Below are 144,179 nucleotides of genomic sequence, written 5' to 3' on the forward strand. Positions count from 1 at the left end.
CCTGAATATTTATTATATAGGTAACATGAATTGGACATTAGCCTGTCAACTACGTGGAAGAATAGTTTCTTTGGCCAACGGACAGTCTTTGATACACATAAATAATACAACATCTGGCCTTGCCTATCAGTCCCAGACATACAACTATTATATTTGATAATCGGCAGTAATTTCAAGACACTTTGTGGTCATGCGTTTGGCACATGTCCCATTGTAGTAGGATATTCTGTGGATATATAGGACACCTCTCATCTATCCTTCCAATTGCCGATCATTATGCTGTCCGAATATCGTGAAATAGTGCTTTCCCCAGCGTTGCGCATACCATGTCTTTAGGGGTATTTCTCTATTTACCCTTAGTATCCTGGTGCAATGTGTTTTTGCATTTAACAGGGCTTTAGCTAAAGCAAAGCTGTTGTAAAAATTGTCCATGTAAATGTGATGGCCAACATGCAGCTTCTCTTTCAACAAATGTAATACTATCTTTTCAGCATGCCCTTTTTCTCGCATATCACCACCACGCATCCCCATGTACACACACATGTATTTATGAAACCATCCGGATTATTTGGCATGTACAATTTGATGCCATATTTATTCCTTTTATTCTTTATATATTGTCTAAATGACAATCATCCCCTTAAAAGAATCAGTCATTCATCTAAAGATAGATCTCTACCTGGAATTCTGATAAGAAAATTGAATTAGAAGTGTCATTAATGTCACATAACTTAGAATCAGTGGTCAGTTTCCCTACATGTACAGCTCAAGACAGTTGCCCTCTATTAGATAATGTATTTGTGCAGCAAGAGGATGTACGACCAACACATGCTTTCCTTGTGATAAATAGATTATCAGGCCATGACGCACAACTGATTAACTTAAGAAAACATAACATGGTGTACAGTTCAGAAACCATTAAGTAAAAGTGTAAGGCTGGCCAACCAAGTATCTGTAGAGTACTTGAGAGAAAGTTTAAGAAATGTAAATTGTGAATATATGTAATGCAACGTATATCTTGATGAATTTATATCCCTTTTTGAACACAAAAATGTTACTAAAAGTAACACCAAACAGTTTTCAAATAAACCTTGGATTACTACAGGTCCTACAATGTCTTCAGAAAGAAAAAGAAAACTGTATGAGACAGCAAGATTTGTAAAGATCCAGAAGTAATTTTACACTATAAAAATTATTGTAACATACTGAGAAAGTTGTCAAAAACAATCAAGAAATATGTATATTAGAGATGAAATTAACAACTCTGGCAATAAAATCATATCAGTATGTAGTGTTGTCAGAAGGGAGACAGGAAAAGTAACCACTGGGGTAGGTAGTATCACTGTTAAAGAGAATGAGACCATCTTAACCAACAGTACACAAGTTGCCAATGTATTTAACAACCATTTCTCAAGTGTAGGTGAAAAAAAAATGGTGAGAATGGTCGAAAAGAAAAAGCCAAGCAGTCCATGGAAGAGTCAGTTTCAAGAAATCCTAATCAGATTAATTTTCACCTAACAACCTCTTGCAAATTAAGGAAAATTTTTAAATCTGTGAAAAGTTAATGTTCTGTTGGAGTAGATGACAAGTCTAACAAGATGTTAAAACAATGAGGAGTAGTTACAGCTGATGTTCTGACTCACATATGTAATGCATTACTAAGTCTAGGTGTTTTCCATGACAGGTTAAAATATCCCATTGTCAAGCCACTCTACAAACAAGGGGACACCAAAGATGTCAATAATTTCAGCCAGTATCCTTGCTTGCAGCATTTTCAAAAATTGTCAAGAAAGTAATGTACTCAATATTGGTTAGTGATCTCAACAGTAATAGGATACTTAATAAATGACAGTTCAGATTTCAAAAATGCTTTTCCACTGAGACAGCCATATATATTTTCACTGCCCACGTAACAGAGTCTTTAAACAAATGGAACAGCGTATGAATGGCTTAAGTTGTATCTACAGAATATTAAGCAAAAAGTTTCTTTATAAGGTTTAAGTGATTTAAGCACGTTTCCTCCTCCATCTAACTGTGGTGAAATTGCATTGTGTGTTCCACAGAGTTCGAACATGAGCCCCTTCTCTTCTTGATATATGTGAATGATCTCCCTTCTTATCTGGAACAAGAAGCTAAACTTACACTGTTAGCTGATGATACAAGCATAATTATTAACCCAGTAAAAGAAATTCCAACAGAATATGATACAAATAATGTCTCTGGAAAAATTATTGATTGGTTCTCTGCAAATGTGTTTGCTCTGAACTTTGAAAAAATACAGTACAACCAATTTTCTACTGCACAGAGTATAATTCCTTCAATAAATATAATACATCAATGTAAGTCAGTAGCCAGGATAGAGTGTACTAAGTTTTTGGGTGTACATATAGATGAGAATCTTAATTGGAAAATTCATATTTTGAATCTCTAAAGTAATGAGGTTCAGCAACTTTTGCAATCATAATTATTGCCAGTTTTAATTGTATAGAAATTAGTAAGCTAACATTCTTTGTTTACTTTCACTCTGATGTCATACAGAATAATATTTTGGAGTAACTCAACACCCAGGCAAAAAGTAATCACTGCAGAAAAGAAAGTGGTTAGAATAATGAGTGGGGCATGTAGTTGCACATCTTGTAGGTATCTGTTCAAAAGGTTAGAAATTCTTACAACAGCCTCACAGTATATTTACTCAGTCAGGAAATTTGTTGTCAATAAAATGGATCAGTTTAAAAACAGTGACATTCATGATTATAACACCAGAAGAAAGACAGACTTACACTGTCCTCTACTTAAGCTATCTTTGACACTGAAAGAGGTAAAATATACTGCTATAAAACTTTTCAATAAATTAGCAGATTAAATAAAATGTCTGCCAGACAGCAGTAATAGTTTTCAAAATATATTAAAATCATATCTGACAATCTTTCTATACAATTGATTTATTGGATACGAATAAATCTATGGATATAATATATGCATTTCTTATGCACTTGACACATCCCCCATCATAATGGTTACCATGAGATTGATCAGTGAAACACACAATTAACTAAATAGCTGAAATTAATCTGAGCAGACCTCATTCATAATCTTGAGTGACTTAATGGATTCAGAATTATATGCATTGAAAGTAGCGCACGGAGGCTTTCAGACAGTCGTTCTTCCCGCAAACCATACGCGACTGGAATAGGAAAGGGAGGTAATGACAGTGGCACGTAAAGTGCCCTCCGCCACACACCGTTGGGTGGCTTGGGGAGTATAAATGTAAATGTAGATGTAGATGTACTGTGATTTTTAAAAATTGTGTGTTTTACTTTACTCTCCTCTCCTCCTCCTCCTCCCCCCCCCACCCCCCCACAAAAAAAAGGGGCTGACTACAGTCAAGAATGTGTGTTTTAGCACTTTTTCCACAGAGAAAACTTATTCTTGAATGACGCAACATGTTATGAAAAATCCAGGATGGAATGTAACAATATTATGAGAAGGAAAGTTGCCAGTCACCAGATAGAGATGCAGAGCTGCAGATGGTGTGTGTGCACGTGCATGTGTTTTGTTGACAAAGGCCACTTGCCGAAAGCTTTAAGTGTTAAAATCTTTTTGTCGTGCCTAACTGAGACTCAACATTTCTCCTATATGGTGAGTGGCAACTTTCCTTCTCATAATATTGCAATATGTGATGAAGATGCACTGGTAAACTGACTAAATAAAAAATAAGAATGGCTTTAACAAACTCGCATGCTAATAGTAAAATGTTAGAGCTGATGGAAGCCATATAATGTGAATGACTTAAATAGCTGAGAGCAAATTAGTGAAGTGGATTTTATGTAGCATCAACCTCTTTTTTTCCAATTTTTTTTCCATGTGAAGTTTTTCTTACATTAATAGCATCTTATTTTTTCATTTGCCATTTTATGTTATATAAATAACTAAATTATCCCCATATTTCATTTTTAAGAAGTAAAGAAGTTTATATCCACCCTATTTATTTATGCTGCAACAAATAGTATACTCAAAATCACAGATTACTATATACTATTGCAGTAAATACATCTATGTTTGAATTAGAAGGTCCTCAACCTGAACTTAATAAAGAGGTTTTGTTCAGCTGCATCATGAAATCATTGTGTGAAATTTCTTAGAGATGAGATAGACACACCCAGCAAGTTATGGGAAATCTTGTATTTTCTTGAAACATCCGAAAGAACATAAACACCATAATCATAATACGTAATCATAATAATATAACAGATTATATTACAAAGAATGATTACAGTAGAAGCAGTGAAACACACATTGGTACTCTCTAGAAGTTGGATACTTGACTACATAATTTTCAAGAACTAACTAGAGCATGTTAAATCTCTTGTGGGGTAAACTGTGACATTAAAGAGTCAATTACATAATTTCTTTTCTGCTAGCTTCTATTTCTTTGCGTAGGATCTTCAAAATTAAAATGAAACTGATGAAATATAGTGCAATACAATCTTAGTTAAAACCAAGGAAGATAGGGTTACTTTTGGAAATTTTATTTACTGTGAATATGCAAGTATGCACAATTTGTCACATTAAATAATTTCTTGTACAACATTCTATTTTCTCAGTATCTTTTTTTTTAGGAACCAATGTATTGCAACAGTGTGTAAAGTAGGTCAGTCTGAATTACTCTTAACCTTTATTAATTTCAAACTGGCCTTATAATGAAATAACCAGAAGTTTATTATTCATTAATGTCATGTGTTTTTGACAATTAATAAGATTAGGACCAGTTTAGATCTAAATTTTAAAGGTGTTGACACTTTAATGATAACTGAGGTATAGGTTCTGTCAGACTGCATTTCTATTCAATTCACATTATTATTTTCTTTCCTTCAAAGGTATATTTTTTTTGGGCACTAGAGTTTACCCTCAGATATATAGGTTTAAAGAATTTTAAGTCAAAATGGTTTCGTTTGTAAGATAGAACTAAAACATTAATTCTACTTTTGCTTGCACTTTTTACAATCAGTAAAATTAGGAAAAATCCTATCAATTCAGTTTTTAAAATTCTGTACCATTACAAATTACTATGGACTACAGCATTTTGTATTTTTGCTTTCTTAAGGGTAAAAAACGATGATGATATCTCTAATATCTTTCTATAAATCTGATATACATTTTGTGGATTATCTGCATTTTCTTATGTTATTTATATTTGAATCATTGTGTGTATGTGAAGAAGGAGAGAGAAGTTGATGGGTGGGGGGGGGGGGGGGGGGGAGGAAGAGGAAGAATTATTAATAATTTACAATTTTTTATCTTTCATACCAAACTCCATATCCTCAGAGTAACAAATTTCATCTAATTTGTGTTTCTCAGATAATAAAGTAACATATCACTCAAAGCTTTTTGTACCAAGTGGAGAAAAACTTCTCCTTGAGGTGGATTATAAGACGTCAGATTCCCCAATAATCAATAAAACTTTCATTCAGCAGATGTATTGGAAACATCATATACAGGTGTGGCACTGAGATAGGTGGAATCAAAGTCAATCCAGCAGCTTCAGGGCTGCTCAACCCAGGCAGGCCATGTCTGCAGTTCCTGGTAGAGGGCCAATCCAGGACTCTGTGTGGCCACTACCTGGCGTGCTGCCAACAGCTTGTAGTCCTCTGACAGCTCTCCCAACTGCACGCCACACTCCAGCAGCTTCTTCAGTGCCTCCAGTTGTGCCCGTGGTGGTAAAGTATCTGCAACACACCACAACACAAAGTCACAACAGTAGTCATACACTTCTTGATATACTGCTTTGGAAAGACCAAGAGAGAGATAGCTGAGGATTCAGTCAGATTGTCACGCACAGACCAAAGTCAAATGCAGAGTACATAACACCTGGCATTGATGCTTGTGAATGCACTCTGGGAGTTTAGTGCCAAGTGATAAGATTAGTGGCAGTCCCCATCATTTGCTTAGGTGATTAGTGTGCTACTGCCCAGAAACACACACCCAACTTTAAGAAAATCTTGTGACAGCTCTCTGAAGGACAGGCAATAATCCATCTGAAACTATGAGACACAGATGTGTACTGTCTTTTTCTACATGTGTAAGATATTCAAGAAGATTCTTCTTAGAAATCAGTCACTGAAAGTGCCACCATTTCTGCTAGAAAGGGCAGATTGTGGTTTTGGAACAAAACACACACCTCAGTTATTCAATCTTACCAAAAATAGAGGATATTCTTGGGGTATGGAAGATTACTAGTAAGGAGTTCAGTGATGTATACCAAAGTATGCCAAATAATGTTGACCAAGCTTTACAACTATGCTTATGAATGTATGGGTATCATTTTAAGTGCTGTAGATTGATACAAATGAAAAGCCAAGATTCTCTCACACCTGAAGGTTCATTTAAGATAATGACTGACTGAGCAATTCCGTATGATAACTTACACATCAGACAGGTTAGAAGTATTTTGAATATTTTTGAACCTGCTTAGTGTTATTAAAAAAAACTACAAAGAAATTGATGCAATTTTATTCCAAAATGCTTCCTCAATTTGAGGTACAATGTAATCCAATGTTAGGCTACACATTTGAAGGAGACTTTTTTACCAGATATGCATGAAATGACAGCTGAGGTACTAGACCTATTTAATTCCACCTAATATGTATATTACAAGACTAAAAAATATCACATCTTACATTTTAATTTTTATAATTTTCCCTAATAAAATGTTATTTTTCTATAATTTAGTTGATTCTGCAATAATGCTTTGGTATACTACATAAGCATGGACTATAACAAGTTACAGAAAAAAATTAAGAGAAATGCTTTGGAAACTTTACAAAGTATTTGTACCTGAATTGTGAAAAATACAACTTGCAGGAAATTGTGAATGAAGAGTGCAATTAAACTGTGGCTCAGAACATTCCTGACACACAGCTTTCATCCACAGAATTTCTTCGTCTTCAAGCTTCCTCTTGGCGTTCCTTTTAGCACTTCTTGCTTCTTTGGTAACTTTGAGAGCAAATCTTTCAGCTTCATGCATCTGTTGTCAGTCAAATGCAAGCAACTTACCTTCCATATTAGAGCCACATTTTATGCCTAAATTTCTCAAGACTTCCAACCTTCCAATCCCTCCATCACTTATACACATCACTGCATCTATTACACCAACATTTAATGTACTTAGTCCTACAAAAACATTCTTGGGTAATCTTTCCCATATGCAATGGTTGAGACTTTCATTGGTATTCTGAGTGCCCCCATGAAGACATTTACAAAGCAAAACAGGGTCACTCAGGTCTCTAAAATTTGGTTTTATTTAATTCATAACAGGCTCAGGAAGAGGATGCTTATGATGGCATATTTCACCACGTTCTGTTGCTTTTTGGTAACCACACCAATAATCTGCTCCTTTAGGGCAAAGTCTGAACAGGGTGGTCATTTGTGGACAACTTAAAGTTGGTGGCCCACACAGCTTTTCTCATTGCTGTATCATTCAGAGGTGCAGTTCATCTAATGACCAGTTCATAGTAACTCCTGAAGAAGATCTATTTCAGTTTATGTCAATCTGCCTCAGCTAGACAGAGATTTTCCATCAGATAGCAACTTTCCTTTCATTTCTCTTTGTAGCTTCCTCAGTCTAGCACCCATCCTCTTTTGCTCATGTTCACATTATTCTAGTTTTGTTACTAATGTATCAACATAAACATTGAACTCAATTTTATTGAAAGCTTTAAGATTCCCATCGCTTAGGTACTTCATATATCTAACATTCTAAGTGGCAATGACCCCTGAAATATTTCTAGAACTCCATCACACTCCATACCTCCACTGTAACCATCTTAATTCTTAGAACACAGATGTTCAATATGTCCTTCAGTGCTACCATGGCAGGTGTGGCAGTACTTAGATAATCACTCAACATCAACAACTTTTCCATTTTCCAGAGAAGTAGTACTTACAACACCATTCATGGAACGATGTCCTCGACATTGTTATGTACCATCAAGTGCAACAGCAATGTTGCTGGTTCCACTAATATTTACAGTTTCTTCTACTGCACATTTCATTTGATAGATGCTTTAGACAACTGTCAAGGCACATAGAAGTATTTTTGTGTACTTGCTGAACCTACTGGGAGGAGGATCCATCAAACCACAAAACATTAGTAGCCTTTTTTCGTTTTCCTATTGCATATACTAACTTCAAATTCACATCATGTGAATTGTGCAGAATGTTCCAAGTCATTTTCAAGGTAGATTTATTGCAAGATCTAAACGGAACAACTAATTTTGAAGCTAAACCCTTCCTGCTACTTTGTTGTTCAGTTATTTGGAGACAGCCTACACCATGACATTGTTTACATTTTGCCACTTTATCAAAGAAATAAGATGCCCACATCAACAAACAACAAATCCGTGGACAAACAGAGTCATTGTCACACAAAAGTTTGAATCACCAGGAGGTGTGCCATGTGGGAGTGTCTTCCCTGAAGAAATGATACATTGGTTACTTACAACAGTGTGGCTTGCTTTGTTTGTGAACTGGTTACCAAAGAATTTCCTTTTATTGAATATATAGATGGTGGTATAGTTCGTATTTATTGCTCACTACAGGATATGTACTTGGGCAATAAACATTCAGTAAAACATCAAAAACCTGCTTCAGAGAAACAAAAGTAAATACTAGCAAAGATAATCATTTACAGAGACTAGACACCTACATTGTTACCAACATACACAATGTATCACACATATATATGCTGAGAACTAAGTTCACAGTTCTTTTCGAAATAATACTGCTTTCTGTATCAGAAATAATGGGGCATGGCAGCATACATGACTAACTTCAAAATTTGGTACATGTAAGTCATTTTTCATATGAAACCCTATAATGTATATATCAATATAATCAGGGAAGACTATAGAATTTAATGAAGTCATAAGAAATTTCGATTTTTCCACCATTTATAAGCACCCTGTATCTTTAACTACTGAGAAGACAGATTTAGTGCACTACTTAATCTGGGGAGTGATTCTTTTGGACTTAACATATTTTGAACAGCAACAAACTAAGGGTATCAGGAGGAATAAACCCAAAAATTCACTGACAACTGAAACTTTGCCAACATCTCTGAAGCAGAACATACTACCTACATGTATTTCAATTAAGGGACTAGACAGTAGGTAAATGGAGCCCTTAGTGAATCCTGAAGCATTGTTACCAGAGTTTTAAAAATCCCACAGAACAACTTACAAAATTTACTTCTGTATTTCAGGGCCTGTTTTGCCCAGCTAATGCGATAAGAAGTGTAAGTTAGCACTGGAACTACATATTTATTAATGGTATTTTTCCATTTACTTCACATTCCAAAATAGAGCAAGTTCTGTCAATGTATGTAATTTTGATATACTGGTTTATGGTTTTAGGCAACAGCTGTCTTCTTTGGAAGATTCTTAAATACTTTTATATTCATTCAAGGATCTTGTGTTTCCATCATTCATTTCAAGCCTAGTCAACTGATTCGAGTTCTTTCTCTTGTTCAACGTCCTGTGTCTGTCCAGGCCAAATGACATGCTTACATTTTTAGCAAAAAATCGATGTACAATGCCGAGGTAACCAGAGGCCCAACGGAGGTCACAAGCCCATTGATAGCAATGAGTAAGAGTGTAACACTTAGCACAGGACCCTGTGGGATGCCATTCTCCTGAATCTGAGGAGCGCTGAGTGAAGTGGCAACTCCAGCCCAGAAGAGCAGCGACATAAAATCTCTCAGATAAAAATCGGAAGGGGACCACAAAAGCCCCAGTTGTAGAGGGTAGCTAAACTGTGATGGCGCCAAGCTATGTCATACACCTTATGTAGGTCAAAGAAGACCGCGACAAGGTGCCGACTGTGAGTAAAAACCTGTCGGAGCGCTGATTTTAGTCAGAATAAATGGTCAGTTGGAGATTGCCCTGCCCGGAAGTTACATCGATACGGGGACAAAAGGCCCCAAGATTCGAGTACCCAACATAATCTGAAGCTGACCATCTTTCGAGCAGTTTGCAAAGTACATTCGTCACAGAACCACATTCAGCCTTAGTTACACCTTGCACCCACTGTGGACTAACGCCTCAGTGGACTGTCTGTGCACTTGACACCTTGCATTGTCAGCTGTCCGCAGCTCGTGGTCATGCGGTAGCATTCTCGCTTCCCGCGTCCGGGTTCCCGGGTTCGATTCCCGGCGGGGTCAGGGATTTTCTCTGCCTCGTGATGACTGGGTGTTGTGTTATGTCCTTAGGTTAGTTAGGTTTAAGTAGTTCTAAGTTCTAGGGGACTGATGACCATAGATGTTAAGTCCCATAGTGCTCAGAGCCATTTGAACCATTGTCAGCTGATCGCACTACACGCCTCTAAGTCACCTGCTGTCTGGTTTCTGCAATGTTCTGCTCAGTTACGACGTGTAGATTTGTGGCCTCTGTGGGTATTGCCCTAGAGCGAGATACCCGATTCCAAATGACCACTGCACAAAATTTCCCTCGCAATTTTTGGACGGAAATTTACAGTATCAACTCTTGAGTTATCAGACTCCTGAACGGCCATGAATTCCGAACCTATAACAACCTTTTCATCTCAGAGTAGCACTTGCAACCTACATCCTCAATTATATGCACTACTATTCGTAGGCAGTGTTGCATGGCTGTGAGCGATACACCATCTGTTAAAATACGCTGGACAGTCCACAGTGTTACAACAGATAGGCGAACTTAGTTTGAGGTGTGGTCACGGCCATACCCGAACATGATGGTTCCTTGCTGGGATTCTGTCAAGTTTCCACGTCGACCCATCTTGTTATGCATATTCCAAACTACCGACCGGCTCTATAGCGCACCAAAGCAGCCAGAGCACTCTTAAGTGACTGACATTTTTTCCCTGTGTTCTTGCATGCTAGATTAGTAGAGGACGAATCCTCGTTTAGCCCTTTATGGAACAAAAGTTCTTTTCAGCATAAAGAAATACATGTCAGTGTGCAATGCTTGGCAATAGCAGGAAATAAACTAGCGCAATTTATTGGTCATTTTATGTTTACCATGAGGTATGAGCCAGTAAATACTCAATCGTCACACAAAAAATTAAGCATAGATGGATCGTTAAGGCTTTACTGATGGCGCAGTGCTCGAGTCGTGTGCTCAATCGCGCGCGCACTGGCTCTGCATGAGCACAGGGCAGCAGCGACAAGTGAGGTGCTCGTGTCTCAAACGGACATTGTACGTAAACATGGGTGAATGTAAGAGGGTGACAAGAATCTCAAAAAGGGGCAGTTGCTTTTGGCCGTGCCCATTGCCATACGGTGTGTGAAGCTGTTGGATCCGTTGGTGATTTGAGGCAGACTGTTCAGAGTGCCTACCAGCAATGGTGTAAACCACTTCGCCGCGAAACTAAATGGTTCAAATGGCTCTGAGCATTATGGGACTTAACATCTGAGGCCATCAGTCCCCTAGAACTTAGAACTACTTAAACCGAACTAACCTAAGGACATCACACACATCCATGCCCGATGCAGGATTCGAACCTGCGACCGTAGCGCAGACTGAAGCACCTACAACCGTTCGGCCACACCAAGCGGCCAGAAGGCAGCGAAACACGTCAGAATTATGGTCGGAAAGAGTTCCTCACTGGAGTCGAAGACGCGTTTCAAGGCTTTTGAATCAAAATCGCTTACAAATCTAATTGCTGCAGGCAGTGAATGAACTTCCGTATCATCCTGTTAGCGAGAGAACAGCTGTAATATTTCTGGCTTTGCAGCCATCATGTTGAGGTCCAAGAAGCCGCTTTTAGAGCATTTCAGAAGGCAGTAGTGACAAAATGACGTAATGTGGTATGAGGTACCGATAACAGATGGTTTGTTCGGCACGGGTATCGTGAGAAAGACCGCCTAAATCGTGGCCCTTCTCCGCGATTGGCTATTCTGTTAATATTAGACAAACTAAACAGTGTATTTGCTTGCAGTTGAAACTAAAGCATCTCTCAATAAGCTTCCATTATTTCACAAGCATTAATAATCAGCAGAATAATACATAACTGGTAAATGAAAAGGCAGACGATGCACTTCGGTATCTTCGAATTGCGCCTAACTTGCATGGCGGGTGAAATGGTTCGGCTGTAAGATCATAGTTGGTTCGACAATGTCAGAGGAGAGACACGTTCTATGCCGCGATCGGTGTCAGTTAAGACTATTGGTAATCTATGGTTTGTAAATATCAGAGTTGGTTCGCAGTCTCATGTCGTATGCCGCGGTGTCAGTTAAGACTTAACTTACAATGTGTAGTTTGTACATGTGAGAGCTGTAATGAAGAAAATACGCAGTTCATTTATTTGTTGAAGAACAGAAATTATTTGTGACTCTAAGTGAAATGTAATTGTACAGTCTCGTATTCTGTTGATTAAAACCGAGTGGCAACCCATATAAACAAACCAATTGGAGATTTAATTATTTCTAAAGTAACAGTTTCGCGCTAAGTTTCTTATACCCTCAACGTAACAGATTCACGACCTACATGCTGTTTTCTGCACAGGGAACACGTACTATAGAAGACAGCAGGTTGGTGAACATTTATTAGAACTTATGCATTCCACTCAGGGCGGTGAAACAAATAGGCATTTCCTGTGTACTGCAATATTAGTACAAATGAGATCTTGTGACATTTCATCTGTGGTAACACAGGAGAAATGAAGAAGAGAAATATTTTTGAGGAAAGGGGTTTACCATACACACATCTCTCTCTCTCTCTCTCTCTCTCTCTCTCTCTCTCTCTCAACCTGCCGTCAGATGAGAACTGCCTACAATAAACGTTTGGAGTCTGTCACCTAGCAAGACGCCATTATTCACATACGCACATCAAGACAACAGAGAAGTTCATCGGGCTCGAGAATGTATGAATGGTTTTCTGAACATACACTAAGTGATCAAAAGTATACGGACACCCCAAAAAACATACGTTTTTCATATTAGGTGCATTGAGCTGCCAGGTACTCCGTATCAGCGGCCTCAGTAGTCATTAGACATCGAGAGAGAGAGCAGAATGGGACGCTCCGCGGAACTCACGGAACATGGTCAGGTGATTGGGTGTCACTTGTGTCACATGTCTGTATGTGAGATTTCCACACTCTTAAACATCCCAAGGTCCTCTGTATCCGATGTTGTAGTGAAGTGTAAACGTGAAGGGACACGTACAGCACAAAAGCGTAACGGCCGCACAGTTGTCGCCTTACGTCTCAAAAACAGGCTTGAGGGATTGCCCACTGTTCAAAGTGCATCTGAGCCAGCACAGGGTGCCTCTGCTGTTGGAACTGTGGCCGGAGATGCGCGGATAAGGCAGAGGAAGGGATTTCTTGTCATCGGGAGCTCCAAAGTTACTCCGGCGGTGGAGCCCCTCATGGACATTGCGGGTAGGCCGGAAAACGATAGTGACCATTATTTGCTTACAGAGACGGGGGGGGGGGGGGGAGGGAGGGAGAAGTCGTCTCTAAGATTTGGAGGCAGCGACCGAGCGCACTGGGTAGACCCGGCTGCAAATCGTGGCTCATGCCGGCACGAATGACGCCCGCCGCCTGGATTCAGAGGCCGTCCTCGGTTCCTATGAGCAGCTGGCTGATTGGCTGAATACAGCTAGCCTCGCGCAGGGTGGAAGCAGAGCTGTCGTTTTGCAGCGTCGTTCCCACAATCGATGGTGGTTCTCTGGTTTCCAGCAGAATGAAAGGCCTAACCAGAGGCCCAGACGATTCTGCGACTGTCCCGGATGCAGATTTTTTCGACGTCCACTATCAGGTGGAGAAATGTGGGAAACTCACTTAACACGTCAGGTGGGCGCTACATAGGAAACAGCTACTAGGGTAGCAGAATACGTGAGGCGTGCACATGTGAGAGTTTTATTTATTTAATTTATTAGGATCGAGAAGTCCCAGGCTCGATAAGACGCATACTGAGTCCAGACAGGGTAGCAGTGGTCATAGCAAATCAGAGAAAGAAAATGTTTATATAGAATTAGTTAACTGCAGGAGCGTCTCAGGAAATGTCTCGCTTATACACGGTAAAATGGCCACATAGTACTAGTGACAGAAAACAGGCTGAAAGCAGATTTCAATAGCAGTTAAATTCTAAATTCTGACTGGAATGTCTATCACCGAGCGAGGCGGAGCAGTGGTTAAGCACACTGGACTTGCATCCGGGAGGACAATAGTTGAAACCCGCGTCCGGCCATCCTGATTTAGGTTTTCCGTGATTTCCCTAAATCGCTTCAGGCAAATGCCGGGACGGTTCCTTCGAAAGGGCACGGCCGATTTCCTTCTCCATCCTTCCCTAATCTGAGCTTGTGCTTAATCTCTAATGACTTCGCTGTCGACGGGGCGTCAAACACTATCTCCTCCTCTTCCTCCGGGATGTAAATCGCAAAGAAAGTCTGAACGCTGGTAGTGGAGGTGTGTATATAAGAAATACGATGAAATCTAGTGAGATTAGTACATATTCAGAATGTGGAAATAAATCTGGTGAAAAGTGCTTACGCTTTTACAGATCCCTCGTCTCAGCAGCAGTTGTAGTGGCGGAACATATGAGAGGAAAATTTGATAACATTTCGCGTAAATTTCCTAGTCAAGTTGTAATTTTAGGTGGAGATTGTACCAGCCACAGATAGGGAGACTCGTGTATTTAGGATGGGTGGTAGGGATAAAGAATAGAGTGGAATTGTTCTAAGTGTGTGATCCGATAATTACTTTGAGTATTTAATCAGAGAACCGACTCGTGAAAATAACATTCTTTGATCGGCTTGTGACAAACATAACCCAACTTGTCGACTCGGCATAGAATATGGAATTAGTGATCATAAGGCCGTCACAATGTAACTGAAAACGGCTGTAAATAGGAATACAAAGAAATGCAGAAAAACATTTCTGTTTAGCAACAGTGACAAGAAAGAGGTCCAGAATACCTGACAGGTCAACATGGAAATTTGATTTCCAGCGCTGACAATGTTGAGCCTCAATGGTCAAAGTTGAAGATCATCATAGAGTACACTTAGACAAGTATGTGGCGAACAAAATTGTGCGGGATTGGAAAGACCACTGTGATTCGACAACAGTGTTAAGAAAATGCTACGAAAACAAAGACAGCTTCACCGCAAATTTAAACGTAGCCGATCCTCACAGACAAAAAAATCTAAACGAAGCCAAAATTAGCCGAAGCAGCGCTGTGCGTGAAACGTTGAACGAATTCTAAAACAAAATTCTATCTATCGACTTGACAGAAAATTATAAAAATTTAGGTCTTACGTTAAATCAGTAAAGCGTTGAAATAGAGGGTGACGCAGAAAAGGCTGAAATGGTAAACGTCTTTTCGGAAAACTGTTTCACAGAGGAATATCGCCTTGTAGTTTCTCCTTTAAACAGTTGCACGAATGACAAAATAGTATATCGAAGTAAGTGACTAAGAGATAAAATCGCTCAACAGGGGAAAGGCTATTGGACATGTCGGGGTACCAATTCGATTCCACACAGAATATGAGAAACAACTTCGCCGCCTCCTAGCAGCAGTGCAGTCTGTCTCTCGCCCGCGCATTGGCTGAGTGGTCAGCGCGTCTGACGGCCATGCAGCGGATCCGGGTTCGACTCCCGACCAGGTCGGAGATTTCCTCCGCGGTCTATTGTAGAATTTTGGAACACGTTTTATGCTAGCATATTGTGGTATTTCTGGAGACTAAAAATCTCCTCTGTAGGAACCAGTATCAGTTCTGAAAACAACGATCGTGTGAAACCCGGCCCGCTCTGTTCGTCCACGAGTCCCGGAAGGCAGTAGATGCCGCACTCACGTACATGCCGTGTTTCTTGACTTCCGGAAAACGTTCGCTGCAGGTCTGCACTTCCGCCTGAACAATAAAATACGAGCCACGGAATTTTCAGACGAACTGTGTGACCAGATCGAAGAGAGTGTTACCAACACAACACAGCATATCATTTTGAACGAAGAGAAGTCTTCAGAAGTAGAAGTAACTTCGGGCATGTCCAAAGAGACTTTTCACAATGTGTATAAACAATCTAGTAAATAACATCGGAGTACCACGAGATTTTCGCAGATACTGTTGTACACAGAGAAGTCGCCATTCTGCAAAATTGTACCGAAATGCAAAAGGATCTGCACCAGATAGACGGTTGGTGATGGGAGTGGCAATTGACCCTAAACAGAGACAAATTTAACGTAATACGAATATATGGCCAGACTAACCCTTTACTGCACGAGTACACGATTGGAGAACAATCACTGGAAGCAGTACTTCCACAAAATATCTAGGTGTTTGCTCACAGAGCGATTTAAATTGTAACGATCACAAAAGTAACCGCGGGTTGTTCAGATATCAGACAGATTCACTGGAAGAATCCTCATGAAATCTTGTCCACCAACAAAAGGGCGCTTTATGAACACTCGTTCAACGAATACTTTAATATTGTTCGACAGTCTGGGATCCGTTCCAGACAGAATTAATAGAGAAATCTAAAGAAGAGCAGCACAGGTTAAATTAGCGCGAAAGCGTCATGGAGAACCCGCAGCCAACTCGTGGCCGATGCTGCAAGAGAGGGGTTCTTAATCACGGTGTGGTCTCCTGGTAATATAGGAATGTACATTCCCAGATGAATCAACCAACATATTGCTTTCTCCTACTTGTATCTCGCGAAAACACCACCAAGATAAAATTAGAAAGAATCGAGCTCACACGGAGACTTGACAGCATACTTTCTTCCCGTAAACCATAGGTGACAAACACGAAGTGAAACTGGTACACAAAGTACTCTTCCTCAGAGAGATGACTTGCGGAGTGTAGATGTAATGGTCTTTATGCTCAAGTATGTCGTTGCTCTATTGAAACAGGTAGTTTCATCCTTTAAGACAACTATGTTTAGTCTTCCACGACTCGTCTCACCTACAAAAACAAATATGTGAGCACGTGGAAGATAGTCGCATCTCCACCCGTCCCTCACAGTCAATCGCTCACGCGGTTGACGCTATCGTCTATGAGAGGAAATGGGTTTTGCGGTTTCTGGCTACCGGCTGCTGCACTTAAGGGGAGCCGGAGGTAGTCAAATCCAAAAAATTACGATTTTTTTTGCTACCGAAAATTAATTGGAACATTCCTCTTTAATGTAAACTTTGAATTATTGTTCTACTCGCCCTAGAAGTGGAGTTATTACCATTTTCCCCCACGCCTGCAGAGGAAATGGGCGGCCGCTGAATGCATCTAACACCCAATATTACCCGTATTTCCTTACAGCGTACTCCTATTTTCCTCAGAATTTCGAATATCTTGCTCCATTTAATATAGTCGTACAGTTTTGTTCTGGTTACGATGCCACGTTTTAGTAACCGTGTATATAAGAAGAGGAAGAACGTAGGGAAAAGAAAATTAACACTAATACCAAGTTGCGATACTACAATGAATAAGAGCGCGGAACATCGTCTCTTTGCTGTTTACCGTTTCGAATTAGTTCAGTGTTGCGCCTGTTGTTGGTAGTATTATACTTCTTGTGTAAAGCGGGTAATATGCAGTATGTACAAGAATCAGGAGGGAACAATAAAACCAATTTTTCATGACTTAGCACAGCCAGAATTGTTACACAAATGTCTACACGGAAAGACGTAGAATCCTAATGAGAGCGTAAACAATTTGATTTGGAAAGTGATTCCTAAAAGGGTGTTTGTAAGCATAAAAACACTGCACTTTGGCATTTATGATGCAATAGCAACCTACAACCAAGGGAACAGTGTGAAGTGTGAAGTGTGAAGTTCTGAAGGCATTAGGATTTACAGCTGGGGTGAACACTGTACGACCTCTAGGAAATATTGACAGAGAAAGGATAAGAGGAGCAGAAAGAAGAGAAAGGAATATGAAGTGTGATGGAACAACAGGCCAGAAAAGAAGACAGAAGAGGAAGCTTTTGGAGGATGAAGAAGAAGACCCTGATAATCCATCCTATAGTGCAGGAATGTATTGAGAAACTTTGATAGCCATTTCCCGTAAATTAGAATTTTTCGAATATAAGGAACATTTTCTCAAAATCCACTCGAGCTAGAGAGATGAAATTTTTATACAGCACTCCTAGTGGTCAAACTTACATTGTAACACAGCCATTTGGCAATATGTTCAGTAGTTTCATTTCAGTTTAATTACAAAGAAATTATTTGTAAAAAAATTTGGGTCATTAATAAAAAAAATAATTGGAAGGAAACTAGAAAAGATACTCCAAAATCCCTCTGTCATAACTGCAATACTAAACCACTCTATATGTAAAAAAAAAAATTTCAAATTTTTCTATTTGGTAGTTTATTCATAAATGTTCCTCAAACTTAGTGATTTTAACATGGGGAGCATAGGCACCTCCGGCTCCCCTTAACCACTTGCCACGCACTTCCCGGATAAAGAGCGCCCGTCGGAAACCGCGGCGGTGGAGTACAGTCGACGGCGTTTTCCGGCGTCTACCAAGGACTTCCGCGCTTGCAATAGCGCCCACTGCCGCACTGCCGGACTCTCGTCTGATATCACAACGGTTGAAACGTCCCCTTTAAACAATTTATACAAGACTGTGCTTAACCTGACACACAATATTTTTAGCGCAACGCAATCTGACTTTCAAAATTCCCTACTAAAGAATGGCCCTGACAAACATTAAACTATACCTTTCACAAATCACTTACCTCACAAAAATCTTCGCTGCTCAAGCTACTGCAATACAGCGAGCGCCACTACTGCCAGCTAAATAAAAGATTCAAACTACTGAAGGCACTAACTACTGATAGGGATAGTTAGCAAATGAAAGATATTAATAGAGAACAAACAATGTATTTACCTTGATATCATCATATATAAATATATCAGTTCATGAAAAATTACAAAACTCCGCCATCTCTCTCCCCACATCCACCACTGCTGGCGGCTCACCTCCAACTGCGCAACGCTACGCGCTGTTCACAGCCAGCTGCCGCTGCCCAACACTACAATGGCAGACAACAATGCAAACTAGCCACAGACTGCACACAGCACAGCCAGTGATTTTCATATTGAGCGCTACGTAACGTTGCCAATAAGAAAACATAAACAGCCTACTTACATAGCCCCCATGCTCCCCACAAAAATTTTTTACAAATGGTGTTGGGCACTGGCCAATACAAATTTGACAAAAATTTTTCACAATTACAGTAACAAAGATATAAAATGCACACACTTATTGATAAAACGTTGGTCAAAAGCTCAAATTTTCTCACAGTCCCTAAAGACAGTCCTAATCGTACATAACAGGAGAATAGCAGTGTTTGTCTCAAAGTCTGAGCAGTAAAAGAAAATGCACACGGAAGTAGTGGATTTCCATGCAGTCTTGAAGAAGTAGTGTTGTCCTTCCAATGGAAAGACAGTGCTGACTCTCGACATGCTGACAGGTAATGGGCCACAACAGAGCAAACCCACAGCAGAGTCATTCGAAGTTTGGAAGAATATTGGTAGGTAGGTCATCATAGAGCAGACCCACTGGAGTCCTGGTAGAGATTGTGGTATTGGTGGGCCACCAGAGGTGCAGACCCACTGCAGTCCTTGTAGAAATAATGGCGTTGGTGGGTCATCAAAGATGTAGACCTACTGTTGTCCTTGTAGAGATAATGGTATTGGTGGGCCACCAGAGGTGCAGACCCACTGCAGTCCTTGTAGAAATAATGGCGTTGGTGGGTCATCAAAGATGTAGACCTACTGTTGTCCTTGTAGAGATAATGGTATTGGTGGGCCACCAGAGGTGCAGACCCACTGCAGTCCTTGTAGAAATAATGGCGTTGGTGGGTCATCAAAGATGTAGACCTACTGTTGTCCTTGTAGAGATAATGGTATTGGTGGGCCACCAGAGGTGCAGACCCACTGCAGTCCTTGTAGAGATATTGGTATTGATGGATCATCAAAGATGTAGACCCACTGTAGTCCTTGAAGAGATGGCCAGCAGCCATCTGTTGTGACTGTGCTGGTGCACAATCACCACTGAAGAGTCTTGCGGACAATATAGCAAGTCCATAAACCACCACTTGTGCACTCACAAAGTTTTTGAAATTGTTCTTAGAACCAGCAATGCTGTTATCCAGTCCCTTGCTGAATTATTAACACACGTGCAAACACTAACAGTCCCTACTTCTCACATATTGTCCATATACTATGACCAACAGAAACGTGTGCAGTGAAATGTAACTTAATTTGAAGAACTGGTAACAAGTACAATTTGGTAACATAAAAATACAATTACAAAGACACAGAAAACATCATTAAAAACATAATAATACAGATAACATTTGTAGTACAGGCTTTACAAAAGAATAGAAATAAACATATACATCAGTGGAATTATGACATGAGTACATACATAATTTTTGAAACATCAACTTCACACATGAGCATTAAACAGAATAAATAATGTGTAAGCATATTTATAAGGTAAATAACATATTATTAATGCCAATTGTATTTGAGGATAAAAGTATTCCTCATCATAGTGAATGTAGCTTAATATTAAAAGAAAAAAAATTCTATGAAACTACACAGAGACAGGAAGAAAACAAATACACAAGGGTACACACACACATAGTGGGATAACACAAAAGGGAAAGGACAGGGTTTGTTTACTGCAGTATTTTGCGTGGAGATCTCCCTTTGTTCATCATTATTCCCAAAAAGTCCTATCTAAGCCTGCTTTCTGTATTCTGTTCATATTTCTTTCAAAATAATTATTTCTGATTGTACAATACTCATTTGGGCCCAAATCCTTTTTATATAACTTCGCAATGCATTCTTTACCAATTCTCCATAGTCAGTTTCTCATATAGTCTACCCCCTCTTAAGCTAACTTAAATCTACTGAGCTCAGATGCTAAACTAAAGGACGAGGCAATGCAGCATCACATAACAAATCAACACAAACAGCAATGCAAAAAATGTAAATTGGCAAAGCTAGCAGCATAAATGAGCAAAAGTCAAATTCAATAACACTATGCCTGCCAAACAGCAGCAACTTATACCTAAACATGACATAGCGCAAGCAGAAAAAATATTACACTAAAATGGCCATGTCTAATACCTATGTCACATCTTAACATTAGAGTGATGCATCACAATTTATTCTACAAAAGAAATTACCAAGTACTTGAAAAGAAAATTATGAATGCAGTTACTAGTTCCTTCTTATTGTTCTTTCCTTTCCAAGTGCTCCTTTTTTAAAGAATGTGGATCATAAAATAATTATTTAATAGATCTGTTGACAGAAAGTGTTCACATTAGCAAATGCATTTTATTTTATAAAAGCAATGCTGCAACACAGCTGGAAAACAGATGTCAAATGAAATAAGCAACTATGAAAAGCAAAGCATAAAAATATCATTCAATAGTCATGTGGCATTTCGTAAGTCAGAAGCACTCAACTCTCGGAGAAAGACACTTGTCATAATCAGGTGTGCAGATGTACGAATATTTCCCATCAATTCATAAGCATTTCAGTAATTAGCACAAAGTGCGAGTAATCATATGTTTTCAAGTAACGAGGGTGTCGCATTAGCGATGAAAGGCACACCCTAATGGCTTGTTCTCCAGGTGTTTGACACGTCCCACGTCCCCTTTTTTTTCTACCTGTGCCGCTGAAAAGGGCTCGCAATAATGGCTTTTTCTCCAGGCGTCTGACACAGCTGGGTGCCCGCGACGCATTACGTGCAGGTGGTCACTTAACTTTCGTACGGAAATATTTACGACAGCACTACCGTGGTAGTCTCATATAAAAATATTTCACAGGTCAAGAATTAGCGTTGCAAATCTGTAGAAACAAAACCCTATAAATATAACAGTGTCCAAAAAATTTTCGCCAGCATTGTGATACATTCACTCATTTCATAACTCTTAAAGTACGATTCTTGGTTTCCAACATCCTTTTCATAAATCAGAGTCCCTAAACACTACTCATTATTCCTTACCTCATTGTACATATACATATTCGTCGACACTTCTTCAATATTTCATCATGAGAAATACGTAGCATAATAAACATTCCTCAACAACATAATACACATCGTCGTCGTAATAATAACATCATAACACTTCAGTCAAATCTCAAAATCGTCGTAACTTCCTCCAATAATTTCTAAGCCTAAAAAAATTCTCTGCTCATGTCAATAGTGTCATCTGCCTGAAACGTACTTTAAAAATCATGACCCCATACAAAATACATCATTCAAAGCTCTCATAGTATCACAATGATTCCGAAAAAATATGAACAGTTTACAAAGTACAGACAAAATACAGTTTCATAAGTGTGAAGTTATCCAACTGTATAATTGCGTAAACATCTGTCACTGATGTAGTAAAATAAATGTTTGTCTCTCTCAGTTAAATAATCAGATAGCTGTGTAATTTGTGTGTTAGAGAAATATGGTACCGATGTGTAAAGTTGTATAAGCAAATACCATATTAGCTAGGGTTCCTTGTGGTTGCCACACACATGGTACACAAAGTAAGCGTGTACCCCCCTGAGGATTTATGTAATTATACCCTCAGGTGTTACAGATTACAGCAATGAAATGAAATATATCACGGAAAACTTTCTTTGTAATTCAAAAATCTTTAAAATTAAATGTTTTAAGTATAAAATTGATCACTGAAATGCGTGTCCTGTAGCGCTAAATGTGCATCTTGTTGTAAGATAATTCTGTGGAACTGTCGTAGTTATCGTCCTCTGTAAGCAAGGTTCTGCTAAAGTCAATGTACTTACCTCATGAAACACAAAAGTGAAATGCTTTGCGTATAGATATCGTAGTTATTATGCTTATTGGCGTGATGAAGAAAGTACTGTGCTGTAACGTATTGTTGTGCTACGGAAAAGACAATCTCATTGTTGCTGTACCACAAAAGTTACTACTAAAACATGTTTTTCTTCCTAGAAGAATTGAGAAAACTGTGCAGATATAAAACAGAAACACCGCAAAAGCAACATTGTAAATTGTCACTCATTAGTAGCGTCGTGATAAAAATCGTGTAGCTGTCACATAAACTAACCTCTGTGTCATCTGGTATCTCTCAGAAAGTACTTTAAATCCAGAATGTATTTTCAGGTAACCAAAATGTTGCATTAAAATCTCCTTAGCAGTACTGGTAAATGTTCTAAGTATGTGAGCCTTATAGTCGTTACGTAATCGTACAACTAACAAGCAAGAATGTACACACACAATAACACTGTGACGTCTGTTCACTATAACAATGCATTCGTCATTTCTGTTTAAATAAGTTCTCTTGGTTCTGGATTGGATATTTAACTTCAAACATTGTTGAATGTTAACAGATTCTAAAGCATACTAGTAACGTGAAGTGAAACGTTTTATGGCAAAGACAAAGTTAAAAGGCAGATTATCTGTCAATAAATGGTTTTACATGAGAAATGTGGTGTAAACCTTTACTCTTCCTAGTACTCAGAATTTCAGCTTGAACGCAATTATCATGCTGTATACATCGGTAAAGAATACTGGAGTTTTTCTCAAGGTTAGCGTCTATGTTATTTTTCCCTGAGCCAGCCGGCGCACGCGGGTGCCTGCGGTGCGAGTCATTGTCTGTCTCTTTGTTGGCGCGCGTCGTTATTGGGATTAGGAGACCTAACTTCCACAAATTCGCCTTGCCGAGAGGGCCCAGCTCTGTTAGAATCCCGCCAGTTCTGATGCAATTCAGGTCTGTCGTTACGATCACATCGTCTGTCGTCATGTCGATAACTCCTGTAGTTTCTTTCTTGTCGGTTAAGTGGTGGAGAATTTCTCCCTGAATCGTAACTGCGCGCTGGTCCGTTGCGTCTAAAGTTATTCTGTCTCCCTTGATAATAATAGTTCTGATTACCATATTGTCTGTTTCTATGATTGTCTCTGTCATATTCATTACTACGGAAATGTGATCTTTTTCTGTAACTATTTTTCTGCCAGCGGTTGTCATAAGGGTGGTGTCTGTTTTGGTCACGATTTGTGTTGTGAGAATAGCCTTGTCGTGTCAAGTTATTACTTCTTTCATCGCGGATTTGCGACGGATGTGACCTGTAATTGTTGTGTTCCTGGTTTCGCGTTCCGCGATTGTCAGTGTCAATTTCTAATTCTTGTAACAGTCCCTGAAATGCTTCAATGTCGTCTTTGCAACGTCCTGCCAAAATAATATGTCGTAAATGTTCAGGCAGTTTGATTAAACAAATGCGGATGAGTTCTGAGGGGCTGTATGGGTTTGAAAGATACTGATTCTTATGCAACATGTCTTCAAAATATTTCACAAGACTGGAGAATTCAGATTGTTCGAAATGTTTCATCATTATGATGCCATGTTTTACGCGGTCTTGTGTGGCTTGAGACCAATATGCTGAGAGGAAGGCATGGTAAAATTCTCCTTCACTGTGGCAATCGTGAATTACCGATCGCATTCTTACAGCTGGTTCATTCTCCAAGTAGCCACACATAAATTCTAATCTGTGCTCCAATGACCAGTTGGGAGGAAAACAATGAGAGAATTGATGGAGCCATGCTTGTGGATGAATGTCGTTGCCAGAATTCTTAAACGTTTTGAATTTACGTGTAGTAATGAACAGCTTATAGTCAAAATCATCGTGTCGGCGAGTAGCATCTCGGTCATAGTTACGTCGTTTCGGCGGTTCCATCTCAAAATTCGGCGTACCTTGCCAACTTCTTTCACAATTTCCGAAGTGCCCTGTGTTGTTATTTTGTGGCTGTTCCGTATTTCTGTGTCCCTCTTCCCGTATTGGGGCGCGAGTATCCTCTGAAATACGTAATTCTTGTATTAACTGTGTCAGCTGATCTTGTACTTCCCGGATTTCTCTTTGGTGTTGCGTATTAATCTGATTCTGATTTTGTTTGAATTTCCTAATTTGTTCGCACTCTTCAGTGTCAGTGAAGGCTACAGGTCTTGTGTCATTCAGATCATCATCTACCTTTGTAGATAAGTTAGTGACCTGATCCGAAAGTTCGGCTACTTTCTCCGATAGTGAACACATTTCCTCAGTGTGTTTTTCTGAACCAAGTTTCAGAATGTCCATTTGTGTTGAAATCGAATCTACTGTGTCCTTTAAGTTTTCCTGAGTTATTGCAAGTTGCGTAACCGAATCGGTAGATGCAACTGAGTCAATTTTAGCTTGCAAGGTGTTGTGATTTTCATGAAAAATAGTTTGCAGTTCTTTTATGGCTGCTTCATGATTCTGTAATGCATTTTCATGCCGCGAAAAAATAGGTTGGAAATGCTCACAAATTTATGATTTTACGTCATTACAGACTTTTTGACATTTCGATTCAATGTTATGTAACTCACTAGTTAAATCTTCACGTGTTTGTTCAAGTGTGGTGTCTAACTTTTGAAGATTTTGTTCCATTGTGTCTAACTTTTTGAGATTTTGTTCCACTGTGTCTAACTGTTGCTGTGTTTGTCTCTGGTGTTGTTCCATTGTGTCTAACTTTTCAAGCTTTTGCTGTGTTTGTCTCTGATTTTGTTCAAGTGTTGTGTCTAACTTTTGTAGCTTTTGTCCCATTTGTTGCATTAACTGTAATAACAATGCACTGGTGTCTGAAACATGTTCCTCAGTGCTTTTCGGCAGTGAATTTGCACCGGCAACATTGACATTTTGACATGCAGAAAATGTGTTTTGACTTATTTGAGAAAACGGCGAGAACCCAAAACCTGAGTCTACAGTATTCGCAAAATTGTGTCCTGTCATTCCCGATTCCTGAGGCAAGCTGTTGCCGACCGATCGATCGATAATGCGTCCCTCTTCACTAATTGTTTCACTGTCCACGCCATTGTTTGCCGCCTGCTCCATTTCCCTATGAACAGTTACCAAATTACTACTTTGAACATCAGTTACTTCATTACTCGGTGGCGCTAACACACTGCTTTCATTTTCACTGTCATTTCTCAGTTTACTTTGGAGCCTAGTATTACGTTTTTCACACGCCATAATTGTCACAGTATTTCACACGACAACACAGAAAAACACAATTTGAAGATCAAAAATAAGAGAACACATTAACATAGCACTGAAAATAATATCTAGTTAATTGCAAGCGCAGCTGCGAAATACTTGGTGCAAATCTACATGCATGCCACAACTGTTTTACTATACAACAATGAAAGACTGCAACTACAAAGGAAATTCTCTCTACAATTACGCGCTAGCAATAAACAAAAGCTACACTAAATACACAAACTACAAGAAAAAATCAGAAGATTCCAGTGAGGTATCCTAGGCTAAGGGTCGACATATGAAACGTCCCCTTTAAACAATTTATACAAGACTGTGCTTAACCTGACACACAATATTTTTAGCGCAACGCAATCTGACTTTCAAAATTCCCTACTAAAGAATGGCCCTGACAAACATTAAACTATACCTTTCACAAATCACTTACCTCACAAAAATCTTCGCTGCTCAAGCTACTGCAATACAGCGAGCGCCACTACTGCCAGCTAAATAAAAGATTCAAACTACTGAAGGCACTAACTACTGATAGGGATAGTTAGCAAATGAAAGATATTAATAGAGAACAAACAATGTATTTACCTTGATATCATCATATATAAATATATCAGTTCATGAAAAATTACAAAACTCCGCCATCTCTCTCCCCACATCCACCACTGCTGGCGGCTCACCTCCAACTGCGCAACGCTACGCGCTGTTCACAGCCAGCTGCCGCTGCCCAACACTACAATGGCAGACAACAATGCAAACTAGCCACAGACTGCACACAGCACAGCCAGTGATTTTCATATTGAGCGCTACGTAACGTTGCCAATAAGAAAACATAAACAGCCTACTTACACGGTGTCCGTGACGTAGCCGTCGGAGTGCACGTGGCAGCAGGGGAGATTGCTGCGTCACCCACTGCCGTCCATACCCAGTACAAGCTATGACGGCAACTCTACGCTCGCACTTTCCCGCAGTCTGTAGTGTCCGGGACTTGCTGTTTGTACATCTGTCTCCACCTACAACTACATTGATTTACGGGTAAGGAAGTGAAGCGCTCATCAGAGCGAAGACTCGTTTGAACTTCACTGTGTTGTGAAATCAAAACGACGTGCAGAAGCGTCTTCAGGATACTTACAGTATTAACTACTTCTTCCAAATATATTTATTCCTTAATTGCATTTGTCATAAATAATAATCTCTTTTACAAACCAGCAGTTCAAATTGGAAATTTGTAGCAAGTTCTTGTGGGACCAAACTACTTAGGTCATCGGTCCCTAAGCCTACAAACTACTTAAACTTACGCTATGGACCCCCCCCCCCCCCCGCACGCACACACACACACACACACACACACACACACACACACACACACGAGGGAGGACTCTAACCTCCGACGGGGGGAGCCGCAAGGACCGTGACAAGGCGCCCAGACCGCGCGGCTAACCCGCGCAGCCCAACAGTTCAGTTCATGGAATTAATACTAGAAATACATTCACAAAAGTGTCCAGCCATCAAAAGTTTGAGAGGCATCTAAGGGATTTATTTATTGATGGCCAACTACTAATCCTTTGATGAATTTCTTAGTAGAATCGACTGATTTTAGTGCAGACTCGCCCCACCTTCGCACGTATAGATCCAGGAATCTACGGCCGTTAGACTTGGCTGATGTAACCGTAATAAATTACGTATATAGACGAACCTTCCTAGCGGTTCAGTCTGTCTATTACCAAAAACAGTATCAAAACCCCTGCAGCAGTTCGTGGTATTGCCCATTGCATACAGATAAAAATGCGCCTGCAGGTTATAATTTACAAGCTGGTTGTCGTCGTCGTTAGTCCAAAGATACAGCTCTCCATGGTACTCTACCCAGTGCAAGCCTCCATCTCCGATTAACTACTGCAACCACCATGCATCTAAATCTGCTTACTGTATTCATCTATTTGTCCCCCTCTACGATTTTTATAACACACACACACACACACACACACACACACACACTCTCTCTCTCTCTCTCTCTCTCTCTCTCTCTCTCTCTCTCTCTCTCTCTCTCTCTCTCTCTCCAGTACTAAACTGGAGATCCCTCGATGTCTCAGAATGTGTCCTATGAACCGATACCTTCTTTTAGTCAAGTTGTGCTTGTGCTACAAATTTCTTTTCTCCTCATTTCTATTCACTACCTGCTCATTAGCTACGTGATCTGCTCGTTTAATCTTCTTCATTCTCGGTAGCACCACGTTTCAGAAGCTTTTATTCTCTTCATGTCTTAACTTTTTATCATCCACGTTTCGCTTCCATACAGGGCTCACTACATACAAATATGTTCAGAAACGCTCTTCTTGCCATTGCCGGTCTAAGTTTTATATAAGCGCTGCTTCGGCCATCGACGGTTACTTTCCTGTCCAAATAAAATTCATCTACTGCTTTAAGTGTCTCGTTTCCGAATCTACTTTCCTCAACATCTTCTGATTTGATTCTACTTCCTTTCAAAACCCTGTCAATCCGTTCAACGGTCGGTTCAAGTCCTGTGCTGTCTCCGACAGAATTACTACGTCATCGGTCCGGACTTTAATTCCTACTCCAAATTTTTCTTTGGTTTCCTTTAATGCTCGCTCAGTGTACAGATTGTGTAACATCGAGATAGCATGCAATCCTGCCTCAGCCGCGCGGGATTAGCCGAGCGGTCTGAGGCGCTGCAGTCGGACTGTGCGGCTGGTCCCGGCGGATGTTCGAGTCCTCCCTTTGGCGTGTGTGTGTGTGTGTGTGTGTGTGTGTGTGTGTGTGTGTGTGTGTGTGTGTGTGTGTGTGTGTGTGTGTCCTTGGGATAATTTATGTTAAGTAGTGTGTAAGCTTAGGGACTGATGACCTTAGCCGTTCAGTCCCATAAGATTTCACACACATTTGAACATTTTTTTTTTAATCCTGCCTCACTCCCTTCTCAACCACTGCTTCCCTTTCATGCCCCTTCAGTCATAACTGCGTCTGGTTTCTGTACAAGTTATAAATAGACTTTTGCTCCCTTATTTTATCCCTGTTACCCTCTGAATTTCGAGGGCATTAAAGTCAACATTGTCACAAGCTTTCTCCAAGTCTACAAACGCTATATACGTAGGTTTGCCTTGCCTTACCCGTTCTTCTAAGAGAAATCGTAGGGTCAGTATTGCTTCGCGTCTTCCTACATTTCTACGGTATCGAAACTAATCTTCTACGATGTCGGCTTCTATCAGCCTTTCCATTCTTTTGTAAACAATTCGTGTTATTATTTAGCAACCATGACTTATTAAACTGATAGTTCGGTCACCACCTGCTTTCTTGGAATTGGAGTTATGTTGTTCTTGAAGTCTGAGGGTATTTCTCCTGTCTCGTACATCTTGCACTCCAGACGGAAGAGTTTTGTCGTGACTGGTTCTCATACGCAAACAGTAGCTCTGAAAGAATTTCATCTACTCTAGGGGCCTTATTTCAACTTAGGTCTTTCAGTGCAATGTTAAATTCTTCTCGTAGTATCGTATCTCGCATTTCATATTCATCTACGTTTTCTTTCCTTTCTATTATATTGCCTTCAATTTTATCCCCCTTGTAGATACCCTTTAATACTCCTTCCATCTTTTAGCTTTCAGCTTTCCCAGCTTTGCCTAGTACTGGTTTTCCACCCGAGCTGCTTATATTCATGCAGCAGCTTCTCTTTTCTCTACAGGCCTCTAATTTTCTTGTAGGCGGTATCTGTCTTTGCCCTGATGCCCGTTACATTTGTCCTCTAGGCATTCCTGCTTAGCCATTTTGCATTTCCTGTCTATCTCCTTTTGTAGACGTTTGTATTCCCTTTCGCCTGCTTCATAAGGAGCACTTATATTTTCTCCTTTCATCAGTCAATTTCAATCTCTCCTGTGTTTTCAAAGATTTCTACTTGGCTTGTCTTTTTACCTATTTGATCCTTTGTTGTGTTCACTATTTCGTATCTCAAAGCTACCGATTCGTCTTCCGCTGTACTCCTTTCCCAATGTCCCCTCTCTTCAATTTTCTACCCTTTTCCAATTTCTTCAGTTTAAATCTGCAGATCATAACCAATACATTGTGGTCAGAGGCCACATATGCAACTGGAAATATCTTACAATTTAAGATCTTGTTCTGAAGAAATCACTGCCTTACCATTAAATAATCAAACCTTCCGGTGCCTTCGGGTCTCTTCCAAGTACACAATCTTTAAACACGATTCTTAAACCAGGTGTTAGCGACAGTTAAATTGTGATCTGTGCGATATTCTACCAGGTGGCTTCCTCTTTCATTCCTTTCCTCCAGTCCACACATCTATTTTTCCTTCTCTTCCTTTTCCTACTATCTAGTTCCAGTCACCAATTATATTAAATTTTCATCTCCGTTAACTATCTGAATTATCTCCTAATACATCTCTCCAGTCTCTTCATCTGCGGAGCTAGTTAGCATATAAGTTGGTACTGCTTGGTGGGTGAGGCCTTCGTGTCTGTCTTGGCTGCAATAACGCGTTCACTATGCTGTTCATGGTATCCTGGCCGCATTTCTGTTTTCTGAAACATTGTTAAACCTAAGCCTGCATTTTGTATTTTTGTATTTATAGCACTATATTCACTTGACCACCAAACGTCACTAATTTCCTCAATATCTAGCTGTAAAGCTATCCATTTCCTTTTAAAATTTTCTAAATAATTTGAGTAGACATCTCCTTGAGATCCGAATGGGTGACTACTTTATCTCCAGAACATTTTACCCAACGGGACGCCATCATCATTTAACCATATAGTAGAGCTGCATGCCCTCGGGAAAAATTACTGTTTTCGTTTCCCCCTTGCTTTCAGCCACTCGCAGTACCAGCAAAGCAAGGCCGTTTTGGTTAGTTTTACATGGCCGCATCAGTCAATTATCCCGACTGCTGCCCCTGCAACTACTGAAAAGGCTGCTGCCCCTCTTCAGGAACCATACGTTCGTCTGGCCTCTCAACAGATACCCCGCCGTTGTGATTGCACCTACGGTACGGCTAAGTGCATGGTTCATGGAGGAGGAATTTATAATATGTAAGGGTTAACAACATTTCGCGCTGTAACCACAAACATGAGTTAAATACCAAAGCAGGATCGATAATGAAGCACAACACTTACTAGGGACAGTAAGAACTTCCCATCGCCGATTTGATTCATATGGACAGGGTGTGTGGGGCATGACTAGGATTTCAATGCGCGTAAAAAGGAAGACGCAATAGTTAATCATTTTCGAGAGAAGCGAATTTGAAAATTTTAGCCGTGCTTATGCGTGAAGTTTGGCTGAAAAGTAATGCACACATGCTTGTAGACTACAAACAAAAATCATAATGAAGATCAGAAAAAAAGGACAATCCTTAAGCTCCAAAATCATTTATTTTTCCGCATTGTCGCCGTTAAGCCCAAATTTCTCCCAACGTGTATTACGTTCTCTTTTTCTTTCTTCTTCTATCATTCAGTCACTGAACATTTCTTCCAACCGTTCTTGAATCCAAGACTTGACAGCTGCCTTCACCTCGACGTCCGCAGCGTAATGATTACCCTTGAAGTCTCCTGAGTAGTAGAAAAAAAATCGAAAGGCGCAAGACCGGGGAGTAAGGAGCCTCTTCAGCTGCGGGCGAGGTGTGTGGACGAGCGTTCTCATGGCGCAAGATTATTATTCAATAATGGAGCAGAAACGCTCCTTGGGTATTTCAGTATGGTTTGCGATACGATATTTAATGCTTCGACGGTGATTTTCAATCGGATCGTCGACGGGTCTGCGATGTTCATCGTCAGTTCGCAGTGATCCGACGTCTGCTGCGTATTTCATTAACAATTACGGCTTTTCCAAGCTCGCAACCGCACACTTATTTCCCATCGATTTACAGTAGACCTATCAGTAGCACCGTCATCAAAACAGACTTTAAACGACGATGTATCTCTCGACAACACGCTGTTTTAACTCGAGTTGACGTAACAATAAAACACGTCTCCGTACTTCCGCTACTCTAAATACTCTGAATGACTGCAACACATTCCAGCTGCACATGCGCGTTGATGGGTAAATTACCTTACGCATGCCACCTGCCACATTGCGCAAGGCCATTTCGTTCGTGTTCTACAAGGGCCCGCAGCCGAGCAAGTTAGCGCATAGTTCATAAGCACGATTGAATCTCGCTTGCGGTACTACTATTTTTTGTAAGCTTGTAAGTAGGCTGTTTAGGTTTTTGTAGGCTGTTTAAGTTTTTTTATTGGTAACGCCACCTCTGTATAAAAATCACTGGCTGTGCTGTGTGCAGTCTGTGTCTAGTTTGCATTGTTGTCTGCCATTGTAGTGTTGGGCAGCGGCAGCTGGATGTGAACAGCGCGTAGCGTTGCGCAGTTGGAGGTGAGCCGCCAGCAGTGGTGGATGTGGGGAGAGAGATGGCGGAGTTTTGAAATTTGTCATGAACTGCTATATTTATATATGATGATATCAAGGTAAATACATTGTTTGTTCTCTATTAATATCTTTCATTTGCTAACTATCCCTATCAGTAGTTAGTGCCTTCCGTAGTTTGAATCTTTTATTTAGCTGGCAGTAGTGGCGCTCGCTGTATTGCAGTAGCTTGAGTAGCGAAGATTTTTGTGAGGTAAGTGATTTGTGAAAGGTATAGTTTACTGTTAGTCAGGGCCCATTCTTTTGTAGGGATTATTGAAAGTCAGATTGCGTTGCGCTAACAAAATATTGAGTGTCAGTTGAAGCACAGTCATGTATAATTGTTCAAAAGGGGACGTTTCATATGTCGACCCTTAGCCGAGGATACCTCACTGGAATCTTCTGATTTTTTCTTGTAGCTTGTGTAATTAGTGTAGATTTTGTTTATTGCTAGCGCGTAATTATAGAGAGAATTTCCTTTGTAGTTGTAGTTTTTCATTGTTGTACAGTAAAACAGTTGTGGCATGCATGTAGATTTGCAGCAAGTTTTTCGCAGCTGCACTTGCAATTAACTAAATATTATTTTCAGTGCTATGTTAATGTGTTCTCTTATTTTTGCTCTTCAAATTGTGCTTTTCTGTGTTGTCGTGTGAAATATTGTGACAATAATGGCGTGTGAAAAACGTAATACTAGGCTCCAAAGTAAACTGAGAAATGACAGTGAAGACGAAAGCAGTGTGATAGCGCCGCAGAGTAATGAATTAACAGACATTCAAAGTAGTAATTTGGTAACTGTTCATAGGGAAATGGAGCAGGCGGCAAACAATGGCGTGGACAGTGAAACAATTAGTGAAGAGGGACGCATTATCGATCGATCGGTCGGCAACAGCTTGCCTCAGGAATCGGGAATGACAGGACACAATTTTGCAAATACTGTAGACTCAGGTTTTGGGTTCTCACCGTTTTCTCAAATGAGTCAAGACACATTTTCTGCTTGTCAAAATGTGAATGTTGCCGGTGCAACTTCACTGCCGAAAAGCACTGAGGAACATGTTTCAGACACCAGTGCATTGTTATTACAATTAATGCAACAAATGGGACAAAAGCTTGAAAAGTTAGACACAATGGAACAACACCAGAGACAAACACAGCAACAGTTAGACACAGTGGAACAAAATCTCAAAAAGTTAGACACTACACTTGAACAAACACGTGAAGATTTAACCACTGAGTTACATAACATCGAATCGAAATGTCAAAAGGTCTGTAATGACGTAAAAACACAAATTTGTGAGCATTTCCAACCTATTTTTTCGCGTCATGAAAATGTATTACAGAATCACGAAGCAGCCATAAAAGAACTGCAAACTATTGTTCATGAAAATCATGAGACCTTGCAAGCTAAAATTGACTCAGCTGCATCTACCGATTCGGTTACGCAACTTGCAAAAACTCAGGAAAACTTAAAGGACACAGTAGATACCCTGAAAATTGGTTCAGAAAGACACATGGAGGAAATAAGTACACTATCGGAGAAAGTAGCCGAACTTTCGGATCAGGTCACTAACTTATCTACAAAGGTAGATGATGATCTGAATGACACAAGACCCGTAGCCTTCACTGACACAGAAGAGTATGAACAAATAAGAAAATTCAAACAAAATCAAAATCAAATCAATACACAGTACAAAAGAGAAATCCGGGAAGTACAAGATCAGTTGACGCAGGAAATACAAGAATTACGTATTTCAGAGGACACTCGCGCTCCAATACGGGAAGAGGGACATAGAAATACGGAACAAACACAAAATAATAACACAGGGCACTTCGGAAATTATGAAAGAAATTGGCAAGGCGCATTGGATTTTCAGATGGAACCGCCGAAACGAAGTAATAATGACCGATATACGACTCGCCGACATGATGATTTTGACTATAAGCTGTTCATCACTACACGTAAATTCAAAACATTTAAGAATTCTGGCAACGACATTCATCCACAAGCATGGCTCTATCAATTCTCTCATTGTTTTCCTCCCAACTGGTCGTTAGAACACAGATTAGAATTTATGTGTGGCTACTTAGAGAATGAACCAGCTGTAAGAATGCGATCGGTCATTCACGATTGTCACAGTGAAGGAGATTTTTATCATGCCTTCCTCTCTGCATATTGGTCTCAAACTACACAAGACCGAGTAAAACATAGCATCATAATGATGAAACGTTTCGAACAATCTGAATTTTCGAGTCTTATGAAATATTTTGAAGACATGTTGCATAAGAATCAGTATCTTTCAAACCCATACAGCCCCTCAGAACTCATCCGCATTTGCTTAATCAAATTACCTGAACATTTACGACATATTATTTTGGCAGGACGTTGCAAAGACCACATTGAAGCTTTTCAGGGACTGTTACAAGAACTGGAAAGTGACACTGACAATCGCGGAACGCAGGAGCACAACAATTACAGATCACATCAGTCGCAATTCCGCGATGAAAGAAATAATAACTGGACGCGACAAGGCTATTCTCACAACACAAATCGTGACCAAAACAGACACCACCCGTATGACAACCGTTGGCAGAGTAGTAATAACTACAGGGAAAGATCACCTCTCCGCAGTAATGACTATCACAGAGAGAATCAGAGAAACAGACAATATGGGAACAAAAACAATTATTGTCAAGGGAGACATAATAACATCAGACGCAACAGTTCAGCCCGCAGGTACGATTCAGGGAGAAATTCTCCACCACTTAACCGACAAGAAAGAAACTACAGGAACTACCGACATGACGACAGACGATGTGATCGTAACGACAGACCTGAATTGCATCAGAATTGGCGGGATTCAAACAGAGCAGGGCACTTTCGACAATGTGAATTTGTAGAAGCTAGGTCTCCTAATCCCAATAACGACGCGCGCCAACAAAGGGACAGACAATGACTCGCACTGCAGGCAGCCGCGTGCGCCAGGTGGCTCAGAGAAAAATAACATAGACGCTAACCTTGAGAAAAATTCCAGTATTCTTCACCGACGTATACCGCCTGACAATTGCATTCAAGTTGAAACGCTGCATACTAGGAAGAGTAAAGGTTTACACCACATTTCACATGTAAAACCGTTTATTGAAAGATAATCTGCTTTTTAACTTTATGTTCGCCATAAAACTTTTCACTTTACATTACTAGTATGCTGTGTCAGACTTAAGAAACTGTTAACACACAACAATGTTTGAAGTTAAATATCCAGTCTAGAACCTAGGGAAAATTTTTAAACAGAAATTACGAATGCATTGTTATAGTGAACAGACGACACAGTGTTGTATTTGTACATTCTTGCTTGTTAGATGCATGATTACGTAACGACTATAAGGCTCACACACTTAGAACATTTACCAGTACTGCTAATGAGATTTTTATGCAACATTTTGGTTTACTTGAAAATATATTCTGGATTTAAAGTACTTTCTGTGAGATACCAGATGACACAGTGGTTAGTTTATGTGACAACTACACGGTTTTATCACCACGCTACTAATGAGTGAAAATTTACAATGTTGCTCTTGCAGTGTATCTGTTTTACATCTGCACAGTTTTTCTGAATTCTTCTGGAAAGTAAAACAGGTTTTAGTAGTAACTTTTGTAGTATAGCTACAATGAAACAGGGTTTTCCGTAGCACAACAATACGTTACAGTACAGTACTTTCTTCATCACGGCAATAAGCGTAATAACTAAGATATCTATACGCAAAGCATTTCACTTTCGTTTATCATGAGGTAAGTACATTGTCTTCTGCAGAACTTAGCTTTCGGAGGACGATAACTACGACACTTCCACAGAGATTATCTTACAGCAAGACGCATATTTAGCGCTACAGGACACGTATTTGAGTGATTAATTTTGTACTTAAAACATTTATTTTTAAAGATTTTTGAGTTACAAAGAAAGTTTTCCGTGATACATTTCATTCCATTGCTGTAATCTGTAACACCTGAGGGTATAATTACAATAATCCTCAGGGGGGTACACGCTTACTTTGTGTACCATGTGTTTGGCAAGCACAAAGAGCCCTAGCTAATATGGTATTTGCTTATACAACTTTACACTTCGGTACCATATTTCTCTAACACAGAATTACACAGCTATCTGATTATTTGACAGAGAAACAAACATTCTTTTTACTACGTCTGTGACAGATGTTTACGCAATTACAGAGTTGGATTACTTCACACTTATGAAATTGTATTTTGTCTGTACTGTGTGAACTGTCCATATTTTTTTGGACCCATTGTGATACTATGAGAGCTTTGAATGATGTATTTGGTATGAGATCATGATTTTTAAAGTACGTTTGAGGTAGGTGACACTATTTAAATGAGCAGAGAATTCTTTTTAGGTTTTGAAATTATTGGAGGAAGCTACGACGATTGTGAGAATTGACTGAGATGTTATGATATTATTACGACGACGATGTGTACTATGCTGTTGAGATATGTTTATGATCAATAAGATGAGGCTACCGTATATGAGGAATAAGAAGTATGTTGGAAACCAAGAATCGTGCTTTAAGAGTTATGAAATGTGCGTAAATGCGTGACTGTATCACAATGCTGACGAATATTTTATTTGGACACTTATATTTATAGAATTTTCTTTCTACAGATTTGCAACGCTAATTCTTGACCTGTGAAATATTTTTATGTGAGACTGTCACTGTAGCGGAAACTGCTGTCGTAAATATTTCCGTAAGAAAGTTAAGTGACCACCTGCACGTAATGCATCGCGGGCACCCACCTGGGCGACAGCCGCCCGAAAAAAAGCCATTAGCCTTTCAGCGGCACAGGTAGAAAAAAAAAGGGGAGGCCATTATACTCGCTATTGACATTTCCTTGTTGAAAGCATACTGTGGAGCTCGTAATTTATGATATTTACTTAAATGCCTAATGAAATGACGAGAAATATTTTTACATCTGCACACCTGATTACGACAAGCATCTTTCTACGAGAGTTGAGAGAATTTCTACTAACTTATGAAATGTCACATGACTATTGAATGATATTTTTATGCTTTGGTTTGCGTAATTGCTTATTTCATTTGATACCTGTTTTCCAGCTGTGTTACAGCATTAGTTTTATAAAATAAACTTAGATGCATTTGCTAATGTGAACACTTTCTGTCACCAGATCTATTAAATGATAATTTTGTAATCCACATTCTTTAAAAAAAGGAGCACTTGGAAAGGAAAGAACAATAAGAAGGGACTAGTAACAGTAACTGGACACATAATTTTCTTTTCAAGTTCATGGTAATATTTTTTTTATAATAAGTTGTTGTGGCGCACCACTTTAATTTACATAGACATTAAGATGTGAATATACACTTCCCTTATCTGCATTGTTGTTTTTACTGTAATATCTTTTCTGCTTGAGCTTTGTCATGTATAGATATAAGTTTTATATTTTTTATATTTTTTATATTTGCTGCTGCTGTTTGCCAGGCATAGTGCTACTGAATTTTAAATTGTGTTACTCTGTTAAGCTAGTTTTACTACTGACTTATTTTTCTTGCTACTGTACATTGGCTCATATTAGTTGTAATGTTGCATTGCTTGGTAATTTATATTTACTGTAGCTTGCTTTGCAATTTTCCATTTTTTTTTTGCATTGCTGTTTGTGTTAATTTGTTATGTGCTGCTGCCTTGCCTCGTCCCTTAGTTTAGTATCTGAGCTCAGTAGATTTAAGTTAGCTTAAGAGGAGACTATATAAGAAACTAACTATTATAAATTTATAAGAAATGCATTGAGAAGCTATCAGAAAATGGTCTGGCAAAATAAAAAGGATACTGTACAGTGGAGAAAAACTATTATTGACAGAGGATGTGAACAGAATACAGAAAGCAGAGAGAAAAACTATTTTTGACAGAGGATGTGAACAAAATACAGAAGGCAGGCTTAGATAGGACTTTTGGGAATAATGATGAATGAAGGGAGATCTCCAAGAAGCAAAGAAAGTTTTGTTTGCAAAATACTGCAATGAAACAAACCCTGTCCTTTCCTTTTGTGTTATCCCACTATGTGTTTGGGTACCCTTGTGTATATATGTTCTTCCTGTCTTTATATGGTTACCTCATCAGACTTTTGTTGTAGAATTTTTCTCATACTCAGCTACATGAACTATGATGAGGAATACTGTTATCCTCAAATATAATTTGCATTAATAATGTGTTATTTACTTTGTAAAGATGTTAGACATTATTAATTCTGTTCTGTTTAATGCTCATGTGTGAAGTTGATGTTTCAAAAGTTATTGTGATCTTTTATGTATGTACTCATGTCATAATTCCACTGATGTATATGTTAGTTCGATTCTTTTGTAAAGCCTGTTTTACTACAAATGTTATCTGTATTGTTATGTTCTTTAATGATGTATTTTGTACCTTTGTTATTGTATTCTTATGTTATAAAATTGTAATTGTCACCATTCATCATATTATTAACTTGTAAGTTACATTTCACTGCACACGTTTCTGTTGGTCATAGTATATGGACAATATGTGAGAAGTAGGGACTGTTAGTGTTTGCACGTGTGTTACTAATTCAGCAAGGGACTGGATAACAGCATTGCTGGTTCTAAGGACAATTCCAAAAACTTTGTGAGTGCACAAGTGGTGGTTTATGGACTTGCTATATTATCCACAAGACTCTTCAATGGTGATTGTGCACCTGCACAGTCACAACAGATGGCTGCTGGCTATCTCTACAAGGACTACAGTGGGTCTACATCTTTGATGATCCATCAATACCATTATTTCTACAAGGACTGCAGTGGGTCTGCACCTCTGGTGGCCCACCAATGCCGTAATCTCTACCAGGACTACAGTGGGTCTGCTCTGTGATGACCTACCTACCAATACTCTTCAAAATTTCGACTGACTCTGCTGTGGGTTTGCTCTGTTGTGGCCCATTACCTGTATGCATGTCAAGAGTCAGCACTGTCTTTCCGTTGGAAGGACAACACTGCTTCTTGAAGACTGCATGGAAATCCACTACTTCCGTGTGCATTTTCTTCTACTGCTCAGACTTTGAGAAAAACGCTACTATTTTACCGTAATGAACGATCAGGACTGTCTTTATGGACTGTGAGAAAATTTGAGCTTTTGACCAACATTGTATCAATAAGTGTGTGCATTCTGTGAGAAAATTTGAGCTTTTGACCAACATTGTATCAATAAGTGTGTGCATTTGATTTCTTTGTTATTGTAATTATGAAAAATTTTTTCAAATCTGTATTGGCCACTGCCCAAGCCAATTTGTAAAATTTTTTTGTGGGGAGCATGGGGGCTATGTAAGTAGGCTGTTTAGGTTTTTGTAGGCTGTTTAGGTTTTTTTTATTGGTAACGCCACCTCTGTATAAAAATCACTGGCTGTGCTGTGTGCAGTCTGTGTCTAGTTTGTATTGTTGTCTGCCATTGTAGTGTTGGGCAGCGTCAGCTGGATGTGAACAGCGCGTAGCGTTGCGCAGTTGGAGGTGAGCCGCCAGCAGTGGTGGATGTGGGGAGAGAGATGGCGGAGTTTTGAAATTTGTCATGAACTGCCATATTTATATATGATGATATCAAGGTAAATACATTGTTTGTTCTCTATTAATATCTTTCATTTGCTAACTATCCCTATCAGTAGTTAGTGCCTTCCGTAGTTTGAATCTTTTATTTAGCTGGCAGTAGTGGCGCTCGCTGTATTGCAGTAGCTTGAGTAGCGAAGATTTTTGTGAGGTAAGTGATTTGTGAAAGGTATAGTTTACTGTTAGTCAGGGCCCATTCTTTTGTAGGGATTATTGAAAGTCAGATTGCGTTGCGCTAACAAAATATTGTGTGTCAGTTGAAGCACAGTCATGTATAATTGTTCAAAAGGGGACATTTCAAGCTGTCTGTAGCAATATTCTGTAATATGCTTCGACATGCGTGATACGCCCTTAAAATGTGTGGCGACCGAGAACTATGTACGAATGTAAACGAAGTCTGTTTTATAATAGAAACAATGAAGAAAGCATGCACCTGCAAAAATTCGCCTGATTAGATGTGCCGTATGTCGCAATAGTTAAACTGTTCTACAAGTTTCTATGATCAGTCTCATCCAGATTCGTGCCGTGTTGCATAGGTTACACACTATATTTGTTACAAATTTAGATATAATAATATGAATGAAATGATTATAGTGATTTTATCGGACATTTTTGTTTATCCTTTTTTCACGTCCAATTCCCTTTTTTTCAGGATGAAGATTAGGAAAATAATAAATGAATAATCAAATATTGATTATTTGCACGGTCACAATAAATCTGTTAGAAGTACGTGAGAATTAAAAAAGAAACTGCCGACAGCGCGATTCGAATCAGAGACCCTGCGCTTATAAAACAACATTTACTCGGTCGGCTACGGTCTGAGTAGTAGCTGTCCTCAAAAGTACATAAGCACACTTACAATTTTGAAACTATCTTTTCGAAAACGGTTGAGAGTTGTGTCTTCCTGTTTTGATACGTTTAAGTCCTAGTAATGTCCTACACACCCTGTCAATATGAATCTAATGGTGAGGGGAAGTTCGTATGGTTCCCTTGTTCGCACTGAAAGCACGTTTCATCACGGAAAACGATGTACAGAAGGAAGGCGCTACCATTCATGCAAACATTAACATTCGAGAATATGCATCATTACAACATAAAGTTCGAGAACCTTCCAGGTATGGCAAGTAATAAATAAATATTTGGTGTTGATCGGATTTGAAGTGAGGGCCCGCGGACGCCAGCAAGCGACTATACCATGCCGCATACAGCACAGCTCGGGGTGTATCACATAATGTATCACATAATGTATCACATAATGTATCACATAATGTATCACATAATGTATCACATAATGTATCACATAAAATCGACTTTTGAACTTGTTCAGAGCAGTAACGTAAATGTTGGAAACATACTTTCCTGTGAAAATTATCTCATGCGCCTTTGTGAAATTTATATGCTTTGCAAGTTTGTTGTTACCTTTTAAATGCAAATATGGTTAAGATTTCTTGACGTATCCCACATGCACGAGGAATATTTCACCTGGGACCTGCGGAAGGTGCAACAACTTATCTTTTTTTTCTTTGTAAGCGCATTGACGAGCCAAAACATTATGAACACTCCGAGGTTGAATGCCTCCTGGTAGTGGTGCGGCCACGTGACCCAGTAAGGAAAAAAAACAAGCAGAAGGGAGACGAATGGGCGGTCATTACAGCGAAGATACGGGCCGCAAATGCAGACATCCATTGATGCAAGCGGTTTTGACAAAGGGGACATTGATGTGGCGCTTCGGCTTGTAACGAGAATCTCTAAATCGGTGAAGCTGAACGCCTGCTGTATTGCGTGAGTACCAATGGAAAGTGGTTGAAGGACAGTGAAACCACTAGTAGGCCGTAAGGTTTCATCACAAAACGTATGGGTCGGAGGATCCCCACTGTGTAATCCAGGATAGGCAGCTATCTGTGGCAGATCTGACGACAGAGTACAATGCTGGTGAAGGTGTTCCGGAGTACACTGTTCAAAGCCATTGTTGAACACCGAGCTCCACATCACGCGACCCCTATGTGTCCCTCTATTGACCCGACGACATCGTCAGCTATGATTGCAGTGGGCACAGCATAACTGAGTTTCCACCGTGGATCAATAGAAACGTGTCGCCTATCGAATGAATCGCATTTCTTGTTATATCAGGGCGATGACTGTCAGAGGCAGTCATCCAGGCGAATCGCTTTACGAAACATGCACCGCGCCATATATGCAGGCTGGTAAGGGCAGAATTATGCTATGGCGGTACAATCAGTTGGGCCCACACGGCATCTGTGGTGGTAATCGAAGGAATCATAACAGCAGTGGACTACATGAACATATTTCGGACCACCTGCATAGCTTCATGCTTGAACACACTCCCTGCGGCGATGACATTTTCCAGCATGATAACTTTCCGTGTTGCAGTGTCACAATCTGATGCAGTGTTTTGAGGGTCTATTACAGTGAACTCCCATTGATGTCTTGGCCCGCAAATGAGCCTGATCTACGCCCATTGGAACACACATCGGGAGCCAGCTGCGTGACCGTAAACCACCATCCCGTAATCTGCGCGAACTGCTTGATCTGTGTGTAACATCTACTGCCACATTCTTCTTGAATCCTTTCAAGGACCTGTAGACACGATGCAAAGCAGAATATAGGTTGTACTGCGTTTGAAAAGTGGAACAGCGCACTATTAAACAGTTGGCCATAATCGTTTTGGCTCATCGGTGTACATATTTTATACTCCTATTTTTCTGACATGTTACACAGCCTTGGGTTCTCCTCACTATTGATACATACGACAAATAGTACATCTAATATAAGTGCTCTAATAAGCGTCGTCCTCTTGTATGTGGTATGCTGTTGCCTTTGTCCATTCTTTGAACTAGCTTGCCCAGTCATTTGAAGGGTCACCGACAGGTTAACACGGATTCCGAACAACGGTGCAGCGTTGTATTTTTCGCTTTAACGAACATTGCTACCGGTGAAACAGTCCAAAATTACTGGAGCTCGAGCCGAGGACTTTTTCGTGCATAACCTGGCCCCTTATTAATAAGCCACTGATCTAAAATTATGAAATGGAGCGACCTGGAGAAGATGGTGATGGTGGTGGTGGTGGCTATGAGCAATCGCTGCCGAGAGAAAAAAAAGGCTTCTCCTACGATGTATCCGACCGTCTAAATATACGATGATCTTGATTATTGTCCGTCCCTGGTAGCTGAGTGGTCAGCGCGACGGAATGTCATGCCTAACGGGCCGGGTTCGAATCCCGTCTGCGTCGGAGATTTTCTCCGCTCAGGGACTGGGTGTTGTGTTGTCCTTATCATTTCATCCCCATCGACACGCAAGTCGCCGAAGTGGCGTCAATTCCAAAGACTTGCACCAGGCGAACAGTCTACCCGACGGGAGGCCCTAGCCACACGGCATTTCCATTTCCATCATTATGCATTTGAACAAAGATCTCTGCCTCCGGAATAGAATAACTTTGATACAGCTAGGAAGAAAAGTCTAAGCACAAGCTGTGTAACGTTGTTAGACAACTACTGAACGTGCTGGTTGGGAAAGTAATTCGAAAGCAGATGTTTACAGACGGAATGTAACACCAACAGAGGGTTCGTTAATGTCAGGATGAGTCAAAGGAGAGAGCAGTTCATGGGGAGAACCTGTATTGGAAAGAAAATTCAAGTAGTGGTGTGCCCAGATCCACTGCAATCAATGTTAATGTGAAGTGAAAGACACAACTTAATTTTGAAGACCTAGAAATCCCGAGACAGTTCGTCAAATTCTGAAAAACCAACCGTCAGGCTTCCTTCGTGGCTATTACAGGAACCTTTTAGTTGATGTTCAAGCACATAAATCATTGATGGCTCGATTCGTAAGGATCTGATACAGACTATCATCACTTCACAGCATAAATGTAAGTAATTCATGTGCCCGAATAGAGGACAACAGCTATGATGCAAAATGCAGAATCATTAGTCTGTGGTTAAGTTTTAGTTTTCAAGGTGGCGACGGTCATGGTGCTTGGTGTAACTATGGCTTCTGTGTTCCTTGGGGATGTGTAGCAAATGGTGTTTACTCCGCATATTGCAGTAAGAGGAGATGTTTTGAGTGTCTGTGGATGAATCCCATGGCTTTGGTCTTAATCGTGGTACATGACAAAACGTACATGACACGCTTCCGAAACCAGCGTGCTTCTGCACCTGCCAGTGTTGCGTTTTCAAATCGACTGGAATATGATTGCGCCTCTGTCTAAAAACTAGAGTTGGTAAGAAAATGACCCATTGGCTCTAACAAATTTGAGGTAACGACTATACAGTTACACTTTAGGTGACATCGTTTCGTCGGAAGGAAAAAATTGCGATCTCTTATTAACTCTCTGCACGGAAGCATACGGGGATCCGAACACACTATGAGGAACTGAGCACTAGGTGTCAGGAGAGACGGACCCGCCACTATGAAAGGAGGCAGGGAGCACTGCGTTGTCAGAGAAGCAGTAACAGCAGAGAGCTCAGCGGCTTCGGACGTGGAGTATTCATTGGATGTCACCTGAGTAACAAATCGACTAGGGACATGTCAACCCTAAAGCTACCCAAGTTGACTGTCGGTGACGTGACTGAGGTGTAAATGCAAAGGAATAACCAGATGTAAACCCAGACCAGGGAGACCTCGAACTGACGGACAGGGGGAGCCAATGAGCGTTGAAGGGTTGCAGGGGGTGGGACAAAAGTTGCATGAAATGAGCGGAAGAGATCACTCGCGAGTTCCAAAGCGCTACCCACAGCTTAGCTAGCGCAATGAATGGGGCGGGTAGGGAGTTAAAATGAATGATGATGATTATTATTGGTTTGTGGGGCGCTCAACTGCGCGGTTATCAGCGCCCGTACAAACTCCTAACCTTTGCTCAGTCGTGCCACTTTCATGAACCACGATTAAATGATGAGGGCAACACAAACACCCAGTCATCTCGAGGCAGGTGAAAATCCCTCACCCCGCTGGGAATTGAAGCCAGGACCCCGTGCTCGGGAAGCGAGAACGCGACAGCGAGACCACTTGCAGAGGACTAAAATGAATGAGGTACAATGCCCGAGTAGCTCCTCTTAAGCGACAGATTTCTGTAGTCAGCGAGGTGTTGTGAAGAGCGGACGGCACTTGACAGTGGATGACTAAACGAGTGATTTCAAGCGATGAATAATGAAATATCTTTTGGCAATCTAATGGAAGCGTTAGGATTTGGTGAATGCCTGGAGAACGTCACCTGCCGAAAAGGCCAACAGAGCAACGGAGGAGGTGGATTTACGTTATAGATTGTTGCGTGGTTCCCTTATTGTGCTTACGAAATCGCTAAATACGTCAGGATATGAATAAATTTTGCAACATAATGCACAGTATAGAGTGAAGGAGCAGTTTGCAGACGATGATCGTGTCAGTGTGGCAAAGCACTGTGTCAAAGTAGCAGCTGCGAGGTAACGCTTCGTTGAAATTAACATTCCTGAAATGGACTGGCCTACCCGAAAGTCCCTACCCGAACCCAGTGGAACAATTTTGGGACGAATCAGAACGACTACTTCAGTCGAGATCCCAGCGTGCAATGTCACTACATTGTGTGGTTTCAGCTCTTGGGGAAGAGAGGGTTGCCGTTCCTCCACAAACATTGACACTTCAGTGAAAGTGTCCCCATCGGAGTTCAAACCGTGGAAAAGGCGAGGGGTGGACGCATCCCACAATGTCCACTAACAGGTGTCCGGATCTTTTTGATCAGATATACTGAAGAAGACATTGTCAAAGGCGTGATTTATTCACGGTGACTGTCCTCGTGTAGCTGGTCGCTTCACAACGTTCCGTCGACGGCAGGGCGGCGGTACGCCACTGCCATTAGCGCCCGTAGCTATTGAAGGTGATGCGGCCTTAACGGCGGAGCGGTCAGGGGCCTCGCGGCGTCCTTGTAACGAGCGGCCGCTGACGCGCCGACGTGTTTCCCGCTGAGGTCAGCCAGACCCCGCTCCGGGTGAAGTCCCCGCTGCAGCGACAGTGTCTCGCGTCTCGCAGTCCACGGCTGCTGGTTACGCTACTACTGATGGCACGGGTCGCAGCTGCGTGCCTGGCAGCGCAGCCTTCCGTGACAAATACCACGTTTCCCATTCGTCACGTGACTCAGCGCCGAGATTCAGAGTAGATTAGACATACTTTTTGATCCATAGTTTTATTACGAGAAGATCCTCAAGGATGCAGAGCGTCTCATAAAACAAGAATACCTAGCAATGTCCTTTCCACAGTAGTTGTTGTCTCCGGTCCTGAGACTGGTTTGATGCAGTTTTCCAGCCCACACTATCCTGTTGAACCCGCTTCCTGTATTAGAGCCTGTCCCTACACTTCGCCCATTCACAAACTGACCATTTTTACATGCCTAAGAGTGTGTCCTACCAACCGATCCCTTCTTTCAGTCAAGTTGTGCCGCAGTTGGTTAAATATTCTATAGATCATTTGAACGACTTTTTTATCGAAATTATATGGAACGAGTCAGTTTCCATAATATATGTGCACGATTAGTGTTCACATTAACAAACATTATCATTTTATTCCTACTCATGCAACTGAATTTGAAAACAAAACTTTTTCTACTGATTACCAGGTTATTACGTACAAATTCGCCAGTGGAGTAGGAGTCCAGGAGAAATAATTTGAAATTAGGTTTAAACCTTACTTCACTGCGTGTCAGACATTTTCCGGTGCTAAAATACATATCTGGACCTTCTAGCAGTCAAAGTGGAGTCACCCTAGAATCAACAAGATGAGCCATAACAACTTCGACGAAATCTACGTGGGAATCCATTCAAGATAAGTGCCAAAATTAATGACTTTTACAGTGACTTCATTATTTCCATTCTGACGATACCAGCCACAGTCAATAACTTTGTTGTTGCCCGATAAAGCGAACATATGCTGCGTAAGCAACATTATTAATCTGATTTCTAACTTACTTTGCAAGTGGTGGTATTGTTGAACGTTCAAAGCATTATGGGCACGGCCTCCAATCATCTGTCGCTTATGACGATCTAACGCGCCAATTGCACAGGGTTTGGCATTTTATTCCTCAGGAAGACCTCCAGTTGCTCAATCAGTCAACGTCAAGCCGAATAACTGTTTACATAGGGGCCAGAGGTGGACCACCGCGTTATTGACTTGCTCAGTTAATGAAGTTCTTACTCTTGAATAAATCACTCAGTTTTTCCGAAGCTTTAATCATTTGTTTGTATACGTACGTCACATATCTATAGGTTTCGGCCCCACTAGAGCAATTCTTTCGTGGACCTCATTTCTCTTCTGAATGTTTACATGGATCTTGAAAGACGCGTGAAACAATGAGTAATATTACGCGCATGATGCCCTAATTAACAGTATCGAAATCTAAATGTGCATTCAAAATACATGTCGTAGACAAATAGTTTTAACGATTTAACTATCACAAATAAATGCAAATTCTATTACTGCTTTAACAAATGTTACTCAGTGATGACACAAAATTGTCACGTCCTAGGAGCTAGAGATCGAGAGTTACGTATTCTCAAAGTATGGGGCGAAAATACTAATCTTATCAATGTAGAGCTGGCCACTAGGCATCACGGGCGCCAGTGTAAGAGGAGGTGGTAAGTATAGTGTTGTCAGTACCAAAGCAGAAAGACCAGAATGGGTAGGCGAGGAGAGTTCAGAGAATTCAAACTTGAACTAGTTATTAGATGTCACCCCAGTGAAAGTTCCATCAGCGGCATTTTAACCCTTTTAAAGCTACCCACATTGACTGTTTGTGATACAATTGTGAAATGGAAGTTCCACGGAACAACTATAGCTAAATCAAGACCAGGGAGACTGGGCACTGCAAGGCTGGAAGCGATTGACTGAGTGATAAATCAGGCTGTACCTTGTGGCAATGCGTTGGAACTGTTTGACACTGGCGAATGCCTTCAGAAAATTACCTGCCGTAATGTATAACGCCAATATTGAAGTTTGCAGATTGAGGTGTTATTGTATGGGCGTGTTTTCGTGTTTAGCCTGTGTTCACCTTACTGAGCTTAAGGAAACACTAAATACTTAAAAATACGACCACAGTTTCTAGCATTGTGTACTGCATACAGGAGATGAACAGTTCGTAGAGGATGATTGTTCGTATCAGCATGTCAGTGCACCCTTCCATAAAGCAACAAGCAATGCTTTGTGGAATATAACATTCATGAAATAGACTGGCTTGAGAAGAGTCCCGACTTGAACCCAATGTGTCACCTTTGGGATTAGTACGAATGTCGACTTCACTTTAGACCACAGCATCCAACCTTCGCTGCTTTCGGCTCTTGAGGAAAAATGGACTACCATTCCTCCACAGACATTCAACGAACTCACTAAACGTGTCGCCAGCAGAGTTAAAGCCGTCATAAAGGTGAAGGGTGGACACACTCCACATTAATGTCCACTAATAGGTGTTCGGCTGCTTTTAATCAGATAATGTACCTGTTCTCATCTAGGTGCCTCTCTAAGAGAGCTGCCATTATTTACTCTGCATCAAAATTTTGTGTTTCTGCTATACGTTACTATCGTCCAACGAGAATAATTTTCTGCACACAACACATACTCAGCATCCTATAGTGTTGTTCATCCTCTCTCTCAAATCGTTTACGAGAAATTAAAGCACTGGCGATCCTATTTCGCTTCCTTGGGGCAGACAGTACTGCGCCGCCATTCATGAGAACACACCAAGTGCCATCACCCCATCGCCCAGGAAGTTCATTCATTGGAAGAGGAGCCAAAATACGCTTACTCGTTTCTCGGCTTATCCATAGATACAGCGCGATACCCTCGGGCGAAAGGGTGGGTCAGTGATCAGCATCGTGGATTCTTAATTTAGTGACCAGTGTTGGAAAACCGATTATTTTCATTTATTTTATTTCATTTTTATTGTTTTCCTTTACGTACCCATGTCCGTAGAAGGTTATTACATGAATGTTTCTTATCAAAATAGATGATACAAGGGCGTTATATTAATTGTAAAATTACAACTGCATTTCACAGTAAGTGTCAGACATTTACTGTACAATATATTTGTATGAGGTATGTTGGGGGCTACAATCTTTTGAAATTCTTATACTCGGCTATTTGATCCTTGCATCATTTCTTATGTTAATTCTTACAGTTTATTCATATGTTTATTCTTCAGGAAGATCTGGTGCATTTCCGTGGATGATACTGGCCATAGAAACATTCGAAGCACAGATTTTCCGAACACCACAACCATCGCGTGAAAGCAGGTTTGCCGTAGGGACATTTCCTCGCACGAATCTCAATCGGGAAAGAAACGTCTTTAACACTGGTGAGCATTTCGCGCCAAACCATGCATAACGGATCACTTTTCTGAAAACTGTTGCTTGCAATTGATTATGAATCAAGATACACTACAGGAATTTCACCGAAAACAATTTGAAATAATTTTTTTTTTAAATTCATTCATCTGACATTAGTAGATGAGTGAGGGCACCGTTATGTCAGTATATACAGGAAAACATTAGTGCAGCAATCTTCCACGGACAGATACACTGGGTGATTATAATTCTACTTTCAAAACGCTGTGGAAATAATACTACTGGTCAGATTGACGTCAAATTGCAACGGAATATTATCGGAGAAGAGGGAAACCGTATGGTAGAAGAAGAAAAATAGTGTGAAAATTTATCAACAGACGGCGCTGTATGTGTCAGAATATCTAAATGAAAACACCTGTCATGGGCACGACCCACTGAAGTTGGTATTACTTGCTGGGTACACGGCTTTTCCTCCTTTAGCCGTGACTGTCTCATTGCAGGATTGCGCTCTACGTATAAAGCTGTATTACAAGAATGATGACTGTGCACAAGCCGCTCTGCAGAAGTTCCGCACACTGAAGGGTTTGAATAAAAGGCGTTGGTCCGATGACTGCCAAGGGTCTGGAGAAAATGATTCGGAAATTCGGAAAGACGGGTTCTTTTGGTGTGAAACCTGGTAGAGGGAGGAAACGAATTGATTCAGCAGTGGCCACAGCAGTGTAGGAGGAGACGAGTGGTGGTGTGGAAACGTGTAGTGCACGGAGAATTGCCCGAACATTGGACATACCCGTGACCACGATGCGTAAAATCCTACGAAACATCCTGCTTTTTCCTATTCATTCAAAATTACCCATGTGCACCAGTTGCTTCCTGCTGACCTGCCAGCAAGAGAGACCTTTGATTTAGTATTTCTTGCTCGCATGGAAGTGGACAATGATTGGACGTGGAAGATTTTGTGGACAGACGAAGCCCACTTCCATCTGACAGGATATGGCAATACACAGAATTGTCGAATGAGCAACGGAAAAGCCACTCGAAAATAACCAGTATCACTTCATCCTGAAAAGGTCACTGTGTGGTGTAGGTTTACGGAATCATTTATCACAGGGCCATATTTTTTCGAAGAGACAGGTGCTTCCGGTCCTGTTACCTCTACCGTCACTGGTAAGCGCTACGAGTGTCTTTTGCGCAACCACGTCATCCAAGCTATCCAACAGCGTGGATTTGTGGATGGGATCATTTTTATGCAAAATGGCGCACCTCTGCACACTGCAAATCCAGTTAAGCAGCTACTGAAGCGCCATTTCGAAACTGCTAGAATTATCAGCCGCCATTTCCCTACAGCCTGGCCCTCCCGATCACCTGATCTTAATCCGTGTGACTTCTGGTTGTGGTGCTATCTGAAATATAGTGTTCCGATTGCAACGTTAGCTGCATTGAAGGCACACATTGCGCAAAAGGTTCTGAACGGACCCCGGAAACAGTTCGATTAATTGTAGAACATGCTGTTTCTCGATTTCATCTTGTTGCAGGAAACTGTGGACAAGATATTTAACATGTTTTGCGCCAGTCACCGGAAATTAATAATCCGATTTCATTTTTACTGATGCTTTTTATGCGGTGTCTGGCCGCACGACAATTAAAAACCGATGTGAGTGATGCTTTATGCGGTTTTTGGCCTCGGGACGTTGCAGTCGTGGATGGGCTTACGTAACTAACAGGATGACACCTGTACACCCATGCACATTGAGTAGTACAGTTAGTTTAACGTCAAACGTACAAACTTACACCTTAGGCATCGTTGTATAATTCGTTTGTCTTTGTAGTCGACTACTATTAAATTATGATGGTTACAGCGCCATCTATTGATACATTTTGTAACTATATTTTTCTTCTGCCGTACGTTTCTTCCCTTCTCCAATAATATTCCGTTGAAATTTGAAGTCATCTTGACCAGTGGTGTTTCTACAGCGGTTTGAAAGTTTAATTATAACCACCCAGTATAAATGATAGGTCGGCCGGTGTGGCTGTGCGTTCTAGGCGCTTCAGTCCGGAACCACGCGACTGCTACAGTCGCAGTTCGATCCTGCCTCGGGCATGGATATATGTGATGTCCTTAGGTTAGCTAGGTTTAAGTAGTTCTAAGTTTTAGGGGACTGATGACCTCAGATGTTAAGTCCCATAGTGCTCACAAGGGACCCTCCCCATCACACCCCCCTCAGATTTAGCTATAAGTTGGCACAGTGGATAGGCCTTGAAAAACTGAACACATGTCAGTCGAGAAAGCAGGAAGACGTTGTGTGGAACTATGAAAAAAATAAATGAAATATACAAACAGTAGTCCATGCGCAAGATAGGCAACATCAAGGATAGCGTCAATTTAGGAGTGCCGTCGTCTCGTGGTTAGCGTGAGCAGCTGCGGAGCGAGAGGTCTTCCCTGGAGTGTAAAGTTTACTTTCCTTTTTTCGCAAAGTTATGATCTGTCCGTTCGTTCATTGACGTTTCTGTTCGCTGTAATAAGTTTAGTGTCTGTTTTGTGACCGCACCGCAAAATCGTGCGATTAGTAAACGAAAGGACGTGCCCCTCCAATGGGAACCGAAAACATTTGCTCGCAAGGTCATAGGTCAACCGATTCCTCCACAGGAAAACACGTCTGATGTATTCTATACGACACTGGTAACGGCATGTGCCTCACATGACAGGAATATGTTGTCGACCCACCTAACTTGCACACTTGGCGAATGGGTAAAAAGATTCTTCTACCTTGCCCTATTTAGGTTTTCTTGTGGATGTGATAATCACTCCCAAAAAAGTGATGAAAACATAAGAGTGTCACATAAACTGCAACAAATGAATGCAACAGTTTCACAGTTGTACAGTTTTCCCTGTGCTCTGTCAAAACTTATGTTTTTAACGTTTTCAAATTTTTCCGTGTGTAGACCGTCAAATCCTGCATATGTCCAAGCAAATCTGAACATGTCCTGGAATTTTGGAGAGCGAAGATGATTATGTGTGAGTGATTGAACTTTGATAATTGTCTGAAAATAAAAAATTAAACTTTTCACTCGAGGGAAGATATGAACCAAGGACCTCTCGTTCCGCAGCTACCTACGCTAACCACGGGACCACGGCACTCCTGAATTGACGCTATCCTTGATGTTGCCTATCTTGCGCATAAACTACTCAGTTTGTATATTTTGCTTATTTTTTTCATAGTTCCACATAACTTCTTCCTATTTTCTCGATTGATCTGTGTTCAGTTTTTCAAGGCCTATCCACTGTGCGAACTTATAACTAAAGTTGAGGGGGGTGCAATGGGCAGGTTCCCTAGTCAGAGCCATTTGAACCATTTATAAATGAAAAACAAAAATAAAGATAATAAAGGGAAAATTAAAAGCAAAATAAACCCAATAATGGGCAAAATTTAAAGAAAAATCTATGTCTCTCCACAACTTAGTCTGACGATATTGCTCGACAAAGGGCACATGAAGTACCTCGAAAATGGCTCAAAAATGCCTCAAAAACCGACTTTTTTTTCAGAAACAGTTGAGTATCTACCAACAAGCCGAGATACATGCTCGTTTATTTTGATTCCTCTTCCAAAGAGCGGGGTTTCTGGGGAAGCGAGTGATGGCACTTGCCGTGTTCAACACGTCAGAGGTCATAGAAGTTCGTTCCCTCGAGTCAACACACGGCACCAACGCAGCCGCGGGTACAGCGGGGCCGCGCGGGATTAGCCGAGCGGTCTGAGGCGCTGCAGTCATTGGCTGTGCGGCTGGTCCCGGCGGAGGTTCGAGTCCTCCCTCGGGCATAGGTGTGTGTGCTTGTCCTTAGGATAATTTAGGTTAAGTAGTGTGTAAGCTTAGGGACTGATGACCTTAGCAGTTAAGTCCCATAAAATTTCACACACATTTGAACATTTGATTTTTTGGTGCAGCGGGAGACAGTAGCTGGAGGCGCCGCGCCGGCTCACCTGTGAAGTCGCCGATGACGGCGATGCCGATGGAGTTCTTGTTGTAGCCGCGCGTGTGCGCGCCCTGCTTATGCCAGCCTCGCCCCTCGTACACGTTGCCGTCGCCTCCCACCAGGAACCTGCAACACGGCCGTACCTCTCAGTACCAAGCGCCAACTGGCCGGCGAGCCAAGTTAATGCCACACCTGCTATTGTACAAACAGAGGCAAAAGCTGTTATGCATATTAAAAACTGAAGTACAGGGTTATTTGCGAGCACCTCCAGGCTTTCAGAAGACAACTGCATAAAAACTAAGACGTACAGAAAAACATGTACCAGTGGCTACAGCGTCTCAAGTTTCGATGCGTAATATGCACTGTGGCACAGCTACGCTAGTGGACAGGTGTGCTGAAACCTTCCCCTCTCCTCTATATGTCTCTTTTGTTACTCAACCTTCCCTTCTACAATAACCTATGAAACCTTTCCTTAGCATTTCTATCTCTTGCTTAATAATAACAAATGAAATCTTCCCTTTGAAATTTATTCTCTTTCTCAATCTTCGCATATAAATTTAATTGCTGATTATTAAAAGTGATTTTCTGATTATTTCGACGAAACATAGAATGTGTCGTCGTCGTGGCCCTCAGTCGTTATCTGCAATAACCCAAAACTGTTCCTTACCTTTTTTTCTGTTACTGGATCGCCATCTGACTGCTACATCGAACTGCGACATGAATATACTTACTCTGGTTTACTATACTCTATTAACAGCTGGTGGGCTGTCATAATAAGTGGCTGTATTTATTACCAAAGCTGACATTCTTTAATAGCAAAGCTGACGTTATTCTTTAATTAATTTGTCTGAAGTTACGTAATTCACAGCTACACTTTTTCTTGACAACAATAAAATGTTTGCAAAGTTTTACGTTGATGGTTTTTGGGATGGATTATAATCAGTAATGCAACATTGCTGGCAAAAATTAATTATATTCTGAAAACGTTTCTTCAAATATTTACTGCTGGTAATGACATGATTTTACAAACGTTCAAATGGGACTTACTTTTTACAATAATCTTACAACTAGCATTGCGCAAACATACCTTCAGTAGTCTTGAGTTTCGCAAAGAAAATAATTCAATAATATTAGTTCCGCTTATGATAATAGTTAGCTGATGTCTTTGTACATCCGTTTATAATCTCTTGTAAATCATAGCTGGTGGCTGGCAGGCACACTGCTCGTCTCAACCTCTCGCTTCAGACCTGCTACCAACTCGCTTCACATCTCGCTTACTACTGACTTCCTACGAATCCTTAAGTGCGGTCTCTCCTGCCAACAACGCTTTCTGGTGCAGACAATCCCTGATACCATTACAAAATGTATCAATGCGCGGTCTTTCCCGCTCTTTTCTAAAATGTATCCATACGCGGTCTCTCCCGCCCTTTTTAAAATTATATCAATTTGCGGTCTCTCTTGCCAACAATATTTTGGTGCAGACATTCCCTGCTACCACAATTATTTCCAACATGACAAATATTAATTATTCCTACTTAATCCTACTAATAAAATATAAACATCTTTCATAAATTGTGGTTTGACAATTGAAATATACACGTCTTACAGTGTCAGAACATTTACACGACTCATCCGTTTTGTATTTTCGCATAGAATTTGATGGTGCCTACAGATAGTGTTTCGTAGCAGTTTATACCCAAACTGTCATGCAACCTATTTGATAATTAAATCTGCACCAACCAATAGTCGTAATCTAGTCTTTAACGTGGGATAAGAACTGCAAACATTATTCACTGCTACCAATGAGTGCACAGTCAATTACTCTGTTTCTCCTTTCTTTTTATCATGGTAAAGGGGATTGATTTTTCTGCAGTGCTGGGTGCTTTCTTTAGCTGGCTCAAGATAGGAACGTTAACGTAAAAGGACCAAGGTGTCAAATATATTCAGCACTTAAAGCAACACCGAGCAGGTAAAGAACGGGGAACTTACGATGTCCCATCTCTGCACATCAGGTGTAGGAGGGCAGCCTGCGTTCCATAAAACTGCATTGGATGAGACGCTGAAAGGGGTCCTTTTTGATGACAAAGATATCAGAGCCAAGTGACCTCCCTATTGTTCACAGTATTTCCATGAAGGAATGTCCGTTTAAATTGCAGTGAGAAGGACTCCAGCTGACCCACAGTAATTATTTTGGCGGAAGGCACATTTTCCTGTGCGTGTCTGCATGAAAACGTTTCGGCTTGGCTGGGGGTTAGAAGCCTGTGATATGGTGGGAAAGCTTTTCATCTTCTTTCCTGTATCACACCGTTATTGGTTAACCATGACAAAAACCCAAGAGTAGGAATTTGTTAAAATTGTTTATAAAATTATTATTGGTCTGATTTCGCAAGAGCCGGCCGCTGTGGCAGAACGGTTCTAGGCGCTTCAAGTCCGGAATCGCACTGCTGGGTTCGAATTCTGCCTCAACCATGGACGTGTATGATGTCCTTAGGTTAGTTAGGTTTAAGTAGTTCTAAGTTTAGGGAACTGATGACCACAGCTGTTAAGTCCCATAGTGCTCAGAGACATTTGAACCATTTTTCTTCACTTCACTAACCATTTCTGCGGTCATTGACCACATCCTTAAGCTTTCATGTGCCTATCCACTTGTGCCAAGTCTATAGTACATGATTACAAGATTGTCCATTTATTAAATGTTTATATGCTCGATTCGGCGGGTAAAGAATTTTATTTGATGTCTTATGACAAATGAAATTGTTATAGGAACTGCAAGTTTCATTGGTAGTTAGATGAGCCCCTTCATTAATGTATCTGTGATGTGTGGTACTCTTATGTCCATTCTTAACTGGGCCACCCTTAGTAGTTTTCATTCAGACTTTATCCGTTGCGTGGCATTGTTTCTCTAAAAATTTGAGTGATCTTATGGGGAGCTTCCTTTCCATGTAGGACGCCGGGGATCAGGCAGGCTTATAACTTCTTAGGCGGTATGCTAAACAGCTAAAACAAAACCTCACAATAGGCATGCCAATCAACAGATTTCCCAAAGTGCAATTTGCACACGCATGTTCTTCCCCCTGTAGTGACAAGTGGTGTCCACACTGAAAGCTTTAATGCGACTTATAAACTTATATGTAGCCGCAGCCATTGATGTGGCTACTTTGTGCACATCTTTTAGTTTTCAAGCAGTCATCTTCTAGAACGCCAGAGTTACTCATAACACTGCACACAATTAAGATTCCACAACAATGTTTGTTTTATATTTTGTTGTGAACTGGCAAAAACAACATTTTATTTTTATGCAAGTTTGCTCCATGTGAACAGCATCCCCAACTGGAGCCGAAAGAAGCTCACTACCAGTAGGGTGACGTATGCACTTTGATGTGTTTTGTTTTCCTGTACAGATAAACTCTGCCAAACGAAAACCAGAGTTAAGTTTCAATTTTCTTTGCAATATTCGTTATCAGCCCAAAGCAGCTTATAAACTGTAATGAGAGCATAATCCAAAACAGTTCGTGTCACTCAGGCGCATTAATACCCATAAGAACAGAAAAAAATTACCGAGGAGTTATGAATACTAAAACATGTAGCAACAAAGAAAGGGTAGTAATAAAATGGTAGACAAAATGTACACTAAATTACCGAGCAACAACGACAGTAGAGATAAAAAATAACATTAACACGAGGAGCAGACCGAGAAAAAACAAAATACATTTCTTTACTTTATTATGATGCCATATCAGACTGAACAACCTACAATTTTCGTAAAAATAAATGTACGAATCGGGTTCCACACTAACAGCAAAGTAGGGACAACAGTCAGACACACCAGCCACAAAACAAAACCATTTGCACTATCAGGAATCCATAAAATCAAATATGGAGAATGTGAAACTTTCGAAGTAGGACGAACAGGTAGATTTCTCTCCTCCAGATTCAGAGAGCACAAAAACAAACTAGAACTAAATTATCATTTAGTGCATATCTACGAAACTACAGTCACAACAGCAGCATCGAGGAATCTTTAAAAATATTACATAGGGTAGAGAAAGATAGATTAATGGATGGTGTAGAAGAAAAAGATTTATAGAGCACAACAGAAGCGACTCAGATAGACACAAATACTTTTTACACGAAGAGCAGGAAGTGGCTAGGCCAGTGAGCTGCAGGAGGCTGAATGGAGCCGGATGTTTGTGCCGTCAAGGCAGCTGCCGAACCGGGAGTTCCCGCTGCTACAGACGCAACGCTGTGGGCGTTCACTTACGTGGACGCGTACGGCACACGACGAGAACCGCTTATTTACAGTTACCCGCGCGGTATCTGCCGCACTGGAACCACACAGATGTAAGTCTAGTGAGTTACGGAAGCGCGTTGAACCTTAGAATGTTAGTTGGTGGTCGCCGGGTAATTATTATGTTATATTGACCCACTGTCCCCCATTTAAGTTTTTACGAACTGTCATTGTTATCTTCAAGTCAATGATTGACTTGTTGCAGCCCTCCATGTTAGTGGATCCTTTGCAATCCTCTTTAGCTCTCCATAACTGCTACAACCTACTTCTATTTTAATCTCCTTACTGTAGTTGAACCTTTGTCCCCTTCCCCCACACTTCTCTCCATTATCAAATTTATTATCTGATGCTGCAGGATGTGTGTCCTATCGACTGACTCCTCCTTTTAGTCGGATTGAGCCATAAATTTCTTTCTCCCCACTTCGGTTCACTATCTGCCCATTAGTTAATCGATCTACCTATCTACTCCTCGACACTCTTCCGTAGCACCACCTTTCAAATGCTTCGGCGTTTCAGTTCCGTAAAAGGCGTAGTGACAAAAATTTTTGTGGAGAACCACTGAAGAATTGTCCGCCTACACGATATATACTTTCGTACGACGTATGATACATTTTATGTTAAGGATTTTTCATCGTAATAATTCTTTTAATTCATACTACAAAGTCTTTGAGGGTTTTAGCGTTTTCTTTTGCCGCGCGAACGTCTCTGAGATCAAGCGACATTGAAGACTGTTCTTTGTGCAGCAAGGAAAATTCATGACGCCATATTCAAATGTCACCCGGTCGATGACAGTCCACCCCCTAGGAGCAGCTCAAGGCTACACAAAATCTGTTGTGCCATTGTTAATGAATAAGGAATAGCCGATACAGTAATTAGTTATTGTTCTGGCCGCAGTCGACCCAACTACTACTATATATTTGCTATTACTAAAAGTCAGTATGTTTCATTTGATTGTATTCTTTGGCACTTAAACCATCCTGAAGTTATTTGCGAAGTTAAAAAGTAATAATTGATTTTTATATATGTCCTCAGTTATTTATGAATTTTATTCACAGTCTTTCTTTTTGTTTTGGTTTTAGGGCGCAAAACTGCTATGGTCATTAGCGCCCGGTCCGTGACTTAGTAAACAGTAAAAAACCGAAATTGAAAACCAGCAGCAATGGGAATGAAAGTCATAAAATTGGAGAAACTAATAGCAGAAGGAAGGCTTAAAAATCCACTACAGAAAGGGGTTGGTTGTCCCCGAAAAAAAAGCTTCAAATGACTGACGTCATTTCACTGGCACTAACAAACTTGAGAACGCGGTCGGCTGAGCGCGTGTCATCTGCTAAAATCGACGATATATCAGGCGATAGCTGTAGATGGGAGCGTAACAGATTAAAATAGGGGCACTCAATTAAAAGGTGTCTTACCGTCCACAGCTGAGAGCAGTGGGGACAGAGTGGGGGAGGATCGCCGCTTAAAAGATGTCGATGGCTAAAAAGACAGTGCCCTATCCGGAGTCTAGTTAAAATTACCTCCTCCCGACGACGCGTTCGGGAGGAAGAGGTCCAAGTACAAGGAAGAGCTTTCACGTCCCGCAATTTATTATGGGGAAGTGTCGACCAATGTGCGTACCATAAAAGAACAACTCGACGACATAAAACGCTCCGTACATCGGTGAAGGGAATCGATTGAATAGCTGGCCGAAGAAGAGAGACTGCAACCTTGGCCTCTGTATCGGCCGCCTCATTCCCACAGATACCAGCGTGTCCCGGGAGCCAGAGGAACGCCACCGAAACGCCCCCCATGTGGAGCAAGCGCAGACAGTCCTGAATCCGGTGGACCAGAGGGTGGACAGGGTAAAGAGCTTGGAGACTGAGGAGAGAGCTGAGAGAATCTGAGCAAATAACATACTGTATCCGCTGATGGCGGCGGATGTAGTGGACAGCCTGGAGAACAGCGTAAAGCTCCGCAGTATAAACCGAACACTGGTCGGGAAGCCGAAAGCGATTTGGGGATGTCGCCAACAATATAGGCACTGCCTACACCTAACGATGTTTTCGAGCCGTCGGTGTAAATAAATCTGGCGTCCGTCATTTGTGCACATAGATCAGCAAATGCCCGACGATAAACAAGTGAAGGGGTACCATCCTTGGGAAATCGACAAAGGTCACGGAGCAGGCAGATCCGGGGACGGAGCCAAGGCGGTGCTGTACCCCAAGTTGTCAAGAAGGTTTGAGGAAAGCGGAAGGAAAGAGAATGGAGCAGTTGACGGAAGCGGACTCCCAGTGGCAGTAGGGAGGAGGTGCGGCCTGCATACCCTACATCAAAGGAGGTGTCGAAAAAAAGGTCATGGGCTGGATTAGCAGGCATGGAAGACAGATGGCTAGCATAACGACTCAGAAGGACTGTTCGCCGATTGGACAGCGGAGGTTCAGCAGTCTCAGCATAAAGGCTTTCCACAGGGCTAGTGTAAAAAGCTCCAGACACTAAACGTAATCCACGGTGGTGGATAGAGTCGAGACGCCAAAGAATAGACGGCCGAGCAGAGGAGTAGACTATGCTTCCATAGTCCAATTACGAGCGCACTAAGGCGCGATAGAGGCGGAGAAGGACCACTCGGTCCGCTCCCCAGGAGGTACCATTCAGGACACGAAGGGTGTTGAGGGATCGCAGACAGCGAGCCGAAAGATAGGAAACGTGGGAGGACCAGAACAGTTTTCTGTCAAACATAAGACCCAAGAATTTAGCGACGTCTGAAGACGGAAGGTTGACAGGTCCTAGATGTAAGGAGGGTGGAAAAAACTTCTTACGTCACCAAAAATTAACACAAACGGTCTTACTGGGAGAAAAACGGAAGCCGGTTTCGATGCTCCAAGAGTGGAGGCGATCGAGATATCCTTGAAGACGTCGTTCAAGAAGGCTGGTCCGTTGAGAGCTGTAGTAGATCGCAAAATCGTCCACAAAGAGGGAATCCGAGACATCAGGAAGGAGACAATCCATAATTGGATTGATGGCAATGGCAAACAGTACAACACTCAGCACGGAGCCCTGGGGTACCCCGTTTTCTTGGGAGAAAGTACGGGAGAGAGTAGTGTTCACCCGCACCCTAAATGTGCGCTCTGCCATAAATTCGCGAAGAAAAAGGGGCAGCCGACCTCGAAAGCCCCAAGAGAACAGTGTGCAGACGATGCCTGTCCTCCAACAGGTATCGTATGCTCTCTCCAGATCAAAAAATATTGCTACTGTTTGGCGTTTCCGGAGAAAATTGTTCATGATATAAGTGGAGAGAGCAACAAGATGGTCAACTGCAGAACGATGCTTTCGGAATCCGCATTGGGCAGGTGTTAAAAGACTGCGGGATTCCAGCCACCACGCTAAACGGTAATTCACCATACGCTCCAAAACCTTACAAACATTACTCGTGAGAGAAATGGGGCGATAGCTAGAGGGGAGATGTTTGTCCTTTCCAGGTTTCGGAACAGGAACGACGATAGCTCCCCGCCATCGTCTGGGAAAAGTACTGTCGGTCCAAATTCGATTATAAAGGCGAAGGAGGTAACGCAGACTATGGGTTGATAAATGCAGCAACATTTGGACGTGGATACCATCCGGTCCTGGGGCGGAGGAGCGAGAAGAAGAGAGTGCATGTTGGAGTTCCCGCATGGAGAAAACAGTATTGTAGCTTTCGCGATTTTGAGAGGAGAAAGCAAGAGGTCGCACTTCCGCTGCACGTTTCTTCGGGAGAAACGCTGGCGGGTAATTTGAAGAGCTCGAAATCTCAGCAAAGTGCTGACCCAACGAGTTAGAAATTGCGACGGGGTCCACTAATGTGTCATGCGCGACAGTGAGCCCAGAGACCGGGGAGAAACTAGGCGCGCCTGAGAACCGTCGAAGCCGACTCCAAACTTCCGAAGAGGGAGTGAAGGTGTTAAATGAGCTATTTTTTATTTATTTATTTATTTATTGCCAAGTTATAGACCTGTTACCTGATGTTTAAAACAGGTCGTACATCTTACAAGTTTCGTTTTTCATCTTTTTTCAGTTTTCTTTCCTTTTGTTTTATCTACAACATTTACAAAGAATGATTCAAAATAACAATAATTTGAGGTTGAAATATAAACAAAATTTTGTTGTTTTTAAGAAGAATATAAAAAGAAGATAGGATAGATGAGAGATTTGTTAGTACCATCACCGAGTGTGACTGACGGTGAATACCTCGGAATGGTTTCATCGAGCCGTTGACCGCCAGTCACACAGACACACACAAATGGTTATTAGTAGAGAAATAATGTTTCTTATCCTATTTGTTACTAATCCTATGTATTAACTACATTAGGTGCGCATCCATGTACAGCATTTGGTGTTTTCTTGGCTAGATTGCCAGCAATTTGCTTATTTACATTCACATCTCAGCTTCCTCCTCCTGTTCCTCCTCATTGTCACTATTTTCGCTGTCACTGTGGGTATCGCTGTCCATCCTCTGGAGATTTCTGTTACGCTGCACATAGGCATGTCTGTGATGTGTCCGCATATACTCTTCATGTGTTGTTTTTGAAATACTGTTTGTCAGTGCGTTTAATTGTGCCCATTGTTCTTCGTCTCTTATTGCTGTGCATATATCTATGTCTGTATCTGTGTAATCTAAGTGTAGTGTATGTCTATTGTTCGCGTATTGCCCGCAGAAAAAGACAGTGTGTTCTGGGGAACCTTCTTCCCCGCATGTGCATGTAGGTGTCTGCCTCAGACTCGCGCGGTTTAAGTGCGTGGGATAATGTCCGCGCCCGGTTAAGAAATGTACCATACCGCGGCTGGGATCGATATGTCTCATTCTCAACCGCTCCCTTATGTCAGGGAGAAAGTCGTGCAGTCTACGTCCCTTATCACTTACATCCCACTCACATTGCCATGTATCCAAACGCCAACTTTTAAGGTGGCGTATCGTCTCTATGGGCACACCGGTTATTGTGTGTACCTTATCTAGTCTCCCCACCTTTAACCAGTACCTTGCAGCTCTGTATTTGATCGTGATATCTATGGGGCATATTCCGAGCACCACACACAGTGCATCCGCTGAGGTGGTACCGAAGGCTCCAGATAGCCTAAGTAGGACACTTCTCTGCCCTCGTCTGACGGATGCTTTGTTGGTGACCACGTTCAGTCTATGTGCCCACGTGCTAGCTGCAAAGCTGAGTACTGATTCGAAGAGCGCACAGTGCTATGTACGTATGACTGGTAGAGGTAGTCTGCACTGTTTTGAATTTAGCTTCACCAGTTTGTGGAGTATTTTTTCTGCTTTGTCTGTTGTTAGCCTTATGTGTTCGTGAAAATTCAATTTTTCATCTATGTGTACCCCAAGATAGCGCATAATGCGTGCTCGTTTGATGTTTGTGTCCCCAATTTTAACCGAAGGATTCCTTTGGAGTGATCCTTTCAGTAAAGTGTATGTTGTTTTGTTTTCGGCTATCCTGAGTTTGTTGTTGTGACACCACTGAGTAATTGTTTGTAGTAATCCACTGGCTTTCTCTTCTAACTGGGCTCTGTTGTTTGCAGTGACTATAACTAATAGGTCATCTGCGTAGGCGACAATTCCGTCTGACCTGTCATCCCCATCCAGAAGTTGTAGGAGGGGTTCGATTGTTATGTCCCAGAAGATGGGGCCGCAGATCAACCCTTGAGGACAGCCTTTGGTAATTCTTTTAATTACTTTCCGGCTGTCCATCTGCCATTCGACTACTCGGCCTTTACAGTAGTCCAGAAAACTGTCGGACAGCGATTGCGGTACCTCCAGATGTCTTAGCCTCTGAAACAGTGCTGGCCACCAAAGATTATCAAATGCTCCGGCAATGTCAATCATTACTGCCGTGGAGTATATCTGTTTTGTGGTGTTAACTATGTGCAGGGCCTGGTTTATGGCATCATCTATTGATCTGCCCGCTCTGAAGCCGAACTGGTGTTGGCTCATACCCCGGAGAGCTCTGTGTGTTTGCAGGCGCTTACACAGTAGCTTCTCCTGAATCTTTGCTAGGGTGTTTATTAGGCATATCGGCCTGTAAGTCTTTGGATCTGAAGGATCCCTGTCCGCTGATTTCTTAATAATGACTGCTTTGGAGGTTTTCCATACTGTAGGTACCCTGCCCAGCCGTAAGGCATCGTTCAGTAACGTTGTTAGGAACGGGGTGATATGCGGTGCTAGTTTTTTCAGTGTTTCCGAGTGGATACCATCTGGTCCAGGTGATTTTTTGTTTTTGAGCTCTGAGATTGCTAGCGCAACCTCTTCTTGCGCAAAAGGACAGGTGACAGTTGCAGTGTTGTATGGTGTGTGTAGGTTTTCTCTTAGTGTTGCATGATATTGTGTGTCTGTATCGATAACGTCGTCAGGGAGCAGTTTATACAGCAGAAACTCCGCTGTATTCCTCCATCCCCTCGTCATCGTGCCGTCATCCTGCCTTAGCGTTCCCAGAACTAGTGGGGTTTTTATCTTCTCTGTCAGTATTTTGTATGGTTCCCCCATATATTTTGCTCTGTTTGTGTTGTTACAAATCCCATTGTTGTCTACGCGTGTTGTATAGGGTCTGTCTGTATAAGTCTTGTGCATGCCTATATGCTTCAAGTCTTATTCGTCGGTCCCTATCTGCTATCGCCCTTTGATATAATTTTCGTTTGCGTCTTGCGTCTTGTTTGAGTCTCGTAAGTTCGTTGGTCCATGGTACTGGTGAGCAATTTGAGTTCTTTGCTGTCGGTATTGATGTGTTTTGTGCATGTTGTATCACCTGTGTTAACTTGTGTGCTCTATAATCGATACTTCCACTGATGTTTTGTAGACCGTGTCGTTGGATAATTTCCGTTAATTTGTTCCAGTCTGCTTTGTGCAACAGCGAGTGTCTGGTGTGTGATTTGGTCATTGTGTTCTGAGTGTGAGTTAGTGTGTATGTTATGACATTATGATCATTACTGGTTATGTTGTCGTGTACAGTCCAGTTTGTTACGTATGCCATTGCTGCATTATTTGCTGGCGTGAAGTCGATATTACTGCTCGTACCATCGAACCCTGCATATGTTGGTATGGGTCCTTCCGTATTCATTACATGTAATTGTGTTTCTTGTATTAGATCGGTGATTATGCGTCCTCTGTCATCTGTTCTGTCTGAGTTCCAGAGGGTCGATCTGGAATTAATGTCAGCACTTATCACTAATTTTTTGCCTGTGGCATACATTACTAGGTCTCTGATGTAGTCTGCATACGGCTGTATTTGATGGCTGTATTGGGCGTACATGGATGCAATGACCCATGTGACGTTCCCGTTAGTTATCTCTATGGTAACCAGGTGTTGATTGCATAACTGTGTTACCTTAACTATGTTATAAGTTCTATTTAGAATTACTATTGCAGCCTCACAGTCATTGCTGCCTGTTATTGTGGTAGCATGTTTTGGTAGACATATCAGTTGCCCGTTTCTGTTATAGGGTTCTTGTAAGCACATGATATCTGCCTGCAGGTCTAGTGCTATTTTAGGGATTTCCGCGCTGACTGTCGTACTGTTATTTGTATTATGTTTTAAGATATTCACTTTTTGTCTATGTGTTCTGGGTTTTTTACGTGTACAAAACATTTACTGCCAGTCTGTGAGTAATCAAAATATGTTCGTCAGTGTGCTCTTACATGATCTATATATATTTTGTCCAAGTCGAAAGATTCTGACCTGCGCAGGCAGACCTGGAGCATGAGATCGAGCAGCGGCTCTGCTGATGTAGGAATATTTTCTGTCTTTAGGATTATTCTGTCTGTTTGCTCAGTTACTGGAAAACAGAGAATCTCCCTTTGGATGGCACAATCTAAGTAGCATCCGCTGCGCTGTCTACAGTATCTCTTTTTTCTCTAGCCTACTTAAAAGTAAGTTAAGTTCTAAATTATCATAATTAGGTGCAGCTGGCTTGCTCTTGGTGCTGGTTTCTGTTGCGATCTCTGAGGTGGTACTGGACGGATTGTGGCTTGGTGTTGGCCGCTGATTGGGGGACATTTTAAGACCTCTTTGGGATGTCACACGGTTACTTTTCGTTTTGTCACACGCCTCTTCAATGCTGTTTGCCTTCACACGTTTTTCACTGATGTTTGTGGTGCTTGCTGGTGTGGTGTCGGCGATGGTGGTGATTTGTATGGGACTGACTGTACGTGTTATGTTGTCTTTGTTTGTGTTTGGAGTGGAGGCTGTTGCTAGACGCACGTTGACATCGTTGCAAATGTCACATGTCTCTCCCTCAGATTTGTCCTCATCTAATTGGTCTACTTTTATAAGTCTGGGTCCAGTAGTTTTGAGTTTTGTATTGGTCTGTAGCCTGAGTGTTTCGATTTGTTTTGATTCAGGGACTGCATGCCTGTCTGTTCCTTGTTCCTTTTTCCCAGGGTGAAGAGTGCCTCCCGAGACAAATTTGACTGGTTTGATGTACTGTTCACATTTACGTGTGTCGTAGGGTTTTCCATGTGATGATGATTCTGGTTTGTGTTCATCCTGTGTATGTGTGGTGTGATGTACTTCGGCTGGGAGAAATTGTGAGGGAGTATGTCGGTTTTGTTTGTACATTTTCTTGTGCACAATATATGTAAGTTCATCTTCCAACTCATCTATCCTCTGAATTAATGTTATTTGGAAGTTTATCCAGTGGTGTAATTGTCTTTTAATTTGCTTTGCCACCTCGTAGTGGATGGAACCACAGATTGTCATGTCATCTATATATTCTATCGTATTAATGCAGCTATTCTGTAACGTCGTTGAGTGTGTTAGGGGCGGGATGGGTTCACTATCGACGTAATTCTCCGGCAGAAGATTCATTTGTCTTCTCCAAGAAATTGCTCTTTGGTAGCTTCTCTGTATTGTTGACGGTGATTTGTATTTATGTGTTTTGGGTGATTGGCTTTGGGCGTTCGTGTTTCTTGCGTGTGTGCTGATTTTAGCTGCCATAGTCTATACTGTCCAGGAGCCGGTCATGCAGCTGTTTATAGGTCTGACAATCACCTCCTTTTGTTTTATTGCAGACGCGGCCTCTGTATTTGCAGGGGATACAGACGCAAACCGCAGACCTGCACTCACTGCGCTTGTGTCCTTGGTTGCCGCACTTGTCACGTGATGTCGACTTTTCTGGTTAATAAATAATTTCCAGCTTGCCTTCTTGCTATCGCGGATGACACGACGGCATCGCGCTCGGAACTGCTTATAGCGGATACAGTTGGCCAAAGTAGGATGGTGGCGGAAAACGCGGAGAGCACGTCGCCGCTCACGTATTGCATCACGGCATGCCTCGTTCCACCAAGGAACTGGCGGGCGCCGGGGCAATTCGGAGGTGCGTGGTATTGAATGTTCCGCAGCTGTAAGAATAACGTCGGTAAAATGTGTGACCTCATCGTCGACGCTGGGAAAGTGACGGTCATCGAATGTCGCTAGAGACGAAAAAAGTGTCCAATCAGCTTGGGCAAACTTCCAGCGTCGCGGGCGCATGTATGGCAGTTGAGGCTGCAGTCTAAGGACACATGGAAAGTGGTCACTCCAGTGTGTATAATCAAGGGTGAACCATTCGAAGCGCCGAGCTAGCGGAACAGTACCGACCGCAAGGTCCAAATGAGATAAATTTGTCGTGGAGGCAGACAAAAATGCAGGGACCCCAGTGTTGAGGCAAACTAGATCCTCTTGGTGGAAGACGTCTTGCAATAGTGAGCCACGTGGACAAGGATGTGGAGATCCCCAAAGCGGGTGGTGGGCATTGAAGTCCCCAACCAGCAAATAGGGGGGTGGAAGCTGACCAAGAAGATGAAGGAGATCTGCTCGTGCCATTGGTGTGGACGATGGAATGTATACAGTACAAAGAGAGAACGTGTATCCGGAAAGGGAAAGACGGACGGTGACAGCTTGGAAGGAAGTGTTTAAATGGATTGGGTTATAATGGAGAGTTTCACGGAGAAGAATCATGAGTCCTCCATGTGCTGGAGTGCCTTCAACAGAGGGGAGATCATATCGGATGGACTGAAAATGAGGGAGAACAAAGCGGTCATGGGGACGCAGCTTTGTTTCCTGAAGACAAAAGATGACCGGCGAGTAGGATCGTAAGAGGATCGACAATTCATCCCGATTGGCTCGAATACCGCGGATATTCCAGTGGATAATGGACATAGGGTGAACAGAAAATGGAGGAATGTGACCAAGGTCGCTGTCAACTCAACGACTGCTCAGAGCTTGCGACCGACAGCATGGAATGGCATTCAGCCGAAGGCAGAAGATCCTGATCCATAGGTTGGTCAGGAGCAGCTCCTGCCACCAGCGATCGGCCGGTTGATCGGCCGCCAGCAGTGCGCCTTGGCGACACAGAAGACGGCCGAGGGCGATTTCCGCCAGGTGGTGCTGTAGATGGGACACGCCTTGGTGGAGAAGGAGAGGAACTGGGTTTCTTTGTAGCCTTCTTGGAAGTATGATGTTTAGATGAAGGAGGAACCGATGGTTGGGAAGTTGCGGTACGTAAAAACTCTTCACGAGTATGCTCTTTTTTCGAGGTCTTGGTGTCTGACTTTTGGGCTCGAGATTTAGCAGAACCCGACGAAGGGTGAGCCAGAGAGTAGGCAGGCGAAAGTGATGAGGTTGAACGGGCGATCTTTGCGCTGGCCGATCTGACGACCGTGGCACTAAAGGTGAGGTCGCAAGTCTGCGTGGCCGCCTCCTTTGTTGGCCGAGGAGAAGCAAGGATAGTGCTGTATTTTCCTGTCTGAGGCACGGTGGGCTGTCGACTGGCGAATAATTTTCGAGCAGCAAAGGTCGACACCTTTTCCTTCACCCTAATTTCCTGGATAAGCTTTTCGTCCTTAAAAACGGGGCAATCTCGAGAGGAAGCAGCGTGGTCACCCATACAGTTGATGCAGCGAGGGGATGGAGGTGGACAAGCACCCTCATGGGCATCCTTGCCACACGTAACACATTTGGCCGGATTGGAACAGGACTGGCTGGTGTGATTGAACCACTGACACCGATAGCAATGCGTAGGGTTTGGGACGTAAGGGCGAACGGAAATTACCTCATAGCCTGCTTTGATTTTCGATGGGAGTTGAACTTTGTCAAATGTCAAGAAGACAGTGCGGGTTGGAATGATGTTCGTGTCAACCCTTTTCATAACCCTATGAACAGCCGTTACGCCCTGGTCAGACAGGTAGTGCTGAATTTCTTCGTCAGACAATCCATCGAGGGAGCGTGTATAAACGACTCCACGCGAGGAATTTAAAGTACGGTGCGGTTCCACCCGGACAGGGAAGGTGTGTAGTAGTGAGGTGCGCAGCAATTTTTGTGCCTGGAGGGCACTGACTGTTTCTAACAACAGGGTGCCATTCCGTAATCTGGAACAAGACTTTACAGGACCTGCAATTGCGTCGACATCTTTCTGAATAATGAAAGGGCTGACCGTGGAGAAGTCGTGACCTTCGTCAGACCGAGAAACAACAAGGAACTGTGGCAACGATGGAAGAACTGTCTGTGGCTGAGACTCAGTGAACTTACGCTTGTGAGCAGACATAGTGGAAGGTGAGGAAACCATTGCGGAAGAATCCCCCATGATTACCGGCGTCTCCGATGGCGCGCTCCTCCTTTGTGGGGGCCCTCTCTGAGGGCACTCCCGCCTTAGGTGATTGTTCACACCTCAGGTCACACCTCCCGACAAACGGACGGAGGGACCAATCGGCACTTTCGGAAGGTATCAGCTCGGGTAATCACCCCTCCCTGGGCCTGGCCGTTACCAGGGGGTACGTACGTGTCCTACCTGTCTACCCGGGCGGGGAATGACGCGTTACCCCGTCACCGGCTATGCATGGAAGTGCGTGGGTCGGCCTTCAGACACGCACAGGGAGGAAAAAAGAGAAAGGGAAAGGAAAGAAGAGGAGTCTCAAACGCCGCAACGGAGAAAAGGGCAAAGAGAATAGGGAAGGAAAAGAAGGACAGAGGAAGGACGAAGACTGGCAAGTATAGAAAGCAAGGAATTTGTAACAGTTTCGAGCGTCCGTCTCCGGACGTAGGCACAAACCTTACTCCCAGAGGGGGAGAAAGGGAAGGAAAGAGCCAGAGGTGAGGGGGGGGGGGGGGCGAAGATGGGGGACGGGGAAGGATGCGGAAAGGGAGGGTATGCAGCCCGGAAAGGAAGGAGGGCCACATTAGCTCGGGGTCCCGTGCTCGCTACGCACGTATCCACAAAAGAGTTGTGGACCCCCTGGGGGGATTCTCAGTCATGTATTGATACTTCACATACAGGGTGTCCATGAGAAATGGTCATATTCAGGGATATGACACGAACGATCATTTGAAGCAAGAGTCTAGTAGGCCTAAACATGGGCTCTAAAATGTATACCTTAAGAGCTATGACCACTGTCAAATAATTTTCTTCTGCTGAAGTGCTCATAGTTCTTAAGATATACATTTTAAAGTAGATGATTACTAGACTGTTTTGTTTCGAATGATCGTTCCTGTCATTTCGCTGTACATTCACCAGTTGTCCAGGAACACCCAGTGTACTGAAAGAACTGTTTATACAGCGACCCGTACAAAACGTCTGAAATGAAATATCTCGTTTCTAAATAGTTCGCAGAAACATTTTCAAAAGAGTAATATTTTTAAAATTTTGACACTTTTTCCTGTCACGAGAGACCAGCTTGCAAAATATTTAAATATATTAAGAAATAATAGTATGCACGTAGGACCTAACAGTCTAAGAAAGATTATACAAGTCGTGTTTTTAAGTACAGTTTTGAAATAAAAATATAACAATTAGAAAATGTAACAAGTAGACTTTTCTATCCAATCACTTAATAAAAGCAAGGCTTCCGGTCCCCATTGTTTACCAGTCAGGTTCCGCTCAGAGTATGCTGATGCAATAACTCCACGTTTAGCAATTATATACAACCGTTCGCTCACAGAAAGATCCGTTCCTAAAGACTGGAAAACTGCTCAAGTCACACCAGTGACCAAAAAGGGAAATAGGAGTAACCCGTTGAATTATAGGCCCATATCACTAACGTCGAATTGCAATAGGGTTTTGGAACATATACTGCATTCGATCATTATGAAGTACCTCGAAGAAAACGATTTATTGACACGTAGTCAGCACGGATTCAGAAAATATCGTTCTTGTGAAACTCAACTAGCTCTTTATACTCAAAGTAATGAGTGCTATCGACAGGGTGTTTCAAATTGATTCCATATTTTTAGATTTCCAGAAGTCTTTCGACACCGTTCCTCACAAGCTTCTAACCAAACTGCTTGCCTATGGAATATCGCCTTAGTTGTGCAACTGGATTCGTGATTTTCTGTCAGAAAGGTCACAGTTCGTAGTAACAGACGGAAAGTCATCGAGTAAAACAGAAATAATATCCGGCGTTCCCAAGGAAGTGTTATAGGCCCTCTACTGTTCCTGATCTATATTAACGGCATAGGAGACAATCTTAGTAGCCGTCTTAGATTGTTTGCAGATGATGCTGTCATTTACCGTCTAGTAAATTCATCAGATGACCAACGAATTGCAAAATGATTTAGACAAAATATCTGTATGGTGCAAAAAGTGGCAGTTGACCCTGAATAAAGAAAAGTGTGAAGTTATTCACGTGAGTACTAGAAGAAATCCTCTAAATTTCGATTACGCGACAAATCTCACAAATCTGAAGGCTCTAAATTCAACTAAATACTTAGGGATTACAATTAAAAATACCCTAAACTGGAACGATCACATAGATGATGATGTGTGTAGAGCCGACCAAAAACTGCGATTCATTGGCAGAACACTTAGAAGGTGCAACAGGTCTACTAAAGAGACTGCTTACATACACTACGCTTGTCCGCCCTATTCTGGAGTACTGCTGAGCGGTGTGGGATCCGCATCAGGTGTGACTGACGGATGACAATAAGTTCAAAGAAGGGCAGCTCGTTTTGTATTATCGCGAAATAAGGGACATAGTGCCACAGACATGATACGTGAACTGGAGTGGCAAAGGCGTTTTTCGTTGCGACGGGATCTTCTCATGAAATTTCAATCACCGTCTTTCTCCTCCGATAGCAAAAACATTCTGTTGGCACCCACCTACATAGGGAGAAATAATGATTACGATAAAATAAGAGAAATCAGGGCTCGCACAGAAAAATTTGAATAGCTCGTTTTTCCCGCGCGCCGTTCGAGAGTGGAACGGTAGACAGACAGCTTGAAGGTGGTACATTGAATCCTCTTCCAGGCACTTTACTGTGAATAGAGTAATCACGTAGATGTAGATGAAGGTCGCCCTCTTCGTTCCTTATCACGCACATTCGTAAGGCCATTTTTAAACGCTTTCGCCCTTTTCCGTACCATATCATCACTTTTTATGTTTTCTCCATCCACTTCACTGATATGACGATGAATTTAGGCCACTTTCATGCCTTTAGGACTTTTTTTAGTGTTCTGACTGGTTTGATGTGGTCCGCCACGCCATCTAAACACCTGACCAAGTTCGAGGTCCGTGAGTTCCGCGGAGCGTCCTATTCTGCTCTCTCACGATGTCTAATGACGACTGAGTAACTGATATGGAGTACCTGGCAGTAGGTGGCAGCACAATGCACCTAATATGAAAACATGTCTTTGGGGGTGTCCGAATGCTTTTGATCGCAATGTATTTGGTGGAGAAAGACATTAATTTGTCGGTTAACGATTTCTGTTTGTCCCTAACAAAAAATGCATGGGCAACGATTATAACCACCTCAAGATGCAGTAGAATTTTGCCAGAACTGTTTCATTGAAGTGCTGAAATCAGAACGGGAAAAACTGTTTCCGTAATTGTTGTGGATGTACGCAAAAGTGAATAATTTTTAAACGTAATTTTTCGAGATACTTTTTGTACAACTCATTTTGCAGTGTTTTTGTTTTGTTTTTGTAAAAACCTCGAAGACCACATCCGAAATTAAGATTAGAACGCATAAGATAGCTTGTTCTCAGAATATTGGTTCGTATGCAGGATAAAATTTGTTTCCAGTGGATCAAGAGAACTTATTCATTTTTATTCGACAGATAGCTATGTAACGCTATCCATTCATCTGAAAAGTTGCGGGGATGAAAAAATGCTGTACTTCCAACAGAGCTCGCGAGAGTGCCGTTAAGACGAAAACAACCATACCCTATCACTTAATCACCAGTATCTGATCAGATGGATGCGGACACCCATATTTGTTGCGTAATTTACCATTATATGTCCCAGGAGCCGGGGAGTATTTTGCTGTCTGTAGCGAAGCAGTAGAAGCAGAATCTATGTCTGTCCAGCCTACTGCATGGACGAGGGACTTCAGCTGATATATATGAGAGAAAGTGCCACCACAGCTGTATCTTGAGAATGTTTTTATTGTCTCACGACTATTTTCGGAGGCACATTGTTGCCATTCTCAGGATCCACCACTGCCAAAAGAATATTAGATATCCTTGGCGCATTTAGTGTGGAGTCCTTGCTACTAGCACACATGGGATGGTGATAATGTGCCGTCGAAAATAGTCGTTTGAGACAAATACATTCTCAAGATACAGCTGTGATGGTACTTTTTCTCATATGTAACTGCATAATCAGTCGATTAGGAGTGTCCATTGACCTCTAACGTGAACTACTCATTGGATACTACCTGAGTAACATAACTCTCTGGGACATTATGGATCAACTAAAGCTACCCAAGTCGACTGTTCGTGATGGAATTGTGAAGTGGAAACGTGAAGGCCAAGCTTACCTGCATCAAGCCCAAGCAGATCTCATGTGCTTATGGACAGGGACCGTTGAGCATTGTGACGAAATGTGGTTATAATAAAATCGCATGAAATCAACTGAAGGAAGCCCTCTTGTGTTCCAAAGCGACACCGCCAGTCCAATCTAGCACAATTTCTGTGCGTAGGGAGTTTTAAAAAATGGGCTACAATGGTCGAGGAGCTCGTCATAAGCCATTCCTGTAGACAATGCTAAAGCTTCACCTTAGGTGGTGTAATGAGCGGCGCGCACTGGACAGTGGAAGACTAGAAGTGATGACTCAGGCCTGTGGCAATCCGATGGAAGCGTTTCAGTTCGGCGAAAGCCTGGAGAATGTTACCTGCCATCACTTGTAGTGCTAGCAGTGAGCTACAGATATGGTGTTTCTACGGTATGAGGCTGTTTCTCGTGGAGATGATGTAGTATTCTTTCTGCGCTTAAGGAAACGCTACATGTAGAAAGGTTTGAACACATTTTACAGCATTGTGTGCTGCGTACAGTAGAGGAACAGTTCGGAGACGACGACTGGTCACATCAGCATGTCAATGCCCTCTGTTAAAGCAGCAGGCAATGCTTTGTGGACTGTAATTTCTCTGAAATGGACTGCTTGCCCAAAATCCGGACCTGCACCCAATGGAACAGCTCTGGAATGAGTCCAAATGTCGACTTTATTCCAGACCCACCGAACAGATACCCTCTCTCGTTTCGGCTCTTCAGGAAGAGTGGGCTGCCATTCCTCCACGGACATTCAGACACCTCACTGAAAGTATCTCCAGAAGAATTGAACCCATCATAAAGGAGAAGGTTGGATACACGCCATTTGAATGTCCACTACCACGTGTCTGGAAACATCCGATCAGATATTGCCTGTCTATAACCACTACTGGTCAAATGGATGCGTGAGGTTGATTGATTGCTTTTGTCGGCGTCGTCAGAGTTGCATGAACAGTTACGTCAACACCAGCAGGGCCCGAGTTACCACGGTTGGATGGTGGAGGATGTAAGATTCGTTTTACGTTCTTTACATTCCACTCGCCGTCAGTGCTCGACAAGGCTTAAGGTAGTTTGTAAGATCAAGTTCTTAGTTATTTTTTATAGATATGCACGAGAAAATCATCTTTCTCAGTCTTCTTGGAGCGTACGTCTCCTGAATTTTGCGACTAAGACTTTGTGTCACCCAAAACATGTTTCATTTCTTTTCCTGCGTGAGCCTTTAATCAACGGTTGAGAACGTCGATTGTCAGTTCCGTTGTTAGCTTCCCAGCTTTAGAAAATAATATTTTAGGTCATTAACTTTTAAATACAGTTTTAATTTTCAAAACAATTAAAAGGAACAAAATGTTACCCGACAGCAAGATCTAACCTCTAGCAAGCGAGTCGTTAGAGAGAGAGCGATTTTGCTGTACTGCCATAGCCTATATATTGACTGGCATACGAGCTGCACGTAAAACTTTAGAGGTCTTTTCCTCTGAATATACTGTCTAGTGCGCTTTACAGCTTTTATGATAACTCCTTGAGGTGTACTACTAACCTGCGAAGTCTCATCCTGAACTGAATTTCCGAGACCGTAAGGTTGTAAGTGGGCTGCTTCTGTATTGGCAGCGCTGTGTAGCGCTTTGCCTTTGATCTCTGACTGCTCTTTCTTTGTAAGAGACTATGGCTGGTTGGACTCTGTTGGAAGTTAATGGCCAGTAGTGTTGGGCAGTTCGAGGTGAACAGCCAGCGGTGATGGATGTCAGATGTGAGAAGTTATATTGATGAAGGGTAGAGGTCTGAAGTATTAGCGTAAGCTAACAATCTGTAAGTATCTGACTTGGAGACTGTCTATTATTCATGATTATATACCTTTGTACTGGATGTCAATGACGATTCATATTCGTGTTTCAACTGGATGTGACATCATTAAGGTAAAAAAATACATTATTTGGTTTGCAACAAAATCTTTTCTTTGCTAACCGTATGCCTATTAGTAGTTAGTGACTTTAGTAGTCGGAATCTTATTTAGCTGGCAGTATTGGCACTCGCTGTATTGCAGTAGTTCGCGTAATGAAGATTTTTGTGAGGTAAGTGATTAATGGAATGTATAGGTTATTGTTAGGACTTCTTTTTAGTCAGGGCCATTCTTTTGAATTATTTGAAGTAAGGGTTTTTTTTTTTTTGAGCAGTCAGATTGCGTTGCGCCAGGATATTGTAGGTCAGTGTTGACAGGATAAGAACAAGTAAAGAGAAAGTACGCTCAGTACGTTCAGTTTCACTCACCAGCTTCAGCATAAAAAAAACGTAGAAGTTTCTTCTTCTCAGTCATTCAGCAATATAAGTACAGAGAATCATTTAAATAATAAAGTTTCAAGGTTCTTTTGTCAGTCTACATGCTGACAACATGCGCGTTTACTGCCCTCTTGTTGATAAACTATGCTGCGAGGTTGGACTGTGTTCGGCGTTTGATAGCAGCTGACTTTCTAATGGCAATACGATGGACTTTAATTTTATTCACTGATTTGCAGTGTATCACAGTGTTCATTCTTTGTGTAACCGTAGCCAGCCTGAAGCTGTCGTCATGCATGAAATTATTAGCCTCTACCGAATTTGTACCCATTGCGCGTTCAAATAAAGCGGACAACATTTTATTCATTTTTTGCTTCATTTTATGCATAAATAAGTGCCAAGATGGAGCACATCTGTAGAGCTGTCTATCAAATCCGCTAGATAGCTTGTCATACAGACGAAATATTTCACAGGGGAACAGCGCGAAGTCAGCGCCCACCGGCCACATTATTTCGGAAAGCGACCACGTTGCCATCATGAGGTTCGCTGACAAAGTGATTGCCCAGGAGCCACGCACCAATGGGCCGTAGCGTAAGGTACGATCCAATAAACTAGCAGCAGTTCCCATCGCCAAGTGACTTTACTGGTGTATAGGCAGGAGAGAACTGAAGCGGTTGTTCTCGACACTTTATGATAGCAATGTGGTCGCTTGCTGAAAAATTGCGGTCGTTTGATACCATTTCGTCATGAATTATGGCTGAAGGAGTTGAAGATATCATGCTTAGCAAATGTTGGCGGAAGTCTGTGTCTACTTTAGAATGGCATAGCTGCAATGGTACTCACGAGTAGCCGATGTCCTCGAACTTGAGGTTGGTCATGTGCTGCGCCTGGATGCTGCGCACGCGCTCGGCGCAGGCGTTCATGGAGGTGCAGATGGGCGAGACGGTGTGCTGGATGACGACATACTGCACTGGCTTGATGATGTACTCCACTTGCTTCGCCGGACGTGCTCCCCAGCCTCGCCGCTCCACAATGTTGGGGCAGTTGTTCTCTACAACAAACACACGCCATACTGTAATATTTTAGGGTAACTGGCACTATTCTAAGACTTGCCAATTCTGTAACATGATGTTAGTCTATTGGGAGACATTCAGTCAAATAATGCACTATACAGGAAGCGTAATGTCGTTGCATCAGCGCTTGCCTTGCTCTACCCAGTTGCGCAATACTACGGTGCTCTGTGGATGAACAGTGTACATACTGCTAAAGTTGACGCCCAGGACAGTACCAGGGACCACCAAATTGACACCTCTGAAATGGTTGCCAGTGTTATCAAGCGTCCACCTTCCTCAGCCGAAGACAAAAAGAACTCTGCCAACACAATGGTAGAAACGTCGCTGTAACACTTACCTGCCCTCATATGGGCACTTCAGCCGCCAGAAAAAAAAAAAGAGACTGAAATCCAAGAACCCATCACTGAAGCTTGATGAGAAACTCATCAAACCAAATTACAACGTTGAGCAGACCTGGAATTGACGAATGGACCTCTTCAAACACTGAGCACTTAGTTCAGGTTCGAGGACATCAACTACTCACGAGTACCACTGCAGCTGTGTCAGTCTAAAGTAGACATTGGCTTATGCCAACAGTTGCTAAATACAGTATCCTCAACTTCTGCCGACATAATTCATGACGAAATAGTTACCGGACGAATAGCAGAACGTCAGTGTCAACAATCCATGGAAGGCTCTGCCTGGTTTTAACTCGCCAAAAAAATGAATGGACCTCTTCATATAAAATTAGGACAAATCTTTGGAGGTGAAAATTCTTGTTTCACAATTGGAAGCAAGCTGAAAACCAATGTTGCGACTTTGACAGAGCGCCACAGACCATCCAGCACGGTGCCACGGAGTATCCAAGAATGAGATTAAGGAAGTATGAATGATGTACACAATACCACCTATGATGATATTCCTCGTGATGAATGAAAAGAGTAATGGCATCTCTAAAATACGTTTGAATACTCATTGTTAACAGCCAAGAAGCATATTAATCATCTGTAGTGATCCTCTGTAATCAAGTTGAATGCTATGAACGGAGCTACGGCCGTGCCATCTCTTCGGTGTAAGGGATATATCTATAGAAGACGCAACGTTAGTGGAATTAACATTCGCTATATGTGCCTGAAGTGTACATGACTACAAGCAGCCCACATCACATTTTCGGCAGTAATGACGCGTGTAGTTATTTCAACATTGCAGTTACACAACAATGAGTATGGATAGTCTAAAGCCTCGCCGAGTGGCCGCGCGGTTGGAGGCGCTATGTCACGGAGTGCGTGCCCCCCTCCCGCCGGAGGTTTGAGTCCTCCCTCGGGCGTATGTGTGTGTGTGTGTGTGTGTGTGTGTGTGTGTGTGTGTGTGTGTGCGCGCGTGTGTGTTTTCTTAGCATAGGTTAGTTTAAGTAGCGTGTAAGACTAGGGACCGATGACCTCAGCAGTTTGGTCCCTTAGGAATTCACACACATTTGAATAGTCTAAACTGTGCAAATGTTCAGGAGCAACACTATGTGACGAATACACAGAATGTAAGTGAAATGGCCAAAGATATTGCTCAGTTTAATACTTTATTTACCCGGAGTAAAATCTTTGTCAGCATTATGTGCTTAACGCAGGGGCAATCAAACATTGAATTACAGATAAAACGGGGATAGTTCAATTTCTTTTTTTCTTTTTTGGTACTCTTCAAAACATTTTTTACTGCTCATGCAGAGGCTAACACTACCTCATATTTTCTTTGTGGAGACGGACACACTGATGCCCCGACAAACGTTGTACCGACAGCAACTGTAAATTTTTTTAAGCGCATTCTATTTTCTGCATTAATTTCGCTGTAGATATTGCTGACATTGAGTACAGACGCATCAATAACATGCCATTTATTGCGGTACCACCATTTCACCCTCACTATCTGAGGGTACTGACTTTTGATCACTTGGTAATTCATTCAGCCGCTAATGAAGTTTAACACTGACCCAATTCAGCAGCAGACTGAATCGCAGAAGTGTCTGCTTCCTGAAAATGGACGTGGCTCAGAATGAAATAAGATTTGAAATTAAGCCATAATGGTCTTTAATTCTGCGCTGTCTTCTCTGTATTTATGTTATATATGCTGCATTCAAAATTTACTAACTATTCTTACCTAACTTGTGGTAGGTAGAATCAGTGCTATGTATTTTTAAGTTTATAATTTTCACAGTCAGTGTACTTTTTTGTTAAATGATTGAGCATTTCTTGGTACATTCAGGTACCACCTACCATTATCTTCAGAATTACGTGTGAAGCACAGAGCGCAAGTCCCATTCTTCTGTACGATGGATGTGCTTGTTCCTTTCGCTTCACTTCTATCTGTGGCTATTTATGTACGCCGCAGCTTAAACTATTTCATGAAAACACACACCTTCACGTTCCCAGAAAAGTTGCTCTGGTACTTCTTATAACTGTGTACAAAATTTGTAATCGATCGCTCTTTGCCTATAATTCCATTTCCGTCAATGTATACAGTAAGTGAAACTTTTACTGATGAAAGCTTTAGTCTGTGGAAAACGACAAACTCATGATTTAGGTATTGTTGCATCTGAAGGCATACGTTTAACGAAACGTCACTGTATGCATTTCGTGGCTGAAGCTACAGTTTTCTCCTACATTTATTTTTTGATTTACTACTGTTCCAATCACTTAAATGCTAATGACCAACATTATGATTGCAGAAATGTCAAATAGCCGGCCTTAATGGTCCCCAGACCTTTCTTAACTCGCGATGTCCTAGGCTGTTGCAATGAAAGCGGATACCCCTGACTATTAGGTGATTGTGCCTAATGAAGTCGCTCGTTTACACAGACTGAGGGAATAACCAATACATTGGAGAGAAAGGCGACGGAAAACAGTTGATTCCCCGTTGGTTTTTAAATAAAAAGAGGTTCGTATGTTGTGAAAATTTGTTTATCAATGATGATATAGTAATTAACAGATTTTTAGAGCTGTGGAATTAACCGCTTTAAAATTTTGTGAAATTACCAGGGACTTTTTCGGAACAATTGTTCAACGACTCAAACACACTTGTTAATCGTCTAAATAGAAATGTCAGAGCCTGTCTCACAAAGAACTCTGATAACCTCTTAGGTCTACAATAAGCCAAATTTGCACACAACAGGTCTTTTTGTGGTTGAAGTTTCTCGTTGTCGATTGGCAGGAAAATTCTGTCTTAATACCTGTTCAATCGGTCTCATTTATTTTTATAAGCTACAGATCTTTTTGGAAATTATTAGAAAATCGGAAAAAGGGATTTGGGTTACAGTAACTTCTTGTTGATACTCATGCTGTTAGCGAAAAACTTCGGAATAGTTAGCGTCTTTAGCATCCCTAGGCCTCTTTTCAGATATAGAACTCTGCTCATTAACAACGCAAATACAATACTTCCTTCAACTTCAGGATCATTCAAAGTATATACATATATTTTCATTAGCAAAGCATCTATGCTTTGATGACAAAAATCATATCTCATCGATAAAGCTGTCCAGCCTTCAGATTTCCTTCTTTTAGTCTGTAGTTCGGAAGTAAATTTGGTATACCAGCTTCATATATTTTAGCTACGCGTTGCATCTATTTGTCCCTGTATTCTATTATTTTCTCTCTGGCGATGAATATCATAAAAAATCTATTTGATCTCATCTCACTAAACTGTTCAACCACCACTCCTCTCCGGAAACTCGCCTTGTGCAATATTTTTCTTCTTTGTTCCGTTAATTTGATATTTTGATTTGGTTTCACTGCAGTAATTTATTCGTTTTCTGGTCATCATAATTAAACTAATGCTTTGAAACGTAATTGGAGCTTTATTGTATATTTTGTAGCTGCGAAAAACTAGGGAACTATGATATTTTTAAATCTGTTTTAATCACTGTAAAATATTTAATAATTGCGAGATGTTTATTATTTTATTCATAGCTGTTATTTTCCCAACAAGTATAGTATATATTTCGGAATAAAATTCAGTCATCAATTGCACAATTATTTTTATTTCTCTCTACCGGTTTCAACAGATTAATGCCATCTTCAGGAGCCTACAAAGTCTGGAATATTATAAATCATTAGATCTTGTCATTCATTTGTGTGAATGATTTGTAATATTCCAGCTATTGTAGGCTTCTGAAAACGACAGATCATTCTGTTGAAACAGGTAAAGTGAAAAAAATAACTGTTTGACTGACAACTGAATTTTATTCTGAAATTTAATTTATTTATCGGCATTGTTAAACCTTTATTAATTCATAATAATGCAATGAATTAATGAAGTTACAGATTATAAAATCAAGTTATAGCATGTATGTGCAGCCACAACTGTCACTGACATAGTACACATATTAAAATGAAACTTAGAAATGTAGTCAACGTCATCGTTTCAGTTAATTATCAACTTTCATGGGGAACTCAGCCATTCTTGACAATGTTTCTTAACCAATAAAATGCAAAGTAATATGTTTAACCTTCGATAATACCGCGCTGCTCGACTTACGAATCCTCCGATCGCCTAAAATGTTACGAGACAGATTTTTGACGTATAAGTGGCGTCAGCGCAGTAACTACAGACCCAGCTTTAACTAACTTACTGTAAACAAAAGATGTGCATTCGACCAATCAGTTTTGATCAGGCGGCTTTTGAGCCCCCAGTGGTTTCCGTCTCAAAACATTTTATTCCTTTTGTTTTGAAGTACCATTCCTTTTAGCTTGAAACTACCGATGTTACTGCAAAACAGACACCGAGTGGCACACTGAGGTTTCTACGAATGTATTGTGCTGATTCTAGGAAATTATTACATGTTTTTTTGTAGTGGTCGTATTGAGAACATTGGCAGTGAAAGCATATCGTACGTTCTTGTCACTTCCAGTTTGTGCTACTAGTATGAGTAATTTCGAAGTGAAGCCACTTAGACATTGTGTACTTTTGATACACATTTCTTAATTTTGCGGCCCTGTTTGCTTGTTATTTAGGACTAAAATTTGTTTCAGGTACTATGAGTTCATGGAAGTTTCGAGAGTTAGGACTGTGCCTCGGAAAAAATGCGAAATTCCTTTCAAACATATGCAAAGATGACAGGTGGTTGAAAACTGTGCACCCCGGTAGTTCCAAAGTGAAACCACGTCCTTACAATTGACTTTACTTTTTTCCAATTGCTTCTGGTATTAGTTACTATGATAAAGACAAATTTTGCGAAAATTTTTAAAATTATATTTCCTTTAAATTGTTGGCACATTAGGGTCAAGTAGTGGACGTGCGACCGCAGTGTGTCAAAGCATTTGTGTCACTAATCGCAATGGAACAACATCCGTAAATCAAGTGTTCAAAGCATTCTCCAGAATGAAGAAGAGAAAATCATGTGTAAAGTTTGTCCCGCACAACTTCACTCAACAAAAACTGCCTATGCACGCCTGCCGCGACTTGATTGAAATGCAAAACGCGGACACTTTTCTGGAAAAAATTGTCCCGGTTGACAAGACTATGTTATCAGTAAGAACCTACCACAGAAAGACAAAGTGCAGACTGGGTCTCTGATGGATCGCCAAGACCGTAGAGATTGCGAATGTGATTCGCGAGTTGATCATCATCAGGCAGAAGGACTTCTCTGACAGTTTCACATGGTTATATGCACTTCCTGTGAGTTTTACTCGAGTACGCAGTTGTACTAGAGTACGCAGGATGTTAGACTACAGGCACGCGAATTTACCATTGCTCAAGGAAACGCTTGACAGCCGCATCCCACCTACCAACGCGATTAACGAGACAGCTCAAACTGATGAGGCTGTCGAAACCCTCACTAGCGCCGTCCAAGACGCAATAGCCGACACCATACCAATTCGCACACCACAACATCACAGTGCAGCCCTGCCCCAGGAAATCCTGGGCCTTATCTCAATGAAGAACCGCCTCAGGAGACACTGGCAGCGTACCTGGCGAAAGCACTTCAAACAGCACATTAACAGGCTCCAGGGAATAATCCGGGACAAAATCCAAACATTCAAAACACAACAATGGAACCAGACACTCGAAGGGCTGGACACCACGCGACCAGGCGTGTGGCAGCTGACCAGTCACTTCACCAAGGAGAAACTGTGCACACCCACGCTACAAGAGCCCGGCGGACCGGCATATTGTGCGGACGAAAAAGCGGAACTGATGACCCTCACACTTGCAGCGTCATTCTCTCCGAACCTGGAACCCTCAGACCCAGCATTCACACTTGAGACCGACCAGGCCGTTACACGCATCTTGGCCCAACCATCGCGCAACGACATCCGACAGGCTAGCACAGCTGAAGTCAAATGGGCCATCATGCATATCACAGCTAGGAAGGCCTCTGGTCACGATGGCATTCAAAACCGTGTCCTCCAGGAGTTCACGGATAAAGCAGTAGAATTCCTGACACATCACGAATCCTTCCTTAAACACCAACATTTTCCCGCCTTTTGGAAGACGGCCAAGGTCCTAATGTTCAGGAGGCCGGAGGAAGACCACTCCCTCCCACAAAATTACCGACCCATCAGCCTGATGAGCACGCTCAGTAAGATAGTTGAGAAGGTAATACTAAAACGACTCACTTAGCACTGCATTACAAACGACACGCTGAGGCCGGAGCAATTCGACTTCAGGATTCTCCACTCGACAACACAACTACTCCTCCGCGTCGTTGGATACTTAACACAGATACAGCACAAACAAAGCAACTGAGACAGTGTTCCTAGAATCGAAAAGGCCTTCGACCGTCAGTGGCACAACGGCTTCATACGCAAACTCAGCGACGCAAGGTTCCCCGAAGGGTTCGTACGTCTCATACACTCATATCTCACGGACAGGAGTTTCAACACCGACGTGTAGGGCAATCAATCAACACGACATGGTATTCAGGCTGGAGCACCCCAAGGAAGCATCCTAGGGTCCATACTGTTTAACCTCTACATTAATGACCTTCCAGCTACACGCAACACGATGGTGGCAATCTACGCGGATGACACTGCCATCCTCGTGCAAGATTGGAAGCCGTCTAACACTAACGACTACAGACTGCACTCAGAGTGGCAGAGCCTTGATTGGTGAAATGGCATGTTAGAGTAAACGTCGACAAGTACGAAGCCGTTCTGCGCACTAGAAGACCGAAACTACTGCGCAAACATCAACGCTGCAACCCAATAACAGTACATGCACGGCCAATATGTTTCCGTGAAAAGGTCAGATGCCTCCGTTTGTGGCTGGACCGGAAACAACTCTGGTGGGACCACATTCACCACGTGATCAACAAAGCAAACGCGAGGCTCAAACAACTCTGTCCTATTCTTAATAGGCGTAGCACACTGAGTAGGAGGGTGTCCAGGTCCATGTACACCACACTTATTAGACCTCTGATGAAGTATGCTGCTCCCGTCTGGGGATACGCTGCGCCCACACGCCTGCGCCGTCTGCAACTCTTACAGAACAAAGTACTCAGTATCATAAGCAATGCTTCGCGTTACACACGCATCGCGGATCTTCGCCAGGAATATCGGCTAGATACCCTCTTGCAGGTATTCCAGAAACTTTCCACACGACTGCACAGAAACACGAGACACTCGCGTAACCCGTTTATTCTTTCCCTGGGGAACTACGACCACAACCATAGATGGAAACAATAGACCAAAGACACTATTAGCAAGGAACTAAACATCTATGGCCGAAAGCATGCTAACATAACAGTACTGGCAAGCCGCTGCAACACAGCTACTCCTGGCAACCCCAGATTCTCGACCCGCCGAAAAACAGGCAGTCGTAGGGAAGCCGTACTGTACACAACACACAAACCAGCCACACACACCCCCTACACTGTGAGCTGATCTGTGGCCGGTGGGCCACTAATGTATGACGACCTCTGACTGTTACAGGGATGCAGCCGCTGCAGCAGGTCCAGGAGAATTCACAGGAGCCCAGCTGCAGCGCCCGGACTGACCCATCTACAATGAGCACCCGCAGCGACAAAGGTAACGATGCACCATACCTCGCACTAACATAACGTCACCTCGCAATGCACTGTCGCAGCTAGCAAGCCGCTACTGCCCTTACTACCCGTCCTACTGTCGCAGAGGTTTTTTTCCCTTGGCGCTTGCCTTGGCACTTTTTTCCCCCTCTGCCCTTACAAACCGCTACACTTCGATCGCTTTCGTCCACTTTCTGTCTCCTGATGAACCATGTCAATGAGTAATCCTACCCAGACGCATGGACAACATCACAGCCCGCATCCTGTGACTCCTGATTCGAAAACATCTTATGCGGAGGTGACAGTAGAACTTTTGGTTTGGTCACCACGTCGGTGTGAGCGTGGAGGAGGCCCATCCTATATTAAAAAAATTGTACTCTAGTGGGGAGAGTACATATAGAACACCTTAAGCAACGAAACAACCACCTAATTTAATTTTTTTATTAGTAGAGTTCCGAGTCGTTTTGGAATGCTAGGGTAGGCCTAACGCCTGCCCGTACATGTTCTTATATAAATAACTTGAAGTGGTGAAGCCCATGGCTAGTTAATAATTACCAACAACCACAATGTTTTTCGAGGGAGTACATTTTGCGTACGCAGTCATAGGAAATAGCTTAAGTACTTAGCGATTTTGCATTTACGTGTTAAAATATAAAGCAAAATTTATGCTATTTTCCAAAAGCGTTGGGAAATTTCCTCTAGGAGTGAATTTATTACCCAATTTTTGTCTGTCACGTTGTTATACCTGGTGGCAAGTGGCTGTGCCTATACCGCAAGATAAAGGTCAATAAACAAATCGTCAGATATTGGCTACGTCGAAGGAGACATAACGGTCGTTAGAATACGTCTTCATATAACCGGTCGCGGTTGGCTCAAGGACAGGGTTTCTATATATAGCTGGGACACCGTTGGGACACACAGATGGGAGTGAAGAAATGAAGTAAACAATTTATTTAATTAATTACTTTTTATTTAGAACACAATTACATGGAACTTGTTGCGGCAGAAGTAATTGCTTCACCATATTTTTCAGAAAGATTTACGTCTTTCAACAAGTCATTTTTCCCTTTTCCGTATTTATGAAACTATTTGCAAGTCAGCTTGTAAAACACTCACTGTGATTCCACAGTCCCTGGCAGCAGCCTATTTCTTTCATCAGACCACGGGGCCGACATCACTCCCCACAGTGGCGTTGTGTTTGTGGCTTATATCGCTACAAATCCCTCCCAATGCTTTCTGAACTTACGTCCTCTCTGGACAACAGACCTCAATCATCCGAAAAGAGATTATCTTTCCATCCTTAGGCATTTTCGAAGCTATGATAAGTCTGTTAAACGATAATCAGTAGACAATAAGACTTTAGTCATCGAAGTACAAGTCACTGTCCACTTCACACCCTACATACTCTCAGTAACCACTTCAGAAATTACTAACACGGAATCTCCGTTCGTATTACTTTTAGAAAGAATCATCTTATCAGGTCGCCATTCAAATGGAAACTGTCCGACTCTTCCGCGTGGCGCTTCTAAATTAGTTCCAGCCCCTGCTACTGGAGAAGTGTGGCATTTTCTCGAATGATGGCACTAGATCTAGAAGGTACTTGCATCCTCTACACAGGATACGCAACACGCAAGGTCTTCTGTGAAACGGCCTGTCAACATAAACTTGTTGTCATAAATAAAACAGATGCTGGCTTTACATGTTGCACTAACAGATGGCGTTACTGCAGTCCTTGAGCCGAGCTCTACCGGGACAAAATTGGATTTTGTCGGGGCTTTGGGGCAAGAAGGTCCATAACGGTGACGGTCCCGATGTATCGGGACAGATGGCAACCTTAGCCAATGTGTATTATGCTTACAACAACTGTTGCCATTTAGCATTTGAAACGCTTAACCTTCAATCATGTTCCTGCAGAAGACTAAAGAAAAAAATCCATGAATATAAGACGCGAAATGAGCATTATTTCATAGGTATTCTGTACATTTAATCACGGATCGAGTGGAGAGTAAATCAATGCTATTTTTTCTTTGCGTATGTTTGTGACGCAGAATTACTCACACAATAATGGCACGACTGGGCTTCCAACGTTGCTTTGTCATGTACTTTTTAATTGCCTCTCAGGCTGTATTGTTTTTGCCGTCCAAATAAGCCCTCGGGGCAAGTAAAACGTTTTACAACCCAATTAGTCAACTTTACGAGAATGATTTTCTTTTAAGTTTTCACTTTCAGGCGAACAAAGAATTATATCTACACTTTTAGTTATAACCTCCTTGCAGTAATCGTGGATTTTACATGTCAGCTCAGAGCAGTTTGAACTATTTGTAATTAGCTACGAATTAATTGTGAAGTGCGCTTTATTAGCGTGTGGTTCTGATATTTCTTATCATACAAGGTGTACAACTTTGCTTCCGCCATTTGCCGATAGGTGGCGACAACGAGAAGTAGCGGTCGAAAGTAACAGATCGCAGACGTCAGGCAGTTAACTTGGACCTCGGTTAACATAACTTCATTCAAACATTATTCGATTTGTGTCTGCATCATAAAGTTGTTCTTGATTGAAAATGTTAGTCTACGAGCCTAATTCTCGTCATTTTCGCGAGGTGTTACTGTTTTGTTTCAATATGAAGAAAACAGCGGCTGAGTCTCATCGAATGCTCTCAAGTACGTATGTTGAGGACGCTATTGGTGAAATAACATGTCTTGAGTGGTTTCAACGCTTCAAGAACGGTGATTTTAACGTCGTAGACCAGCATAGTGGTGGAAGAGAGAATGTTTTCGAAGATGCAGAATTGGAGACATTGCTGAGTGACGACTCGCATCAGCCTCAAGAAGAAATGGCGCGATTAGTGGGAGTGACACAGCAAGCCATTTCAAAACGTCTGAAGGCTATGGCCATGATTCTGTAAGAAGGAACTTGGGTCCATTGTGAGCTAAAACCAAGAGACGTTTAATGGCGTTTGTGTGTTTTAACAGTTGCTTCAGAGGCAAAAACGGAAGGGATTCCTGCGTCGCATTGTGACCGGGGACGAAAAATGGTTTCATTACGATAACCCTAACAGCAAAAAATCATGGGAATATCCCGGCCATGCTTCCACGTCAACGGTCAAACCGAATATTCACGGCTCTCTGCATTTGGTGGGACCAGCTCGGCGTCGTGCATTATGAGGTGTTAAAACCAAGTGAAACAATCACAGGTGCTCGTTATCGAACGCAATTAAAGCGTTTGAGCAGAGCATTAAAAGAAACGGCCGCAATACAGTGAGAGGCACGATAAAGTGATTTTGCAGCACGACAACGGTCGACCTCACTTTGTAAAAAAAGGTCAAAACGTACTTGTAAACGTTAAAATGGGAAGTCCTACCCCACCCGCCGTATTCTCCGGACATTGTTCCCTCTGACTATCACCTATTTAGATCAATGGCTCATGGCCTGGCTGACCAACACTTCCGATCTCATGAAGAAGTCACAAATTGGATCGATTCGTGGATCGCTTCAAAAGATTAACAATTTTTTTCGACTTGGGATTCTTTTTTTTTTTTTTTTTTTTGTTTGGGGTTTAAGGGCGCTCAACTACTGAGGTCATTAGCGCCCAGTCACAATTGTTAGAGCACATAAAATCTAGTAAAACTCAAGAGGGGGGGGGGGGGGGGAGACACCAGAAAGTTCTTACAAAGATGCAGATAAAATAAGTGAAAGAGTTAGATGTCTTTGGACAAGCCAGTCAAAGTAATAAAACGAAGAACACGAGCAGCTGCTCGAGCGTCATCAGCTAAAATATCCTGTAAAGTAGATTGCAGAGACAGGACAACACGAGATTGACTAAAACGGGGACACGACAATAAAACATGGCGCACTGTCAAGGCATGACCACAAGAGCACTGCGGGGCTGGGTCACCGGAGAGCAGGTAGCGGTGGCTAAACCGGCAATTCCCAATCCGCAACCTGGTCAGAAGGACCTCTTCTCGCCTAGATGGTCGGGAGGAGGTTGCCAAGCAATTGGGAACGGTTTTACTGCCCGGAGCTTGTTTCCTTGAAGTGATGACCAAGTATCCCACCACAACGACACAAGCCTCTTACAAACAACCCCACTAATGTCCGATGACGGGACACAACGGGAGGCTGGCCGAGGCAGGAGGACTGCAGCCTTGGCTGCAGCATCAGCAGCCTCATTCTCAGGCACTCCTACATGGCCGGGAACCCACAGAAAGCTGACAGGAGAGCCATCATCAGCAAAAGGATGGAGGGACTGCTGGATCCGTTGCACCAAGGGATGGACCGCATATGGAGCTCCAAGGCTCTGAAGAGCACTGAGTGAATCAGAGCAGAGTACATACGATGTATGGCGGTGGCGGCGGGCATACTGAACGGCCTGATAGAGAGCAAAAAGCTCGGCCGTAAAGCTGAAACACTGGTCGAGGAGCCGGTATTTAAAAGTGATGGCCTAGACGACAAAGGCACAGCCGACACCATCGTCAGTTTCGGAGCCATCAGTGTAAATAAAGGTGTGACTGGCAAGTCGCGCACGAAGTTCGACAAACCGTGAGCAATACACTGCAGCCGGAGTACCCTCCTTCGGAAGCGAGCTGAGGTCGAGATAAATATGAACTGGAGGCTGGAGCCAAGGTGGTGTCGGGCTCTCACCCGCTCTGAAGGTGGTAGGGAGGGCAAAATCCAATTGTCGAAGCAGGTGACGATAGCGGACTCCAGGGGGCAGCAGGGCAGAAACATACAACCCATACTGACGGTCGAGAGAATCGGTGAAGAAGGACTGATAAGAGGGGTGGTCGGGCATTGACAACAGCCGGCAGGCATACCGACAAAGCAGTACGTCGCGCCGGTAGGTCAATGGTAATTCGGCAGCTTCAGCATAAAGACTCTCGACGGGACAAGTGTAGAATGCTCCGGTCGCAAGATGTAACCCCCAATGGTGGATGGAGTTGAGACGGTGTAAGAGGGATGACCGAGCAGACGAGTAGACGAGGCTCCCATAATCCAGCTTCGATGGACTGATACAAGCGAAGCAGGACAGTGCGATCCGCTCCCCAAGATGAACCACTAAGAACTCTGAGGACATTAAGGGAACGTGTACAACGGGCAGCCAAATAAGAGACGTGCGGAGACCAACAAAGTTTCCTGTCCAGTGTGAGCCCTAGAAACTTAGTTGTTTCCACGAACGGGAGAAAAACGGGAACGAGATGTAAGGATGGCGCAAGGAACGCTTTATATCGCCAAAAGTTGATGCAAACCGTCTTCTCTTCAGAGAACCGGAAGCCATTTGCCACACTCCATGAGTATAGGCTGTCTAGACAACGCTGAAGGCAGCGCTCCAGGAGGCATATTCTCTGGGCACTGCAGTAGATCGCGAAGTCATCGACAAAAAGAGAGCCTGAGACATTAGGTGGAATGCAATCCACAATTGGATTGATCGCTATGGCAAAAAGGGCTACGCTCAAGACGGAGCCCTGAGGCACTCCGTTCTCCTGGAGGAAGACGTCGGACAATACGGAACCCACACGTACCCTAAACTTTCGATCTGTTAAAAAGGAATCAATAAAAAGGGGCAGGCGACCGCGTAGACCCCACCTGTGCATAGTGCGGAGGATACCTCCTCGCCAACAGTTATCATAAGCCTTCTCCAAATCGAAGAACACGGCTACCGTTTGGCGCTTTCGCAAAAAGTTGGTCATGATGAATGTCGACAAGGTCACAAGGTGGTCAACAGCGGAGCGGCGGCGACGAAAGCCGCATTGAACATTGGTAAGTAGCCGTCGAGATTCAAGAAACCAAACTAACCGAGCGTTAACCATGCGCTCCATCACCTTACAGACAGCTTGTAAGAGAAATGGGGCGGTAACTAGAAGGAAGGTGACTATCCTTCCCGGGTTTGGGTATAGGAACAACGATGGCGTCACGCCAACGCATGGGGACTTGACCTTCGGTCCAGACACGATTGTAGGTACGAAGAAGGAAGCTTTTGCCTGCTGGAGAAAGGTGTGCCAGAATCTGAACGTGAATGGCATCTGGCCCCGGAGCAGAGAACCGGAACAGTGCAAGTGCACGTTCGAGTTCCCGCATAGTAAAGGGGGCATTATAATTTTCCAGATTCAGCGAGTGGAAGGAAGGTCGCCGAGCCTCTTCTGCCTCTTTCCTGGGAAGGAAGGCAGGGTGGCAATGGGCGGAGCTTGAAACCTCCGCGAAAAAGGGGCCGAAGGCGTTGGAGACATCCACAGGATCAACAAGGACCCCATTACCGGAAGTCAGGCCAGGTACCGACGAGTGGGCCTTAATGCCCGACAGCCGGCGCAGGCCACCCCAGACGACAGAAGAGGGAGTAAAACTATTAAAGGAGCTGGTGAAAGAGGCCCAACAAGCTTTTTTACTGTCTTTGATGACTCTACAGCATTGCGCTCGGAGTCGTTTGTATCCAATACAATTCACCAACGTAGGATGGTGGCGAAAGGTGCGTAAAGCACGTCGTCGACCACGGATAGCGTCTCTACAAGCCTCATTCCACCAGGGGACGGAAACGCGACGTGAAGAAGAGGTAGTACGAGGAATGAAACGTTCGGCAGCATTGATGATAACAGCCGTGAGGTATTCGACCTGACTGTCACAACTGAGAAAATCGTTGTCCGGAAAGGTCGCCAGGGAGGAGTAAAGTCCCCAGTCAGCTTTCGGTATGTTCCAGCTCGAAGGACGTGGGGATGGGGTGTGGTGCAGGAGACGAACGACACAGGGGAAGTGGTCGCTCGAATAGGTGTCAGAAAGGACATACCACTCGAACCGACGGGCAAGAGTGGTAGAACAGATTGAAAGGTCCAAGTGGGAGCAGGTATGAGTAAAGAGGAAAGTCGGGGCTCCAGTATTGAGGCAGACAAGATTGAGATGGTTGAAGACATCCGCCAAGAGGGAGCCTCTCTGACAGGATGCAGGGGAGCCCCAAAGGGGATGATGGGCATTGAAGTCACCAAACAATAAAAACGGTGGAGGAAGCTGAACAATCAGGTGCATCATGTCAGCCCGACTAACTGCGAATGACGATGGAGTGTAGACGGTACAAACAGAAAAAGTAAAGGCAGAAAGAGTAATACGGACAGCTATTGCTTGGAGTGGGGTGCTCAATGGGATGGGATGGTAGTAGACATCGTCCCAAACGAGCAACATGACCCCACCATGAGCTGGAATACCGTCCACAGGGGTGAGGTCAGACCACTCCGAGGTATAGTGAGGAAAAGCAATACGGTCCGTTGGGCGCAACTTGGTTTCCTGGAGACCAAGGACGAGCGGACAGTGCAGGTGGAGGAGCAGTTGTAATTCCTCCCGATTAGATCGAATACTTATTATGTTCCAATGTAACAAAGCCATCGCTAGTCAGAAAAAGGGGGAACGAAACGGGTGAAGAGCTGGTCACCTCGACGGCCGCGGAGGGCCAGGTTTCGAGGGAACAACGCTACAACCGGCGGGAGGCGGATCCTGTTCCATCGAGTCGTCGCCAGCTGCGGCCGCTTTCCCGGGTTGCGTAGGAGGGGCAGCATCATTCGCTGACGAGAGGCCAGCTGAGCGCCTGGCAGCAGAGCGTCCCGGCGAAACTGAGGACGGCCGGGAGCAACGACTCACGAATGGAGCGTCAGACGAAACACGCCAGGGTGGAGAGGGGGATAAAGACTTCTTCTTGGAGGCCTTCTGGGAAGTCCGATGAGGCACGGGGATGGTGGGCTGGACCCAAAGAAGGTCCTCACGCGCGGGGTCCGTTTTGGAACGCCGGATCTCGGAAGCCGGGGTCCGGAACGTTTCCCCGATGGACGCCTGAGAAGAGGATCGCTTCTCAGGCGCCGGAGGGGGAGGAGGAGGAAGGGCGGCCCCTGGGGCAGAGGGGACAGGGGCCGCGAGGGAGGAGGATTTGGAAGGGAGGGATTTGGGAGGCGGAGGCATAGACCCCGGATGGGGTGGGGAGGTGGAGGGGGGACAGGATAGGGGTGAGGATACTGTGGAAGGAGTGGACACGACTGAGGCAAACGAAGTTGTCAACGTCACGGGATGGAGGCGGTCATACTTCTTCCTGGCCTCAGAATAAGAGAGACGATCCAAAGTTTTTAATTCTTGAATCTTCTTCCCCATCTGATACGCGGGGCAGTCTAAAGATCTAGGCGAGTGGATGCCAGGACAATTGACGCACCGAGGTGGTGGGGTGCATGTATGTTCCTCACGAAGAGGACATCCACAATCGCCACAAAGGGGCTCAGCCTCACACCGTGACGACATGTGCCCAAAGCGCAAACACCGAAAGCAACGCATAGGAGGTGTGACGTAAGGTCACGCATCACACCGGCAGGACATCACCTTACCTTCTCCGGGAGAACGTCCCCCTCGAAGGTGAGGATAAAGGCCCCGGTGTCGATGCGACGGTCTTTGGGGCTGTGCCGGACGAAATGCACGCCTCGGCGCTCCAGGTTGGCCCTGAGCTCCTCATCAGATTGCAGCGGGAGATCCCAATGAAAAATAACCCCCTGCATCCTATTCAGTGCCAGATGCGGGACAATGGACACTGGGATGTCCCCTAGGCGGTCGCACGCCTGGAGCGCCGCCGACTGTGTGGCGGAGGTGGTCTTTATAAGAACAGACCCTGAACGCATTTTACTGAGAGCCTCGATTTCCCCAAAGATATCCTCGATGTGCTGGACAAAGAACATGGGCTTGGAGGTGGCGAACGTCCCCCCATCGGTCCGAGAACAGACTAAATAGTGGGGGGAAGTACTTCGCCCCAAGCCGGCGGGCCTGTCCTTCCTCCCAGGGAGTGGCCAAGGGGGAAAGGGCAGGAGAACCAGAACCAGAGACAGTACCTTTCTTTTTAAAAGACTCGGCCGCAGATCGACCTGATACATGTTGACGCTTCATCTGCGAAACGTCCGTCCCGATACCACCCACTCCGACCAGGGGCTCTCCCCACGGGCGCCACCCAGCCTCAGCAAGGGCCACCTGGCAGGATGACTGTTGCCGGGAGTCCTGATGCCCCAAGGAGATGGGCATCTACTCCTTGGCCGACGTGGGGAGGGTGCAGCTCAGGTATCGGCAGTACGGTCCCTGTGTTGTCAGGGGGCTACAACCTAGAGGGTACACGACGACCCCACCACAACGGGCTGGCTACCGTGCTGGATTTCGGGTGCCATGGAAAGTCCATCATGATCGTAGGTGCAGATGGGGACGCACTATGGGCGTAACTTGTGCAACCCACCAGGCGTTTAGGCCCAATTAGAGGAATAGTGGGTGTGGGTACAACGCCGTTACAATGCTGAGTGCCAAGGTCTTAGTGCACTGAGGACCAGTGATACACCACGTAAGGCGTCCTTCCCCAAAAAGCTCGTACTTCTGTAGAATTTTGAAAAATGGAGGTCAAACCCCAAGAGGGATCATCACATGGAAGGCCGAAACGGTTTTAGTCGCCTCTTACGACAGGCAGGAATATCTCGGGCCTATTCTTACCCCGGACCCGCAGGGGGGACTTGGGATTCGTACACTGCCCTAAAGATGGGAGAAAGTAGTGGCCAGCGATGGAAAATACTTTTAATGATACATGTTTAACCAATTTGTTTCATTAAAGTCCCAAATGTTGGGGAAGAAACGGCGGAAGCAAAGTTGTACACCTTGTAGTATTGTTTATTTGAACGCGTCTAATTTTTGAGTGGTTATTAACGCACGAAGAAATTCGTGTGTGTACCCCATCAACAAATTTTGGAAGACTAATTCCGAGTTTTGTAGCTTTACTGGAAACATTCCACATTAATTTTCACAATCATAAGTGTCAAGAACTTCTTAGTACTTGCTTTATAAACATCCACATCGTTAAATACTAATCATAAATAGTAAGTGACAACGCTTCTTTTTACAACGCATTTCCAGATTTCTTACCTCTATGTACTGATCAAGTCACACTACGCTGTGCGGCGTATACCATTCAGCATGGACGTGGTCTCTCCGCGTATGCACCTTTTTCAGAAATTTCGTTGTGCTGGAGGTATGCCTGCCATTGAGCCTTAGCACAATCACGGTCTATTTTTTTCTAATTTTATAGTCAAAATCATACCGCACAAGTACTCCGATCCTATCCTGCTAACAATACTTAATAAGAATGTAGAATACATACGCACGTGATCAGTAACAAGCTTGAATCGCGTCATGGAAGATTGTGATAATTGTTTACTGTTCAAATCTCTGTATTACCTGTAACATTCAGTTCTCAGTTCAAACTTCTGTTTTCGGAGTACTATATGCTTGATTTGGCTAGTGTCGTCCAAGCAGTGTGAAAAAGTTGCTGCACCAGTTAAGACTCTGGATTCTTTCCACCCTCGCACTACCTTAACGCACTTTTAGTTATAAATAAACTTCATCCTTTAGGCGAAATAGATAAACAGGCTGAGGATGATTCCTTCTCACACTTCCGCAAACTAAATAGTCACGCGCCTTTTACGATTTCAACAAACCTTCCAGACCGAAACATACTCTTGGTTAAAAGTGGTCTAATTGGCTGCAGCAACCTGCCTCATAGTTGGGCTGTCCATCTGTTCGTATTTCGCAGTTCTCTGCAAGCGCACTGCGCATCTCATAGTCTGCTGTTTGCTCGCCGCAACTTACGACACGCGACCGGAATCTGTTTGCGTCAACACGTCACACGGCAGCCATCAGCATAGCGGTACGCGAAGAGCTCCCAACACTCACATGTTACTCAACATACGCACAGGACAACGTCCCGAATCGTGCACTGTTCAGAACATTACACAAAGACATTTCAGCTTACCAATGACAGTATCTGCTACATGATTACACATCTCATTAAATTCGCAATTTATTTTCCTTTAATGTCCTGTCGTGAGATACCTAATTTTGTTGTTTGGTGTTGATGTATAGTTTAACCGACGGGGTTAATGTGAACGGATGTGACAATTCGTTGTAGTGTACTCCTAACAGTTGTCCATTATAAAACGTAGTGGTTAGCACACTGGACCCGCATTCGGGAGGATGGCGGTTCAATCGCGCGTCCAGTCATCCCGATTTAGGTTTTCCGTGATTTCCCTAAATCGGCTCAGGTAAATGCCGGGATGAAAGGGCACGGTCGACTTCTTTCCCCATCCTTCTCTAATCCGATAGGGTTAATGACCTCACTGTGTGGTTCCCTGCCCCGAATCAGCCAACCAATCCATTATTAATATAAGTGCAAACATCTGAGCTGTTTCTGCTCTTTCCTTACTGAAGACGCACTGGTATCCCCAATAGTGGCTTCTGTATACGGTCGTAATTTCTTGTTCAGTAGCCTAGAAAGTATTTTGAAGATAGCATTCTCCAGTGCTATTCCTCTATGGTATTATCAATTTAGTTTTTCGCTCATCTTATGTATTGGTATAATTATGGACGTGTTGCAGTTTGTTGTTTTTTCCTCCATATTTTCCGAACCATTTCATGCATGTTTAATATTTCTGTACCATTCATAGCTCTGTAGTTCCTCACCTCCTTAACAGCTACACTCACCACTTCCGGCACTGGTCCATCGTAATTGCTACCAGTTTGCTCCACTTGCTTCTCTTTCAAATTTCCGGATTTCCTTTTATTTCAATAGGTCTTGAAAACGTTATTCACACATTTCTATGATTTTAGTTTCCGCTCTAATTAACTTTCCTTTGTTATCCCTGCATATCGTTTTCCGAGGCTACTGTCCTTGTTTTATCTCTTATTCCAGTAAACACTCTTCTGACGTATTTTTCACTTCTACATTCCTTGCTGTCTTTCAGTAAATATTTCAAATTCTCGCTTTTTTTTCTTTCTGCAAAAGTTTTTTACTTTCCGTCTCATTTCTTCATAATTTTGTCTGGCGGCCAGTGTATTTCGCTGGAGCTCGAACAGAAAGGTTTAGGTGTTCGTTTTTCCCGCGCGCTGTTCGGGAGTGGAATGGTAGAGATAGTATGATTGTGGTTCGATGAACCCTCTGCCAAGCACTTAAATGTGAATTGCGGAGTAATCATGTAGATGTAGCATCATCTTTGCGGTATTTCATTCCTCAGTATCTTTCTCAGTTTTCATCGTACGACTCACTTCGTTTTTCTCTGTTTGCCAGTTCCCATTTGACTTCTGTCGTCTTGTTCTTTCCATTAGTTGCCACTGCTCTTAGGGCTTCAGTCCTCCTCAGTGGTAATCTCTCCCATCCCTTTACCCATTTCTCTCGAATCCTGTTCTTTCCCACTCATTGGTGATAGCTGAATACCTTTGTACTTTCCATCCCTTTCTACATATTGACAGATTTTTCTTGATATCCTCTGCCTCTAGTTGACAATCGTCATATGGTGGTCCTGATCTTAAAATCTTTGGACAAGCACATGATGTATCTGGTTGGCTGTGCCTGCATACGGTCACGTCCATTTATGGACGGTGCATAGACGGTGTCAACAGAAACTATCTTTTTAAGGCGTTACAGAAGCGTGGGTATACCATCAAAGCCGTGAGACATGTGAAGATGACCCTAATCAACCCCAAGTGCAAAATAAAATCTAACGGCAAGTATGTCAATTTTCCGATCTTTCAAAAAAACTCAAACAAGAAGCTTCATCTCCGACGTTATTGAACTTGACTCTGGAGGCTGTCATGCGAAAACTGCGAAGCAAAACAGGTGGTACTATTTTCAGCAGGATAGTTCAGAATATGGCATTTGCTGACGACATTGCCAGGCTTGGGAGAAGTAGAATATATTTGTTGGAAAACTATGTGATTCGGAACGCGAAGCTGTTGCGTTGGGCTTGGTCATAAGTAAGGGAAAAAAAACAAGATATATGATCAACACCAGAAATAAAACAAGGTGGAGAGGCGTTGGGCAGTTTGAAGGGTTTGAAAGAGTAAATCAGTTTAAATATTTGGGAGGAGTAGTTACGGAAGATGATATGGTACCGAACAGAGATAAAGACTAGGTAACCCGTGCTATTACAATTTCCTTATTTTGCGATCCTCCCACAATCCAAGAAAGCTGAAGATGACAGATTACAAAACGAATATAAAAACCAGTCGCTATATGTGGCTCCTAAACGTGGGCAGTACCAACAACAGGTTAGAAATGCCTTGGATGCGTGGGAATGCAAAGTACTGCGCAGGATACAGGACGACTAGTCTGGAAACGGTGTTGCCAAACGCGTGTTCAGCTTGGTTTCCTGAATCCGAATGAGATGCGATACAAAAACTGGACATGGGACGCTAGCAAGGATCGAAACGGAACCACAGGGTGAGCAGTCTCGTGCGCTATTATCTACGCTACAGAACATCAGAGTATGTATCTGGCGGGCCTCTTGAATCTGCGAGCGCAATTTCTTCAGCGCTAACTTCAATCTAATTAAGTCAGAAACAGCGCAACTTACTGAATTTTTTTCTGAATAATTATTTCTCAGTGCACCCTAATCCGCAACACCTTTACAAGCTTTTCAGATTGTTTCTGACCGCCCTGGGTATGGGGCCGTATATGAGAATGGTGCTTGGAGGATTAGGGCCAATGCAGAACTGTATGAACTTCATAAAAAAACCATAAAACACCGTAGACCTAAAGGCATCAAGGTGTACATTGGTTGGGTTACGTGCAGAGAATGTAAGAACATCTAGTAGGAAAGGTGTTACCACCAAAGTCAGATGATAAGCCGCTCAATGGTGAAACCAAGACTGTGATGGCTGGATGATGTAGAGGCTGATCAGAGAGTACGGAACTTGAAAGGCTGGAGAGGATGGGAGAACACGTGGTCGACAAGGCCCTGGCCAATCATGGGCTGTAACGCCGGAAAAGGAGTTTACACATATTCTGTGCTGCATCCCTGCTTTCAGTAACTGCTTGTCATTTAAGTCACTGTTACCTACTCTTCGTTACAAAACGTGCCACCCACTCACATTAATACTGAAAATAACGTAGTGTTCTACTTTCACTGGGTGAACTGTGGGTGTGAAAATACATAGGACATGAAAGAACGTTACGTTTTAGCTTATGGTTGACGACAGGGTCATTTGAGATTTAACAAGCCCGAATGGGACGTGTTCTACTGTTCAACTTTGAAGCTGTTTCACTACAGATTATGCTGCCATTGCAATACACGATACAGTATTTCACCATCTTGTGTTCAATAAATTATCAATCTTTTAGTACATTAACATACTTCGCAAATGCTACAAAATGTGTTTGGTTTTATGTTTGTACGATGTACCACACATCATTAGAGGGTTTATCTGGAGCTGTTTTGTCGACTTCGAAACGCCGGACCAACTTACGGGCGACCAAGACAGCCATGCGCCATGAGGAGATACTTCCAGCTATGTCAAGACGCCGGTGTTTATTATTGTAGAAAATATGTATGTATCGTGCTACTAAAATGTTTAAAGAGTTTAGTTCAGTACGTCTCTATCCACCCTTGATTAGACACATTTGTCAATTATGTAGAGTCTTATCAGGCATTAGACTGTATACTGTGATAATTCAGTAAAACGTTATGAAGTGTAGTATTACCCGGTAATCTTGTGTTGAATTCTTATTGAAGACTTTTCATCTGGACGGAGTGATAGTAATGTAACAACAAAATACTCACTGAAGCTTTAATAAAGTTAAAACTTAAGTCAAAATACGACAGCTAAATGTTACTAGAGTGTATCTCTGGTCTTAGAAATTTATAACAACTGAGTTTCAGAACGGATAATGAAATGTCTAGTGAAAAAGATCTGCGTGATTTACTTTACAAAAAATACGTTCGAGAATCAGTAATCTGAGAGAAACTTAAGTGAAAGTGGAAATTTAATTCATTAATAACTATTCCAGTCTCAGATACTACTGAAAATTGCGACAAAGTAGTTAATGATTGTCTTTGCACGACGTGGCAACACAATCAACAACTACATAAACATCTAAAGAAAATTCAGACGAAGACTATCAGATATCAAGATTTATAGTGCCCTTTATCTGAGAAATTGTAAGTACGACCCTGCAGTACCATAATATCTTCGGCGAAACGTCCTTGAAAAAGATGCATAATAAATTACGGAGCTAATATAGGCGCAAGACAATTTTTCGAGCATTTCCAGGATCAACTAGCCAAGGTCGCGCAACAACGGAACAATGTGGAAGGGAATTGGCCATGTTCTTTCCCAATCAACCACACCGACATTCACTTTTAATAGGGAAATCATGAATAACCTGAATTACAAAGGCTGAACGGAGATTTAAATTCCCGCTCCGGAATGAGAATCCAGTGTGCTGACTACTACATCACTTCGCTCGGTACGAAACTATATCATGCACGTATGAGTTATCAAGACAAACACTTCCATAAGTGTAATATACTTCCTTACTAGTTATTGTGCAAAATGATCCACGCAAGATCCAAACTAACTAAATATTCGGTCGTACTTTGCTGCCAAGGAGATAGCCGTAATATAGTCAAGTATTTTGTTTGGTCAATTTAAGATTATGAAAAGTTTCTTTGACACAGGAGCACCAGTAACAACAACACTAACTCGTCAAAAAAGTATTTCACTATCCTCTTGGCTTGCGTATTTCTTGTATGCCTTTTTTTCGCTAAAAGCTTTTTCTCAGTACTCTTGTGTGCAGGAAATCGCTACATAAGCCACCTGTGTAATGGGGCTAAACATAAACCAGCATTCTCAACACTTCAGTACAGCACCACCGCAGGACCGGTTTCAGTGGGAACATCTCTATCACATTGTGAACAGCATTCCGAGGTAGATGGAGGCGTGTTACAATGCACTTTATGGAGCAACACGAAACTGAATGTCATCCAGCACAGATCTGCAAAGATGTGCACTTTCGAATATACTGCTTTTATCGTTATTGTTTTGTTTTTATTTCACAGAAGTTATTTTCTCCGTTTCATATGTTAGTTCTTCCATTTATCTTCCCCTTGATCGTAAATACACACCCGTTCTCATACAAGCAAGTGGTACAAAACGTTTTCGTGTGGTTTATTTACTTTCACGCTACCAAAGTACTAATTTCGTCGCAGGTTCATTTAGTGTATGAAAATGCTATAAGCTTGCCTATTTCGTAGTACAGTAAGTTAAATGCAAGAAGGATAAAAATCAGTTGATCCGGGGACAGTTCCCCCAACAGTGGCGTATGCGTAAAAGAAATCGTTTACTAAAAGACTTGAGATATTTTACAAAACCTTTCGGACGCTTTTGCCTTTCTCCACGTGTAGTTGAGATCAGAAGCTGTAGCAGGCTATGGACGATACCTGGACTTCTTTAGGAACTTTAACAATGAATTTTCAAACGCTGAAGAGGCACATTTTGTAAGGACACCGCAAGCATTTCACTGGAAACTAATTATGTGGTAAAATGCACTAAAAAAATTTAAATGTAAATCGTATTAACGTTGCCCATAACGTGCCGTAGCATGAGCTATTTCGTTTTCTAAGTACGGACCGTAGCACCATTACAAGTGCGTCACTTTTTATTTTTTAATAAAATATTGATATGAAGAACATAACTACTTCTCCAAAAGAGTTCTAGTTTCTATTTAAGTACTGCGGTAATTAGGTTTGTTTGTAATGCTGCAGACATATGCAAAAATAATTAACACTAACATCAAAATATCGAACTTGTACGGCCAGGCTACTGATACCTCAGAACACGGCATAACTGAAATAAACATTGGAATGTTAATCAGAAAGTAGTTAGTTATCACTTTTGCTCATGACGCTGCGTAAAGAGCTTGTACTCACGGGCATTGGCCGCTGCGAAGACTGCCAAGAGGATTGCCGCTACGTAACCCATGTTTTCGCCTCACTGTTTCTGCGTCCAAACTGAGCGCCAGCCCGCAGCGCGACCTCATGTCACCGTTAGCTAGTTCCACTTGCATCAGCCGCGGCGCTGCGGTCGCTTCTCAATGCTGCCGTTCGCAGAATTCTGCTGACGCTTTGCTCTGTAATTTTTCCTGGCAGATAAAGGCAAGGCAAGCATCTGAGAAACGTAGGCATCTCTATTTCGTGGTAACATTGGTAGGCAGCTGTTACAAATTTTTACGCTTCTGAGGTACTGTTCGACGGCTACGTGGGTAAAAAAAAATGTTGTTGTTGTTGTGGTCTTCAGTCCTGAGACTGGTTTGATGCAGCTCTCCATGCTACTCTATCCTGTGCAAGCTTTTTCATCTCCCAGTACCTACTGCAACCTACATCCTTCTGAATCTGCTTAGTGTATTCATCTCTTGGTCTCCCTCTACGATTTTTACCCTCCACGCTGCCCTCCAATACTAAATTGGTGATCCCTTGATGCCTCAGAACATGTCCTACCAACCGATCCCTTCTTCTGGTCAAGTTGTGCCACAAACTTCTCTTCTCCCCAATCCTATTCAATACTTCCTCATTAGTTATTAAAAAAAAATAAAAAATAAAAAAAAAAATCAGACTACAAATTTAAAGTATGGGGGTTGCACATCTAGTCAGACCTATGATTCTTTTGCACTTGTCGCTTCTGTCGCCTCAAGCAATGGCTTTTCGACATGAAAAATGGCAAATTGTGAAATATGTGTGGAGTCCACGTCAGCCTATTAGCCCCCTGTATCTCACTGCATACATCAGATCACGAGCCTCAGAGAGTATGATGTGTGAGTGAGAAAGCACAATTTATGCGTGGCAACGAGTAGACTACTATGTCAGTGGTTAACAAAGATTATAGAGAGAGCGTATCCATCCAGTCAGCCACGAGATGTCATTGGCACAGTTCAGTACTCCCTTGCATTTGTGTAACTATTGTTTCTGTAATGTTTGATGTTTTTCCTACATTTCTCATGTCCAGTTACGTAGTTAAATATTTTATTATATCTAGTACAACAGTTTCAATTTGGAAGCAAAAGGGTAGCCCAGTATGTCTTCCGTCACACACGTCTTGGAGCTCATAATCGATAGGGGATCCGGCAATTATGTCTTACCACCAGTCAATGCGGATCCGTGAAGGCTGTGGGATGATAGAAACTATCCATGTTGCTCGCTTTCTTATTAAAAATCTGAAGAATAAACAAGATGAGTCAGACTGTCCTGCCATGAGCCGAAGAGCCGGATGCAACCAGGTGCCGGACTATAAGGCAATTTTGTTCTTTCTGTAGTAGTACATGAAGGATCTGCATTCTCGCCTCTCCTCTTTATCACAAAGGTTCAAATGGCTCTGAGCACTATGGGACTTAGCATCTACGGTCATCAGTCCCCTAGAACTTAGAACTACTTAAACCTAACTAACCTAAGGACATCACACAACACCCAGTCATCACGAGGCAGAGAAAATCCCTGACACCGCCGGGAATCGAACCCGGGAACCCGGGCCTGGGAAGCGAGAACGCTACCGCACGACTACGAGCTGCGGACCCTCTTTATCACAGTCATGGATAAGGTTACAAGAGGTCTGCAGAAAACCGCAGCCTGGATGTTACTCTATGCTGATGATTTGCTGTTAGCCTCTGAAGATAAGACTGACCTGTAGTGTTAATTCCAAGCCTGAAACAACAGCCTTGCTCAAGTAGGTCTCATCACATATTTGAATGACCCGCGTAAAATCAAAATCGATCGATGGATTGACCTCCCAACAATAAGGACTTGTAAGTGCCTAAGCCGGAAAACTGCTGCTGATGGAATTCTCGGCTCAGAAATCTCTAACCGCCTGAGCAACACACGGATGAAATGGCGTGGTAACTGATGGACTCTAGAACCGAAAGATTCCAAGCAGGCTCATGTCGAAAGTATAGCGATCTGTAATCCGTTCAGTTGTACTGTATGTTGCCGTTCAACAAAAGAAGTGGAGCAACGACGTGGCGTCACGGAAGCAAAGATGTTCAAGTGGACGCTGGATTAATACTGGAAGAGCAAGTCACAAATGATGAAGTTCGTAAGTCATATGGAGTAGCACAAAAAGCGGACAAGACGAAAGAAAGCCGTCTATGGGCAAGTTCTTATATCGAACGACAGTGGCAAAGGTTGGTTTTAGTTAGCGAGGAGATGGTGGGACTTGGCGCCCTGCACACATACCTCAAGATCTCTGGCCTGCACCAAGATCAGGTACAAGATCGGATAAAATGGTGACAGAGAGCTAAACCAACAGGCCCTGTCAGCATGCGGTACAATCGCTAAGCAAGAAGGAGACGGTATTTCCCTTTCTGTGTACTTAACATACGGTATTTAACTTTACTTAATTTATGTTACCTTTCTCGTATGTGAGGCACACCACGCTCTGTTTCCAAAATTGTGTGACGCGATAAGTACGGGCTGACTCAAGCCCAATTATATACATTTAAAGGATTATATTCTGTAAATTGTCTTTTTATTGTGTCAACTAAACAACCAATGGTTGCTTTATGCTTTGTATTTTAATTAGGTAATACCTTATGTGTAATGCAGGCAGGCGAAACTACATAGTAGTGAACAATGTGGAATATAAGGATGGTTTAATACTAACGGAACAGCCAGTGCAGCAAATTGAAATCATTCAAGATAGCCCATACCACTTAAAAATCCTCAAAACAGCGAAGCATTGCGGTCCTGTCTGCTGCAGCTGTATGCAGGTAGATCATGGTTGATTTTTATTTAAGAGTGGGAAAAGACGTCAAACAGCATCAGAGTAGTTTATCAGGATTATTGTAATGTGTTTATGAAGTCCCGAATCGAAACAACGTACATTTGTTAGTTTGCAGCAGCATTAAGCGGTCGGTTTGACACGTGAAAAAACTTTTCTTGATTCTATTTACAATTTTCCGTTGATAGGTCAGAAAAGTGCAGAGATCAAAATTTAGTTTTATCAGACAGCGCGCCGGCCGCTGTGGCCGAGTGGTTCTACGCGCTTCAGTCCGGAACTGCGCTGCTGCTACGGTCGCAAGTTCGAATCCTGCCTCGGGCGTGGATGTGTGTGATGTCCTTAGGTTAGTTACGTTTAAGTAGTTCTAAGTCTAGGGGACTGCTGATCTCAGATGTTAGGTCCCATAGTACTTACAGCCATTTCAACCATTTTTCAGACAGGGCGCCCACCGAAGTTGCGTGACAAGTGAGGTGATGCGTGTTGTGGCGAAAGACTTGCATGCAGTCTGCAACTTGCAACAAACACAGCCTGAATGGAGCAGCGCCTACAGGACTGAAATGATATGAGTCTTATACTCTGCCACACCACTGCCGGGTGAATGCTGCGTATTCCACGGGCACGGCCCACATCTGTTCTAGTGACACTTTACTAACACTTCTGCTGTGTTATGCTATTCTCTCTTACCAAGAAAAATGAGACCGATCCTGAACGCAATATTCATAATTTTTTTTTTTTTTTTTTTTTTTTTTTTTTTTTTTTTTTTTTTTTTTCACTGCGCAGAAATATTCATCTATTCATGATCACAGTACTGCTCAATACGCTCAGGACACACAGTGGGACAGATTACTAGTCAAATATATATATTTGTTCTGACAAGATATTACTTCCACCTGGGCTAAGGCAGAAACTGCAAAATAGATATCTCGACTCCATCGTATTGTTTGCACGTCTCTGTTGGTTTCCTGGATTTCAAATGAGCAAATTACGCTTTAGGAAACACTGCAACCAGCCGCAAGTTTTCTTGAAGCGATTGTATTATACCATTACTAGTTTCAGGCCTGATCCCACTGTCACATGGTCGCGTTGACTTCTTACAAGTTTTACATTTGTGCCTTCCTGAGAAGCCCTCCTTTACACACTATAAGACGGAGGTTCGGATTTCTTTTACAATCGATACTGGTCAATGAACTAAACTGAGTTCTACTTATGTATCATTATGGATCGTAAAAGAAAACCAAACCTCAGTCTTGTATTATGTAAAGAAGGGCTTTTCAGGGAAACACAAATGTCAAACTTGCAAGAAGTCAACGCAACCATTTGACGATGGACTCAGGCTCTAAACTAGTAATGGTATAATAAAATGATTTCAAGAAAGCTTGTGGCTGCTTGCAGTATTTCCTACAGTGTAATTTAGGAAAACAGCTGCGGTATCTTCCAACGAAAATGGGTCAAAAAGTGTTCAAATGAGTAGCAACAATCCGGTCTATATGGTACTGTACAAATGATTTTGCATTAACTGAGCATCTATCAATGGAAAAGGATAGTCCACTCTGTCATCACAATAAATCAAACCTATCCCTCTTCATTCTGTAAAATGACTGAAATCTTTCGGGGTAGGTACTCATGCAACTTTTCGAACACCCTAAAATAACATGTCTGAAGGAAAGGTGGCGCCGCGTTCCTAATGCCGTCTCTCTTCTATTGGTGTTGAGTCACACGTATGCCAAGACACTGCCATGCATGAGCCATGCCACGGGACACCACACTTGATATGCCACGTCAGTGGGAGTCCTGACTTATCTTCATATGTATTCTACGTCATTATCATCATTGTAATCATCACCATCATCTGCCATTTGATATTCATTTTTGAATAACGGCCGCCACTAGACTTTTCCGTTTGTTGCAGTTTTCATCCACAGAATTATATATATACACTACTGGCCATTAAAACTGCTACACCAAGAAAAAATACAGATGATAAACGGGTATTATTGGACAAATATATTATACTAGAACTGACATGTGGTTGCATTTTCACACAATTTGGGTGCATAGACCCTGAGAAATCAGTACCCAGAGCAACCACCTCTGGCCGTAATAACGGCCTTGATACGCCTGGGCATTGAGTCAAACAGATCTTGGATGGCGTGTACAGGTACAGCTGCCCATGCAGCTTCAACACGATACCACAGTTCATCAAGAGTAGTGACTGGCGTATTGTGACGAGCCAGTTGCTCGGCCACCATTGACCAGACGTTTTCAATTGGTGAGAGATTTGGAGAATGTGCTGGCCAGGGCAGCAGTCGAGCATTTTCTGTATCCAGAAAAGCCCGTACATGACCGGCAACATGCGGTCGTGCATTATCCTGCTGAAATGTAGGGTTTCGCAGGGATCGAATGAAGGGTAAAGCCACGTGTCGTAACACATCTGAAATGTAACGTCCACTGTTCAAAGTGCCGTCAATGCAAACAAGAGGCGACCGAGACCAATGGCACCCCATACCATCACGCCGGGTGATACGCCAGTATGGCGATGACGAATACACGCTTCCAATGTGCGTTCACCGTGATGTCGCCAAACACGGATGCGACCATCATGATGTTGTAAACAGAACCTGGATTCATCTGAAAAAATGACATTTTGCCATTTGTACACCCAGGTTCGTCGTTAATTACACCCCATCGACGGCGCTCCTGTCTGTGATGCAGCGTCAAGGGTAACCGCAGCCATGGTCTCCTAGCTGATAGTCCATGCTGCTGCAAACGTCGTCGAACTATTCGTGCAGATGGTTGTTGTCTTGCAAACGTCTCCATCTGTTGACTCGGGGATCGAGACGTGGCTGCACGATCCGTTACAGCCATGCGGATAAGATGCCTGTCATCTCGACTGCTAGTGATACGAGGCCGTTGGGATCCAGCATGTCGTTCCGTATTAAACTCCTGAACCCACCGATTCCATATTCTGCTAACAGTCATTGGATCTCGACCAACGCGAGCAGCAATGTCGCGATACGATAAACCGCAATCGCGATAGGCTACAATCCGACCTTTATCAAAGTCGGAAACGTGATGGTACGCATTTCTCTTCCATACACGAGGCATCACAACAACGTTTCACCAGGCGACGCCGGTGAACTGCTGTTTGTGTATGAGAAATCGGTTGGAAACTTTTCTCATGTCAGCACGTTGTAGGTGTCGCCACTGGCGCCAACCTTGTGTGAATGCTCTGAAAAGCTAATCATTTGCATATCATAGCATCTTCTTCCTGTCGGTGAAATGTCGCGTCTGTAGCACGTCATCTTAGTGGTGTAGCAATGTTAATGGCCAATAGTATATACATATACTTGGTCCATATACAATCCAACTTTCTGTCTATATAAACAATCCACTTTCATTTGATTTCCATTAAGATCGTAATTTGAGTTCCGCTCCATTTCATTTCATCACGATTGAGTTTAAACGTTGTTACATAAGTACAGAAGCCCATGCGTGATTTGTTGGGGCAGTTGAGATCATCGCGTACTAAAAAGGAAAGAAGGAAACTGATTCTCGTACAGGCCTTGAAGGTTCAAACAATATCGGCCGTCCGTCGTGTCGTCCTGTGCCACGAGGGGTTATGCGGATTCAGTTTGGAGAGCAACGTGGTCAGTACGCCGCTCTCGCGATCGTTTTTCCGACTTTCCAGACCTTGGAGCTGTATCAAGCAGCTCCTCCGCTTGCATCACGAGGCTGACTGCACCTTGTATCAGTCCTTCCCTAGCAGTACCGGGAATCGAACCCGTGTTCCCCACATAGCACCCATCTATGATGAGCACTGAGGCACAGTTCACCACATACCAAGCAATAGCGAAAGTTCACGTGTAAAAGCGTTCAGTGCCACAGTTACTGTCTTCATACCACGAGAAGATGCAGAGGAATATTTCAACTCACCATCTGTTGCCACACTACCATTCTTACTACCAATAAACAACACAGATATAAAACTTCCTGGCAGATTAAAACTGTGTGCCCGACCGAGACTCGAACTCGGGACCTTTGCCTTTCGCGGGCAAGTGCTCTACCAACTTTTTTTTTTTTTTTAATTTCGTTTTTGTTTCCTTTTGTTCGTTGCATCTGCTCGGGGCGGACGTCGTAAGACAGCCGTTTAGTTCGTTGTTGATCGATTAGCTCAGTTTTTTTTATTACAGAGGGCTGCTAACCCTCTGACCGAACACGCTGAGCTACCGTGCCGGCATCAACTGAGCTACCGAAGCACGACTCACGCCCGGTACTCACAGCTTTACTTCTGCCAGTACCTCGTCTCCTACCTTCCAAACTTTACAGAAGCTCTCCTGCGAAACTTGCAGAACCAGCACTTCTGCCAGGAAGTTTCATATCAGCGCACACTCCGCTGCAGAGTGAAAATCTCATTCTGGAAACATCCCCCAGGCTGTGGCTAAGCCATGTCTCCGCAATATCCTTTCTTTCAGGAGTGCTAGTTCTGCAAGTTTCGCAGGAGAGCTTCTGTAAAGTTTGGAGGGTAGGAGACGAGGTACTGGCAGAAGTAAAGCTGTGAGTACCGGGCGTGAGTCGTGCTTCGGTAGCTCAGTTGGTAGATCACTTGCCCGCGAAAGGCAAAGGTCCCGAGTTCGAGTCTCGGTCGGGCACACAGTTTTAATCTGCCAGGAAGTTTCATATCAGCGCACACTCCGCTGCAGAGTGAAAATCTCATTCTGGAAACACAGATATATTCTGTGTTTTTCTCTATATCATGAAGTGGATTTGCCATTATCCGTCTCCTAACCAACCATGAATTTGAGTTTCATTATTATGATGAGTCATTTTTCTTCCTGGTAAGATATAACAGTATGCCTCATCTCTGGTCGCTTTTGTTACTAGCCGGCCGTTGTGGCCGAGCGGTTCTAGGCGCTTCAGTCCGGAACTGCTACAGTCGCAGATTCGAATCCTGCCTCGGGCATGGATGTGTGTGATGTCCTTAGGTTATTTAGGTTTAAGTAATTCTAAGTTCTAGGGGACCTCAGATGTCCCATACTGCTCAGAGCCATTTGAACCATTTTTTTGTTACTATCTTTCCAAATACTCACAGGGAACACCTTGAATGCGAAGTCGCAAAAGACCAATAATGTTCACGGCATTCGACACCCCACATACTGTCTACCACGCAACAACAATATTGTCTGCTAATGGCAATAGGGAACGAGATTGGAGGTATCCTCGTGTCAGCACAGCATAAGGTTACGGAGCGTAGTTGAACTGCTTAGTCGACGAGTAACTCACAACGGTGCTACAGTGCTAGTGGTTCTGATAGCAAAGCAGACCGATGCCAACGATAAACAAAGCATACATTGCGTTATATCTACAATAACTGTTGCCAAAGTTGACATAAAGTCAGATACAAACACAAGGAATTTCGCAGAGCGAGAAAGAAGCGGATCTGAAATGTCGGCGTTACTGCAAGATGAATCAGCGGAGTGTGGGGTGTCGTTTACGCTCGGTTGTGCGGGCAATGAACATAAGAATCACATTGATAACGATACGTGATCAACAAGTGAAAGTGACACTGAAACATGTGTCGAGCCATGTAGTTCACCATCTTTGTCGGACAGGGAGCCACAAACCCCATCTCCTGTGAAACGTATTAAAGGACAAGGAGAGGGTCCTAAACATAATTACATAAATGGTAGACCAACCGCAGCATAAAAAAACAGCTATGAACAGATTTCAAATGAGTCCCAATACGACCGCGCAAATTCATAAGAAAAACTACCGATATTCAAGGGAGGACAACGCGCACTTGTTACAAAAAACTGGTGTTTGCGTGTTTCGAGGATGCTCGATACAATTTACAGAATGTGCATATAAGTGACCTTCTAAGTTATGCACATCAAACCGCGCGACGTAGACTACACTGATTTCAAGGGAGACAGTGGGTAGTTGCTCAACTTCGAACAATGTTACAGAATTAGAAGATTTAAGGTAACGAAATTTCAAGAAAAGCGACGACGACGATGCACAGAAAACTACGGAACCGGCCCGAAAATTTGTAGATAAGATAAAAAAACTCATCCCATAATTCAGTAAGGAATTTGTTTTCAACACCGAGCAATTGGGATTTGAAAGGGAAGTTAGAGATACCAACAGAGTCGTATCAAGATCAGCTAGCATCAATGCCTTAATGGATTCGTATTCAATTATGCCGACTGTAAATCTGGATGATAAACTGGATGGAAAGTTATTTATTGTTCTGCGAAACGTTGAAGGTACGCTGTCCCCTACGATTCTTTCTCGTGCACCTGATCTTGCAAGGGCAGTAGGGAATATTTACAGCAAGCAAAAGTCGGCAAATGAGCGTCAGGGAACTACAACTACGGTGTGAGAACTGCTTTTGGCCAATAGCTGGTCAAAATAACTTGCTTTTGCTTGATTTCCGGTTTGCGTATAAAAATCATACTCCTTCAGAGCGAACTATCCCTCCCGAAAAGTGTGTGACCACCTGGAACCACTAGACAATTTCAGCTTTCGAATTTTTTTAAGGATGCGCGGTTTCACGATAAGCTCCAAGATAGACTGTTTTGTATTCTGTTGCAAGCCGTCAATTCCATCAGTTCTCATCACCCCGCTACACCAATATGATTCTATACGCACTCTAAGAGTGGGTACCTAGCATAGCTGAACGTCCTGTGTGATTTGTAACTCCCAAGGCGTTCGCCTTCGATCCTAATGGTGGGAACCTTTGTAATCACCGTGGTGCGCCATTTTTCATTCGGTGGTCATGGTGAAAGTTAATGATTTGTTTTGAACATTTCTTGAATGTTGTCGATGTCCATTTTGTGAAGTGTGATACATACATACCATATAAAGTTGATCTCTGCATCTCCCCGACAAATTTCTCTTCTCCCCAATTTTATTCAGTAACTCCTCATTAGTTATGTGATTTACCCATCTAATCTTCAGCATTCTTCTGTAGCACCACATTTCGAAAGCTTCTATTCTCTTCACGTCTTAACTGTTTATCGTCCATGTTTCACTTCCTTACATGCCTACGCAGCAGACAAATACTATCAGAAAGGACTTCCTGACACATAAATCTCTCTCCCTCAGGAACGCTTTTCTTGCCATTGCCAGTCTACATTTTATATCCTCCCTACTTCGACCATCATCAGTTATTTTGCTTCCCAAATAGCAAAACTAATTTACTGCTTTAAGTATCTCATTTCATAATCTAATTCCCTCAGCATCACCTGATTTAATTCTACACTCCTGGAAATTGAAATAAGAACACCGTGAATTCATTGTCCCAGGAAGGGGAAACTTTATTGACACATTTCTGGGGTCAGATACATCACATGATCACACTGACAGAACCACAGGCACATAGACACAGGCAACAGAGCATGCACAATGTCGGCACTAGTACAGTGTATATCCACCTTTCGCAGCAATGCAGGCTGCTATTCTCCCATGGAGACGATCGTAGAGATGCTGGATGTAGTCCTGTGGAGCGGCTTGCCATGCCATTTCCACCTGGCGCCTCAGCTGGACCAGCGTTCTTGCTGGACGTGCAGACCGCGTGAGACGACGCTTCATCCAGTCCCAAACATGCTCAATGGGGGACAGATCCGGAGATCTTGCTGGCCAGGGTAGTTGACTTACACCTTCTAGAGCACGTTGGGTGGCACGGGATACATGCGGACGTGCATTGTCCTGTTGGAACAGCAAGTTCCCTTGCCGGTCTAGGAATGGTAGAACGATGGGTTCGATGACGGTTTGGATGTACCGTGCACTATTCAGTGTCCCCTTGACGATCACCAGTGGTGTACGGCCAGTGTAGGAGATCGCTCCCCACACCATGATGCCGGGTGTTGGCCCTGTGTGCCTCGGTCGTATGCAGTCCTGATTGTGGCGCTCACCTGCACGGCGCCAAACACGCATACGACCATCATTGGCACCAAGGCAGAAGCGACTCTCATCGCTGAAGACGACACGTCTCCATTCGTCCCTCCATTCACGCCTGTCGCGACACCACTGGAGGCGGGCTGCACGATGTTGGGGCGTGAGCGGAAGACGGCCTAACGGTGTGCGGGACCGTAGCCCAGCTTCATGGAGACGGTTGCGAATGGTCCTCGCCGATACCCCATGAGCAACAGTGTCCCTAATTTGCTGGGAAGTGGCGGTGTGGTCCTCTACGGCACTGCGTAGGATCCTACGGTCTTGGCGTGCATCCGTGCGTCGCTGCGGTCCGGTCCCAGGTCGACGGTCTCGTGCACCTTCCGCCGACCACTGGCGACAACATCGATGTACTGTGGAGACCCCACGCCCCACGTGTTGAGCAATTCGGCGGTACGTCCACCCGGCCTCCCGCATGCCCACTATACGCCCTCGCTCAAAGTCCGTCAACTGCACATACGGTTCACGTCCACGCTGTCGCGGCATGCTACCAGTGTTAAAGACTGCGATGGAGCTCCGTATGCCACGGCAAACTGGCTGACACTAACGGCGGCGGTGCACAAATGCTGCGCAGCTAGCGCCATTCGACGGCCAACACCGCGGTTCCTGGTGTGTCCGCTGTGCCGTGCGTGTGATCATTGCTTGTACAGCCCTCTCGCAGTGTCCGGAGCAAGTATGATGGGTCTGACACACCGGTGTCAATGTGTTCTTTTTTCCATTTCCAGGAGTGTATTACATTCTGTTATTCTTTTTGATTTTGTTGACGTTCATTTTATATACACCTTTCAAGATACTGTCCATTCCATTCAATTGCTCTTCAAAGTCCTTTGCTGTGTCTGACAGAATTAGAATGTCGTCGGCAAAACTCAAAGTTTTTATTTCTTCTCTCTGGGCTTTAATTGCTAATCCAAACTTGTCTTTTGTTTCCTCTACTGCTTGCTCAATATACAGACAGAATAACATAGGAGATAGGCTTCCCTTTTCTGCCCCTCGACTCATATAACAGCCGTCTGGGTTCTGTACAAATAGTGAATACTGGGCACTTCCGTAAATAAACAACAACAAATAATCAGTCTATCAGACTGATAATTATGGGAATTACCTAGTTTACTTCAGCTATGTAGTTTAGAAACATGGTCAAGCACATAAATTTATTCAGTAGAGAGAGGGGGGGATAGAGCCGACGAGTTTATTTTTTTTTTGGGGGGGGGGGGAGGGGGAGGGGGCGGGTGTACTAGCTGTTAGCTAGTAAAAAAAAAAAAACTCGTCAGCTCTATGCCCCTCTCTCTCTCTCACTCAAACACACACACGATATAAGCGTCATAAATAGAAGTTAGTGTCGAATATATACTTCGTTAGGTTGGCAACAAACAGGTAAACATACCAAAGAAGATGAAACACGTAAAGGAGACACAATATTTACGTTGTGAAAAACAGAGTACGACGAAATAGTTGTATCGAGTGACAAAGAACAATAGTCCACCACAAAAAACAGTGAGAAACATGGTGAACAGTGTGTGGAAGGCGAGAACACAAAGATGTGATTATATGGCAGTGATAAAAATGGTAGAGCGACCTCCAGACCGGATGTGTGGAAATGCAGCTCAGCAAATCGTAAGTAATTACTTTTTTTACAAAAAAATTGTGAAGTGAACTGTCTAATAATTTAAAACTAACAAAACTGTATCGTTATAGATCCCACTGATGATGCCTTAGAACAGGAGAAGGCGAAACGCGTATGGGACAAACAAAGTAATTAGAAGCAGGAAAAAACAAGTAATCTTAGAGGTATTCCATTGCTTTCAGGTCTGGATTATGGGCAGGCCAGTCCGTTATTGCCTACACACCATTGCCTCACAAAAGACAGGGTGCAATGTTACGCTGACACTATCATCGTCTCCAAATCGTTCCTCCACTGCACTCGGCATGCTCAATGCGATAAAATATGTTCACATTACTACGCATTTAGCGTTTTCTTAAGCACAGTAACGAGACCACACACTGACCACGAAAAACACCTCTATACCGCAACACGATGGCAGGTCACATGCTCCAGGCGTACGCCGGAGCCAAATGCTTCCACAGCACTGGCACGGGATATAGCGTGACCCATCGCTTGAAATTACACAGTTCGAGTCAGCCACTGTCCAGAGGCGGCTTTCTCCACACCACTTCAAGCGTCACTTAGCACCGATCACAGATATGTGTCGCTTATGTAGAGCTGCTCCACCAGTGTGACTCCCTGTGCACAGTCACTTTGGTAGTTGGATATCTGGTACTACTTTGGAACTGACAAGTGATTTCTTCCGCTGACTACATGCGATTTTTAACAACCGCTCTCCGCAATGACGACTGATGTTGAAAGAAGGATTCACGGGGGCTTTGCCGGTGAGTCTGAGGAGGATTACAGGCCATCTGACGATAAAAATTACATCTTTTACTTGGACGCAAGTAATGTCTACGAACATGCTACGCAACAAAGAGTACCATTTGGAGGGTTCCGATGGCTGTACAAAGATGAAACCATCGGATTGAAGTATAAGATCCTTGATGTGGCTGCTAATGCTAGTATGGAATACGTCCTGGAGGCAAACCTGGAATATTCCACCGAACTGCATGACGAGCACAGTGACTTTTCGCTGTGTTCGGAGCGCCTAGTCCTGCGAAGTGGTTCTGCCCCAAAATTGACGACAACGCTGGAAAATAAGCAGAGATACATTCTACACTACAGAAACCTCCAGCAGTGTCTCAGGTCGGGAATGTGACTTCTTGGAATGACCCTCGGCATCTTCTTCGATCAGTGACCTGGTTTGAAGGAATTCATTGATGTTAATGCTGAACAGAGGGCTCTCGGTGAGTGTGAGTTTCAATTATTCAGTTTTTGGGAAAACGATAGAAAGTGTTAGAAACCATCGTGAAATTAATTTAGTTTCTTGCTTGGATGGGTGTTATGGTACAAGAGATTACGTATCCAGGCCAAATTTAAACTGGGCCACAACCAGCAATGAAAGACTAGTTGCTGTGGAGAAGATTAAGGTTTGAGTGGAGTTAACTAAGCCTGTCTATATTGATAAGTATGTTCTGGATCTCCCCAACCTCCGCATCTACTGGTTAGACTACGCGTTTGTACAGCAGTACTTTGCTAAGCATAAGTTACTTTATATGGATGTAGATAGTTTCATCTACTGGGGGAAAGGCTTGATCCATATGAATTAATTAGATACAATCCCAAGAAATTCGACACATCTAGATATGCACCCGATAATCATTACAACATAACATCTCAGAACAACAATTTTTTTCAGTGCTTTGTATAACAAAAATACAAAAAAATATTTATAGCGTTATTAATGAAAAAACAACAAATGCACCTCTGTGATATTGTATACATAGATCATCTTATTTTTAAAAACATTTCTATATATAAACCATCTTTTTATATTAAAAAAATGAATATATACACTCCTGGAAATGGAAAAAAGAACACATTGACACCGGTGTGTCAGACCCACCATACTTGCTCCTGACACTGCGAGAGGGCTGTACAAGCAATGATCACACGCACGGCACAGCGGACACACCAGGAACCGCGGTGTTGGCCGTCGAATGGCGCTAGCTGCGCAGCATTTGTGCGCCGCCGCCGTCAGTGTCAGCCAGTTTGCCGTGGCATACGGAGCTCCATCGCAGTCTTTAACACTGGTAGCATGCCGCGACAGCGTGGACGTGAACCGTATGTGCAGTTGACGGACTTTGAGCGAGGGCGTATAGTGGGCATGCGGGAGGCCGGGTGGACGTACCGCCGAATTGCTCAACACGTGGGGCGTGAGGTCTCCACAGTACATCGATGTTGTCGCCAGTGGTCGGCGGAAGGTGCACGTGCCCGTCGACCTGGGACCGGACCGCAGCGACGCACGGATGCACGCCAAGACCGTAGGATCCTACGCAGTGCCGTAGGGGACCGCACCGCCACTTCCCAGCAAATTAGGGACACTGTTGCTCCTGGGGTATCGGCGAGGACCATTCGCAACCGTCTCCATGAAGCTGGGCTACGGTCCCGCACACCGTTAGGCCGTCTTCCGCTCGCGCCCCAACATCGTGCAGCCCGCCTCCAGTGGTGTCGCGACAGGCGTGAATGGAGGGACGAATGGAGACGTGTCGTCTTCAGCGATGAGAGTCGCTTCTGCCTTGGTGCCAATGATGGTCGTATGCGTGTTTGGCGCCGTGCAGGTGAGCGCCACAATCAGGACTGCATACGACCGAGGCACACAGGGCCAACACCCGGCATCATGGTGTGGGGAGCGATCTCCTACACTGGCCGTACACCACTGGTGATCGTCGAGGGGACACTGAATAGTGCACGGTACATCCAAACCGTCATCGAACCCATCGTTCCACCATTCCTAGACCGGCAAGGGAACTTGCTGTTCCAACAGGACAATGCACGTCCGCATGTATCCCGTGCCACCCAACGTGCTCTAGAAGGTGTAAGTCAACTACCTTGGCCAGCAAGATCTCCGGATCTGTCCCCCATTGAGCATGTTTGGGACTGGATGAAGCGTCGTCTCACGCGGTCTTCACGTCCAGCAAGAACGCTGGTCCAGCTGAGGCGCCAGGTGGAAATGGCATGGCAAGCCGCTCCACAGGACTACATCCAGCATCTCTACGATCGTCTCCATGGGAGAATAGCAGCCTGCATTGCTGCGAAAGGTGGATATACACTGTACTAGTGCCGACATTGTGCATGCTCTGTTGCCTGTGTCTATGTGCCTGTGGTTCTGTCAGTGTGATCATGTGATGTATCTGACCCCAGGAATGTGTCAATAAAGTTTCCCCTTCCTGGGACAATGAATTCACGGTGTTCTTATTTCAATTTCCAGGAGTGTATATATATATATATATATATATATATATATATATATATATATATATATATACTGCATGAAAATATTATTGTCAATAAAAACCATTTGTTAAAAATCTATTATTATTTGTAAAAGAATCTAGTCCCTAATTAATTTGAAAAACAGCTGTGATTATTTTTCCAAATGTGCATCTTTTCTATGTTGGTGTAAATAAAAAGAAAGGAAATCTGGAAATCTATCATCTGTCTAGCAGTGCTATGTTTATATGCAACTGAGTCACAGGGTGCTACAACAACAAAACAATTTATTTTCGTTTTATTCTATATTTATCACACACATATAATCTGTATACACATCATCACAAAATCATTCAGTCTTTTACAATATTGTTCAAATAAGTGTTTTCTATACGCTTTGAATTCAGTGTGAATCGTGTTCTAGTCTTCAGATGCAGTTGTATACATAGGTCTTCCGTCAGTAAATTCTGCCTCCATAGAATTTATACAAGCTCACAACTTACGTTCTTTGTCACCAGTTGAATACATATGTTTGTTTACAGTTCTTATTGTACTATATTTATACTACTCACACAAAAATACTTTACAAACTCATAGTATGAAGCTCTAATATATGGATGTCCCGTATTAGCCTATCCACTGCAGTTGTTACTGTATCATATAAATCATACAAATTCAGAACATTTGAATGCTATAGGTAAATGTACATGTCTCCTGAAGTTAAGTCAAGGACAGCTTCACCATATATATCAATTATTGAAAACTTTATCCAAACGTATGAACATCAGTATGCGTGTAAAACGAATAGTAATCTGTCATCATTTTCTTCTCTACATACTCTCTCATGCTACACATATCGTCCCACTCATACTGTGTATACTGCGCTTCAGCACCAACATGTTGAACGTTTTCTACTTCCATACCTATTCCAAAGTCACTGTCATTCACGCATTTAGAGTCACTAGCTATCACACGGTATATACTGCTGAATAATAGCACACTTATGGGAGTTAGCTGAGGCTTGACGAGTTAGGGAGTTCCAGTGATGATACAGAATAGTTGAATGATAGCAGGTCCAGTAAATCTGGAAAGTCGACTGAAAACTGATGCTGTTGCTGGTGTGACAGCATAGATGGTGGTATGTTGTAGACTTGAGTACCCACATCGAGCACTTCCGTTGGTGCATGCTGTGCTGCTGGAATAAAAATTTAAAAAACGAAAAGTAAGTATAAATGAATATATTTGCAAATGAGTAATTGCACGAGTCAAAAATTATCTACACTTTCGACTATACCGTTTATTAACATGAATCTAGGGGTGTACAACGTACATCATTTTTCTACTTAATCTCCTTCCTTCCTAATGCACTTGGCCAAACGATCAACGAGCTTACGTATTTCTTCCAAATACAAGGTTTTCTGTTGGTCATTAAGCCACTTTTGCACCGCATTTCGCACGTCCACATCTGAGATAAATCGGCGACCACGCAAAGTATCTCTGAGCAGCCCAGACGAGTGAAAGTCACTTGAAGCAAGATCTGGGCTGTAGGGATGGTGTTCCAATACCTCAAATTTTATCTTGTTGATGGTTTCAATAGTGTGACGGGCCATGTGTGGTGGTGCATTGTCATGCAACAACAACAGTTTCTTCCACAGAAAACTTCGTTGCTTGGTGTGAAGTGCTGGCTTCAGCTCCTTTCCCATCAATTCACTATATCCCGCACTGCTGATAGTTCTTCCTTTTTCCATGAACTCTGCCAGTATGAGCCCCTGTGAATCCCAAAACACCGTTAGCATAACCTTTTCTGCGGATGGCCCTGTCCTCGTCGGCGATCCAGGGTGGTTCCACTGCATACTCTGGCGCTTTGACTCAGGCTCGTAGTGACGCACCCATGTTTCATCGCAGCGACAATTCTGCTCAAAAATGCATCACCTTCGTTGCGGAAGCGAGTGAGTAAGCGTTGACAGACCCTAACACTAGTGATCTTGCAGTCGTCGGTAAGCGTTCTTGGTATCCACCATGCACAGACTTATGGAAACTGAGTTCGTAGTGGATGATGTAATGGGCGGAGCTATGACTGATGTTCAAAGTGGATGCTGCCTCATCGACAGTGATTCGCCTATTCGCCAGAACCATCTCTCGAGCTTGCTGAATTATATCATCTGTTGTGGAGGTTGATGGCCTTCCCGCTCCCTCTTCATGCGTTACACTTGTTCGAGCACTTTTAAACTTCTCTATCCAGAATAACGCAGTTTTACATGATAGTGCACTTCTCCCATATTACGATGATAGTCTGTGATGAATGTCTGCCCCTTTGACACACTCTGGCCAGAGGAATAGGATCGCCACCCGTTATTACTCTTTGGTGCACACTTCTAATGGACTTGCCATGCCATATCTGCAACAGAAGGAAGAACAATTGCTGCAGTAAGATAAAACTGTCACAGAATTACTACAACAGTATAACAATGACATGTGCGAGGACGGAAGACAATGTGCACAATGTAACAAATGTTATGGCAAAAGTGTAGATAATTTTTGACTTGCCCTCGTAATATTTTTACTAACTGATGGATAATTACTTACAATCAATCTTCTTCTGCTTTCTGACTAATCTCTGCCAGCAGTGCTTCGTGACGATCCTTTTACCACCAAATGGTTCCTATAGGATGAGAGCGAGGCGGGAGGGAGTTCGATTCACATTGGATGACCACCTCTTCTCCCCCTCCACTCTCGTCCTTTGTGTGACCTTGCCTTGTGTTGACGATGACCTTCAGCAACATGACACTGATCAAAATGTGCTGACAGATGTGAGTCAGCAATTTGCGCCATCTCTCCTATTGACCCTCTACTCCCTTCTGGCTACTTCACATTTTTTCTCAGGCAGGTTGCACTTCGGTGTTATTTGACACAAGTAGACAAGACACGAAAGATAAAGCAAAAGGCGTTGTTCATTGCCTTCTAAACTTTGTTTGCTGTTTCTATAAGTACAGATGGGAGACAAAATATGGAAATATCACGAGATATGGATGCCTGAACATAAATGCAGGTGCTAGCCAAGCCTGCATATTGCGCTGTTGTACTTGACTGTAGACGGCACCTGTGCAGTGTCTTTAATACGTTGCTGTGTCAGTTGTCAGAATAGTGCTCCGTGTGTTGCTAGTGTATTATGTCAGACCTAAGTGAATTCGAACGTGAGCAAATTGTTGGTGCTCTTATGTTGGTTGCTTCCATACCCAAGGTACCCGAATCGTTTGGTATACCAAAAAGCACCGCACTGGAGGTTTTTACCACATACAGGGAAAGCTGGAGAACATCATCCCTTAACTCACAACGCGGACGAAAGTGTGTCTTGCGAGACGGTGACGGAGGATCGTTGAAGAGGATTGTAGAAAAATTAGAGGACGACAGCTGCAAAAGTCACTGCAGAACTGAATGTCGCACTTGCGAACTCTGTCAGACCCAAAACAACATAAAAGGGGCTCCGCAAGCTGAGAACTGCATGACGAGCTGGAATTCCGAAATCGCCTACCGTGGATGCGAATGCCCGCAACAGGAAAACGTGGCGCCGAAGCTGTGAAATTTGAACTAAGGAGAAATAGAAGGTGGTCATTTGGTCGGTTGAGTCTTATTTCACACTGTTTCCATCTTCTGAGGATCAAATGTCGCATACCCCATGGTCAGCACAGTCACCAGATCGCAGTATGAGGTATAATTTGGAGGGAAGTGTGCATGACCGCTATCCACCTCCATCATAGTTACCCAAACTTGCCTCTATTTTGCTGGGAGAAAGGTATAAGATTCCCTTGAAAGCCACACAGGACCTGTTTTTATCCATTCCGAGACGACTTGAAGCTGCTTTGATTGCCAATAGTTTTGCTATCTGGTGTTAGGCATAATAATGTGTTATGTTTTTAGTGTTCCCACATTTTCGTCCAGCGCCCGTTTATACACTACTGGCCACTAAAATTGCTACACCAAGAAGAAATGCAGATGATAAACTGGTATTCATTGGACAAATATATTATACTAGAACTGACATGTGATTACATTTACACGCAATCTGGGTGCATAGATACTGAGAAATCAGTACCCAGAACAACCACCTCTGGCCGTAATAACGGCCTTGATACGCCTGGGCATTGATTCAAACAGAGCTTGGATAGCGTATACAGGTACAGCTGCCCATGCAGCTTCAACACGATACCACAGTTCATCAGGAGTAGTGACTGGCGTATTGTGACGAGCCAGTTGCTCGGCCACCATTGACCAGACGTTTTCAATTGATGAAAGATCTGGAGAATGTGCTAGCCAGGGCAGCAGTCGAACATTTTCTGTATCCAGAAAGGCCGGTACAGGACCTGCAACATGCGGTCGTGCATTATCCTGCTGAAATGTAGGGTTTCGCATGGATCGAATGAAGGGTAGAGCCACGGGACGTAACACATCTGAAATGTAACGTCCACTGTTCAATGTGCCGTCAATTCGAACAAGAGGTGACCGAGGCGTGTAACCAATGGCATCCCATACCATAACGCCGGGTGGTACGCCAGTATGGAGATGACGAATACACGCTTCCAATGTGCGTTCACCGTGATGTCGCCATACACGGATGCGACCGTCATGTTGCTGTAAACAGAACCTGGATGCATCCGAAAAAATGACGTTCTGCCATTCGTGCCCCTAGGTTCGTCGTTCAGTACACCATCGCAGGCGATCCTGTCTGTGATGCAGCGTCAAGGGTAACCGCAGCCATGGTCTCCTAGCTGATAGTCCATGCTGCTGCAAACGTCGTCGAACTATTCGTGCAGATGGTTGTTGTCTTGCAAACGTCTCCATCTGTTGACTCGGGGATCGAGACGTGTCTGCACCATCCGTTACAGTCATGCGGATAAGATGCCTGTCATCTCGACTGCTAGTGATGCGAGGCCGTTGGGATCCAGAACGGCGTTCCGTATTACACTCCTGTTCCCACCGATTCCATATTCTGCTAACAGTCATTGGATCCCGACCAACGCGAGCAGCAATGTCGCGATACGATAAACCGCAATCGCGATAGGCTGCAATCCGACCTTTATCAAAGTCGGAAACGTGATGGTAAGCATTTCTCCTCCTTACACGAGGTATCACAACAACGTTTCACCAGGCAACGCCGGTGAACTGCTGTTTGTGTATGAGAAATCGGTTGGAAACTTTTCTCGTGTCAGCACGTTGTAGGTGTCGTCACCGGCGCCAACCTTGTGTGAATGCTCTGAAAAGCTAATCATTTGCACATCACAGCAAATTCTTCTCGTCGGTTAAATTTCGCGTCTATAGCACGTATCTTCGTGGTGTAGCGATTTTAATGGCCAGTAGTGTATTTTCTCGTGCACATAACTTTACATGTTTTGACAGGTTTCTACGAGAATTTTTCTATTCTTCTAGTTCTCAAAGGTGTGGAGAATTTAACATGCGACGTATGTCAAGAACATCCACTATGAATTTTGTTTTCGTCACTATAAACTCCATTATCGTTGTTTTTGCTACGTCTTGTTATTATATTTCGATTTTTCCGTAAAAAGTGTGGTCTCTCATAAATTCACTTTCATTCTTCAGGTGTAGAACTGTGCTGGAGGCAGCCCTCATAGTTTTGGTGCTGACTTGTGAACAAAACGTCCACATGTGACAGGCGTGACTTGCTATACGAATAAAGTGTCAGGGGCACTGCAGTAGACTCGCTTGCCACATGCTGTCAACCGACGCAAGAAAGTTGCTCATGTACAAGAGGCTTAAATTACGCTGCACTGCTATGCCTTCACTTTAGCAGAGTCGTAGATACTTATTTCTTGAAATTCGATATAATTCTGTATTAAATGAAAAGTACGTACCAAGTTTTCACGAAGTCGCAAATTTCCTCTCTCCATCATTCCTTCTCCTCTCCGTGGGGCGACTATGGTTAGCAGAAAAGAGGTTACTTTGGAAGAACCCACTGTCCCTCCTCTTTACTGCTAAGTAGCTGTTCTTATCTAATATTTCAGACAGAGCCTTTATGTCACTGTACAGAGAACGTAACGAAAGAGACTGCTTGATAACCAGCAGAAGAGACTGCGTCTGAGCAAGAGTAATGCCTGCCACAAAGCGACAGTACTGTTACACCGCGCGTTTCTCCGAGAAATACTGAAAGCTACCTGACGGTGCGTGAAAAACTAAGCGTTCGTTACGATATTTTCATTTGCTTTGCTTGATTTTGATTACAGCAAGGAGCACAGCCACTTCAAATTGTCTGAACCATAACCTTTTAGCGCACTGTCTGCGGTTAGAGTAAGTAAAATATAGTTTTCTTTCCATTACTCTGCTGTGACCTCATTCCCACAGACTTTCTGTGCTGAATATGAGTTCAGTCATTCAGCACTTTGCATAGTAAAATAAGGGGGCTATCAAAAAATTTCCGTTTGAGGGCGTTGCCGAAGCATCTCACGAAATAAGCATCATACGAAAAAACTACAAAGGACGAAATCGTCTAGCTTCAAGGACGAAACCAGGTGGCGCTATGGTTGGCCCGCTAGATGGTGCTGCCATAGGTCAAACGGATATCAACTCCATTATGTAAATAGGAACACCCATTTTTTATTACATATTCGTGTAGCACGTAAAGAAATATGAATGTTTAATTGGACCACTTTTTTCGCTTTATGATAGACGGCGCTGTAATAGCCACAAACGCATAAGTACGTGGTATCACGTAACATTCCGCCAGTGCCGACGGTATTTGCTTCGTGATATATTACCCGCTTTAAAATGGACCGTTTACCAATTGTGGAAAAGGTCGATATTGTGTTGATGTATGGATACTGTGATCAAAATGCCCAACGGGCGTGTGCTATGTCTGCTGCTCGGTATCCTGGACGACATTATTTAAGTGTCCGGACTGTTCGCAGGATAGTTACGTTATTGAAGGAAACAGGAAGTGTTCAGCCATATGTGAAACGTCAACCACGACCTGCAACAAATAATGGTGCCCAAGTAGGTGTTTTAGCTGCTGTCGCGGCTAATCCGCACATCAGTAGTAGATAAATTGCGCGGGAATCGGGAATCTCAAAAACGTCGGTGTTGAGAGGAATGTCGTTACACGTATTGCCAAATGCATTGAGGTTGACGGACATCATTTTGAGCATTTATTGCATTAATGTGGTATTTACAGGTAATCACGCTGTAACAGCATGCGTTCTCAGAAATGATAAGTCGACAAAGCTACATGTATCACATTGGAACAACCGAAATAAAATGTTCAAACGTACCTTCGTTCTGTATTTTAATTTAAAAAACCTACCTGTTACCAACTTTTCGTCTAAAATTGTGAGCCAAATGTTTGTGACCATAACAGCGCCATCTATCACAATGCGAAAAAAGTGGTCCAACTAAAACATTCATATTTCTTTACGTACTACAAGAATATGTAATAAAAAATGGGGGTTCCTATTTAAAAAAAAAACGCAGTCGGTATCCGTTTAACCTATGGCAGCGCCATCTAGCGGGCCAACCATAGCGCCATCTGGTTTCCCCCTTCAAGCCAAACAAGTTTCGTTCTTTGTAGTTTTTTCGTTTGACGCTTATTTCGTGAGATATTTGGCCCGGTCACGATCAATGGACCACCCTCTATAACCACCGACGTGTAGCCGAGGGATTAGTGTTTTCTTCGTGCATTCGTGGCTTTCCGAGGTGTGTGCGGTAAATGCGGAATTGTAAACTATGGCGACGTTAATACCAAATGCGTCCAAAAAGGACCAACGTGCTCTTATTCTTTCCTTGGCTGCCGAAGGGCGAACACCGATAGACATCCATCGAAGAATAAAGGATGTGTATGGAGCAACATGTCTGTCGACCACCACCCTTGTGGAAAGATGTTACAAGGGGTGCAGCTGCGTCATGATAACGAACGTCCCCATAATACAAATGTCATAATGCAGAAGTTACGCAACTCAAGTGGGAGGCACTCGATCGCCCGCCCTAGAGCCCTGATCTCTCCCCATGCAATCATCAAGCGTTCCGTCCCTTAAAACAGGCCTTGAAGGGTCGACGATTCCTCTTGTACGAGGATGTGCAAAAGGCAGTTACGGACTTCTTCACGCAGCAAGGACACGGTGGTATACCAAACACCTACTCCAACCCGGTATGTCGATGGGCTCACGGTGAGTTTGCCTGATAGGCATACCGTTTCTGGACTGTACGGCTCTTATAAATTGATCATAAGAAGTTTGTCACACAACCGGATTTCGCAATCAAAGGCGTAACAATAGGTGTCTAGTAGTTTTGATATCTGCTGTATTGTTGAAACCATCGTTCGCATTAAGGGCAGCTTTATCTTTTTACATCACCGTATCTGATTGGTGAGCCTCAGTCTCTCTGCGGGCATGGCGATTAATAAGGGAAGCAAATTTGAAGTCAGTATTTTACAATGATAAGAGGAAGTAAATGAAAATTAGATGGGTATATAATGCTCTAGAAGAATCTGACAAAGCAATGAAATATCTAAGTGGAACCATGTCCATTGCAGTAGATGGCATTCCCTAAGAAATAATCAGGTGCTTGGGAGAACCAACCATGACAAAACTCTTCCACCTTCTATGCAAGAAATATTAGACAGGCCATACCGTCAGACTTCGAGAAAGAAGTAACAATTCCCGATCCAGAGACCGTAGGTATTGAACTGTCTCTCCATGGTTGCAATATACTTACAGGAAGTATTTACAGAAGAATGGAAAAATGGTAGAAACTGATCTCGGGTAACATCGGTTTGGGTTCCGGAGAAATGTTGGAACATGCGAGACCAAACTGACCCAGCAGCTTATTGTAGTAGATAGAATGGAGGAAGACAAACAAACGTTAATAGCATTTGTAGATTCAGAGGAAACTTTAGACAACGTTGACAGAGCCAGTGTCCTGCAATTCTGATTATCCAATTGAAGAAGGAAGATGAGACAGTAGCTTTCTCTTCCCACATATCGTTCGAATTAACGTGAAAAAAAATTACTGAGCCGCTCGCTGTCTTAACGGAAACACACTAACATGTTTATTATGTGCGAATAATGGCTCACATAGCCTAATTTTAATTTCGTGATTTCCGTAATAGGTTCGTCATAAACGTGGAGATCATCAGCACATTAACCCGCCTCCGTTTTAGACCACATTACGATGAGTTCTGAGTCAACGCACGTCTAACGACTTCACATTAGTGAGACGTTGAATCTTATCAGAAATTTCAGACCAAATCAGAAGTAGCCTGCGAACGGACGTCTGTTAACATGTAGGTATAATATACCTACATGTCTGTTAATAATACTTTTTAATATAAGATCTCTCGAGAATTCATTTGTTTCACAGTTTTTTTTCATTATTGTTCTGCATTGTTGATACACATGGCATCACTTAAAATTTCGACCCTTTTATGCCGTGAATAGTGAAGATCACGGACTGGAAACATCATATTCTGTCTAGTAGGCGTAATTTATATCTCATTTAGGTTTAGCCAACATATTTGTAATCTGGTAGGTAATGGTTGTGTGTTGTATCGCTTCTACCGCAGAGGTACCGTTCACAGCAAAATGTCGAAACTTTTTCCACAGGTTTGACCGCACGCATTAAAAAGAGAAAAAAAATCGCAACATGTATTAGCCATATGCAGACAACGCTAGGGGGCTGCAGTGACTTCGAAGAAGGTAAAATCGTGGAAGAGTGAATAGTGTGGCATTACAGAAACTATTGCGAAACAGCCCAACTTTGACCACGAAAGGTCATCGTTTAGCAGCTACGGAAATTGCAAAGATTTATCAGTCGCTCATGTGTTGCAACTTTTCGCGAGAGACCACAGTTGTGTGGTTTCACACTTGCAGTATCAGCTTCATGATTGCATGCCATTTTATTCCTCGAATTGATAAAGCGTTTTCTAACGATGTGCGGTGAGCAGTATGCGTAACAGACGGTCAGGTTCCCGAGTATTTCAGCATATCGCCCTTTATGAACGCTCCTAAAATTCTGAAGAAAACTTGACAGCTGAGAGTACATCGTTAAATTGTGACGATTTTGTAATTGCAAAGGAAGAATAGAACTACCCATTCAGCTCAATAAATGGAAATGGAAAACGTGTTTCCAAAAGGCGATTAGTATCTGAACCAGGCTGCTTTACGATCCCTTCTATCGACATCTGGGCGATGACGTTTCAGCAACCCCTGCTGAGAAGCATGCATATTATTCATAAAAGCAGCTTCCTATAAAGTCATTTATAATCGTTAACAACATTTGTTGTAGGAGATAGTAACGCATTCACCGTGCAGAAAGTGATTTTGCTTTTGCTACTTCTATAGTAAGTCTTTTGTTAGCCGGCCGGGGTGGCCGAGCGGTTCTAGGCGCTACAGTCTGGAACCACGCGATCGCTACGGTCGCAGGTTCGAATCCTCTTATCTTTTAATCTTTTTAGAATACGAATAAATCAACAGTTCCTCAGAGCACGTAATTTAGGAAGATGTGTTGATGGACACTTCAACAATCTGAACGTAACAGCGCCTGATGTTACCAGTGGCAAATCCAGTCTTTTATAAACGTGATTTTAAAGCATTTGCGATGCAGTTCATATTATTGTGCGCTGAAATTTAACTCCTTAAGTGTCAGTGATGAATATACATACCGCTTGTCTCAAATGCTGTTTATTACCTTCTTTACTAAAAACGGTCGACTTTATTTGTGTTAATATATTCACACCCACCCATTTTACGTGCGGCTCCCACAACCGGATTTCGTAAACCGATTTCCAATACTGCTTCTGAGTGGTCATTTAAACACTTCAAAATCGATTCTGGAGATCCGCTTCTAGTTGTCGGGTTTCCAATTCCGCAATCGAGTTTCACTCTCACGTAAACGCATAATCATTTTTGAAGTGCACTTGGGTTGTCAGGTTATGTCTTGTTCTCAAAATATTCGGCTGTTATGGATGGAGTGACTTTTGTGCAGTGAATGAGCATGAAGGTCTACTTCTAAAAATTAGGTGAAGAGAAACAGCGATTGTGTTGACTAACTGGAAATTGGAACAGCTGTTTTCCAGACGCCATATTTAACTCGGCTTCGAACCTTAACATGTAAACACGACAGCTAAAAACGTTTCCCCGAATTTGGTTTTCGTCTTTCGGAAGATATAACGCGTGTAAATGCAGTGAATAGTTTCTGTAATAAGTGCGAATACCATGTGCGATGTTGGTAGGCTTGAAATAACAGCGAACAAGTGAGTAATGGTTCGAATATTTACCAATGGCCTTTGAGGCACTCGTCTTTAGAGATGGTTTTGAGCATCGCTAGCATTTGTCGCCTGTGGGGCTACAATTTTCTCATCTTCTGACAAATACGACGGTAAGTTTAACTCATAGTAACATTTCCTACAGTTTAAAGTGCAAAATCAGTGCGGAAGTTTTGTGTGTGCATATTTATAGCTATTTTTCTTCCGCGGCGTACGTATAAACAAACTGATTGTCGTGAATACAGTTGCTAGTTATATCCAATTTTACAAATTATATGCTGTGATTTGCTGCTTCTCTTGAAGAATGAACATTTCAGATAATATTGTTTCACAAATGATCTCGAAAAAATGTTTGCCACTGAGATAATATAAATTATTTCCGCTGGCAGTGCACATACAGGATGGGTACTGAAAATAAACAACATGAAAACAGTTTATGCAGGCACGTGAATGTAATAGGCATATTACACATTCACTTTTAGTTGATTTTTATAGTTAGATGGATCATACTGTCATCCGTGAATATTTCTTGTAGGTCTATAAGAATGTCTTCACTAAGCCCTGCCATAAAATGGAAAGCAGATGGTCAAAGCGCGTGAACGTGGACAACAACATGCGTAATGCTACAGAAAAGTCATGTCTTGAGAAGATATAAAATTGACAAAAGCGAATGTGTGCAGTGTCCCAAAAATATAACAGGCTGCAACCTATATATGGGTGGTACTGATTTGTTTGACCACCTGCATTCTTCATAATCAGTAGCTTGGAGATCAAGATGCTCGTGGATGAACATATTTTATTAATTTCTGAATACCTCAGCTCTCATCAGCTACATTTTTATTCACATACGGTCAAACTTTGCAATCAAAAACTTGTTACCCATTTGAATTTTAGAACTAAACTAGTAGATCAACTAATTAGCTCTACCCATACTAAAAAGGGGCTATTGTTTCTAATTGTAGGACATGGTGTAGGTGTGGTTACCACAGCACCGAAGAAAAACAAAAACGAAGCAACATTGTGTTCCAGAGATGCGAAGTTTCTCTTTGTAAACAGGGTTTTTATTCCTTACGATGTAAGAGATGGACTAAGAAACAGGTGTGCTACTGTTTTTATACATTGTAATTGTTTCACTGTCACTGTCTTTGAGTTAACCGTCGGCCCATAACTCACGAATGACTTAGAAACACACAATAAATTCAGCAGTTTCAGTGATTAGTATTCCCAAAGCCTACGTATTGACATGTATTTCATTGTTATGCTAGGTAGGACAGTTGGTCATTGAAAGCGTTAAGGAATACTGTTGTGCCTATTGGCCGTCGGCATATCTTACTGAAATAAATCTGTCTACATTACAAATGATAGCGTACCCATTTCTACATTTTCTCATTCAAAATACATCTTTATGAAAATACATATCACACAACGGCGTGCTCCAATTTTGTTGGGAGTGAGCCAACCTCTCATATATCTATATTTTAATATTTTAATTTCATTTATCTATTTATTTTAATTATCATACAGTTTTCGAATTTTCGCTGAAGAAAAGAGTTGAAAACTTAATATTTTTGCTTGTAATAGTGTTACAATTAGAAACAAAATAAGCAGTGTTAAAAGACCTTAACTCATTTGCTGGCGGCCAGAACATCTGTTTTGGTATACATTTTAATTTATTGATAAACGACCACTGTGTTTTCATTGTCAGACTGTCCATGGGACACTGTCCCAAATAGACAGCTTATGGGGAAAGAGTTTATTCTCATAAGCTTCCAGTTCGTAATCTGCAGGGGTGCTGCTAACCATGTGCCCAAGTGCCCTGAAACCAATATCACAATCATAATATAATCATCAATCTGTGAGTGACTCTATTCGGGTTAAGTTGAGTAGTGGAGGTAATGCAAGTGCGGGACCAGGTAACGATATAATCTCAAGGTCACGATGTAACCTGATACACTGTTGAGCCACTCGGGCAACTGAGTGTGGTAAATTCAGGATCACTATGTAACATTATAGCTATCACATGTAAGATAAGGTCTCTCCTTCCACCGTTCATGCCTCTAGGGGAATTGTGCAACTAAAAATGGTGTGAAAATCGAGGTCGTCTATTCAGTGTGCCAGTACGAGCAACTTTGAAGGTAGCCTCCCTCTCCAATTAAGCTAGGCCAATAAGATGACTTAATATAGACGGGAAATTGTCCCTCCTCTCCCTTCCCTCTCCCTCACCTTCTCTCTGTAGGTCAGTTTTGTATCATTATTCAATGTCTGTACACTGTAGTGAAAGGATCATCATGAAGTTCCAGCAGCAGAGTTCAGCCACTATCTCTAGACAGAATAAAGAGCTGTAGTTAAGTGTTCCCTCCAGCCACTCTTCTAACCGAATTGTGTAACAGGATGGATTCCCACTTTAAAAATTGGTGGCAAATATTATATTAATTAACCTAATTTATGATCATAAATGGCCACCTGCAAGTTTGTTATCTAAATTACTACAATTTAGCAAAAGAGATATGAGCATTTTTTGTAAGCACTCCGGTGTATGACCACGCCCCATCGTTATATAATTTTTTGGTAATTTGTCAATTTTTGTAGCCAATTGTCCCCTCAATGTTCCAAATACACACTTCTCAAGATTGTCAACCAAATACAGCTGTAAATCAGGACAATTTGTGTTTAACAATTACCACACTGCAATGGAAACAAATAAATTATTGCTACAAACCCAGTTTACATTTCACTGTAAGGAAAATATCCCTGCATTATTAATGTATGACACTCTATTGTTTTACACCAATGGCATTTTCTGTAGGCACTCCAAAGTATGACCAAGCCCCTCCCCCAATTTCTATATACAATTTGGAGAAATCTGTTCAATGTCTCGACCAATTTTCTCCTACGTTTCAAGAATGTCAACCAAAGACGCATATAAACTTCAGGCTTTCGCTGTTTAACAATTTGCACAGCGCGTTACTTAAGCAAATAAACTCTAACTACATACCAACTCTACATTATACTGTAAGGAATTTGTCCTACATTATTAATGTGTGATGTCATAATAAGTAAGAAAAACAATTACGTCACTATAAGACTGCCTTAGAGGAGTCTGATAATAGAGGATTATAATAGACTTGTAAATAACGGTGGTAAATCAAAGTATGTCCACACACACTATATATATATATATATACCACCGATTTAGTAAACAATTACCCCCAACCCAGCTGTGCTGCTAACCACCACCACCGGCATAAAAATGATTTAAAACATTGTCATTAGCAGGATGCCTTAGAGGAATCTGACACTAATAAACTGTAGTATACTTGTAAATAATGGCGGGAAAATTTAAGTACGGGCTTTTGTACAGGCAAGTATATTACATTAAAAAAAACATAACATCACTAAACTTCATTTAAAAAGTTACTCGTTTGCGCTTTTACCGTCACCATTATCAGACGGTAGGAATGGTAGAGGAATGCACTGGATTAAAACGAACAAAAAATATCTTTCATTATTCGCTACATGACTGCACGCGGCTTCTGCATTGCCCGTTTGCTCCATACTGCTGGGGTCCGTTACGTCCATCCTGGATCCATAACATACGTATTTGTGTGTGCTACATACATCTTGTTTGTTTAGAGTATATACGAAACTTTCACAGCCATCGCTGGACTGTATTCTGTGTTATTAACATACAACTAAATACAGATTGGCCCGCCCGGTTAGCCGTGCGGTCTAACGCATTGCTTTCCGGGTGGGAAGGCGTGCCGGTCCCCGACACGAATCAGCCCTGCGGATTAAGGTCGAGGTCCGGTGTGCCGGCCAGTCTGTGGATAGTTTTTAAGGCGGTTTTCCGTCTGCCTCGGCGAATGCGGGCAGGTTCCCCCTATTCCGCCTCAGTTACACTGTGTCGGCGATTGCTACGCAAACACTTGCTCCACGTACACCATCATTACTCTACCACACAAACATTGAGGTTACACTCGTCTGGTGTGAGACGTTCCGAGTGGGGTCCACTGGGGGCCGAACCGCGCAATAACCCTGGGTACGGTGTGGGGCAGCGGTGGGGTGAGTGGACTGCTGTAGCCTGTTGTTGGGTTGTGTACCACTGCGGGCTACGGCGGGGACGAAGCCCCTCCGTCGTTTCTGGGTCCCCAGTTCCATATAATACAATACAAATACAAATTGATATCATCGTTGCCAGCTGGTCATAGAGTGAGATTTTCTAAGAATCAGTCGGCAGAAAGCTGTATTTAAGATATCTAAAGTCAGCACTCCATCACAAACCATGTTTGTTTTAGCGTATATAAGGATTGGATTTAGCAGTTGACATTGTATATTGACAAAAGTTTTTTTTCTTGGGTGGGAGGGGGGGAAATTTGGAAGAAGAGGAAGAAGTGATCTTGCAGACACGTTGGAGAGTCTCTGGCGTGGTGATAAATCTGAACCACCGTTTGATTCTAAAGAAACTTGGTAGGTTAAGCAATAATAGCATGAATATTCTTCTACATCTACATGGATACTCTGCAAATCACATTTAAGTGCCTGGCAGAGTGTTCATCGAACGACCTTCAATCTTGTATAGCGCGCGGTAAGAACGAACATCTATATATTTCTGTACGAGCTCTGATTTTCCTTATTTAATCATGGTGGTCGTTTCTCCCTATATATGTCGTGTCAACAAAATATATTTGTATTCTGAGGAGAAAGTTGGTGATTGAAATTTCGTGAGAAGATTCCGTTGCAACGAAAAAGGCCTTTGTTTTAACGATGTCCACCACAAATCCTGTATCATTTCAGTGACACTCTCTCCCCTATTTCGCGATAATACAAAACGTGCTGCCCTTTTTTAAACTTTTTCGATGTACTCCGTCAATCCTATGTGGTAAGAATTCCACATCACGCTGCAGTATTCTAAAATAGGACGGACAAGCGTAGTGTAGGCAGTCTCCTTAGGAGATCTGTTATATTTTCTAAGTGTCCTGGCAATTACTGCAGCGCTTTAAGTAAAAACAAATACGCTCTTGCTACGAAGTGTAACTGGCAATGTTAAAATGAGTAGATCAGTAGCACCTTAGACGACTCAAGTTGTGCACGTAAGTGCCATATTAATAAAACTTAGTTCAGGACACTGTTCTTCACAATACCATCAAAAATGTGGATATTACCGAATTAGGACTGGCTACCTTTCAGTATAAAACATTATTGTAGCTTAACTGACGTTCTATAATTAGTCAACTGAGTAAATACAGACATACGAAAACTGACTGGTGTAGAAGTGCACCTTCCAGGTTATCAAGATCAGGAAAAGGTTTGTGGTGACGGCGGACATCGTGTATTTTGCAGCGCGATCAGCTGATCGCCCGGTTACGCCAAAGAAGTTCGCGCTCGCCACCTGGGGCGCTGACGTGCACTCTTACTCCATACCTAAGAAGACACAATATTGAACTCTCTGGCATTAGTTGACGCCAGTCAAACAGCATTCGGAGCTACATTTCAGCAACATATCGGCGACACATGGCAACCTCTTGCATTCTTTTCGCGTGAACTGACGCCAGCGCAGTAAAGATGGAGTGCGTATCGTCACGAGTTGTTAGCCATGTATGCAGTAATAAAGTACTTCCGCACCTACCTGGAAGCAAGAACCTTTACCTTATACACCCATCACAAGCCGTTCAGATATTGCCGCGGGCAAAACAACGACAAGTGTTCGCCAAGGCATTGTAGCCAGCTGAAATACGTAGCGCACTTTTCGACCGACATACAGTACGTCTCAGGCGCCAAAACATGGTGGCTGACTGCTTGTCTCGGGTTAGCGGAATTATAGAGACTGTCGATCTTTCACATCCATGCGACGCGCAACAGGCCGATGAGGAGCTCCGTAACCTTCTGCACGATACACAGACTGGCCTACAGCTCAAACTTGTCAGTGTACCTGTTGCGACACTTCCACGGGAAGAAACCGCCCATACGTGTCAGTGTGAGTACGCAAGATAACTTTCCATAGCCTACACGACCTCTGCCACCCAGGCACCGGAGCGTAGGTGAAACTCGTCGCCTCCCGTTACGTTTGGCCAGTTATCCGAAAGGATTGTCGGTAGTGGGCCCGCTCTTGCATAGCATGCCAACGAAGCAAGATGACGCGGCACGTGTATGCACCCATCGGCGACTTTCCGAAGATCACTGAGAGATTCGTCCACATTCACCTGTCACCATCAGAAGAACAGCGATATCTATTAACAATTATCGATAGATTCACGCGTTGGCCTGAAGCAGTCCTGATCGATAATACCTCTGCTGAGACACTGGAAGCAGCATTTATGGCAAAATGGGTCGCGCGATTTGGTTTTTCGCTACATGTAACAGCTGATAGAGGGCGCCAGTTTTAATCTGAACTTTTCGTGCTGATGGCAATTTCTGTGGCGCAGCACATCATCTGACCGCAACTTACCAACCAGCCAGCAACGGGATGGTGGAGCACTGGCACTGTTCCTTGAAAGCAGCGGTAATGCGCTACGATACGAATTGGACCACGTCCTTACTCCTCGTGCTTCTCGGCCTATAAATAGTACACAAGCCAGACCGTGATGCGTCATCGGCGGAGCTTGTTTGTGGAGAGACATTTCGTCTACCAGGGGAAATTGAGTCCAGAGCGTCGTAGAGAGACCTTTTACGTCAACCACATAACTCGACTCAGAGAATATGTCGCTCAGACGCAGTCTCAACCAGCGTCACGATGTGGTTCACGTCCTTCATTTCTGCATAAAGAATTAACAAACAGTACTCACGTCATGCTTCGACGAGATGGAGTTAAAGCACCTCTCACACTGCCATATACCGGACCTCATCGTATCCTCGCCCGTGCGGATAAAACAATGGACATCCTGCTAAAGGGCAAACGCAGCACCGTTTCCAGCGATCGTGTAAAGACCGCGTTTGTATTGGATGTCTCTTTTGATGTACCTCCGCGGTCTACGAGCAGCCAACCACCTTCCCCGCCTTCTACGATCAAACTACCGTCTGATAAAACGCCTGTGCCTCAACTGCCGCAGAAAACGCCGCCAGGCCGACTCGTCCATTTTGCGTCTAGATTTCTCGACGGCGTCAGGGCTGACGGTAGCAGACGGCGCTCCGTATCTCAGCGTCTCAGCGGGGGGCTTATGTGGCGACGGCGGACATCGCGCGTTCTGCAGCTGGATCAGCTGATCGCCAAGTTACGTCAAAGAAGTTCGGACGCTCGCCGCCTGGAGCGCTGGCGTGTGCGCTTATTCCATGCCTAAGAAAAAGACACTAAAACTCTGTGGTTTTAGCTTGTAATATAGTGTATGGTAGTTATCTGTCATAGCAACAACTTACTTATGCTTTTCCTTATCAATAAATGTTCCTGTTCTCAACGTACGTGACTTTCCTTTACGTAGCTGATAGTGGAGAGGTTTTTTTTTTTTTTTTTTTTTTTTTTTTTTTTTTTTTTTTTTTTTTAATACGGAGGAAAGAATAACGCTCGCTGGCTGCCTTATAGCCCCGTAAGATAAGCTTCAGGTTATAGACGATGCTCTGTCTGCCTATAGTTTTAATTATTTGTTTGTTAACTTTGTGGAAATTTATGTTAAAGATCTGATTCCGTTGCTCTGCTAGAGTACCAACTGTTTTTGCAAGCAAAATGCTTTTCAAAATCAGGAGGATGGACATTGGTGGGTGTACATGCAGCAAAAGACTCTACTTTTAATGGAACATTTTCTTAATGGCACGAAGCAACACCACAAAGCAATACTCTACCTCAAACGGAGGACAGACAGCCACATTTTAGGCTATCTCTTGATGAAAATCTGTGTTTCGTATCCGATTTACGGTTGCAATATTGGATATTTTTCGTAAGCAAACTGCATTTCAAAATCAGGAGGATTGGAGTTGGGAGTGTTTATGCCTTAGAAGACTGTGTTTTTAATGGAGCATTTGTTAATTATGGTAGGCGATACCACACAGCAGTGTTCTGCTAAAAAAAAAAATGGGGCCTGACAGTGGTACCTAATTCAACTTGTAGGGTACTCTGCTAAAACAAAGGGCTGACGCGCATAGTGCAGATCTTTGCTAACACTGTCTTCAGCGAAGACGACATAGGTGTTATACAGTACATGAATACTCTATTAAAGATCGGAGTCATATTTTTCATTAGTGATAGAGCATGCATCGAAATTCTCTATTGAGACACACAACGCTTAAAGAAAGTGTCAAGCAGACTTAAACCATTCACTATTAAAGATATCATTCTGCATTTTGTCTAGTGGAGTAATAAGGACACACGAAAACTGCCTGGTATAGAAGTACACCGTTCAGGCAAATAAGACCATGAAAAGGCTATAAATTATTCTAGGTCTGTTTATGGTTTTAATTATATACCCATGAAACAAAAGATTGTTAACAAAGACGATGCAAGTATTATATAAAAGTTATGTTATGATTTTTCGTAACTCCCAGCAATATTTACCATGTGTACCTAGCTATATCCTTCTACTGTGGTGCTATAAATTGGTAAGCATCCATTTGTTCGCTAAGGTGCTAGAAATTCTAGTTCTCTGGATAATAATACGGCAGAAAAGTTGCTGACATGTGCTACGTCCTCTTCCCTGGAGTCGTTTTTTTTTACTGATGTTAGATTACCAAAGTATGATTTGTGACTTATTCTCTGATCGAATTCTGGATGCTGTGGTATTCTTTCCTTGTACCTACGAGCCGCGAGCCGTATGTATTTGCAACCGTAAATATTTCTAAGCAATCATCCGAATCAACCTAAAGTGGAATGATTCCCTAAAACGAAACGTAAGGAAAAAGCGATATACACGCATCATATATAAACATTACTAATGATAAATAATGACAGGTCTAATAATAGAGTGATGTGGGGTGTGAGAGGAGAAAAGTAGTCTGTGTGCGTGTACAACATGAGTATCGAAGTTCCACCTATAAATATCCTATGATTTATCGTAAATAGTAAAATAGAACAATAGTGGGCCTTTTTGCCTATTTATACGCAATGCGTTACATTTGTCTGCATCAAGATCCCTTTCGCAATCATCCATCTTCTGCAGTTCGCTATTAGACACAAACCGCTAGAAAACCTATTTCAATGTAAAAATTTAGATTTCAAAGCAAAATTGAAAAAGATCAAGTTGCGTCCCCGTTGACGCCAGCGTCTGTGAAACGAACATGTATGTGAGGAACGACATTTTCCAGTTAATTTTGGTTACTCGAATTCTGCGCAAGACATTATACTGCAGTTAAATGCCTAAAGAATCAAATACTATAAACGACAGTCAGCTATAAATAGTTTTAAATGTGTGTTTTCATAGGCAAACCCTATATACCCCTGAATCACATACAGATAAAACCATGCCTTCTTCCTATTTCGCTGTTCGTGCACTTTTGCCATTCTTCTTGGTTTTTCAGCTAGTTGTTCAATACATTTGTATGATGAATGGCTTAAGAATGCCACATGATAATGGCGTCAGTTCCTGTTATGACTCCTAAATGTAGGACGTATATTGACATCATTAATAAAATCACATTACATGATTGATTGATTCATGATGGTTTTTTTGTGTGTAAGATGCTACCTTCACTCATCCGTCAGCATCCGTACTGCTCCAACGAGGCGAACCGCACAACAGTATATGCGGAAACGTCCTGTAGTCCCGCTATGCTACTGGCAATAAGCCATCAGAAATAGTATCAGCCTTAAAACACCTACGAGTGTGTGAGAGTCCTTACTGATCTAACACACTAAATACACAGCGGTATATGTGGAAATATGTTGCAGTCTCACTACGCTATTGGCAATAAGCTGCTGGAAATGGTAGCAGCCAAACAGTACCTAGGACACCCATCTGAACCAGGCTAAATTATAAGTATAGCTGTCTTTTCCAGTGTTCCAGAATTTTTTTAGCACAGTTAACATAAAAAATGTTTAATGTACTAGACAACTATGTTGGTAAGTAGAATGTCAATAGCGAGTCATTACTGAAATTAATCTTATCGATTAGAAAGACGTCTAACAAAAACATATAGATCGTTTTAAAACTGGCTGTGTGGTATATCCTCATGTTGCTGTTCTTATCACGGCTCAGCCAGTATTCTCTGATATGGGCAGTGGTGCATGATTACTGCTGCTTTTTGGGTTACAATCTACTGGCTGTTATCTATCATGAGGGATGGTTTTTGATGGTAGGTGCGACAGAGATCACTCAGGAGACCATCTCACTCGCTCTCTCCAGTAGATATATCAACTAGGTTTGTGGGACACTTGCTTGTATGTCCGTTGCTGGCCGGTCAGCTTAGGCGTGAGTTACAGCTCGGTGGCTCCTGACGTGACTGAGATCTTGACTGTTGCCTGTCTCAGATGCGTTTGTCAGTATGACAGAGAGTAGCCAAGAAGCCATTATCCACCTCTCTCACTTTATAACACCATCATCTAGCAGGTGTGTGGGACACTTTTGCTTGTGTAACAGAGAGAGCAGCCCATTCACACTCCAGTAGCGTAACTAGCATTGTAGCGAAAGACCGCGAGCCTGGCAGAACGGTGCAAATAGAAAGTGCAGAGGCTGCACCCGCTTATGGAGCAGATAATGAAAGATATTTTTTGTTTTGAATAAAGAGCACTCTGCTACCGTTGAAAGACGTCGTGATCTCCTGACCTTCATTGCTTACATATTCCGCCCTCACAATCATATTCCCTACATCAAGACGCTTCATTCGAACCCAAACTCGATAAGATAAAGTTAATGTTGTATGAATTCATGTAAACGACATGCAAATAACAAGTAAGCGCACCGGGGTTGAAAAACTCGAGGCTGGCGTACACACATACATTCCAGACACGACGGGCACAGGAGCTTTTAGTCATCATCATCATCTTGGACAGTTTCCAGCCACTGGCTGGGTCTGTCGGGAACACAAGCCTCTCCATCGTGTTCTGTCTTTCCACCATTCCCCCTCTTCCACCTTCGTCCAGTTCTCTCCTCTTCTCGTCACACATTCCTTCACTCCCTTCACCCATCTATCTCTTGGTCTTCCCCTGGGCCTCTTCCCCTCCAGTTGCAGATCAAACATCCTCTTTGGAATTCTTCATTCTCTTCATGTGTCCATACCACTGCAGTCTTGATTTTTCTATCCTGTCCTGTACTGGTTCCTCCTTTAGTCTTTCCCTCACATACACATTTCGCAATCTGTCTCGTCTTGTTACACTCAACCTGCTCCTCTGGAACTTCATTTCACTAGCTTGTATTCTACTTTTGTCGCTTTTGTGCATTACCCATGTCTCACTTCTGTATGCCAATATGGGGACAAAGTAGGTTCGGTATATAATTCCCTTGGATTTCTGTGGCACCTCCTTGCTCCAAATAAGCCCCCTAATGCATTTGAAGAACTGCCCTGCTTTTCTGCACCTTTCATTTATTTCCATTGCGTTCCCCCCCTTATTTTCAATCATGCTTCCCAGGTACTTGAAGTTCTCTACCACTTGTAGTTTTTCCCCTCCACAAGTTATATCCACATTTGGCCTATTCTTCTTCCTTGTTGTGACAATTATTTCACTTTTCTTTGCAGAGAAATGCATTCCATATTGTGCTGCCGTTGCCTCCCATACATCTAACTGCTCTTGCACCTCCTTCTCGCAATTTCCCCATAACATCAGGTCATCGGCAAAAAGTACTGCTTTCATTTTATGATCTCCAATTGCATCTGATACTTGCTGTAGGATTTCATCCATAACAATAATAATAAAGGCGAAAGTGCACTTCCCTGTCGCAGCCCATTTTCCAGCTTGAACCATGCAGTACGTTCCCTCCCCACTTTCACACAACTCTCACTTCCCTCATACATTTTTCTGACTTCTCGTGTTATCTCTTCATCTATCCCTTTTGCGTTCAGCACATCCCAGAGCTTTTAGTGCAGGAGAGAAACCGCACAACGGGACGCCGGTCCCTTCAGAGGACAACCCAGCCTATCTATGTCGGCCAGTGACCGCCCGTGGAGTGGACAGCGTGGGCCTGAGTGAAAAGGGGGAACGACCCCGTGTTCGGCTGTGTGGGAGCGGCCAACCTATGCATTCTTTACACATAGCATGCAGTTTCAGACATTTTCACAGGGAGACACCAAACTCCAAACGCCATGCTACGGATTTCCGGATTGGTCACCTTAAACGAAACGTCATTCTCCCGTTTTAGAAGAGCAATATTGATTGGTAGACAATATTTCTGACGCCTTGAGCTGAAGGAGTAATGGAAGAGACCGAAAGATATACCCTTTCACGTCTGTAGTGGAGAGGGGCCATTCCGTTGTTGCTCTTGGAGCGAGAATACATAACGAGAGCGTGCGCGCTGGTACGTGTACTCAAACAGCGAGCAACAAGTCTCTCCTCTGTACTTCACTGGGAGAGCACCTCTGTCGAGAGCAAATCGAAGTGCGACTCTATATTGAGTCCTTGCGATTAAGCCTTGTTCACTGTGTTGGCCGCTACACTTATTGTGTGGTATGAATGGACAGAGTTATAATTAAACGCCTACGAGCGAATTTTTGAGTGGCATCACAGTGGACTGGTTATCTGACCAGTGTACCACGCCAATAGTTAGACTAGAGGCGAATAGAAGTCCTTGACTTCATCAAGGTGTAGGGAGAGTTTGATTGCGAAGGTAAATACAGATAGAATGAGAGTTATCTTATTTGTCAGCAGCGAGCGGCGCAGACAGCAGTCATCGCAGCTTACAGTATTGTGCGCTACAGTGATTACAAGCCCCATATTTCCTCCACAACAGTACCCTTCACTGCATTTCACACGCGACAGTCTCAACCGTACTTAGCAACATTCTAATGGGTAATTAATCAAGTTGAGTAGGCGTGGCTCTCAGCCATTCTGCCAAGTCAATAACAATCTTAAACTTTGTAAAGAAATTTCATTAGCGAATCTTATCCTTGAGAGGTAACTTCACATTCCGAAAAGAACCAGGATATAACTTGTTCAATTCGTAACTAAAAGTGCCATTGTGATTTCTCAGAATTTTTGCAAAATAAATAATAATTTGCGTTAGTTTCATGTTTTTCTTACACTAACTAGCACTGCTCCAGTACCCAAGTATCCCATAAGTTACGTAAGAAGTTTTGTGAATTTTTGTGTCATTTCCTTACAGCGGACGACTCCAGAAGATATTTATTGCTGAAAGTTTTTCAGGCATTTCTCTTTAGAACGTTAGGAGCGTCTGTCTGACTTCTGTAGTAGTGTGGGGGTGGAAATTGCACCTTGCAGGAGCCACAGGGTAAAGGTTACATCTCAGATTAATCCGTTGCACAGAATAACATGTCAGATCAATCCCACGCTCACACCATTTCTACCCAGTGCCAATGATGGCAGTAACGGAAAGCAGGAGAAATTGTTTGCAGTGCTGTTTAGCAGTATCTTGACTGTTCTTTTCAAGGTAAATTTCTTGTCTGTAGAAACGCTCCTACTCGGAGTTTCCCGCCGTTATTTTCAAGTATACTATAATTCTAGTGTGTCCGATTCCTCTAACGCATCCTGCTAACGACATCGTTGTTTTGAAGCCATTTTTATGCCAGTGGTGATCGGTTAGCATCAAATGACGGTTGGGGTTATTTATTTACAGTGTAAATTTGGTGTGTGTGCGTGTGTGTGTACATAATTTGATTTTCCACGGTTATTTACAAGTCTGTTATAATCCTATAGTGTTACGTAAGTTTCCCGAGGACATGCAGCTTTACTGTACGATTAAATGATGATGGCGTCCTCTTGGGTAAAATATTCCGGAGGTAAAATAGTCCCCCATTCGGATCTCCGGGCGGGGACTACTCAGGAGGACGTCGTTATCAGGAGAAAGAAAACTGGTGTTCTACGGATCGGAGCGTGGAATGTCAGATCCCTTAATCGGGCAGGTAGGTTAGAAAATTTAAAAAGGGAAATGGATATGTTAAAGTTAGATATAGTGGGAATTAGTGAAGTTCGGTGGCAGAAGGAACAAGACTTTTGGTCAGGTGATTACAGGGTTATAAATACAAAATCAAATAGGGGTAATGCAGGAGTAGGTTTAATAATTAATAAAAAAATAGGAGTGCGGGTTAGCTACTACAAACAGCACAGTGAACGCATTATTGTGGCCAAGATAGACACAAAGCCCATGCCTACTACAGTAGTACAAGTTTATATGCCAACTAGCTCTGCAGATGATGAAGAAATTGATGAAATGTATGACGAGATAAAAGAAATTATTCAGGAAGTGAAGGGAGACGAAAATTTAATAGTCATGGGTGACTGGAATTCGTCAGTAGGAAAAGGGAGAGAAGGAAACATAGTAGGTGAATATGGATTGGGGGGAAGGAATGAAAGAGGAAGCCGCCTTGTAGAATTTTGCACAGAGCATAACTTAATCATAGCTAACATTTGGTTCAAGAATCATAAAAGAAGGTTGTATACCTGGAAGAATCCTGGAGATACTAAAAGGCATCAGATAGATTATATAATGGTAAGACAGAGATTTAGGAACCAGGTTTTAAATTGTAAGACATTTCCAGGGGCAGATGTGGATTCTGACCACAATCTGTTGGTTATGAACTGCAGATTGAAACTGAAGAAACTGCAAAAAGGTGGGAATTTAAGGAGATGGGACCTGGATAAACTGAAAGAACCAGAGGTTGTAGAGAGTTTCAGGGAGAGAATAAGGGAACAATTGACAGGAATGGGGGAAAGAAATACAGTAGAAGAAGGATGGGTAGCTCTGAGGGATGAAGTAGTGAAGGCAGCAGAGGATCAAGTAGGTAAAAAGACGAGGGCTAATAGAAATCCTTGGGTAACAGAAGAAATATTGAATTTAATTGATGAAAGGAGAAAATATAAAAATGCAGTAAATGAAGTAGGCAAAAAGGAATACAAACGTCTCAAAAATGATATCGACAGGAAGTGCAAAATGGCTAAGCAGGGATGGCTAGAGGACAAATGTAAGGATGTAGAGGCTTGTCTCACTAGGGGTAAGATAGATACTGCCTAAAGGAAAATCAAAGAGACCTTTGGAGAGAATAGAACCACTTTTATGAATATCAAGAGCTCAGATGGCAACCCAGTTCTAAGCAAAGAAGGGAAGGCAGAAAGGTGGAAGGAGTATATAGAGGGTATATACAAGGGCGATGTACTTGAGGACAATATTATGGAAATGGAAGAGGATGTAGATGAAGACGAAGTGGGAGATAAGATACTGCGTGAAGAGTTTGACAGAGCACTGAAAGACCTGAGTCGAAACAAGGCCCCGGGAGTAGACAACATTCCACTAGAACTACTGATGGCCTCGGGAGAGCCAGTCATGACAAAACTCTACCATCTGGTGAGCACGATGTATGAGACAGGCGAAATACCCTCAGACTTCAAGAAGAATATAATAATTCCAATCCCAAAGAAAGCAGGTGTTGACAGATGTGAAAATTACCGAACTATCAGTTTAATAAGTCACAGCTGCAAAATACTAACGCGAATTCTTTACAGACGAATGGAAAAACTGGTAGAAGCGGACCTCGGGGAAGATCAGTTTGGATTCCGTAGAAATGTTGGAACACGTGAGGCAATACTAACCTTACGACTTATCTTAGAAGAAAGATTAAGAAAAGGCAAACCTACGTTTATAGCATTTGTAGACTTAGAGAAAGCTTTTGACAATGTTAACTGGAGTACTCTCTTTGAAATTCTGAAGGTGGCAGGGGTAAAATACAGGGAGCGAAAGGCTATTTACAATTTGTACAGAAACCAGATCGCAGTTATAAGAGTCGAGGGG

General features: G+C 42.8%; 1 protein-coding gene across 1 annotated transcript; it reads right to left on the reverse strand.

The window, feature by feature from the left end:
- Positions 1-5,246: 5,246 nt before the first annotated feature.
- LOC124622148 (peptidoglycan-recognition protein 2-like) lies at positions 5,247-101,562 on the reverse strand. The gene is made up of 4 exons (XM_047147786.1): positions 101,440-101,562; positions 76,481-76,688; positions 53,344-53,462; positions 5,247-5,726 (listed from the first exon to the last, which is right to left on the reverse strand). The coding sequence occupies exons 1-4, from the start codon at positions 101,489-101,491 to the stop codon at positions 5,542-5,544; spliced, it is 564 nt and encodes a 187-aa protein (XP_047003742.1). The 5' UTR covers positions 101,492-101,562; the 3' UTR covers positions 5,247-5,541.
- Between the last annotated feature and the right edge of the window lie 42,617 nt (positions 101,563-144,179).

The sequence above is a fragment of the Schistocerca americana genome, chromosome 1 (assembly GCF_021461395.2).
Source record: "Schistocerca americana isolate TAMUIC-IGC-003095 chromosome 1, iqSchAmer2.1, whole genome shotgun sequence".
NCBI lineage: Eukaryota > Metazoa > Arthropoda > Insecta > Orthoptera > Acrididae > Schistocerca > Schistocerca americana.

Bases quoted from the DNA above. Each gene is read 5' to 3' on its own strand.
- LOC124622148 (XM_047147786.1), bottom strand. From the start codon at position 101,491: ATGGGTTACGTAGCGGCAATCCTCTTGGCAGTCTTCGCAGCGGCCAAT. The intron at 53,463-76,480 runs GTGAGTACCATT...GCCGTGTTGCAG, and splicing joins TTCGAGGACATCGGCTACTC to GTTCCTGGTGGGAGGCGACG. The intron at 5,727-53,343 runs GTGAGCCGGCGC...GGTGTGTTGCAG, and splicing joins CGTCATCGGCGACTTCACAG to ATACTTTACCACCACGGGCA.